This window comes from Lepidochelys kempii, chromosome 13 (genome assembly GCF_965140285.1).
Source record: "Lepidochelys kempii isolate rLepKem1 chromosome 13, rLepKem1.hap1, whole genome shotgun sequence".
Lineage (NCBI taxonomy): Eukaryota > Metazoa > Chordata > Testudines > Cheloniidae > Lepidochelys > Lepidochelys kempii.
In genome coordinates, this window is record NC_136392.1 from 23,083,076 (window position 1) to 23,227,254 (window position 144,179).

A 144,179-nucleotide genomic window follows, 5' to 3' on the forward strand; every position below is an offset into this window, starting at 1 on the left:
GATCTTCACTACTTGCAAAGACTGGGGAAACAAGGCTGATGAGAGGAAGACAGAACTGTTCATCTCCAGCAGGGATCCAGAAAATCACAACAGCTTATCTGAAGAAGGCATGTAGACACCACACTGTAGAAAGGGTGAAGCAGTTGCCAGTTAGAAGTGTCTGGGTAACTGAACTAAACTCAGGTGGAAGTTATCTAGGAAATCTATGCCACTAGCTGACGTTTGCCTCATAATCACTGAGACTAGGGAGGCAGCGTGGTCCAGAACTAGATTTGAAGTCAATAGCAGAGCTGGGACTACAGCCCAGGTCCTCCTGATTTAAAGTCTTTGACAACCGTAGGCTTAGCATGACCCCATGTGAAATAACATTTGTAGGGACCCATCCAGCTCTCTCATATGTAATCCAATCCTTCTAAGGAAGGATGGTCCTGGGGTTAGGGTTCTAGTCTGGGACTTGGGAGGCCCAGGTTAAATTCCCTGCTTTGGCACAGACTTTCTGTGTGACCTTGGGCAAACTACTAAGTCCCTCTGTGTGCCTGTAAAACAGGGATAATAGCACTTCTCGACCTCACAGAGGTGCTGAGAGGATAAATATGTCTAAGATTGCGAGATGCTCAGATAATATGTAATGGGGCTGTATCAGTAGATAATCTGCCTCTTTTCCAGTTTGATCACCCCCTACGGAGCTGAAGTGCATTTTACCAGTCAAGGCAGGAAGGGAGTTTGGTCTCTCAGAAACCAATGAGATGTGGCAGAGTCAAACAGAGTTGCAAAAGGGGAAGCAAAGATTGCATTCCAGTTGGCAGGTCAAGGGTGTGCATGTGATGTAGGGCAGGTGGACTCACAAGGGGCAAGGCGATTCCACAGTTCATGTAGCTGTGAAGATGCTAGATGGAAGCCAAGGAGCAAGAGCTGTGATCTGCACCATGCTCCACTCTGCAGAAGCAAACCAGGATCTTGGAAGCAGCTAGGGTGGCAGGATGGGGTGGAGGGGGGCCCTTGACTTCTCTTCAGAGAGCACTGGTGAAGCAGAGACCCAAAGTCACCGGCAGTCAGAGAACTGCCAAGGACATCACTTGGGTGTAATTTTAATGCCTTATTCCCAGAGAGACCAAGGGCCACCCTGAGTATTGGTGTAAGCAGGCATAACTCTGGAGTTGCCCCTACCCCTTACCTGAGGGCTGAACTTTAGACTTTTCTGATCCCAGGTAGAAACCTAGAAGCAGCAGACAGAGAATAAGACCAACTAGGTGCTAACATCCCGTGATCTCATTACTATAAAAATGTAGGTTTCAGAGGAACAGCCGTGTTAGTCTGTATTCGCAAAAAGAAAAGGAGTACTTGTGGCACCTTAGAGACTAACCAATTTATTTGAGCATGAGCTTTCGTGAGCTACAGCTCACTTCATCAGATGAAGTGAGCTGTAGCTCACGAAAGCTCATGCTCAAATAAATTGGTTAGTCTCTAAGGTGCCACAAGTACTCCTTTTCTTTTTATAAAAATGTAGGCTCTGTGTCCTGGGAAGGTTTTTACCTCCTGCGCTTGTATTCTAGAAGCGCATTGGTCAGAGGCCGACTAGATGCCAGCAGCCAGTTGAGTCTATCTGGGGGCCGGGGGAGAAAGAAACAGAAAGATTGAAGATTAGAAATGGTGCCTTGTGATTGGGAAGAAACTAGTCAAAGGAGAGGGGCTAGCACAACAGAAGGGGCTAAGCAGGAAGTGAGAGAGACACACAGAGGGAGCTACAAAGTGAAAGGATAGGGAGGATTTAGAGAGGGAATAGCAGGGAAGAACAGATGTAATTTGGGGGGGAGATTACTTGGGCCCGACTGGTGAGGAGAAGCATAGTGGAGTGAAAATCAATGAAGTGATTCAAGGAGAGTTGTGCTGAGGTCAAAGCAGTGGGAAAAGATCATTTTAGTGGTGGTGGTTTGGGTAGGCTGGGAAAGGAGGCCATTACAGAAATCAAGGCAAGAGGCATGGGAGCAAGAAAGAGGGGTGCAGAGCAGAGGATGGAATTTGGGGATATTATGTAACAAAGTATAAATTCAGAGGTTTGGAAAGGGTTGAAGAAGGTGGGGAGGAACAGTGTGGAAATAAAGATTTTAAGGCTGTGAATCTGGTAGAAGAAGAATATAGTGGAGTTGTCAAAGGTGGAGTGGGAGGAAGAAATCCAGTATTGAGGACTTGGCAGCAGGAGATGCAGGACTGGATAAAGGGGGAGAGGAGTAGACTTAGGAGTTTTCCACATAGAAGTGGCAGTACAAACCATGGGAGCAGAAGTCTCCAAGAGACTAGAAGAGGAATAAACCTTGGACAACTCTGAGGGACACCAACAGAGAGGGAAGAGCTGACACCCCAGGAGATACTAAAAGGTGGCATAGTAGGAGGAGAACCAGGAGAGCACAGAGTAAAGGAAACCTGCAGTGGAGGGGAATAAGAAGAGGTGACTGATAAATGGAACTACAGGAGGCCAACAGATCAAGAACAGAACAGAAGATAGCCCTTCAATTCAGATGGGAGGAAGTGATGAGTGACCTTGGTGATGACGGTTTCAGCAGAGCTAAGAAAATAGAAGCCAAATTGCTATGTCACAGCACAGAGCATTAAACTGGCATATGAACTCCTAAGAGATGCCAATAAATGATTCAAGTGCCCACTGCAAAATTAAAACCCAGTGCAGAGCCAGTGGATTTAGAATCTTAGTGAATAAATTTAAAGCTGCAAAGGGAAGACTATTTAATCAACCCCACAGGATTAGCAAGAGATTAATCCTTATCAGGGTCTAGCATTTATTTTCTCTATTTTGGTATTCCCATAAGTTCATGGGGCCAAGCTCTGCCATCTTTACCAGTGAAAACTCTCATGGTAAGAGTCAAAACACATTTTGTACGGGGGATGGGCTCCAGATGCAACAGTCAGATCTGGCTCTTGACCACCACAGCATGTGGGGGTGTTTGGATCCAGGACTTGGATTAGGCTTTTTATTGAAAGGGACCATTTGTGGAACTGGAAACCAGATCTAGGTTTGCATTTCAAACACCCCCACTTGTCTGGACCAATCACAACCCTGTACTGGTCTCTGTAAAGACTACAGGATTTGGCTCCTGGATATTGTAAGGCCAGGAAAACCATGCTGCAGGTTGATTGAGGGAAGATTCTATATTGGTGCAGGCACTAACTGAAATCCTTGTGGCTTGTAGCTGGCCATCTGCCCAGCTTCGTGTGAGAAACCATACACCCATTATCATAAGCCAACCCTCCACTTACCTGCCTGTTCGTTTCACATACCTGTTACATCTCATCTTAAACTGAGATTCTAAACTCTCTAGGGCAGGGACTCTTCTTATTGCTCTGCAGTGGCTAGCAGTGGAGACCTGGCTTGATTGGACCTTCTAATAGGATCTAAGGAGGCTCCAGCACATTGGGAAATGGGGCTGTTTTGTGAAAATTGCTACAGTAATAAGGATAAAAACCACACCTCTAGGTTGTGATTCTCTACCACCTTAGTTAGCTGTTTACAGCTGTGCCAAGTGAAATGTTCACACCTGTGAGTGGAGGCTTCTGATAGGGAAGAGCCTGCCAGCCTCTTTGTACAGGTGTAAGTGATTACAGAACATGGTGGTGGTTGGGGAGACCTGAGCTCCTTGAGCAATAGGGACAAGAAAAATTTTCCTAGGAATGGGGTATCTTCCTTCAGACTTTGTACAGATTTAGCACTGATAGCTGAGATTATACTTGCACTGTCCTGGAGCCTTGCCCACCAGAAGCAGCAGAACTTCAGCTAATGGGGTCTGTAATCTCAAGGTTAATTCCTGCTTGAAATGCCCCTGCTCTGGCGTCTGTCATGCTACTGTGAAACAGACATGTTTGCCTTGCACAGAACGCATGTATGGCAGGCACTGTTTACAGTCCTGCCTACACAGATTCTTTACAGAGCAGAAAAGAAACTCAACACCTAGATGATGCGTCATTTATTTCTGTCTATTGTTTAGTTTTGGTTGTAAAGTCCATTGTGTGGCACTTAACCTGTGCAGTTTGTTTCTCTAATCTGAACAAACACATTTTTATCTACCACATCAGGGGGTAATTATAGAAATGGATTCAAGATGCAAAGTTTGTCTCTGGTGTGAGATTTCAGAGACCAGAGTTTGGGGTTACTTTAGTTTAGCCCAATCTATCCCATTGTCTGTGAAGTGCTGTGAAGCAATAATGCACTTTTATAAAAGCTGTGTATTATGATTTTATATATGAGAGAGCCAGGGTATGAAAGAAATGGCATTAGGCTTAGCCTTTTTGTAAAATGTGCTGGAAGTTTATTACATGAACATGTTAGACTCCCCTAATTAGAGCATCTATTGTAAAATGACAGAAGCCCAGTAGAATGTGAGCTGTGTCACAAGGATACTTCTATGCCACAAGTCTTATTTCAGCCACATTTACTCCCATTGCTTTGATTGAAATAAGTGATCATCATCCACACCTCTCCAACAGGGTCACAGAAACAGAATTGTAGAAGGATGTGTTTTACTAATCAGAGAGGCAGGAGACTGGGCAAAACATGAACTTCAGGATCTGTGGAAAGAATCCAGAGCCCAAGACATGAGGAAACATAAACAGATCCCCATAAGCCTGGGAGAGGAGCTGTTGTGTCCTGTGATGAATACGATGAAGTAACTGAAAGAGACATTGTCTTTAGAAGCAAACTCCATTTCCAGGATGGAAGGAATATTGTGCTGTTTGCATATAAGGTCAGAGCATTATCCTAGAATACGAAATAACGTAACAGGTGTAACTCTGGCTACAATGTATTCATCTTACTGACGATCATTCTCCTTTGCCTATAACACTTGCATACTAGCAAAAGGTTAATAGTTCCTGTGCTTTGATCTGAAATTCATTAATGTCACTGCAGTGTAGGAGCCTTTCCCTGATTTAAGTAAATAAGTCAGCCAGCCACCTTCAGAAGCTCCTTTCCACCCTTTCATTGCTATGGGATTCATACTCTCTGCCTTCTTCAAAACATCAAACAGCTGTCTTTTGCAGCAACACAAAATTCAGATTTTCAGAGTATTTTCTAGATTAATATTTTCTCTGTACTTTGTTTTTAGTGTTGGGACAAAATGTATGCCAGGTTTCATTTCTGGAATGGGCAAGGCAGCCTTGAGGTCTTGGACCTGCTGGAAAGACATTTCAGACTTGTTGCTGCAGGTGTTTTCAACAATATCCATTTCCAACCCAAAGCAAATGTCTCAATGTAGACAGTGACCTAGAATCTGGAATGTGTGTCAATTCCCAAGATAAAAAGTTGCTTGTATAATTCATAATTGTCTCCTTTGCAGTGTTGCCCCTTTGGGGGTGTATCTATAGTAGAAGAAAAGTCCCCTTAATGCAGCAAGCAGTTGCATCTATGCTATTCTGTTAGTAGAGTTGTGCAAATAACTGAATTTATTTTTTGGTTGGCCAGCCTGAAAAATTTTTAAAAAAATCATTTTGGGTCAGACAAAACATCTTGTTTCATGGGAAATGTTTGGACTTTGTGCTTTTACTTTTTAAAATTAAACAGATTGAAATTTCAAAACAAAGTAATTTTGAATAAAAGAGTCAAAACATTTTGTTTCAAAAACGTCAGACATTTCAATTCTTTCTGATGTTTTTGACAAACAATTCAATTAATTCAACATGAGTCTGTGAAATGTTTTGGTTGACCCCAATCTCCATTTTTTTGGTGAAAAAACTTTGCCCAGTGTTTTTAATGGAGACAGGTCTCAGATATCTGAGTAGTGTCTAGAACACATGGTGGTGAAATGTCTGTGCCTTGTCTTACTGTCTAGAGCACATGGTGGTGAAATGTCTGTGCATTTGCTACTGTTGCTGCTGGAGTTGCTGTAACAAATGTACTAATTTTTCCAGTGTAGACAAGGCTTTGGAGTTGGTGTTGAGCTGCCAACCCTGTGACTCAAGTTGGCTGTTCGGTGTTCAAGCATAAAAGGAGAGATCCAACCTAATGCAACATTCAGGCTTTATTTCTTCCTTCACATTTTATTCTCTCATCAAGCACTTCCTGATAACAGTGTACTAAATTCCTCTACATAATCACGCTATAACACACCCTATTGGAAAGCCATTTTTCATAACAAATGGTGGTGGTGGTCTTTCCTTGTTAATGGAATTAGTGTAGCACCAGCCAGTCTTAATTTGATTAGATTAAGTGGACATTTAAAAATGTATCCTTTGGCAATTTCAAAGTGTGGCACTAACACTAAAAACCATAGGAGGCAGTGGGTACTTTGAAGCCCCAGGTTCTATTCCCACCTTCACCTCTCTCCATGTATCATCTTCGGTAAATTGCTTAACAGATGGGAAAGGTGAGGCACTCGGGTTAACAGGCTATACCAATGCCTACCTCTCAGGCACGTTAAGCCTCAGTCATTTCCAGACAAATACTTGGTTATGATTGTTAAGACTGTAAATTGCTAAACACTTCGAAAAGCTTTAGCTATTGCATTTCCTTACCATGCAAATGCATGTGTCTAGCATGAACATTAACACCTTCATTTCAGAAGCTGCAACATCAAAGTCTATAAGTCATTAGGTTTCCAATTCCCAGTTTTTATTCTGCCCTTCAACCCTCCCTTCTTAGAAGGGAAATTCCACTAGTTAACCTGAGCAGCTCTTCCCTCTAGCTTTCGTTTGCATTATGCTTTCAAGCCCCAAGGGAGACTGAGGCTCGCGGTGAGGATGTTGGATGAACTCTGCATAAGACAGTCCCTAGCCTGAACACTTTAGAATTCAAATAGACAAGGCAGACAAAGGGTGGGAAAAAAGGAACATTACTGCCATCTGAGACTGGGAACTGAGGCACAGAAAGTAAGTGATTTGCTGCAGAGCACCTAGGTCTCCTGTGATCCAGCCCCGTGCCCTAACCACAAGATCCTCTTTCTTGTCATTATGAATATGAATTGAAATAGCATGGTCTTTTGGTGTTCAGGGATACCTGCATCCTCCCAGACAATGAGGATCTCAGATCCATTTTGAGGGTGGGCAGATTAGTTGAAGCTGTGGCCTCCAATGTTCAAGAAGGACATTGGAAGATGGGGATGGCGGGGGGGGGGGGCGGGAAATTGATATCCAGTCTGTGTCTGGTAACTGGGTCTCTGACAAGTATGGAGGGCAACTGACGTAGAGCATACCACCCAATCAAGAGTAGGTGGTAAATGACGGCTAAGGCTGCATGAACCACATGGGGATGTTAAAACATCAAGTGTTAGTGTTTAGTCTGATCTCAAGCTTTTAATGAGGAGGAGGTTTGCACAGGTCAGTAAGCCAGAATTTCCTTTGGGTTACCAGGACGGAGTCTGTATTTGAAAGTTAAAAGGGCCTGGGGGTAAGGAGCAGGGAAGTGGGGTGGGAAAGAGCTAATGTTGGTGTTGGAAATTAAACAGTAGTTCTGGGCTGATGTAGTTCGTCAACAGCCTTCAGGCCAGCCACTGGCTTGCTGGTTGACCGTGGGCAAGTCACTTCCCCTCTGTGCCTCAATTTCTCCATCTGTAAAATGGGAATAATGATACTGACCTCTGTTGTAAAGCATGTTGAGAGCTACTAATGAAAAACACTGTATAAGAGCTCAGTTTCATTATTTCCTGATGTTCAAACTTTTATTGATTTACAAACTACAATAATGTTGGTTTAATCCAACATCTATTTACAGCCTTCACTCACTCAAAGTTTTCAGTCTGGAAATTTCTTCCTCTTTCCAAGGAAATCCCCACTGTTCCTACCTCTTATTTTAAAGTGAATTTTTTTCCTCATAGGAATTGTTCAAGAGAAAAAAAAAAGTGCCTCTCAGAATACTTGCATATAAAACAACCACCACAAATTGCCAATTTAAAAATGACTTGGGTTTATACACAAGTATATAGGGGAGCGGTGAGGCCGGAGAGTAACAAGAACTACTTGTCAAGAAAATTCAATCCCTCGACGATGTCCGGAAACTTAGATGCTCCGCTAGGTGGAAGCTCAGGAGCAGCATGCCCAGGACTTCAGTCACAGCTCCACAGAATTCCCAGCCTTGCTAGACCCCAATCTTATGGAGTTTAAGCGGCACAAAAATTCTAGCCAGGGAAGCCCTAGAGACCTTGGCAAAACCTGTGATGTTTGTAGCTAATAAACCTGATTCGCTACCGTGGTACTCCAGCTTTATGCTGGTGTAATTATGGAAATCAGGAGAATCTAACCGGATAGCTAAAATGAACAACACCCCTCACAAATGCACTTCTCAAAGGCAGCAGTCTTCACTGAATGCAAATGAAGAAAACAAATATGGAATCTCTAGGACTCAGCCGTTTGAGATACAACACCCATGAAAAGTTACATTGCTTGGAAAATGAAACACTCATTCCCTTCCCTCCCACGTCCCTCTTACCTTTCTGAAATACCTTGTCCAGCAAGCATCATTCTTACTCAAACATCACACCAAAAAATCACCCACTGACCAAAGGCCAGACCTGAGTTTTCAAGAAGTGAAGGTTTGTTGTGATCAGACAGGTGTAGAGGAAAGCTAGTTATAACCTCAGCTGTATGGAATCACTACCATGTCTCCATTACATTGTGGAGGGCTTAAAGATCCTCCACTTAAGAAGTGCTATAGCTATTGTGTCGTAAAAGTGTAATGCTATTACTGTTGTACTTTGCAAACCAGACTGGAGGTGATTAGTAGCTCATGCTGTATCTGCCTAATAGCAGTTTATTATGCAAATTTCAAAAGCAAATTCAGGGGAAAAATGGCCTTAAGGCATCAAGTGCCAAAACTGACCTAATCCCTTGGAATCTCGAAGACCCAAGCACAACTGCAAATTTCCACGTCTATCTATAGGACCAAACAGCATTCCAGTCTCAAACAATACATTAGAACATGGATCCTTTTACCTTCCGGGCACTTTTTAAAACCTGTGCCGCAAAAAAAAAACAAAAGGTTTTGTAATCATGTTTCTAAAGTCAGATTAATGAGAGCCAGCAGGTGAAAAATGTTCTCATGCTGTATTGCAATTTGCCTCTTTGGCAAGCTAAAAAAGCATCGTCCAGAACATTCTACTGTTCTTTTTCCTTTGTAACACTGAAAGCTTGAAACTGTTTCCCCTGCTCCTCTCCCTGGTATTGCTTTTAACCTTTTCTACTTGGTAAACATTAATTTTCTTTTGCCCCGTTGGCGCTGAATTGAACATATCTGTTTATTTCCTCATCATTACTTCCTGGTACACTTAATTGACTATTATTGCTGATAATGTCAGCAGAGTTCTGGGAATGCTTATTGATGCTGGAGTACTACTGAGCCAGCTAAGGGAGCATATAAAGGCAAAAATAGTGGTACTGGTTTCTTTTTCCCTTTAGCTTTCTGTAACATACTTGATCATGTAACAACTCCTCCTCCCTCACCAGATATTTAACCAAATAAGAGGTCAGATCCCAGGGTGAAAACTACTCCTATTCCTTCCTTATGATTCCCAGTTCAAATGTTTCATCCACAGGAATAAAATATGAAACATCGTAGTAATAGTGCACCTTTCCTCCAGAGCAGTTCATAACTCTATATGGACACCTGCTGTCCGAGCTGGAAGCGGTTGCACAAGGGACAGCAGAGGGCAGGGTATCGCACAGGATAAGGAAAAGGGGAAATTTGGGCCAAGGACACTGAAGCAAGCCAGCAATCTATGAATTAGACCATGGGATATTTAGGGTATGGGTTTCAACAGCGCACAACGGAAGCATAACTCTGCTCCCATTGGAGTCAAAGGGCTTGTCTACATTACCCGATGGATCGACGGGCAGCGATCGATCCAGCGGGGGTCGATTTATCACAACATGACAGCACTCTCCCGTCGACTCTGGTACTCTACCGGAGCGAGAGGCGCAGGCGGAGTCGATGGGGGAGCATCAGCTGTCAATTTACCACAGTGAAGACACCGCGGTAAGTAGATCTAAGTACGTCGACTTCAGCTACATTATTCACGTAGCTGAAGTTGCGTAACTTAGATCGGAACACTCCCCCCGTGTAGACCAGGCCAAAGACCGTAAAGAACATGGCACTCAGAAGGAAGAAGGGATGAATTAACATTACTGGGCTTTTCATAGATTCCAAGGCTAGGAGGAGGGCAGGGGGAGAGGGAAGTTCGTGGAGTCATAGATTCCAAGTCCAGAAGGGACCATTATGACCATCAAGTCTGACCTCCTGTGTAACACAGGCCAGAGAACACCCCCAAATAATTTTTAAAGCATGTTTTAAAAATTGTCAGTGATAGGGAATATACTATGACCTTTGGTAAATTGTTCCAATGGTTAATTGTTCTCCCTGTTAAAAATGTATATCTTATTTCCAGTCTGGATTTGTCTAGCTTCAACATCCTGCCACTGGATTGAGTTATACCTTTCTCTGCTAGATTGAAAAGTCCATTATTAAATATTTGTTCCTCATGTAGAGGCTTATAAACTGTCACCAAGTCACTCCTTCACCTTCTCTTTGTTAAGCTAAACCAATTGAGCTCTTCGACTCCATCACTGTAAGGCAGGTTCTCTAATCCTTTAATCATTTTGTGGCTCTTCTCTGAGCCCTCTTCAATTTATCAACATCTTTCTTGAACTGTGGGCACCAGAAGTTGACACAACGTTCCAGCAGTGGTCGCACCAGTGCAAAATACAGCGGTAAAATAACCTCTCCGCTCCTACTTGAGATTCCCGTTTACGCATCCCAGGAACACATTAGCTCTTTTGGTGACAGAATCACACTGGGAGCTCATATTCAGCAGGATTTTTGAATGAATAGCTAAAAGATCCCTCATGCACGACAAACCTTGCCTGACTGGGGATGACAGGACTGTCTCGCAAGGAGCTTTTGTGCCCTAAATGGGGCTTTGGAAAATAAATCCACTTATTGTTCCTCTAAGATTCCACAAGAGTGAAATCCCCCACTCCTTTATCTCATTAAAAATGAAAGAATGCCAGGTATGTGGTAAGAATCTGGGGTGAGGAGAGCGTGTGTCTGGTGGGGGGATGTTTTAGCCAAGCTTTAACACAGAACTTGGAAAGGAACATGGTGGCAAGCATGTTTCCCAGTGGAGAGACTGTTGGAAATGCTGTTCTGATACAAACCCCTAGTGCAAGGGAGATGAAACGAGGTTTTAAAAACAACTTGCTGTGTTCAGAAAGCAAAGCCGTTTACCCTGCAACTGGACAAGTTACCACAGCTCTTATGCAAGATGCTTTTAATTAATAGCCCAAACCTCTGTGTTAACAGATTGCATCTACCCTGTAATAACTTTCCTAAAGCAGGTAAATCAGTGGTGGAAGCACGCTAATGTGACTGCATCCGAGAAAACAGTTCTTTGCTATGGGAGGCTGTTTATGGACTGTTTGATGAGGAGCTCATTGTAGCCTTATAACATAGGTAAATATGATGGGTCAAGTGTTTCAACTACTGCCTTTGAAAGTAGCCTGTGACACTGAGGAGACCTCCCTGCTCAGCTGCCTTATGGGGATAAAGGTGATTTGCAAAGGGAAAAAAACACACCTGAATTTATGCCCTTTTTTGCTTCTACATGATGGATAAAAGCAGCTTGAGAATTCCTTTGAGGGGGGAAAAACGCTCTTCAGATGAGGAATGTAGGTGTTGTTTACTCTGGATAGCTCTGTGAATGACTGGAGAACTGGTAGGATTAATGTTACAAATACCAAGGAAGTAAAACCTCTAAAGGCTGATCTACATACTGTTTTTGTACCCATGTAACTAATCCTTTTAGACATGGGTAGATGTACAGCTATAGGCTATACATGTATAACTCAGTCAGCATTAGGTCATTGCTCTGATTTAACTGTATCTCATTTGAAGGGGAGAGCTGAAGTCCTGAAAACAGTGTGTAGAGAAGCACTTGCTTTTTGACTGTACAGACTTAACTCAAATGCCCTGCAACCAACTAGAAGAAAATGTTAGTCAAGGTCCCTTCCCTTTTCAATTAAAGGCTGCTGTTGCTCCAATACACATTGGAGAGCCCCTAACAATCTCCCAGCAAAAGCAGAGAAGACCAGCCGTGATGTTCCTAATTTTTTTTTTAATGTAAAAAACAAGCACCAAGAAAACCACCAGGACTGAGGCTGCCATTACCATTATGAATCACGAAGTAACAAAATAAACCCCAGACCCTACCTCTTCCTCCTTTATTGCAGGTCCCCTTTAACAGCCACGGGGAAAACACACTCAAGAACTGAGTCTCTGTACATTAAAAGCTTTGGTGGGAATCCGAGGTTGTCCTTAGGTCCCACAGCTATGCTTTTCTAGTTGTCCTGTGCTTGCTGCCTCCCACCAAACCCTGGGGTATTCAGGTAGAGAATCCTCAGCCTTCCAGGCCATTAAGAGAAAAATCGATGCCTGGTTGTTCATTTAGCGGTTTGGATTGGAAGAGGCAACAGGGAGAGACACAGGATAAACATGGAGAGGTGGGTAGCCTGGAGAGCAGGGGGAGGAGGAAAAGAACCAGAAGCCCTCTGCCGAGGTGAAAAGCTTCCCTAGAAGTCCAGAGGAGCCCTGGTGTCTTGCCAAGCCAAGTTTCTCTCATGACACCAATGCTCTCTAGGATGCACTGACTCACGCATCTGTTTCCAAGTCCTGTGGAAGGTCTTTATTTCGAACAATAAAGCCCATGCATGGTTAGAGCTCTGGTTATATTACAGGCTGCCTGTCTCCCTGTACGTCATCTAGCCGATGCACACTAGCTAACTGCATTTGAACACCGGGAGCCTGGGTGTGCTCGAGAGAGAACTCTCCTCCATTGAATTCACCATGACAGAGCTAAGTGCTGTACAAACACAGAGCAAAAAACACCATTCCCTGCCCCCAAAGAACTTACAATATAAGAAATTAGTTCTCTTTTTTTGTTTTCAGATGGGGAAACTGGGGCACAGAAGAGTGCAGTGACTTGCTCAAGGTCCCAAAGCAAATAGCTTCTCATCTATCATCATGTATATAACAAGACAGAGACAGGAACAGAATTCAGATCTCCTGACTTTCAGTCTAGTGCCCTGCTCATTGAACCACACAGAGCGCTGAAAGGGAAACCGCCCCCTAATACCAATGTTCAAGAAAAAGAAGAAAACAAGACCGTAAAAAAGAACATTTACCATAAAAATAACTTAATACAATGCTGCCTAAGAGAGCTAGTGCTGGGCATGTGAAGGAGGAGGAGAGCTAAATATGTGTACCAGCTAAATATAGGTAGCCAAGCACCTGAAAACAGAGCAAGAGCCAGTCTGCAGAATACCTGCTGTGCTAGGGAAGGAGAGATTCGAGCATTTTACGTCTCTGAAAGGAAACTCTTCTTGAAGCTGAACTTTTAGGGTCTCAACTATTATTTCACACCCAAAATAAAAGAGAAGAGAGGTGGCACATGAGAATGAAGGGCAAGACCCAGGATAGTAGGTCTCTCAGGTTGTCATGGATAAAACCCATGGGAAGACACATGCTAGGGGTTTAGAGATAGTAATATTACAGGGGCAAATCCATTGCACCATTTGCCTTCCCAACTTTTCATGCACTTCTCCTTCAGCCCCATTTCTGACTCTCTGCCTTCACACGGGTTGTCACAGGATCATTGTAACCTCTCTCTGGGAGGGAGACTCCTGCATTCCAACCTTGAGGGCAGTAATAATTCATGGGTGTCCTTCCATTTCTCTGGACAACTTGCTTATACAGCACCTTACACGTTTCACAGATTGTTAATTGGAGCAAAAAGTTCTGATCTTGGGCTGCTTTGGTGGAGAATGAGTCACAGCATTGGAGTTATGTTGGGACAGGGAGCGTAAGAAGCCGCAAACACTAGAAACAAACCTGCCTGCACCTCAGACTGAAACCTGGGACATTTAAACAAGTGGCTCATGTTCTCAGTCTCCAGGGCTTCCCAGTGATGTGTGGTTTCCACTCAGAACAAATCTAAGCAACTCTGTGAAAGGTGGAACCCAGTTGAAGATTGCTTCTTTCAGATTAAACAGCAGACTGAGTTTACCTAGCTTGTCACAAAGTGGTAATTTGTGTCTTTGTGTTCTTTTACCTGAAAGAGGTGATAACACACCATTAATTTAACGGAGTTGTATGTTGCTGTGAATTCACATGTTAAAGGCAACTGTGCCTCAATTCCCCTTCTGTCAAACAGGGATAAAATAGTGCTTCCCTAGCTTACAGGGAGGTTGTGAGGATAAGCACATTAAAGAGTGTAAGACACTTGCTATACAGTTATGGGCACTTGTGAGAAATCCCCTGTGGAATGCTGCCTTGAACATCACTTTGTACTCGCTACACGCAGGAGATGCAGGTGGATTTTTTTGCAATTAAGACACAGGACTTTTTACTGGTTCGAAGTCACTCTTACAGGGGCTCTGGAACAATTTGTATAGTGGGGGTGCTGACAGCTATTGAACCAAACTGTAAACCCTGTATATGGTGGAAACCACTTCAAACCAGAGGCTGCGGCAGCACCCACAACACCAATGCATTCTTACTACCTATTACACAACCCAAAACCAAGCTAAAAAACCTTCACCTGTGGGCCTGATCCCTCCACAGTTTGCATCTTCTAGTCCCACCTGGCACAAAGCCCAGTTACAGGCTTAAATTTTCCAAGAGCCCTAGGGGATTTGTATGCCTAATTCCCATTATAATTAATGAAGGCCTTCAAAATCTTTCAGAGACTTTGAAAATCTCACCCGTAAAACATCCATAGGTTGGAATGCATTTTTAGCAGCCAATCATTGCATTCCATCCCTCTGAGTTCTCATGGGATACTACAGCTAGTGATGATGTAAAGTGACAAATCGATAGTTGCTATTTTGGGGCATTATACAATTTTACTCTTTGAGCAGCTGATCTGGCATCTCTGGTTCCATCACACTAATTGTGTTGCTCAAATTAAGCAACAGACAATAGCTGGGACATTCAGCATAGCTAGTCTTTTATTACGTCAGTCTTGAGGAGCCTAAATGAATTCTCACTATTATTAAAGTATGTCAGAGAAGAGCCGTGCTGCCCCCATAGCTAGGGGGCTGTCAAAAATGAATGAACTGCTAAGGGATGCTCCGCCTTTCACCTCTACTTCATCACAGTGGGAGAGTAGCATCGCTACAGGTAAGGCTGATACTAGTTTGCTGTTTAACAGCTGACTTTTCTAAATTCTCTGAAATCTATACGCTGCCTGATTGTTTTGAAAACTGATGTGCCTTCTTAGGGACCCAGATCAATAGTCCAAATGTGATTTCACTTGAACAAAGGGTTCCTAAGATATACCCCCATCCCCACATTTCCCAAACAAGCAAGACATTAAAATTTTACAGGTTTTTTCCCTTTAACAAAACAAAAAAACCCCAACATATCCTGGAGCTCAAACTATGGTCCTGATCCTCCCCAAACTGTTATCACCTGCTTGGGATTGATCTCAGCTAGTCTTTGGCACCCACTGTCCTTTGGGCAAGCAATACTCCACAGTTAGGCAGGGGGTAAAATGAGGTTCAAGCCAAGCCGACAAGCCAGAGGAAGTAATTTGCACTTGTGCAGCAGGACTGGGGCTCTGTTGCAAGACAGTTTACAGGCAGCCTGACAGTAAGTGGGTGGCTCAAGGTGCTGCACCGTTGTTGCTCAACCTGATGAGCAGCACCCACATACCGAGTCTGAGTCCTGTGTGTGGCAGCTTTCTTAGAACCTGTGTTGTGTGCACTAGTTTCTCTCTGCCTGCATTCTGCAGAGGCTTCTTCTGGAAATTCTGCCCTAAGAGCAAAGCTTCTGAGTTAAGAGCTGATATTCCAAAGTGCTCTAAAAAGACACATGCATGCTCATTCGTTACTTCAGAAGCATGGTCAAGGAAAACAGTAAAGAGAAGGAAGACTCTAAAACGCAGCAACATTAGGGTAATGCAGGCTCCTCACCCTTATCAATGGGATTGTGTGAACAAAAGAGCAAGGGGCTGTGCCTCTCAATGCCAGCATCATCAAAATAGGTTCTGAGCATCAAGAAAAGCACCCTCATAGAAAGTTTTCTATTCTAAGGATTGGTTTCAGGTCACTATTGGCTAACATGGCAGGAGGATACTGTTAGTCAAGACATCAATTTGTATAGCTGAAATTTGTCAAGCTATCTACACATACCAAAGGTCACACCATTCAGCCCCCTATGTGCTCTACTTCTTGTGAAAAGGGGGGTCTGAAGGAAATGTCAGACACTAGAAATTTTTTAGTCACATCCCCTCTTTAAAGCAGTCACAGCAAACCCCGATTGCTATTTCCTCCCACAGATGGCTGTAGGGGAAGAAAACCAAACCAAACCAAACCCCAAGCCGTGCACAAACTACAATAAACTTTAAGTGATCTATGTTACGCAAGACAATTTTGGCCAATCTTTTCCTCCCCATTACAGTGGAAATCCTGGTTTAACCTTAACTATGGTGGCACTACCATACCACCACAATACTGCTGTGCCACATTAGGACTGTGGTAGAATTCATGGTGCAAGTTGGGGTTGTTTGGTCCAGGGCTTCCTCAGATACAGGCCTCCCCTCCCCAGTGAACTGCTGACTTCAGATCTACATGCGCAGAAGACTATTGGGCCAGAAAAAGGGCTGGGGTAGAGCTTATGGTGCAAAGGTGGGGTCATTTGATCAAGGGGTTCACAATGTCAAAATCAATATATTAGGAGCTCTTAACTTTCAGATTGCTCTAAAACCCATAGGCACAGCAAAATGGTCTTAAACTGGTATTCCACAACAGGGGCAGACTCTGGGACAGGAGGGGAGGAGAACCAATCAGGTCATATCTCTCAGGCCTATTGTCTCAAAACTATCGGTCGGTCAAGGGACCATTCTGACCTGCACCTCTCCCCCGCCGGATCCTAGGTATAGTTAAGGATCTGGCAAGCCCATCAGATTGTAAGGTCTTTAGGCCAGGAGATCTCTTCATACTTCAACTGCAATTAGCACAAGTGGCCCCACTCCTAAAGGGGACAGTGATTAAAACAAATGATTAATAAAAGCCAATTACAGCTACCAGTTCAAAATGTTACTTATTTGGAGGGTGGGAGGAGGAAACAAGAATCGACGGTCAAACCAACAAGGATTAAAGCCACTGCATCAGCCCAGCTTTCTGTTCTCTAATACCAATAAAGTGTGCAGGTTTTCTTACAAACCACTCATACTATAATGGGCAAGAGAGACCCCTGCTGGACTGCTACATTATAAATCTTGCTTATAGAACAAGTCATTTAATAAAACAGCACCATAAAAAAAGTAAAAAAAATCATCTTTTATTTGAAGAATTCTATAAAACATATTCTATAATACAACTCTCAAATTCCAAGAGGTTGATCATGTTTTTCATCTGAAATAGTTATCTTCTGTATTCATCCTCTTGCTTGATTCCTCATCCAATGGATGCATAGTCCCATATTCCGTGCAGGCAACATCAGATACGGAGCTGCCGAAAGCTTCCATGTTACAGTGCTATGACAAGGCCAGCTGCTGCACTAGAGACAAAGAACAGCTCCCCCTCCTGATTGTTCAAGAGAAACTTGCTACCCAAGGTGTTAAATGCTCTGTGCTAGGCTCCAGCCTGCAGTCCATTGTAGCAACTATTCCCTTGCTTGGCATGCAATCACTTTAACCCTGGGTGTGTGGTCAAATTCTCTCTGCTATGCCAGGTCACAAGGATTGCCTACACTAGCCGCCAGTACTTTGGTGGGTGCTAGAGCTTCAGTTGTCCGTGGAGCCTGTTTTGGAAGACGAATGGGGACACAGACATTTGAAGCACAGTGCTCCTTGAGGTATTCGCCCCCTTTTTCTTCATAATCTTTTCTGGTTATCCAGCCTTCTTCATGGTTCACATATTCCAGTGCCCAATCCCTAGCTCCATACCAAGCATCCAGAATGGGATTGGAAGCAAGGTGAACCTAGAAAGCACAAAGAAGAGGTCTGTCAATGAAGGTGAGCCCCGAAAACAAGAGAGACTCCGGGAGAGAGTAGCCCCTTAACTTACTTCACAAGATTGAGTCTACATACTGCAATATTCCATACATTACGTTTAAGAGTTTGAGCCAATCCCACTTAATGCCCTGGAAGTCATAGGGGTCAAAGTATTGTTCTTTGGCTCTTGAAGACAAACCCCCAGTGGGTTTAGTGGACCTCTGTATTATGTACATCAAAAATCCCACCAGAGGATTCAGAACAAGAGGAAGCCCAAGGTCAGAACAATAGTGGTGGGGCAGCACAGGTTAAGAGCACTGGCAGAACGGTCTGGCAACCTAGAACTAGAATAGCAGAGAAGAACTGCAGATGAAGAGTAAGGAGTGCTGTACTGGGGAAGCTTGCACTGTATCATCTTCCACTGACATTGCCCTTTTCTCAGAGATTCCCAGCACCACCACTGATTCAAGAGAGATCAATGTTAAAATGAAGAATTTACAGCAGGGGCTTCTACAGCATGGACCACATCTTACTGGGAAGATCATTGTGTTGACACCTCCCTTTCCATATGTGACCACATAACATCCGTGCAGCAACTACAGTAATTGCTTAATAAGGAAAAGTAAAGAAGTACTTATAGGGTGCTTAGTGTTTTGCTTGGTGTTTTTTTTTTTTTTTTTTTTAATCAGCAGCAGGAAACCAGAAAACCCAGCACAATGCAACCAATCAGCTTTCCAGAACACAGTTTAAGAACTGCCAGCTTATTCTACCTGACTTATTGGCTACCGTGATCCTGCATTTAATATGATCAAATAGCTGGGAACCTACTTGATTGTGTTCCAAGCACTTAACTCTCACTCCTTGAAAGCCAACATCCAGCTGTGTGGGGCTACAGTGCAGCTGGGAATAGCAATGCAAGCATGTTGGATGTAGTGTACTAACAGGGAGTGTCACCTCATGGGTGGCAGGGCAGGCCAGATGGGAAGGCAGGGGCAAGAGAGGTTGCTGGGTAGAAAAAAAGAGGAAGGAAGAGACTGTGTCAAGAGATCAAAGAGTAAAGAAGTAGGAACACCAAAAGCTGGCACTATGTTGCTGTGAGGAAGCTGGTAGCCCCAAATTCACCTTCAGCTATGTACAGCAGAACTACACAGAGCGCAGCAGCAAATAAGGGGATTACGTGATTAGGAGAAAGCCACCCAAAGGTGGTTAATATACAGAAAGATAGTGAGTGGCATTCAATAGTAACCCTTATTACAACTGCCAAAAACATGGCTGCATCCATGTTTCTGCGCTGGTCAGTCATATGAAGGCCAGTGCTATGTAGAGTCATCAAATTGCAAAGCAACAGATATTAAACGAATAGACTATGATTACATCAGTCATTTTATACTGTCTATAGACCAGTCTGCTATTTAAAAAGAAATGGCAGGCTGTGGGAAAAGCTGTGCAAGTTGTTTTGAGATGGGTAGGAAGGACCTTGCAAATGTCATTACAAAACCATACAAGAGACTTGGATTTCGCCTCACTTCTCTTATGCATGTCTTGCTTTTTTTTAAACAGAATAAACTATGAGCTTGTGCATTCTCACAGCCAATACCACACCTGAAAAGATGACTGGAATGGCCTCATTTCAAGTAGCTCCTTCTGGATTCTGGCTTTCAGTCCAGGGTACATTGTATTTCCGCCAGTGAGGAAGACATTCTGGACAAGTAAAGCCTGTTGCTCCTTTGGATACCTGCCGGAAGAAAACCAATGCTTCAACTTTGGGAGCATCTCACTGCAACGAGCGAATAGCTATGGAGAAGAATACTGCCACCTCAATGTCAAGTGAGATTTCTTTGGACATAAGCAGACAGTCCTGGCTTCATGAATACCACATATGATGCTCATATTTGTTTTCCTGTAGACAGCCAGAAGTTTGCTGAGGTAGCAGACAAAGTCATTAAAACAGTTCCTCTGCTGGTTCCCACGTTAAAATCAGAATCCTACATCACCAGAATTCTGTTTATAGTGATTTCAATCCACAGTCCTTTATGGAGGGCTAGAACTTTTCTCATATTAGATTATTTTTCTGGTCCTACATTTGTGGGGTGACTCAATGCTGATAAAAATAAATGAATTAGGGCTCTGGGTCGGGCTGAGCATCTACTTGGTGTCCCTCTACACTGATTTGCAAGCCCCTGGACTATCCTAATCCTGAACGACTCCAGGTCATAATGTCATGATTCAGATTCCTACAAGGGGCTATTGTTGGCATCTGTATCTACTTAGGCTAGCACAGGACTGTTACTCGGTCACTGACGATTCAATCCAGAACACAAAGACCACATAATTGATCCACAATGGTCCAAGGCCAGCAAAAGAAAAGAGGATTTGAATACCTGTGCTGTCAAGCAAGCAGCTGTTTTGACCCAAACTGTGAAAGCTGAAATTCAAAACTAAGATGAGGATTTTCAGAGGAGCTTAAGGGAGTTAAATGCCCAGATCAAAATGAATTTTAGTGGGATTGGGCCCTTAATCTGTTTTCAGTTTAGCCTAAAGGAGTTAATTCCATTTCCGCAAAGCAAAGCGCAAGCAGTTTTGCTAACTCACCTGTCCAGGACGTATTGCATGGTTTCTGCGATGCCCGCCTGCTCTTCTCCTATCAGAGAGGGTTGGAAGAGAATTTCTGGAACCCTGATTCTCTCTGTACCAAGAAAAAGCTGGTGGTACTCTGCCAGGTTAAACACGGGCTGTAAATATAAAACATTAAATATTAACTCTCTTTTCCCACTACGTTTTCCCCTCCCTGAAAGTATGCCTCCTTAACTACTATGTTGCGGGATCTGATTCCAATACACCAGAGCCCTGACAGTTCACACACAGTTTGACTTGGCAGCATAGATAGGACTAACTCATGTTTTACCTGTGTTCCTACAGTGCAATAGGGCTTGAGCCTTGCAGGTCTGTAGAACATAGTCAATACGGTTGAATCATGGTTCCGTTCTATCGACATTGTAAGCCCAAAGTGTGTTTTAATCATGTTGGGGGACTACAGTGTCAGAGTCATAGAATTTAAGCCCAGAAGGGACAACCAGATGATTTATTCTGATCTCCAACTGAAATTAAACCAAGGTATTACAGCCCTCAGAAGACTAAACTATTATGTGCCACAGGGCAAGAATAGGATGTACTGAGGTGCACCAAATTTGAGGTTTCTGCAGTGGCAGGGAATTAAGTGAGGTATACTCCAATTATCCTGGCAAGAGACCTGCATCCCAGGCTGAAGACAGCAACCCCACCTCGCCTCCCCCTACCCCCCATCAGGTCATGTATAGTAATCAGTTAGACCTGGAGCACATGAACAAGAACTAGCTAGCCAAGCACCCGAGAAAGAGAATGCTCAGTACCACCTGAGAGCACTGGTCGTCCCCATCCAGTGCCCCAGCTCTGGCCATCTCTGATGCTTCAGAAGAAAGAGACAAAAAGAACACAGATTACGGGGGAGGAAATCCCTTCCTGATCCTTGAGGAAGCCCTGAGATTTTAGGGACAGACAAACCAGAAAGGACCCTCAGGCAACATCAATGTTGTAATCCATAAATCACTATATGCTTCATTTCCCTTTCTGTTTCCTATTTTCCCAGCAGATTGCTGCTTAACTGGATTACAAAGGCACCAGCTACACAGGGCAGAGGTTGACAACCACGCTTTCAGTACAGTTCTGGGCAAGCCAGGTTGTAATATGGTTTGGCCAGCCAGTGTGGGCAGGGCCAAATCATGTTATAAAACCAGGCTTCAGCCCAAACAGGCTGCATCTATACTAACCTTTTCCTTACTGTTACAATTTGAGCTCCAAGGCATTAATGGTTGCCCCTACTTTTAAGCCACCGTGTCACGTAGGCCTGCCCTAAGCAAGGTTAGAAGTCACGTTACTTTGTTAAAATCTCCACTGGGGCCTTGTCTATACTAGTGCTCTCACTGTTGCTACCATCAGTGGCAGGAACAGTCAAATATAAAAAAAACAAGGCTAATGCAGACAAGTGCATAATAGAGACATAGGCTGGAGCTGCGGTCTAGCCTGTTGTGACTGGGTTTATCCCCATCCATGCCACCGAGCCAGATTCTGCTGTTGAAGTCAGCTAAGCAAGGTTGTTTGCCCTTTTTAGATATGGCTAAAGTCACTGGTAACAGAGCCGTGTTCGTAGAGCTTTAGCGCTGTTTGCCTCACCACTGTCAACGGGGACGTTTTTCTGACGAAGCTGCCAGCAGAACTGTGCTATAGACCAACACCTGACGTAGGCTAACAGCCTGTTAGCCTCATTTTATATTAAAATTTCTCAGGAAAAAAAAAAAATCCCTCCCTATGTTGTTGAAGGAAACAATGCCAGAATCCTGCTAGCAAAAGCTACATTGACATACTGCCGTAGCTAACAGGTTTGTGTTTCTAATGTGGACAGGGTTAAACTGGTAGCAAGAAGCCCAGTCAGCTGCAATACCAGCAGCCAAGTCTCACTTGCTTGAAGGACATCTTCATGGAGAATGAAATTAAAGCATCTGTGCAACGTACCAAGCTGACCGCAAGAGGACAACCATCAATTCTATTTTTCAAACATTTAATATTTCTTTCTAACGAGCCATTGTTTATAAGGGCCTCTTACAAGATGTAAAACATTACTCCATTAAAAAAGATAAACCTTAGTGACGAGAAAAAAAGATCAGAGTCTTTTCATTTAGTTTCGTGGCTGTACACCAGTCTCAAATCAGTCAGCTGAAACATGCAAAGTTCTAGTACGCCTCTATTATTTAATTGTGGCTGCAGAGGCAAACAGTAAGTTTCAAAGTATGATCACACTTTTTGAATAAGTATGAGCAGCTACATTAGGTAGGACAAAAAAAGCGCAAGGGCCATCAATCCTCATGCACCAGAATATAACTGATCAACTGTGGTTGCGAAGAAGTTTCCTCCATAGTAGAACGTTCCAGGGGACGAGAAACCTTTCTCCAATGCATCCAGCATTGGCTGCTATTGAGCTAGGATAGTAGACCCACTGGACCATTAGTCTCGAGTGGTAGGGCAATCCCTATGAAGCAAGGAAAGATTATAAAGAGTCAAACCTCCACGGTGGTAACTGGCTTCTCAACTTCAGGCTGTTCCTCAGCAAACAAAGGCTCAAACTCATGAATGCTTTCCACATCCTCCAGGGACTGTTCACTGCCCAAAGGGTCGAGGTCCAGGGTCTGGAAAAAGAAACCAAGAGGATCAGTTATTTCAGTGACCTTAGCTCCGACATGCCAAGTCTATAACTGGCTGGGATTCTGATGAAACAATGGCCTGTTAGCCTGATCCTGCCCTGCTGCCTGAAACCTCATCTCTGCAATATACTTACACAAGCATTAAAAATTCTCAGGCACTGAAGAGAAACCAAAACCAGGGAACAATATTATATTATTTTATATATATATATATATATACACACACACACACACGGAATAAATTCCATAAAGCCCTTTAACTCCTGATCAGGATGCCAACTCACACATTAAGCCTCCTATTCAACAGACTGACCACCCATCCCCCTGAATTAGCCTTGTTAGAAGAAAGGGTCTCTGCTATCCAAAGTCTACATTAAATCTTATTTAAATAGGTTTTTAAGATCAGTTAGAAGAACTGGAAATGCACCAGATTTTAACTGTTCTATAATTACCACAATTCCTCACCTTGTTTGTGTGGGTCTGGAAAATAAACACTTACTGGCTACACAGCTGCCACATGAGTCTTGGAGTTGCCTAGTTTCAGACAAGCATGGTCTGTGTGTGTTGTGCCAGAAAGGCCACAAGGACATTCTGTCAGACATAGGGATGGTCATATCTCCAAAGCTCTTCGCTGAGCAATGATACCTTTAGCCATGAGCCTACTCTTGAGAACTGGGCAAGATTTTTAGGGTAATTTTTTAAATTACCTCATTTACTTCTACAACAAACAGTAATTTGGGTTTGGGGTTTGTTGCAGAGGTCTTGGCTTTGCCCCTTGTACACCAAACAGGCTATTTTGAAACACTGAGCAAACAAAGGGAAAAAAGTTAAGTTTTAAATGGTCTGAGTATGTTAACAAATCCCCTCATTCCCTTTTTAAAATGGGAAGAGAGGAATCTTAAATAGAAAAACCTCTTGCTCAAAAGTCTTAAATGACATCCCATGTTTTTGGGAAGAGTTAATTTTAGATGGATGCTGTTAGCTGAAGGTCTGTTAAATGTTTAGGCTTCTTTTAAAAGACAAAATAAGACAAATACCCAAGAGGGAAGAAAGTAGCAAGAGATAGGAAAATGTGCCCACAGGCACAGCACATGGTACACAGTGTAATTAACCACCCCTAAATCCTGGCTTTTATTCCCTTAGGGTAGACAGGCTCTCCTCTCCAATCTTTCTGAGCAGATTTTGGGGGCAATTGGGCCCCGCCCCCCAGGCCTTCTCAAACAGGGTATCACAGGAGTCTATTTTATCATCCTTCCTGTTCAACGAGCATCACCGTTGGCAGGTTTAATGAAGAAACATGGACTGAAGTGTTCAGTATGGCAATGACACCCAGCTCTACATCTCTGTCATGTCTGACCTGTGTGGTGTAGTGAAGAAATAATCAACTCTCTCGAATTTGGAGCTCAGAGGAGGGCTAGCTGGTTGAGACTCAGTCTGGACAAGACTGAGAATATTAGTGGGTTAGGAAAAAAGTCAGCCAGAGGAATCAGTGAAGCTCCTATCAGCACCCCTAACTGAGGAGGTGCAGCCACTACCCGTGCCATCTTTATATTATAGATCCTGGGTTGGTCTTGGGTGGGCAGGTAGCAGTGACAGTCAAGATCACTTTTTCACCTGTACATGGTGAGAAGGGTGAGATTCTTCTCTCTGATGCAGGGACTGTGCCACAAATTTTCCATGCCTTGATCACCTCAACATCTGTTTGCTGCAACATGCTCTAATTGGGACTTCATCCTGAAACCACTCCCAAATTAAAGCTAGTGTAGAAGGTGGCAGGCCAATTACTTGGAGTAGTTTCAACCTGTACAGTCCTAAATGGTTTGGTCACTTGGGTCTACTTCTGTGCCTGTGCCATGCTGCTGCAGTAGAAATCAGTGAAGGTACTTGAGCTGGAGCACCCTCAGTACCATTAAGGAGTTAGAACAAGGTGCTCTCCGTAACCACGCCTCAACTTTTGGAACTTGGTCCACCCTTTGTTCCAAAATAACCCAGATTTGTTAACCTTCCAGGCACAGTGTAAGACCCAACACTTTAGGTCTGGTTGGAGGTGTCTGATTCTTATTATGTCTGTTGATATGCATTTATTTGAGAGTGGGATGAGCAGTCCATGTTGATATTACTGTGGAAATTAATTATGGTACCACAGAAGGTCCCGAGAATATGGGATGGACACTTTTACTTACATTTCAAAAATTGAATAGTACATTGTTCTTAAATTTTTTATGGGTAGAGTTTGGCCGAGTCCTGTGCCTGGAGTACAAAGTAGGAGGGGAGAAGGTGGTGCTATGGGGGTACATTGTATAACGATACTAAGTTATAGGTGCTGCTTAGAGCATGTGTTAAAAAGAAGGAAAGGAAAACATTCAGCCCCTCCGACTGTTCTTGCCCCAATCCCAATGAAGGTACTTTCTCCTTCCCCCACCCTCCTAATCGGCTCTGGGGGGAACCAGGGAAGCCTGTTCATCCCAGATAATTGTACAGTTTAACTAAGTGTCAGGATGGCTGATCTGACTTTTGTATTGGAGTATAAATCTAAACAGACATCCAAGAGATGCGTGAGGATACTGAGTGCTGAACGTAGCAAGAGTTGTAAATTTCAGACAAAATCACAAAGCCAGCTCCAGACGTACCCATAGCCAGGTGGGAAGAGGGGTCGCAGTGGGGCAGGGCAGCAGTAGTCAAATCAATAGGGAGTTGGAGGTTGCTAAAGGGAAGAGCCGTTCAGTCACAAGAATAGTCTAGGGAACGGAGACACTCTCAGGATATGTAATTTTGAGTGCATTACATGTAGTAACAGAAGTAACCTGGCTTCAGTGTCGTACCTCTGGTTTGCTATCCACAACATCCACTTCAATGCTGACTTCTGCCTGTAGGATCTTCTGTTTGGTTTGTTCAATGGCCAGACTCAGCTTGTGGATGTATGACTGCAGTTCCTCAGCAGAGTCCATGTTCAGTTCAACCAAAGCTTTGTGAAACTGATCCATCTGACCATCTTCTAGCAGTTCCTGTAGAGAGTTCCCACCATTAAGTAGGTAATGGTTGCCAATGGTCCTATTGAAAATTCCAGGGGAAAGGCACTGGACATTTCCCCTTGGCTGCTGTAACACAACTCCATCTGCTGTGATGCAGACTTGCTGCCTTAACGGGGTAACTGCTAAGTCTTCAATGTGCTGTATGTGAAACAGTGCCATTCTGGAGACATTCCCAGGTCATTAGGGCTCTGAGAGCAGGACCCTCCACCCCCAAACACACAGCAAACTCATCTTCTATAACTACCTGCACGTAGAGCAACCTGTCCAGCCTCTCTTGGTCAAGCTGCAGTTTCTCCTCCCGCCGGCGTGCATTAAGCTCTTGGAGCCTACGTAGCTGCTGCTGCCGCCTCTCCTGCTTCTCCTCTGATGTCAGCGTGCTACCGAGGAGTTTGCTGGAGAAGGGCAGCTGCATCTTGTGCACGTTGCTCTCGTAGTATTCAGGCGACCTCCACTTCTGCAGCTCTGTGGGAATATTTTGAACACAAATAATCTATTTTCCAGGCTGACACTTTACCCTGTCCATACCCCGTTCTGGAAGTTCTCACATTAAAGAACATGGTAAGAAGCAGCAATCTAGTTTGGGACCCTTTCCTACTGCCTAGCCAACCATTGTTCCCTGTTAGCTGTCCCCTCAAAGTAGCACCTACTGAATGTGAGAGCATTAGATTGCATACTCAGATCAAGAGTCTTCCAGTCTGTCTCGCTGCACTCTGATCTCCAGAATGCAAAAAGCATGAAATAGAGGAGTGGTGAACAGGGCCCTAACTCATTCTTAAAGTCCTTCTGCCCAGGTTGCATGTCTCCCCGTATTTCCACAGGCCCTTGCAGACTCTTTTACTGTGCAGGATTTTTTCATGAAGTAGTACTTTTTAAACACAAAAATATATAAATAAAATTCTTCTAGAAAGTACCCATCCTTTGAATGTATCCTTCTTTGCAAGATGCCTAGAGTGATTCCTAGCTTAGCCACTACATTTTAGGGCCCCTTTGGAAGATTTTGTGTATCAGTCTATCAGATGCATTCTCTGAAATGCTAGTAGCCCTAACATGATAGAAATGTATTATGGATACATGAGAAGCAGAGAATGAACCAGATCAGAAACAGAAGTGAAGCTCCCCGGTCTATTTTCATCCAATGCTAGCAATAAAGAAATGATAAAAAGGAAAATTTGATTTTAAAATATGTACCCATTTGAAATAATCCCAGTTATCAGTAACAGAAGGATTTTATACTAACAAAAATGTTTTTAAAATAGCACGAGTTTTATCTTTATAAACATTACTTTAAATTCTCTCTATTTTATGGACTGCTATGAAACTGTTGTCCCATATGTGCTACAAGCTGGACTAATGAAGGCCATGAAGGCTTAACTGCTTTATGTATGAAGACTGTCAGAATCTCAGTAAAAGGAGAATCCTGTCGACCTGACAATGAGGTAGAGGACAGGATCAAGCTTGAATTAAAATTGCGTGGTTTTGATTTACACCCAGCCTTACCTTCTAGATAATCCTCTGCAATATAGCTGTGTTCATGCAGTATTTCCTCCATGCGGCTGAGAGTGATGGCAGCAAAATGCCCAGGGTATTTCAGCTGCAGAAGGCGCTGAAGATACACAGCTGCCTGGCATCCACCAAGATTGATACGTTTGCAGTTTTTAGCATCCAATCTAACGCAATACAAAAAAGGCAGACAAAGGAAACTAGAGAAGTCCAGAACTTCACAGAATAAAACATCTCTTTTAAATCGCAAGGGAAATAATATTGATTATAAATAAGTAGGCAAATACATAGCAGATCCAACACCTTTGTTACCCCCAACACCATCAACTGTAGGCACTATTCAAAAAGCTTTGTAAGTTTCATTTTTTGTTTGCAAAAAGCCCCTACTGTCAGGTCGTTTTGGTTTGCTGGGTTTTTGGGAGGTCGGGGGACGGGGGGACAGAACAGGCGTAGAACTGGCTTTACAGAAGGGAAAATATCAAAGATAACTGGACACAAAAAATGTTTGTGCCCACTGAGACCTGGAAATCCCATAGGATCACAACACTTCTAAAACAATGGAACTCAAAACAGGTACAGTCACATTAGTTTCAGCTCCTTTAAAAAAAAGGCAAGGGGAAATACTGGAAAGGGGAAAAGTTGATTAAGAAATGCCTGAATATAAGAGTAGCAGGAGATTATCAACAGAGCATATAACACACAATTAACACCAAAAAGAAATACTTGGTCACAGTGGATTAATCTTCCCCCAGCGTACAATCAGCTTGCAGAATCCATGGCCAGAGGTTCAGAGTCACCTCGACTAGATCAGTGGCTCTCAACCTTTCCAGACTACTGTACCCCTTTCAGGAGTCTGATTTGTCTTGTGTACCCCAAGTTTCACCTCCCTTAAAAACTACTTCCTTACAAAAATCAGACAAAAATACAAAAATGTCTCAGCACACTATTACTGAAAAATTGCTTACTTTCTCATTTGTACCATATAATTATAAAAGAAATTGATTACAATATTTATATTCCACTTACATTTCAGTGCGATACTTGAGCCTGTTTTTCACTTATGAGCCATCCTGAAGATGGAGCCCTGCCACCCGGAGCTGAAGCAGGTAACTTAGTTTTGCGGGGGCCCCTGTTACGTGGCACCCCAGACAACTGCCCTGCTTGCCATCCCCTAGGGCTGGCTGTACGCTTGCGACCCTCTAAGTCCGTCCTGTGATCCCCCTGGGGGTTGCAACCCTCAGGTTGAGAAACACTGATCTAAAGGAGTTGCTACCCCCCTAGAAGACCTCTGCATACCCCCAGTGGTATGTGTACTCCTGGTTGAGAAACACTGAACTAGACTATTTTGTGAAAAACAGTATGTCTAGCTATGCCAGCTCATAGAAGCACAAATTTTCCTACTTCATGGAGTAATCTGACTGCTAGAGAAAGCTCCCTACCCTGTACAGCATTGCACAACTGGCCATGTGCATCATGTGAAGAAAGTCTGCCTTTCCCTGAAGCATCAAGTATAGGCTACAGGACCACTTATTGCAGGAAGAATACTGGAATGCATGGATCAATGGCCTGATCAGTTTGGCAGAGCCCAGGTGAGGGCTTCACAGGTCTGACCCAGCCTTTTAGACTGTCTAAACAATCACATTAAACACAATGTATGTACCTTTTCTACTGTGTCTGGTATTTTACTAGTAGAAAGATTATCTTACCCCTTTATTTTAGAAACATGGATTTATGCACTGTAACAATAAAGAAATGCATTGTGTGTATTCCACAAAGAGTACACTTCACCCCAGCATTCAAGTATATTAGCCCAAATCTTGCTATTGGGAGGTTGACCGCACCCATCCTTTCTTGTCTTTAATATACATTTGAGCCTGCAAAGAGTTCAGGTCCCAGCATCTGTTTGGAGCAAAACACACACTGAGGGAACCTGTTGTATCTGCTGCCTGCAAGTCTGTATTCAAAATAAGAGCCGCTGTGTGTCACTTTGTGGAAACCTGTGCTAGAGCGTCACTCACCTGCCCTCTAAGACTGGCAAAACGTGCGTGCACTGATAACCAGAAGACACTATCAGACTGTTGCAAGGCCAGTCCTGCCTTCTGTTGTGGTGGAAGCTGTACATGCTGTCCACTCCATATGAAACCTTTGGGACCTGGTAACATTCAAACAGGAGCTCTGACATCATTTGCCTCGAATACAGAGGATTGCACACTGCTTCTGTTAAAACGATTGGATGGTCAACACAACCCTACAGCAGAACAATGGGACAGAGATGATAAGAGAATTGTGATGTTCATGTGATCAACACATACTGAACAGACAGATCTTTTCTCATTTCTAGTTATTTTGCATATAGAGATTAAAAGATATATGCAGATAAAGAGTGAAAGTACATTTCATTTGTTAGTCTCCCTCAGCCCTACTTAAGGAGCATAATGCAAATACTTTTGGGTACCAGCGATAGCTCGGAGCAATGATTGGTATACATTGTTTTATAGACTACTATAAAAGTCAGGATTAAGTGACAAAGTAATAAAAATACCTGAACCCTGTCTACCCTATAAATTCCACCATTACTTCAACTAGTAGAGAATAATGGGCTGGGTCCTAATTTTAGGAAGAAAAGGGAGCTTTTTAATGCATCTCAGTGACTTAGGATCCCAACTCCCATTTCCAAAATGGATTCAGGCAGTTAGGAATCTAATTGTGAGTGGGATATAGGCTCCTTTGAAAGCTTTACCCAAGGCTTAAAAGGGCTGGATTTTTTTTTTTTTTTTTTTTTTTTTACACACAATATGGTAAAGGGCTGTACAAACAAAATACAGTCTGATATATAAGACAGACAACTAGGTAAGGAGGGATGGTCACTCAGCTAAACCCCCAAATCTCTTTGCTAAAGGCTGGCTCTAAACAACTTGTTCTCAACCAAGGTCCTGCAACAAAAACTCTGCAGAGCCTCCCAGAAGTCAACGCCCCACTCCCGGTGCAATTCTCCGTGCAGGACGGACTGGACAGCTTCGTTTTACAACCCAGAACCCAAGACACTGGGCACAATCAGAACACAGCCCCCTAAAGAGAAAACTAGAAGCGCCTTTGGGATTTCCTACCGTAGCACATACTCTGTTCTGTACCTCGGCCGTCTCACCCCACCAGTAGCTTTACCTGAGAACGCCCCCATTTCCCTCCGTTATTGCTCAGCCACAAACTCTGTCCCACCCCAAGCTCTTCACCCTTCCCACCCCGACCCCCCAGTCAACACCCAGTGTCGGTCTACCTCCCCCGCCCGCCTTCCCAAACAGTGTGACCAGAAACCTTTCTCCACTTCTGCTCCTCCTGGATCCTCCTTCCCACAACCGTCCCCAGCCATGCCCCTCACCCCTCTGCTCAGACTCCACCCCCCATTCCCCGCTGGGTTTCACCTGGTCCTTCCCCGGGGCTAGCGCCCCCCGTCCCTGCTCTTCCCCGCGGCCCAGGTTCCAGATCCCTCCTCGGTCCCGACCCTGCCCCCGGGCGGCACCTGCGAGGAGACGCCCAGGCGCTGGAAGATGTGGTCGAACAGCAGCTCCTGCAGCTCCAGCTGCACGGGCACGTTGCGGTCGAAGGGCGAGCGGAGGAGCCAGCGCAGCGGCTCGGGGCTGCCCAGGTCGTTGCCCACCTGGGTCTCGGCGCCAGCCCCGCCCCGGGCCCCCCGGCTCCGGGCCGCTAGCGAGCGGAATCGGAGCAGCGGCTCCCCGGGCACCTCGGGGTCCGGACAGGCCCAGCCCGCCCGCGCCTGGAACGAGCCGTTATCGATCACTAGCGGCACGGGCTGCGGCGTGCGCACGGCCGGGCGGGGCCCCAGCACCGGGTCCGGCAGCCAGCGGGCATCGCGGAACGGGAACACCAGGCCCGCGGCCGCCATCCTGGGGCCGCCGCGCGCGCGCTCGCTCCGCTCTGCTCCGCTCCGGCCGGGAACAGGAGCCCGCCACCAGCGTTCCGGGCCGGGCGGAGCTCAGGGTGCAGCGCGGCGGGTGAAACGGGCCTCGGCGTGGGCAGCTGCTGTCTGCGGACAGCCTCCGCGAAGGCTTCCCTGCTTTGCCTGTGGCCGCCTCTGCATTCGTCCAGCTTGCAGCGCATGCGGGACAACCGGCTGCTAGCCCTCCCGAAGCGAGAGTCCATCAAACAGAGAGAACTTAAAGGAACGTTTGTCCAGATAAAAACCATCCTGCTGTTTTTAAAAAAACGTCTTGATTGTGTTAGTGTAAAATCCCCCTGTTACTAATAACGGATTATTTCCGATGCATAGGTTTCAGAGTAGCAGCCCTGTTAGTCTGTAGTCGCGAAAAGAAAAGGAGGACTTGTGGCCCCTTAGAGACTAACTAATTTATTGGAGCATAAGCTTTTGTGAGCTACAGTCTCTAAGGGGCCACAAGTCCTCCTTTTCTTTTTCCGATGCATAAAGTTTTAAAATCAAATTTGACTTTTTATCATTTCTGTATTGCTAGCACTAGGTGAAAACAGACGCGTCAGTTTCACTTCTGTTTGATCTGGTTCTTTCTTGCTTCTCAGGTGAACCTCACGTGGTTCTATCCTTTCAGGGTAGCAGCCCTGTTAGTCTGTATCGGCAGAAAGAACAGGAGTACTTAGCTCAGTGGTTTGAGCATTGACCTGTTAAATCCAGGGTTGTGAGTTCAATCCTTGAGGGGGCCATTTGCGGATCTGGGGCAAAAATTGCAGATTGGTCCTGCTTTGAGCAGGGGGTTGGACTAGATGACCTCCTGAGGTCCCTTCCAACCCTGATATTCTATGATTCTACTTGTGGCACTTTAGAGACTAACAAATTATTTGAGCATAAGCTTTCCTGGGCTACAGCCCACTTCATCAGATGCCTAGAATGGAACATTTAGTAAGAAGATATATAGATATACACAGAAAACATGAAAAGGTGGAGTAAGAGGCTAATTAATTAAGATGAGCTATTATCAGCAGGAGAAAAAACTCTTGTAGTGATAATCAAGATGGCCCCATTTAGAAAGTTGACAAGAAGGTGTGAGGATACTTAACATGGGGAAATAGATTCAATATCTGTGATGACCCAGCCACTCCCAATCTCTATTCAAAACTCCCCAGGTTAATGGTATCTACTTTGCATATTAATTCAAGCTCAGCAGTTTCTCATTGGAATCTATTTTTGAAGCTTTTCTGTTGCAAAATTGCCACCTTTAAATCTGTTACTGAGTGGCCAAAGGGGGTTGAAGTGTTCTCCTACCGGTTTTTGAATGTTATAATCCCTGATGTCATGTTAGGGCGTCTAGCACTTCAGAGAATAAATGTGACAAACTGGAAGATTTTGCGTATCAAAGGGATCTAAAATGTAGTGGCTAAACTATAAGTCACTTTAGGCAGCTTTCCAAGAAGGTTAATGCTAAGGATGAGTACTTTCTTGAAGAATTATATAAAGAAAGAGCTTCTGCAAGAAGCAGCGATTCAGCAAAAAACCCCCACACCTGGTAAAACTGGTTTATAAGCCAAGCTTTGCCACCCCTCAGTTTCGCAACTCATGATGCTTAGGAGCAGAGCTGAGACTTTTCCAACTATGCTTTCCCCTTAAAGCCTTCCAACTAAAAATTATGGCAGTTAAACCTTTTAAATACTTTATCTCAAAGCCTTAATTGTACAGTTTTCCTTTAGAAATATTTAACTAAATTTTTAGTATACCTGTGACTAAGAGAAGCATTGTCTAGTTAGAGCAAGAGACCTGAGTCAGTAGTGTTGGGTTTTGTTCCCCCTCTACCGCTGACTGGCTATCTAGCCTTAGGCAACTCACTAAGAGCCTGATTTTCAGAAATGCTGAGTCCCTACAATTCCCATGAAAGTCAATGGAAGCTGCAGATACTCAGCCTCTTTGAAACACCGCCCACTGATTTCTTTGTTTACCCAGGCTACAAAGTAGGAATAACAAGACTTCCCTTGCTCACATGTGTGCTGTCAGGGTTAGTTAATTAGAATTTACAAAGCACCTGGAGAACCTGGGATAAAAAATTCAAAAGGTTTTGAATATTATAGAAAACAAATGTATACACAAACAAGAAAATTAAAAGCATGCAAACATTAGTAATGTGCACTTATATACCCCCCTTCATCTGACATTTTTTTCCAAGTGCTATACAAACAATTAAGCAACACAAACTCCCTGAGATGAGTGGTTAGTAATGGTTTTATCTGACTGATGGAGAAACACACAGAGAGAAGTTAAGTGATTTTTCCACAGTTGCACCATAGGTCAATGAGAGAGCGCGGACTTTTTCCTAGTGTTCCTGCTCTAATCACTGCCAAACTCCCTTGTGATGAGAAATAAGTTAAAACCCACAATTCCTATAAAAAGGAATATTTTACCTTTCTTAAAAGGAAAAAAAGGGAAAAAAAGAATAGATAACGAGTTACTAATATACTTGTCAAGGAAAGAAAAGAATCACAAAGGGATTCAAACATACTGAGATGGTTATACTATCTATCTATCTGTCATTTCTCTGAAAATTGCTTATTGCTCATCTCAATTGTGAGAGCCTGACATAAGAATTTTTCACTAAATATAAGTTTCTTCTTTAACCATCTCTGTAGGTTTGATCCTGATTGCAGTCATTTCTTTCCTTGGAAGGTGTGCTAGGTTTTTGACAAATATTAAAGTGCCTTGTCATCTATTTTTTTACAGTAGGCATGGAAGTACTGTTTATTATATTTTTATAGGCTTTGGAGGGCTCATAATTTATGGCTATCTTCTAATTGCAAATATAAGGAGGGGCAATTAAACCAGATTCTTTCCAGTTTATTTTTTTCATCCTGCCCTTAATCCTTTTTGTTTCCTTCCTCAGTGGGCTACGGGTTGTCCTTCATACTAGCTAAGCTGAGAATGACAGCATAGTCTTTTTGTGACACACACTGTGATGCTACCAAAAGGTAGCTACTGAAGCAGAGTAAGCAACCAGTTTAGTCTTAGCTTGCCCTGAAACTAGCTATGAGGTATCCTCTGGTTCCTTTGGTGAACGATTTGACCTTTCCTCTTCTCTTTTTTTGGTTTTGTTTGCCATTTGGGTTGTTGTTGATCCTACTGATTATCTGGCTTCACCTTTTACTCAATGAAGGTAAGTTTTACTATCAGATAGATCAATGTTTTTGTACAAAGGCTTTAAGTATTAGCTTTCCTTTTACAGCACTCTGCTAGCTATTTTTAGGCTAATGCAGCTTGCCTCCTAAAGAAACTAAAGGCTTTCTCAGTGCAGCAGGTTGTATGTGGAAAATCAAGCTCAATATATGATGTTTAATCAGTTAAGAATGTCTAGCTAGAAGGACCTGTTATTAATGGTGGATTCTCTTTGTTAATCGTTCTTTGAAAAGCAACCATTTAACTTAAGAGAGTTGTGGAAGAATGTTTTGTGAATTTTAAATAAAGCTCCCCCCCCTTTTTTTGTGGTGAAACCTCAAATATTATTGAGTTATCTCGTAAGTGGGTATTTGCTCTTCTCCTCAGTCACTTATGATATTGTTTCTGAGTGCCAGCACTGACGCCTTGTCAAATAGTACAGGGACTGAAAGGAAGCTTTTGCAAGGGAGAAACGTGTTTGTTTTCATTTATTGATGTGTTTTCGTTCCCTTTGTGATTCCCCCCTTGGCATTTCTCCGCCTTCTCATACATCAGCAGCTAACAACAGGCTTGCTGATGTCCCTGAAGGGATGAGGCATTGTTAGTTCTAACCTTGCAGTGTAATTGACTGGCTTAGAGCACAGGAATCAATTCTAGGCTCAGGAACAGTGTTTCTCCTTTGAAGGCACTGCCTTCAAAGAGAATAAAGTCTAATGTAAAACATGTCTTCAGCTCAAATTGATGCAATTTGCTTTTCTTTCAATTCTGTAAGGCCCAGTCCTGTAGTGGGTTCCGTGGGAGTAGTGAGAATGGACTTTACTGAACTGTGTGGCAGCAGCAGAATGACAAGTACCGGTAGCTAAGCAGGATGATAGTCCCCAACCATCCTTTATCCTCTCCTATGCATGCACAGACACCCACATGTTACATTTTGACTTGGAGTCCCCCTCTGCAAAAACTAAGATTCACCACTTTATTGTCCTGTAGATACAGATTTGCTGAGGGAGGAACATGGGGACTTTTGGATCCCATTGCTAGATTGCTCTGGGACAAAGACTACAACTGGTATTGTCTTGATCAAACGAGGGCAGGTGACAACCATATTTCAGTGCCCACTGGTTACCATGTACGTAAAGTACCTACTACATGTGCCCTGAAGCTTATTGTTATGGATAATATAACTGAACTGTGGGGGTGATTGAAAGGTTCAGGGCTTAGGGGTGATGGTAGCACAAAGTTACCTGAGTGGAATGGAAATGTTTCTGAGGGCATGGCCTACCTGTGTGCATATATGTGTATTTATATAATGATCTGGATATGGCTGTACATACATATTTAGTTCATTGCCATTTCAAATTATTCTGTGTGGAGGTGTGGGTATGCATAAGCTGTCCCAGGGCAAGTGACAGTTTACACTGGTACAATGCATCTAGTGGGTTGCACTGGTATAGCTACATTGGTGAAGCTACTCCACTAGTATAAATCTCAGGGCAGGTCTACACCACAGCCGGGATCGACGCTCTGAGATCGATCCACTGGTAGTCGATTTAGCGGGTCTAGTGAAGATCCGCCAATCAATAGCAGACCGCTCTCCAGTCGACCCCTGTACTCTACCCCCGGATGAGAAGAGTAAAGTAAGTCGATGGGCTATGTAAAATGACCCTGCTTAGTCCCTACCTGGTCTATTCAGTCATATCAGCTTAACTAGCATCGTGTGAAATATTTCGTATTATTTTACGGCAGTTAACTTTGGAGCCAGCACAACTGCAGGGGAGTGAGATGGATTCTACTCCTACCTCAAGAGATTTGCTCACTAAACTCTAGTGGGTTACATTTGTTCAGTCTCATAGTAATGTACAAGTGTATGAGAGCCTCAGTTGGCTTCCAAAACCTCAACTATGGGTGGTGATATGCTAGAGGTAAGGAACCACACTTGACTCTCAGACCCCAAGTTGAGCTTATAGGACTAGCAGGTAGAGAGGGAAAACAAATCTCTAACTTGGAACCTGAACACATTTGAAATAGAAATCACTATGACACAATACAGGTGGAATCCCACAATGCAACTTTCTAGAGTAATTTTTCACAGTAGAGCCATACTTTAAATGCAGCTGCTGTACCCTAATACTTAACACTTCTGTTCTCCTTTTTCCCTAATCCCAACCCCATACAGTTACTTTACATTTAACTTAAAAAAATTATTTTCAGCCCAATTGCCCCGTGCCAAAGAAATAAAGAAGCCATCTTCTGATCAGTCTGATGACAATGCAGACCCTAAATCTGAGAATGAGTCCTCAGGGAATAAAAGCTGGAGTGAGATGCCTGCTATGGAGTTCCAAAAGGAGGTGTGGATGAAGGCCCCTAAGGGGCCCAAGCCGGCTTATCTGAGTTCAAAACCAAGAGTCCAAACAAAAGGTCTCTTTACTGCAATCTCGGACAGTCTGTCATGGGCTCAGGGGACAAGGCTATGTCGCTTTGAGAAGAATGCCCTGTATAATATCATAATGGTGAGTGGACCGGCCATACCAGCTCTTTATGTGAGGGCTGTTTATGTGTGTGTGTCTCATGCCTGTCTCTTTCTCCCCACCACCTCAACCAAACTCAGATTCTGATTGTTTAATCAGCAGGGCAGAAAAAAACAAATTTATTTGTGTCTGTCCCATACTAAACTCTTTTCCATTTCAATGGTTCCTGTTCTGGGTAGTAGTTAAAGGTGCTATGTAAGGACACACGAGTGCCTTTATATATTAAAAAAAATCCTAACCATTGCAAAGCTACTCTAGTTCAAAAGGCAGACACAGCACCTCAACAGTAGCTTTCATTTTCTCAATGATCTGATTCAGCTAAAAGGCTGCACTCTACTGTGTATACAAACTCCCTTTGATATAACATGTCAGCATGTAACTTTTGAATGTATTGATAATATAATTTTTAAAGCTGTTCTAGACTCCAAATAATGGAATATGTGTAAGACTAAAAACTACAGATACAGGCTCTTCCTTCAAAAATTATTTTGCCCTCTTCACTTACTTGACCAGACCTGAATTCTGGATTCTCAAATTTCCTTGCTGATATTGAAGTCCCAAGCATCTAACTTAGAGCACAGAATGCAGTGCTACTTGTTCTCTAAGTATTTATGACACCATCCACTGCTGTGGGGTCTTGGCATGTGACTAAAGTAGGAAATATCTTTCAAATGCTATAAAAGCCTGTTATAAAGTACACACGGAATATAAATCTTCTGTTGATCTCGCCTTTTGTGTGTTGATCCTGGAGTTAGATATCCAGTGACTTCAGTGGGGCTCTGCAGGGGAGAGTAGCTGTCCATGCGGAGTAGCTTGGGGACTGGGGATTTAGATCAGTTCCTTTTTATGTGATTTAGAGCAGTTCCTTGCTGTGTGCCAGGTGAGCTGGGGAAACGTGGGGGGAGAACCAGATGCTCATTGTGGTCTTACACCTGAAATGCCATCAGTTTAAAGATTATCTTCACCAAGAAAAATCTCTTTCCCCCTTTTTCCTGTTAGCTACTGTGCACCCTGCTTCTCTCTCTCATCTGGAACTTTGGCTGCCAATTGCTTGAGATCTCCAATGTCGTGATGATTCAGCTGCTGCCATCATCTCTGGTTATCTGCACAGCTCAGCTTTTCACCCTACTGAGAGGAAAGGTTGTGAAAATCTTGGACTCCCTGAGACTAGAAATCAGAGGGCTGTCTGCTTCATTCACTGGGAGGAGATATGAGAAAACTGAAGTAAAGTGATGCAGCAATATGCATGGTGGTTCCAAACTGGAGAACTACATTGGTGTGCAAATAAAACAAGTGGGGATGTTGCCACTAGCAGTAACCTATTCAATGTCCTTGAGAGCAGTTAGTGTGGAACAGAGGCATAGAAATTCTCTAATCTTGACTATGTGTTCCTTTGTTTTTTTTTCTTTTAATCTAGATTCTAGTGGATTAGCATACACACACACACCCCCACCCCACAACTGGCTTCCATGTGGATAATATCAATAGACCAAGTACTGTTAGTTGAGCTGACAGCTTTTGCCAGGACCAACCTCTCATTTCAAACACTTAAGGCAATGAATGTCCGTTGATTGTTCAAGCACCATTACGCTCCAATGACATAGAAAATAACGGGTCATATTTCAATCAGCCCATTGTTTTTCTGGTCTCTAACTTGTAAGACCCAAATGTTGGAGATGAGCAGATTTTTCAGTTCTCAGCTTCTGAGAAATGGAACAAACCTACCTTAGATTGCTAATGGGTTCATTGCTGCACAATATATAGAGACACTGGGCACAAGACTTCTCCATTCGTGCCCAGTGTTCCTGGTGCATTCTTTTTAAGCACTTAGCATCTTGTGCATATGATATCAGGTTGTGCCCCAAAAGGGTACATTTGTGCTCAGAAATTTAAATTGCCTCTACTAGGGCTGATGAAAATGGGGGGAGCCACTAATTTGTGTCCTAAGGGAATACCTGATAGACACATTATAAGCAGAAGGGACACGGACTATTGCATTGAGCTCAGTAAGTTCTTGACAAATCTTTAAAAGGGCAGCAGATCACAACCACACACAAGCTGTATCATTGTTCAGCAATCAAAGCATTCACAGAGTTTGAAAGAACCTTGGTTTTTCCTAGAGAAGTTCTGTAAATAAGTTGCCCTGCATAGAAGTACATGAAAGGACTGCATAATTATTGTATTAACCTATGCTATTGATGCAGCATGTCTTGTGTATGTTGTCTTCTCTTAAGACATTTATAAAAAACAGCTATTACATTTCCTGGGACGTCTCTGGTTGCTAAATTCTAAATAAAACATGTGGCAAACTGCACAAGATTGAATAAATGGTTTATTTAAGAAGAGTTTAGTTGTCATTCCTCAGCTGGCTGGGGCTAATTAAAGTATCCATGCCTGGAAGGTGCATATAGGGCTGGGATGGTTCTCCTTTTAGAACACTCCTATGAGGATGAGTAAAAGATTTTGCCTCACAGTCTGACCATGCTAAATCAGTGCACTCACAGTTGGAAAGTGACTGGAAGGTGGTCTGTTCTCTCTCCCCAGTTCACAGTGGTGTGTATGTACCAATCACTGGCTTGGCAGGTGTCTGACACCACAGTCTCAGGAAGATGGGCCAGCTTAAATATTTAAAATAGCTGCCAGTGGAGTGGAACGCTAGTTACAGGCTGCTACTATTTTTAATGTGAGCTGTAGCTTCTAGGTACAACAGGGGGTTGTCTGAGCTTTCCTGATCTTTAAATGACTGACATTTCCCCCTCCTTGAAGTAGTAAGTGAAACAGACAACAGATTAGGAAATCAAATGTACAAATAAAGATTTGAGCTCTAACAGTTCACAGAAGACTAAAGCAACATTTATGTCCTTTCCATTGGAATTTCACCCTTATTTTTCAGGAGAGCTCAGAACCAATAATTACTCTTCTGCCTGCTCCAGCAGAACATGAAACAGTAAGAGGTAGAAGGAATGGAAGGAGATACTCCTCTTGTCTCTTCCAACTTAATTTTTTTGTTTTCTTCCATTCCTTATATTTCTTACTGGTTCATGTTCTACTGAAGCAGCAGAAAAGTAAGTATTGGTAGTGAGCTCTTCCCTATTGCCAGTATATACCTGTGTCCTACATGCCCCTAGTTATTTGAACAGTAGCTTCATCTGACCACAGAAATAGGAATAGCACAGAGAACCACACCCTCTCACAGCTGGCCAGCTTTGAAATAATCAGATGAATGGGAGTCCCTAAGACCAGAGTATGATTTGCATTGATCTGGTTTTGAACCTTATTGCAAATGCTTTCCAGTAGTAGAAAAAACATAGATTTAGAGTAGCAGGTTTGCATAGGTCTTTATTATAAAGATGATCTTAGTGCACTCACTTTCATTTACTGCATTTTTCAAAATTAATTTGTGCATAAACTTCACTGCTGCAACTTTCGAGTGAGCTGAGCCGCTTTAATTTAGTAAAAAGAGAAGGAGTACTTGTGGCACCTTAGACACTAACACATTTATTTGAGCATAAGCTTTCCTGAGCTACAGCTCACTTCATCGGATGCATTCAGTGGAAAATACAGTGGGGAGATTTATATACATAGAGAACATGAAACAAATTTAGTACTTCACCATTAGACATCTAATGCCTTTCCCTTATCCCAAGGACTATTGAGCTCCTCCTCCCACAAAACATTAGTTTACAACATGAACCAAAAATTATAAAAATACACAAGGGGCAGAGCACTTATCCCATACATTAATGATCTCATCTCAACTAAGCATAGGATGAAGGATGCTTGGTAAAGACTGGTTTCAGAGTAACAGCCGTGTTAGTCTGTATTCGCAAAAAGAAAAGGAGTACTTGTAGACTGTTTCTCCCAAGTGCTCATGCAACAGTCCAAGTCACTGAAGATAACAAATGATGTCTTTGCACATTGAGGGCTTTCCTCCTGCAAACACTGAAACGGGCTGAAGCGGTTGGAGGCGCACCTTGCATATTTCTGCAGGAGCAATCACATCTTCAAGGCCGGGGAAGCTGCTGGGGTCGAGGTGGCCTGAGCCAGCAATCAGCAACATCGTCAGGTGGCGGGGCCTAAAAAAAGTTCGTAGTTCGCGAGCTCGCTGTGTCTTAAGATAGCGGAGGGAATTCGTCGCTTTACGTGAAGAATGTTACTTCTGCAGTAAGGCTAGTTTTGCACGATCTGCTTTCCCTGCAGGTTTCATTGAATTGTGCTTTTTTTTTTTTTTTTTAAACCCAAAGCAACAACCGCAATCCAACCCCTGTTCCAAGCTTCTCCCCTGGTCTCTCTTAACAAGCGTATTTTCCTCGCAGCCAGGCAGAGAAAGGGGAAGCACCATGCTTCAAGCAGGCGATGGAGAGCACCCTTCCCCCGTCCCTACCCAGGCTTCTCCTCCCTCCTTTACGCGAATCGCGCCTCGAGCTCGCTCTGCCCGACTCCACCCCCTTCTCCCTGCAGCCCGGCTCCTTTCAAACCCGCCCAAGCCCCTCCTCTCCTGCCCGGGGCCAGCAATTAGAAGCCCGCGGAGGAGCCCGGCCGGACCCGCGGATTCTCGCGCCGCTGGTTCGCTCCATCCCCACGCAGGGCTGCGGGCCAGGCTCCCCGCCGAGGCAGAGCAGGTAGGAGGAGGGACCCCTGGAGGAGCGATGTTCCCAGCCGCTGCTGGGCCCTAAGGGTCCCCGAGAGGGGAGCGCAGCTGCAGGGGCCTTTGGCGGGGCTCGGGCGGGAGGCTGAGCCCCTCGCCGGGGCATTGCAAGCGAGGCGGGGACGCTCTGGGCGCCGGGGGTTGCTCCTGCTGCCGAGAGGACCTAGGGGTGAGAGATTTGCCTTGTCCCCGTGGCTAGAACGTGACCGAGGGTGGGTGACCCTCTGGTTGACAGCCCCCAGTAATGATTGGGGGTGTCCGGGCTTTGCAACACCCGAAAATCCCCAGGATGAGCCTGGCTCCCCACCCCATGGTACAGCCTTGTTCTGTGCAGGGCTGCAGCGCTGGCTGGGGACTGGCAATGGTGCGGACAAGTGTGTGTATGAGACATCTAGGCGTGGGGATGCTTTAGTCCAACTGTTACAGGCGAGTAAACAGTTGTGGGAACAGTGGGATAGAGGACACCTTCTTCCCCCCCCTTTTTTTTTTCCTTTCTCCCCTTCGCACCAGGCTTGCATATTTATAGGATCTGTCTAATCGGTCGTGTTAATGGTGCTGGGTAAGTGGCGGTGTGGTGCAGCTGGACCGTTACACTGCTGCATTCCCTGCAAATTCAGCTTCTCTTGTCATGCCGGCGAGCGAGCGCTGCTCCTGTTTGCTCTGAAGCCCCCTGGTGTTAGCGGAATGTTCGCCAGCGGGAAGAGCGTTTCCGGGCCTGGGCATACAGCGTGTGTGTACCCACGCGTGTGTTAGCATGAGCAAGGATCCTGCAGTTGGATTCTTGCCCAAAGCCCCTGGCACCCACGTGGAGAGCCCTTCACTCGAGGTCGTTTGCGTGGCTCTAAATGCAGCATCTGTGCTTAAGTTAGTAAGTCTTGCTTTGGGTTATGGTAAGATAGTAACTTCCTGGAGTTGCCAAAGTAACACCACTGTGATTTATTTTTAGTGATCTTGGCAAAGCATGTTTATAAGGAATGGGTGGATAAGTTATTGCTGGCTAACGGGCTCCTGAAATATTATCTTATAGTTGGGTATTCATATCTGCTGCATTGGATTGCTATTTTCTGTTTTTTAAGGTTGGCGGGCAAATAAATTTGGTTTTTGTTTGTTTTTCCTGGTAACTGAATCAAAGATGTGCAGAAATACCTGAATATAATGATGTGCCACCACCTGGCTCTGCTAGAAAGAAATGAGAGGCTATTTAGGCTCAGGCTTGGATTTGAAGCTTATTTTCGTAAGATTTTTGGCTGCATTCAAACCAGGCCCAGAGAATTGGCCCTTCTGGTTTTGGATTTAGCCAAGAACCAAAACTGTTGGCATGAAGACTCCAATCTGAACCCTTCTCCCTGTGAAACATCAAGAGTCTTGATATTCTGGCTTTGGCCCAGCTGCATTTCCTATTGGAAGTGAAGTATTGTGACTCCATCTTAGCAGTTGTTTTCTCTCTCTTTCCAAGTATTGCATTTAATTCTTAATTTTTTCCTTCCAGGCTAATAATTCCAGTGCCTGCCTCTGCTACTGCCTGTAGCTTTGCCAAACAGTTACACTGTATTGATGCAAGTGTCATGATTCTTTCCAGTTTCACTGCTTCCCACAGGTTCCTGAATAGTAGTAGTGAATCTCAGTGTCGTCATAATTTTACTCTGTTGCTGCATGCAAGAGTTACTTTATAAGCAGAAGCAGAGAAACTGCTGCTATCTGTGTGCAGACTCAGGAACTGATGCAGAACCGCTTCTGATCTGGAAGGTTATTTCTGCATTCACGAGGATTAGAAACATTTTTTAAAAATAAAAGCTGGCAACATTTTTGGCTTGAGCTCCATTATAGAATCATAGAATATCAGGGTTGGAAGGGACCTCAGGAGGTCACCTAATCCAACCCCCTGCTCAAAGCTGGACTAATCCCCAACATTACTCAACAGGATACTCTATTCACCTGTGGCAAGTCAGTGGATTGTATTTAAGCCCTTTGTATTGCTACACTTAGGATGTTCTCCAAACTGAAAAGTTTGAATCTGTTCAGTCTACCTTTTGGGGATCAGTTTGGAGTAAAGGTTAGTATATGGTGGTGTATGAGATGAAGGATGCACTTGAGGCTCAAGCACAGGACTAGGAATTGGGAGATGTGGATTGTGTTCCTATCTCTACCACAAGTGCTCTGTGTGACCTTGGACAAGTCACTTAAGCTCTCTGTGCCTTGGTTTTCTTATCTGCAAAACTGCCACTTCATGGGCATGTTATGATGCTTAATTCATGTTTGTGAAGTGTTTTGGGATTCTCTTCTAGAAGGTACTATTGGTTTTGGGATGACCAGATGTTTAAAGGTATCTTTGGAGCTTAAGTAACTGGAAAAATTGGAAAATGGTCTCCTGGATCACTCTACTTCTAACAAGGAAGAAATTAAAATGGCCTAATACACAGTGCATGTGTGGGGAGGAGGAATATGAATGGATTGTATAAGTAATTTTTGTTTGTTCTTATAAAAGCTAAGATGGTATTTTGCATAGGAATATTGTGATCTGACTTAACACGAGGTGCTTTTATATATATATATATATATATATATATATATATATAATATAGTAGAGCAGAGCACTCATAAAAGCTGAGAAATCTGGTAGTATCACTTTATAACCCATTGAATTAAGATGGAGGCTGATTAATTCTAATCTTAAAAAGTGTCTTGTAATTTAGATCCTTTAATTTTTGGCTACTTTACTTAACACTTTTAAGGAACTTGGTTCTCAAACTTCAGAGCATCTGCTTTGTGAAAACCAGATCCTTTTAAGGTGTCTCAAGTCTGACACCCAAATCACTGGTCAATTTGAAAATTTTAGGCAGTGCCTTTACGTAAGGATTCTCCGCCTTTGAAAACAATAGCATGCAATTATTTTTGTGGCTTGCTTTTAAAAAAACCCTCAAACCCCCTCCTACTCTCGTATCAGTTGGCCTTTTAAGAGGCATAACTTGCTGCTAGAAGCATATTCTATTGCCAGTTGCATCTTCCATCATTTGTATCAGTGGAAAACTTTGCTATTCTTTTGCTAACTGGCTTCTTCACAGCTAAAATCCTCAAGGACACCCCAGTGTGCTTATAACTTCTGTTTTTTTTTAATGAAACAACTAGGGCTGTCAAGTGATTAAAAATTAATTGTGATTAATTGCTCTGTTAAACAATATTAGAATACCATTTATTTAAATATTTTTGGTGTTTTCTACATTTAAAAATATATTGATTTCAGTTACAACACAGAATATAAAGTGTACAGTGCTCGCTTTGTATTTATTTTTGATTACAAATATTTGCACTGTAAAAAACCAAAATAAATAGTATTTTTCAATTCACCTTATACAAGTACTGTAGTGCAATCTCTTTATCATGAAAGTTGGATTTACAAATGTAAAATTATGTAAAAAAATAACTGTATTCAAAAATAAAACAATGTAAAACTTGAGAGCCTACAAGTCCAATCAGTCCTATTTCTTGTTCAGCCAATTGCTCAGACAAACAAGTTTTACATTTGCAGCAGATAATGCTGCCTGCTTCTAGTTTACAGCGTGACCTGAAGGTGAGAACAGGCATTCGCATGTTGCAGTGGGCACCACAAGATATTTACATGCCAAATGCACTAAATATTGATATTCCCTTCATGCTTCATCCACCATTCCAGAGGACATGTCTCCATGCTGATGTCAGGTTCTGTTCGATAACAATCCAAAACAGTGTGGACCGAAGCATGTTCTTTTTCCTAATCTGAGTCAGAAAGCACAAGCAAAAGGTTGATTTTTCTCTTTTGGTGGCTTAGGTTCTATAGTTTCTGCGTTGAACTAATACTCTTTTAAGACTTCTGAAATCATGCTCCACACCTCATCCCTCTCAGATTTTGGTAGGCACTTCAGATCCTTAAACCTTGGGTCGAGTGCTGTAGCTATCTTTAGAAATCTCACATTGGTACCTTCTTTGTGTTTCATCAAATCTGCAGTGAAAATGTTCTTAAAATGAACAACATGTGCTGAATCATCATCCAAGACTGGTATAACATGAAATATATGGCAGAATGTGGGTAAAACAGAGCCAGAGACCTACAGTTCTCCCCCAAGGAGTTCAGTCACAAATTTAATGAACACATTTTTTTAACAAGTGTTGTCAGCATGAAAGCATGTCCTCTGGAATAGTGGCCAAAGTATGAAGAAGCAAATGAATGTTTAGCATATCTTGAACGTAAATACCTTGCAGTGCTGGCTACAAAAGTCCAGTGCGAATTTCTGTTCTCACTTTCTGGGGACATGGTAAATAAGAAGTGGGCAGCATTATCTCCTGTAAATGTAAACAAACTTGTTTGTCTTGGTGATTGGCTGAATGAGAAGGACTGAATGTAGGCTCTAAAATTTCACATTGTTTTGTTTTTGAGTGCAGTTATGTAACAAAAAAAAATCTACCTTTGTAAGTTGCATTTTCACGATAAAGAGATTGCACTATAATACTTGTGTGAAGTGAACTGAAAAATACTATTTCTTTTGTTTATCATTTTTACAGTGCAAATATTTGAAATAAAAATAATATAAGTGAGCACTGTACACTTCATATTCTGTTGTAATTGAAATCAATATATTTGAAAATCTAGAAAAATGTCCAGAAATATTTAATAAATTTCAATTGGTATTCTATTGTTTAACAGTGTTCTTAAAACTGCAATTAATCGTGATTAATTTTTTAAATCATGATTAATTTTTTGAGTTAATCACATGAGTTAACTGCAATTAATCGACAGTCCTAGAAACATCATAATCTCCATTTGAGTTGTGTGGTAACTGTCACTGTGCTATGCATGTGTCTGTATATAGAATATAATATATGCTTATTATGCAAAGAAAACCCAAACTTCGCATCCTTGAAGGGCAACTTTGTTTCAACTTACTTTAGGATTGGAATGAATTCTTTAAAGTCTTTACCTGCTGAGATTAGTGATGTACACGGTTAACCAAAGTTAACTGTTAACCCCGGCAGCCCAGCGTCGGGCCGGCAGGAGTGGCCCTAGCCCCCACTGGGCTGGAGTGGGCCCCCGGCCCTGCCAGCAGGACCCCAACCCCGACCGTGCTGACTGGACCCTAGCCCACAGCCTCCACCATGCCAGCCCCCCCACCAGCTACCTGGGTTAATGATTAACCGGTTAAACAAAATAATTTTAATCATTTAACTGGTTAACTTTTAAAACCGATATTTACATCCCTAGCTGAGACTGCAAACTTGTTGAGGCTCTTAGTACCCTCAACTCAAAGTGAAGGAGTGTGCATCCTCCTCAAACATGCATAGTTTACTGAGGATCGTTACACCATCCAGAGCGACCACTGTTGAAGGGGGGTACAGCTCAGCATTTTACATGCTCAGGTTCAGTCTTGCTCCATTTTTTGAGTCCAGTGGAAACAATATGTTTCTTTGCTTAGCAATATTTTGAAATGCAAGATGGGTTTTCATCTCTTGCTCACAAGTTAATTTTCAGGTCCACAAGTCTTCATTGGCATGACAAATGAGGCAGGTTACAAGTGTTGCTAAAAGTGTGTGGTTTAGAAAAAATATAAGCAAACAAACACCCCCCACCCCCAATTCCCAACCTCTCAGCTATCTGGTATGTGTTGGAGGTAGGTATAACCTACTCAGGATATGGCTACACACTGTGTAACTTGACATCAGTGTTTGTTCCTGATCCTAGTGTCGGGGTGCGATGTAGCACAGTTGTTTGCATCCTTATCCTGAAGGAGTTGTGGAATAACTTCAGCTGCAAATGCTCGTGGTAACATCTGTGCTTAATGAAAAGCAACCATCATTATTAGGCTCTTTGGACCAGCCCATTTTCAGCTGTAAGTAGAAAAATTACACTCAAGACTTTCAGAGTAGCAGCCGTGTTAGTCTGTATTTGCAAAAAGAAAAGGAGTACTTGTGGCACCTTAGAAACTAACACATTTATTTGAGCTGTAGCTCACGAAAGCTTATGCTCAAATAAATTTGTCAGACTCTAAGGTGCCACAAGTCCTCCTTTTCTTTTTACTCAAGACTTTGGTATTACTCACTTTGCCACCAGGAGGTGCAGTGACAGCAGCACAGTTTACACTTTGGTCAGGAAGATTTTTGGCACAGTGACGCTTCGATTGTAAATCTTATTTTCCAGGTTTTTGATAGCTTGGATTAACTGGCGGGAGAAAATTGCAACAGGTTAAAACAGCAGACATGGATTCATGCTGGGAACAGTCTTATTTTGGCTAACCTAAAATCATAAATAATTGTTTGGTCTTTGTTAGATGTTTACTGTAAGCTGTACTGTGGCTTTTCTGTTTGGGGCAGATATAACTCGGAACAAAAGAATGCAAACATACAAAACCACACTGTTGTTCAGATTCACACTTTTTCTTTTTTAATTTTGAGATTGGAAAGGCCCAGTGCATGACCATAAATTCAGTGTATTATGGTTCCAAATGAAACTTGGGTCTCTTATTCAGCAAAGCACATATTTAATAGGGGTGAGATTATCCATCTTGCTCATAGCTCAAACATGTGCTTATGTGGTTGATTGAGTTGAAGTCCTAAAAATGATTTAGTAATGATATCCTGTATGAGCCATGTTACCAAAAATACCCTGATAAAGCTATATGATGGCACTTTTTAACTGTTTTAGTACGTTGTTTTTTTGGTTTTCTATGCTACTTGAAGAATTCATAGAATTTTTCTAAATAGATGTCTTTCACACACACCCAAAAGCAGAGAGATTTAAACTGATGTATTTTTTTAAAGTGACATCTACCTAGGATACTTTTTTTCCACATCATAGTATAGAAAACATATCTATCTTAAGTCTTTTTTGTAAGGATTTTGTATCCAAATTAACAACCACCTGAATTGTTCTAATCTGTCAGGAACATAAACATGGTTTAATTATTTTCTGTAATAGCCTTTGTTACGTTCATTTAATTTTCCCTTTTTACCATCAATATAGCTTCAAAAGAGAATAAGCTTTGTTAACCTAAAGCGATTTTTCTACTTAACAGAACCATTACACAGCACAGCAAGACTGCTAGTTAATTAAACCTGAGCAATATGAAGTATGGAAATTATCAATTAAGCTAATGAGTAATCTGTATATAGTAATATACTTCCTTTACAGTTCATAGATTATTTTAGGAATAATCTATGCACTTGACTTTTGTATTGAATTGTATGTGACTAAAGGCAGGTCATTACTGCATATTTGACAAACTGTAGCTGCAAAGTCCTTGGGGAAGAGCTGGTCCATGTTGCCTGAAATAGTATGAACATCTGAACCTGTAATCTACTGGGAGATCAATAATAAATCCTCATGAAGTTCCTTTCTTTCATTACATTGGCTTTCAGACTGGCAGGGTTATGGTGGATGCTTGAGAAGACAAAGGAAATTAAAAAGCTAGCATAGTTTACAGAAAAGTCCAATCCCCAGGGTAGGTTACTCTAAGAGTATGGAATGTTTTCAGTTTTTTTTAAATCTTCTGAAATTTTGTTCCATCAGTATAGGAGGAGTTCTCCCTCCAAGATAATTGTTTCCATCTGAATAGCATTTCCGTCAGCTATCCAGCACTGGAAGCTTTGGAATCAAGCAATGAGGCAGTTAAACTTGGATCTGCTTCATGGCAGTGGAGAACTGTCACTAAAGTAATCTTGGAAGACGTACATGTAACACATCTGTGAAGTGTGCTATGCATCCCCCTCTGTGGCTGGCTCACAGAGAAATAGCTGCCCTGCTGCTGCTGTAAGTTAATGGATTTAGTGCTTCACCTCCAGTTGGAAAGACCCATGTTTTGGTGTTGGGGGATCATTCTATGCACATCAGAAACATTCATGCAATAAGATGACTGTCAACCACAGTACTCAGCAATCTCTTCCCTCTCCTTCTTGACAAAATTCATGTCAAATTCCCCTAATCAAGGGAATTTTAGTTGCAGTGAAAACAACTCTTCTCATCCTATATGTTACAGGAATTTTTCTAGCATTGCCCCACGCTGTGCTGTGAAACAATTCTGTGGTGTCAAAGTCCAGCATGATGGATGTTTTTCTTGCTCAGATGGGAACTGTTCCTGACCTATGTGAACTCAACACCGAGACAAAGAGGAAATAAAATCTGGGCCATTAATTAACGAGATGGCAATGGCTATTTTCACTTCCCTTCTTGCTCTTGTTTCCTCAGTTCATCCTTAGCTTACTGTCTGTGTATTTCTTATGGAAAAGGCCTACAGAAACTAATGAGAGAGTAATTTCTATAAAACCCTGGAATTTAATGGTGGTACCTTTTCTATAGATTGTGGGGGGGGATGTATAGAATTATATAGCAGTCAAGGGAAGGTCCTCTTATGGATCAGTAACTGGTTAAAAGACAGGAAACAAAAGGTAGGAATAAATGGTCAGTTTTCACAATGGAGAGAGGTAAACAGTAGGGTACCCCAATGATCTGTACTAGGACCAGTGTTGTTCAGCATATTCATAAATGATCTGGAAAAGAGGGTGATCAGTGAAGTGGCGAAGTTTGCAAATGATACAAAATCATTCAAGATAGCTATGTCCTAAGCTGACTGTGTAGAGTTATAGAGGGATCTCACAAAACTGGGTGAGTGGGCAACAAAGTGGCAGATGAAATTTCAACGTTGATAAATGCAAAGAAATGTGTATTGGGGAAAAATAATCATAACTATGCATATATAATGATGGATTCTAGATTAACTGTTACCACTCAAGAAAGATCTTGGAGTCATTGTGGATAGTTCTCTGAAAACTTCAGCTCAATCTGCAGCAACAGATAGAAAGACTATTAGGAATGGGATAGAAAATAAGACTGAAATATAATAATGTCATTATATAAATCCATGGTGTGCCTTTAATAGTGTGTCCAGTTCTGGTCATCACATTTCAGAAAGGATATAGTGGAACTGGAAAAGCTTCAGAGAAGGGCAACAAAGACAATCAAGGGTGTGGAGCAGCTTCCATACAAGAGAAGACTGAAAAGATTAGGCCTGTTCATCTTAGAAAAGACAAAATTAAAGGGGGATCTGATAGAGGTCTATAAAATCATGACTGGTGTGATTGAACAGAGAAGTGTTATTTACCCAGTCCCACAACACTAAAAACAGGGGTCACCCGATGAAATGAATAGCCAGCAGGTTGAACACAAATGAGGAAATACTTTTTCACACAATGCACAATTAACCCATGGAACTCATTGTTATGGGATGTTGTGATGGCCAAAAATACCTAGTTCTATTTTGAACCAGTTATAATTTCATTGTCCATCAACAGCTATTAGACAAGATGGTCAGGGATGTAATCCCATGTTCCAGGCAACACTAAACCTCTGACTGTGAGAAACTGGGAGGAGAAGATGGGTGGATCTCTCCAAAATTGCCCTCTTCTGTACACCCAAAGTTCTGTTACTGGCCACTCTTGGAGGCAGCTTACTGGGCTAGACTGACCATTGGTCTGACACCATATAACAGTTCTTCTGTTCTTATACAGCTATGGTTTGTTACAACAGCACACTAAACAGGGATACGGAAAGAGAGAATGTTGGCTGAGGACATCTGGGCAAATCATACTCTTGAGAATGACCACAGAACCTTTAAGATCCATAAAAGACCCAATATATCAGGGGTGGGCAAACTACGGCCCAGCTGCATCCGGCTCTTCAGACGTTTTAATCTGGCCCTCAAGTTCCTGCCGGAAAGCGGGGCCTGGGGCTTGCCCTGCTCAACACGTGTCATGGCTCCGCGCGGGTCCTGGAAGCAGCAGCACGTCCCCCTTGGAGCTCTGAAAGTTGCTGCCGCCCCAAGCGCTGCCCCCACAGCTCCCATTGGCTGGCAGCCACGGTCAATGGGAGCTGCAAGGGCAGTGCCTGCGGACGGGGCAGCTCACAGAGCCGCCTAGCTGCGCCTCCGCTTAGGAGCCGGAGGGGGGACGTGCCACTGCTTCCAGGAGTTGGTTGAGGTAATTGCTGCCCGGAGCCTGCACCCCTGACCCACTCCAGCGCCCCAACCCCCTGCCCCAGCCCTGATCCCCCTCCCGTACCCTGAACTCCTTATTTCTGACCCCACCCCAGAGCCCACACCCCCAACCGGAGCCTGCACCCCCTCCTGCACCTCAACCCCCAATTTCATGAGCATTCATGACCTGCCATACAATTTCCATATCCAGATGTGGCCCTTGGTCCAAAATGTTTGCCCACCCCTGCAATATATCATTAATTTATCAATTTATTTTAAAACCTCTCCTACTGACACATCAGTGTGGGGCAATACTTCAGATTTGTTACCCCCATCAGAGCTAGTCTTTTTGGGCATCTCCCCCACCTCCTCTGCAGTGAAGACTGATGCAGAGAATTCACTTAGCTTCTCTGGAACGGCCTTGTCTTGGTTGAGTGCTTCTTTAGCACCTTTGTCATCGACTGGCCCCAGTGTCTGTTTGGCAGGTTTCCTGCTTCTGATGTACTTTAAAAAATTCTTCCTGTTAGCTTTTGTGTACTTAGCAAGGTGCTTCTCAAATTCTTTCTTGACTGCCTGCTTATACTTAACCTGTTAGAGTTTATTCTTGGTAGGTGTTGACTCAGTGGCCTCTATTACTCTACTGTTTAGCCATGGTGGCGTTCTTTTGTTCCTGTTTTCTTTTCTGATTTGGGATATACGCTTAGTCTGAGCCTTTATTATGATGTTTTTAAATAGTCCCCATTCTGCTTGCAGGCATGTAACCCTTGTGACAGGTCCTCTTAATTTCTGTCTCTAAAGACTTGTAATTTTTGTGTAGTTCCCCTTTTTAAAGATAATTGTTACTGTGGTGTGGGTGTTTTTAGTATTATTCCCTCTTCCAAGAATGTTAAATTTAATAACATTAGAGTCATTATTACCAAGTGGGTCAGCTATAGTTACCTCTTGGTCCAGATCCTGTGCTCCACTTGGGACGAAATCAAGAATTGCCTCTCCCTTTGTGGGTTCCAGGACTAGCTGCTCTAAGCAGTCATTTATGGTGTCTAGAAATTTTATCTCTGCATCACACCCTGAGGTGACGCATATCAGTCAATATGAGGATAGTTGAAATCAACCATTATTATTTCACTTTCTGCTTTAGTAGTCTCTCTAATGTCCCTTGGCATTTCACAATCATTGCCTCCATCCTGGTCGAGTGGCCAGTGCTATATTCTAACTGCCATATTATTTTTATTTAAACATGGAATACTATGGTAATCTGTGGGGATTGAACCCAAGACTAATGTAGGGCAAAAAATGGGTTATTTTGCTTAGAAAAATTCAAGTTTTCAGTGAAAAATCAAAAACTAGAATATTCTGTCTGAAAACAGAAGCATTTAGATTCCGAAATTCAGAAATGCCACTGCAGTGCCTCATGGGAGTTGTAGTTTGGATGCCTTGTCCTCCTTTTCTCCTCTACAGGATGGGCTCGCTGATTGGACTACATCTCCCAAGATGCACCAGTGTCTGTTTTGTGAAGGGAGATGGTGCATCATGGTGGTTGGATGGCCACAATGCCTCATGGGAGATGTAGTCCAATCAGGGAGCCCAGCTTATAGAAGAGAAAAGGACCATGAGGCGCTCAAACTACAACTCCCACAAGATACTGCAGTGGCATTTCTGAATTGAAATATTTCAGTTTTGAGGCATTCAGTTTTTTAACCTAAAAATGGAAATTTTCTGTGAAAAGCAGAAACTCTTTGCAAAACACTTAGTTTAGCTGAAAATCCCTGATTTCTCACAAAACAGTGTCAACCAGCCACACCCAGGACACTCTGCCTCAAAAGAACAAGCTGGTGCCAGTAGATCTAAATGATTAGCTATGTTTCAGTAAGAGGGTTCTATAGTTGTGGGACCTGCTGCACTTGTCTGTCTAGCCACTGCTCTCTGCTGCAAAGATGACGGTTTCACTGGTGCTGGGTGTACATAGTCTGTGAAACACTTGCAGATGAAAGATGCAACATAACCATCCACACTTGGATATTAATTTTTGTGATCTGAAAGAGTCTGTGGGTTCAAACAAGCAAATCTGTGTGAGACCATCCTTTCTGATATGTAGTATACTAGGTGTGTCTGTGGTTTCCCTAGGCCAATATAATATTGCAAATACCAGTTTGGTTCAGCCTGACAGTGAAATCAGAAGCATCCTGCTGACAGGTCTTGGTATGGGGAGCAAATTCTTTCCGATACAGAGGGTTTTTATTTTTGGCATGTCTGCATCTTTATGAAGTAAATGTAAATCCTCTAAGAATGGGGATGTGAGCCTTTTAAAATAGTAACGTTTGTTTCAGACACGGTGTTACTTACCAAAAACGTCCTTCTGTTGTTGTCATGCTAAAGAGTATGAGGAGCTTCGACCTAAGGGTCCTGATCTAGATTAATAGATTCTAAGGCCAGAAGGGACCACTGTGATCCTCTAGTCTGACCTCCTGTATAATACAGGCCAGAGAATTCCCCCAAAATAATTCCTAATGATATCTTTTTAGAATAACATTCAATCTTGATTTAAAAATTGTCAGCAATGGAATTCTTTTTAAATCGTTCCAGTGGTTAAGCACCCTCACAGTTTAAAATTTTTGCCTTCTTTCCAGTCTGAATTTGTCTAGCTTCAACTTCCAGCCATTGGCTTCTATTCTACTTTTCTCCGCTTGACTGAAGAGCCCAGTATAAATATTTGTTCCCCATTCTGATGCCTACTGAAATCAATGGACTGCCTCAAATGGCTGTGGATCAGGCCTTTATTGTGTAAGGTAACCAGGAGGCTTTTTGTTTTAACTTGTGTCCTGGGTGACCTTCCGTTCTGGGGGCTTCAGTATTCTCACGGGACCCATTGTCTGTGAAAATCTAGAATAGAGGTGGGCAAACTACGGCCCGCGGGACCGTCCTGCTCGGCCCCTGAGCTCCCTGCCAGAGAGGCTAGCACCCAGCCCCTCCCCTACTGTCCCCGCAGCCACGCTGCCATGCGCGCTCTGAGCAGCATGGTAAGGGGGCCGGGGCGTTGGATAAGGAGTAGGGGGTCCCGGGGGGAAGTCAGGGGATGGGGAGCAGGGGGCAGTTGGATGGGGTGGAGGTTCTGGGGGGGGCAGGGGATGGGGAATGGGCGGGGGGGGGGCGTTGGATAAGTGTGGGAGTCCCAGGGGGCCTGTCAGGGGCAGGGGTGTGGATAGGGGACAGGGTGTGGATAGGGGACAGGGTGGAGTCCTGGGGGGGCAGTTAGAGGTGGGGGGGTCACGGGAGGGGGCAGTTAGGGGACAAGGAGCGGGGGGGGTTGGATGGGTTCTGAGGGGGGGCAGTCAGGGGGCAGGAAGTGGGAGGGGTTGGATAGGGGGCAGGGGCCAGGCTGTTTGGGGAGGCACAGCCTTCCCTACCTGGCCCTCCATACAGTTTTGCCACCCCATTGTGGCCCCAATGTTTGCCCACCCCTGATCTAGAGTGTCTTCCAGTTCCCTCTCCCCACCCCAGACTCTGAAAATCAGGCCATAAGGATATGTCTACACTGCTATAAAAAACCTGCAGCACCAAGTCTCAGAGCCCAGGTCAATTAGCTTAGGCTTGCGGGGCTAAAAATTTCAGTGTAGACATTTAGGCTCAGGCTGGGGCCCAGGCTCTGAGACACGCGCCCTCACCCCGCCCCTTCTCCCCGTGAGGTTTTGGAGTCTGGCCACCAGCCCAAGCCCAAATGTCTACACAGCAATTTTTAGCCCCAAAGCCTAAGCCCCATGAACCTGAGTCAACTGGCCTGGGCTAGCTGTGGCCATGCTGGGGGTCTTTCGCAGTGAAGATGTACCATAAGTGACTGGCTTTAAGCCACCAAGAAGTTAGTGGCAGAGCAAGAACAGAATTCCACTTAATTCCAACCCGCCTTCACCTCATATTCAGTATTTAGTCATTAAACCATGAGATCTTCTAGGGAGAAACTAACAAGACAACTTTATGCAGAAGAATCGGGGAAGGATGCCTTTCACCTCACTTGGAAAAGCTATTACATGCCAGCCACAAGGTTCCCAGTCCAAGTGCCATGTCATGAGATTGGGGATAGATGGCTGTGCAGTTTGAGTAATATCTGTATTGAATTAATGGGAATTAGCGAACAAGCCTGCCATGAGGGCATTGCCGTGTGGCAAGGAAAAAGATCAGTTTTTTATTTGCTGATGGCCTTGAAATGTCTTGAGTTACAAACATGATCCTCCATCCACATGTGCCCATGGAGTATTCGTCTTGTATGTAACTGTACACTGTAGCCTAATTTTGTTCTTCAGACTGACATTTAAAAAAAAAAAGTAGTAAATGTACTAGTGTCTGAGCAAACCTGGAACATAATTTCTGCATTGTAAAAGTTGAAATATGGCTTTGTGGCACTGTACAGGTTAATTTTCTGAGGTAGAGGGTGGATCGTTATACATAGCGCTGTGAAGAAGCTGTCTATTAGCTATTCGAGATCTTGTTTAGAGCGGCGAGAAGCTGATTTGTAATGCTCCCTAGTGAATAGGGATCAGTTTATTCCAAGCACCACTAGTTGGATAGCAGATGGCCACTGTATAAGGGAATTGGAAGGATATCCTTTTTGGGCAACAAATAATCAAACACGCTGATGAAGGTTGTTTTTCTCCGCTAAGGTAAATCTCAGACAATGTTAACGTTTGAAATCCCAGCTAGCACAAGTGGAAGGAAATCCTTGCCTGCCTTGTGGTGGAAGGTAAGCATGAGATTGCTGTGTATACATCCCTGCAGCTGATCTGAAACGCAGCTGCTTGGCTAAAGCTCCGTAATCTCTGGACTTGCTCCAGTTTGTGCACACGAGTGTTAAAAACAAGGAAGTAATGGTAACCACTCTGTTTCAAAGGCAGCATTTCCTCTGTAACTAGCCGGAGAGGTAGGTGACTTTTGGGAGCAGTAGAGGAGATACTTGATGCCTTTAATTCAAGAGTCTGAGGGCTCAATTCATTGGTTCCACCAGGCTCCTTTCTGCCAAAGTAATGGAGCTATAAAGTGGTCAGATTCCAGCACAGGGAGATGGTGTAAGCAGCTCTATGCCAGCCCAAGCTCAGGGGGTATATTGGGAGACAGTGTGGGTGCTTGGGCTTCTGGCTTCTAGAACAGCCCCTAGTCTGGAGCTAGGTACAGCTCGGGTATACCTCAATGCTGATCTTAACCTGTACCAAGAGCCTAACCAATCCTCAGCATAGAAGAGGCTCAAGAGTGGTATTAGTGTCACCTGAGTGCGACTTCCCCACCCCCCTATTTGATGTAATGGAGTTCTCCTGACTTTGAACAGTACAGTAACATTGTCCAATATAAATGTGACAGAACCAAACACATTCTGATCTGCAGCAGGAACGAGAACTTCTCTGATTTTTGGTTTAGTGTGTTACAACTCTGGGTTTTGTTTTCTAACCTCAGTGAAAGCAGAAGGTCCGTGGCATGGATCTTTGCTGTGGTACTTTCTGTTAATTGCAAAACTACTTCCTGCAAAGAATTGTAAAACAAAACTGGAGCCAAACCCTGCGTTGGTACTAGAATGCTTAGCAGAATCTCCAGCAGCTTGGTTTGAGAGAGATAATTTTAGCTTTTCAGACCTGAAACATGACTCTCAAGTTCTAGCCTGAAAGCAGGTGGAAAAAAAGATGCAAAACTAGCATCACATTGAACTCTCATTTCACTCATTTTGGATTTGTCTACACATCCCTCTGCTCTCAGGCAGGTTAGGAGCCAGGGACAGGAGTGATTGAGTGTCTGAGTTTGCATAGAAGTCATGGGTGGAATGGAGTTTCTACTAACGCACACGTCCTATGACCCTTTGCCTTTAAACCCTTTGGTGGAATGTCCCTCCATTGGTCTGACATTCAGAGGGCTAGCAAGGTGTGACTTACTGATTTTGGAGGAGACCAGATCAGAGTGTAGAAACTGTACCTAGTGGTCTTCTGGCCACAGTTTTCCCAGCACATGGCTTGATGAATTTTGTAAAGCATCCTTCACTACATGTGAGCTGTGCAGAGCAGGGCCCACATCTTCAGTGTACAGCACCTAGAGTAATGATTGTGATTGGAGCCTCTGAATGCTACCACAATGTAAATATGAAATAATAACGAAGGGCCTGATTCTCTTTTCACTTACCCTAGTGTGACTCTGTTGACTTCAATTCTGTTCTTATGTCAGTAGTAATAGAATTGGGCCTGAAGTATTAAAACAGATCCAGAACATAACACTTCTACTTATGTCAGATTAATATAAAATATGTGTATGCAATAAGGAAGTGCCAGGGAGATGCTTCACTAGAGGATTTTTAAGGGGGGGGGCAACAAACTCAACTTTTTGTTCCCTAAACTATTTTTAAATTGAGCCACATAAAACTCCCCAAGAACTTTCTTCCCCTCAATGGTAGAAAGAAATGGACTTGTATTAAAGCTGTTTGTTTAAAAAAAAAAAAAAAAAAGGGGGGGGGGGCATTGAGCAATCAAGCCTTTCCCACTTTGTGTGTCTAGATATTCTGTAACTTGGTGTGCGTGTGTGTGTGTGTGTGTTGGATGGTTCATAATCTGCAGAAATCATTGTAAGTTGTTTGTTATGGTTGGATGAATGGTTGCTCATGGTTACATTTTGTAACCCTTGAATCAGGATTTAGAATCTTGAAAACATTTGACAGGGCAGTTGATGGGTCACAACAAGACATGATGCTCAAGAGATACCACTCTGTACACTAGGACTTGCACACACAACTTCCCAAAACTACTGTCCAGGCTCAAGTGCCCACCAGTGGTTGTTTGCACCACCAAATGGCAGTCATTGCGGTAGGCTCTTCTTAAGTAGCATTTATATTTAGTTGGGGGCAGGTTGTCTGAGGGTGAAGCAAAATTGGGTGTTTTTCTGCTGTGTAAGTGGTGTGGAGTGGTGGATGCGTAGCTGTGGGCAGAAGTACTTCTGTATACCGTGGAGTGCTGTGAGTAGCATGGGTTTTAGGGGGACCGAAAGGATGAGGCTTGAGGATTCTTTGTTCCTGTACCTGGTGCATTTGGGGATTGTTGAAACACTGTAGGGGAGGTGCTTCAGCACTTTAGCTGAGAAGAGAGGTTCTGGATAAAACTAAACAGGAGGCATTGCATTGCAGGGTAGACTTCGGAGGGCTGGCTGAACTGGTGTGGCTATAGTGCTTGTGATTTCCCATCTGCACCATGGAGGAATGGCTGTAGAGTACAGACATCTATCTGGGACCTGAGCTAAAGGCATTACCCCTGGTGTTATAAGCAACACATGTAAAACCATTGGGACAAATTTTGTTTGCGGATGTATGGTGAAGTACAGGTGTTGAAAGCTAAAAATACTCTAGTCAATGGCTGGCTGCACTGTCTTATTTTGTCTACTGTAGGATTTGTAATGTCTTCCGATTTTTTTTAATAAATTGGCACCAAGAGTGATCTGAATGGATACATTAGTCTTGTAGAAGATATTTTCAATCCATGTGAATTTCTAGGGCTCAATATATGGAAATATGACCAAATTCATAAAGCTCTCCAATAGCCTTTGTAGGTGTCACATGCACAGCACCACTGTCTCTAATAACTATGGACCACATCCTGCAAACATTTATTACTGTAAGCAGTCCCTTTGTCTTCAATTAATGTTGTCTTCTGACACACTAGTAAGGGAGAGATTATTTCTGCTGCTACAGTTTCTGTGCAGCACTGTGCTGGTGTACAGGAATTGGGCTGAATTCCCATGTAAGCGTGGCTCCTGGCCAGTCCTAGTGTACGGGAATGTGCTAGGGGTGAGGTGGTGGGCAGAAGGGGCCTGTAGGGGGCACGAGGGAGTGGAGTCCTAGCACAAAGCTCTGTTGCCATGCTGAACAGCAGAATTATGCTGGGGCCGCACCAGTTCTCAACTAATCCCAGAATCCCAGGGGCACAACAATGGCTTAAAGCCACCTTTATGCTGTCTCTTCCACACCCAGCTGTGCCTGAGTGTGCTGCACTTCCAGTAGGAGAGCACACAATCACACCCTTAGTGTCCGAAGGAGTGCACCCTAGATCTGTTTACAAATCATTTGAGTAAACGTGTTATGCAACTAAATCACTCATTGCTGGTAAAATAAATACTTGAACTACTTAAAGTCACTAGTGCAGAAGAACTTGAGGTTTTACTAAACTCCAGTACATACTAAAAAAGCTTTTTGGCAATGAAAAAAAAAAAAGAGAACTTTGCTATTACTAGTACATGATATGGTACTTTGCCAGAAGAAAAACATTAATAAGGAGGATCAAACAAAACACTGGTAACATTAAACATGACCAAAGAATTGCTTCTCCAAGGCTACTCTTTGTATACTTGGCATGTAAGTAATGAGTGCAGTCCTACAGCAGAAATGAGCATCCAGTTGCAGTCAATGCAGCAGGCAAGGAAAGGGAAGACTTTGTAAGGTAAAGGAAACACCACTTGGCTGCTGGAGGAGACATCTGTGAACGTAGATAAAAAGATTTGTAACCTTTGAGCTCAACACAAAGTTCACAATAACATTTGAACACAATAAAACATCCGAATTGAGTCACGCACATGTGGGGAAAATATCAATTGTGAAGGACATGCTTTGCTGCTTAGAACTGATGGATTATAACACTTACTAGAGCTGACCTGAAGTTCAGATAGTACAATTATGATGGCATGCAGGATTTGTGAACTAAGAAACCAAATCACTGTTATAGCATATCTATCTGTGTAATGGATGTGTGCTCATTTAAACTTAATCTAGAGATACCTGAAATTCAGGGTGTGTGTGTGTGGGGGGGGGGGCAGGGGGCTTAGGGGGAGGGGGAAAAACTGTAAAATGATGCCAAACTGTATGAAATGGAATTCTGTCCCCTTGTCCATCTCTAGTACTTCATACAATGTCTTTGATCAGAGAATCTTAAACAAATTAAGCTGCAAAACACCACTGTCAAGCAAGTAAGTATTATTTCCATATTGCACACTGGGTATAAACTGAAGTCTAGGAAGTTTAAGTAACTTTGCAAGACAACACAGCAAGTCAGCAACAGAACAAGGAGTTGTGGCTTCCAGTTCCTTGCTCTAACCTGTAGATATGTGAGGGATGCAGGATGATGCATGTTATGTGATGGTGGACAGGAAGTAAAGATATGTGGGTTCTAGTCCAGCCAGTACCACTGACCACCTTCTGTGTTAGCCTTGAGCAATCATTTCACCTCTCTGTATCAGTTTTCCAGTAAATTGGGGATAATAGTACTTGCTCTCATTGTAAAACAATTTGAGATTTATTGATGAAAATAGCTGATCAGATATTACTATTATTTCATCTCTCTTTAAGATCTTCACTTCACTTCACAAATTAAATTCTGTATTTCCTCACTTCACCTACGCAATGTGCCCATCTTGGCTTTCATTAAGATCAATGTAATTCCATTTATCGTTTGCCCTAAAATATCTTGGAAAAATTAAACTAGAATTTCCACTGAGGGTTTTTCTGGATTGTTGAGGTAGGATTATAAAGAGGCTTAGTTATTACTAAGTGATTTGTATCTGATGTCCTCTTTCATAGCCCCCTCATGAAACTGGTAGCTGTATTGTGAAAACCACTGTTGCGTTCTTATTGCAAGTACCGAGAGCGAGCTTGTTCCAGCTGTCATTCTAGCAGCTTTTTTGTGCATGATGCAAGGATCTGTCTTTTTTAATTTTTTTGAAGATCTAGTGTGGGGTAAACTGAGGCAACCAAGTTGTCTTTAACGGTAGAGTTTTCAAAGGAAAAAGGTCAACACGCTAAATATGATATTGTCCTATGTATGTCCTAAATTGCTACTGACATTGATGGCAAATGAGGAAAATGACTGACTGTAAATCCCAGTCACATGACATTTTCCATAAGAAAAGGATTGTATGACTAAGAAAACAATTGAATTCCTCCTTAGGGGCCTGCTCTCCATCCCACTGGATGGATGGCAAAGATCTTGTGGAGTGGAAGCAGGCTGCAAGTTTAGACCTGTAGCCCATGCTAAACCAATGCAACAGTAATTATGCCTTTGAGTACAAACATTGGCTGATATCACTTGGAAAGGGGTTCCTCAGCAAGCTTCTAATTTGCAAGCAGAGGACAAGTGATGCAGTTAATCAGGAAGCCGAAGTAAATAGACTTCTTTTCTGGGGTGAGACTAGTGGGCGTCAGTGTCCTGGTGAAACTGAGAGTATTATCCAGAGACAAAAGTGCCCCCAGCTCCTCTGAATTGGAAACGAAACTCTCCCTTGCTTTTGCCGCACAATATGTCCTTTTAAAGTAAATGCTGTTCTTCTGCAGTGAAGAACAGAGCAAAGGCTCTCAGAGGGCAACCTGTGGGGGTGGCTGGCGAGGGAGTTAAACTGATACACACAGACAGCTTTATCTCTATTTCAGTAGAGAGGACCCCGTTGGCAATGTTAGCAGATGAATGTATTTCTCTCTCGTTTGGCGTTCCTGTCATACTTTGCTTAGCAAAGAGAGGCTGGCTGGTATCCAAAACCACAAACCAGTGCAGCAGCATTTGCTTCAAAAAACAAACTAGAGAGAAAAATAAAACACAGCCTGTGTCCAAAAATACTGAGAGCGGGAGGTTACCTTGGCCATGATGATGTGTGGGTGCTTGCTTGGGAGCTAATGTTCTATGGGCACAGAGAGAAACAACATTGCTCTTGAGAAGTGAATTCAATTTATATGATCTCTTTGTGCATTATTACAAAGCAGAATGCTGGCATTCCGGAGAGTGGCCTGTTCTACCTTCCAAACCAGCGGCTGGTTTGGAGCAAATGAACAAGCTGCAAGCTGTTTTGAATTCCAGAAGGGATTTTGGCACCTAGATACATTTTGTCTTTAAAAATGCAAAAGGGGGCAAGATTGAAGAAGGTGCAATACGCTGAGTTTGCACGAAGCAGCATTTGCTTTTTTTTTTTTTTTTTTTTAAATATCCTGACTTCAAAGTTTGCTAGTTCTTGTGTCTGGGCACGGCTCGCAATGGGACATCTCACGATAGTCTTGTTGAAAGATTCAGCCCTCCTCCCTGTGATTAGATTCTCTCTCTCTCTAATCCCTGCCTGAATATTATTTCAAATAAAATACAGGCATTAGTTGCCGCTTGGCGAGTTCATTTTGGACAATACACAACCTTGGGAACCCGAGAGCAACTGATCCCACGTTCAGGCAAAAAACGGTGAAGCTGCATGTGCAGCTGTGCTCCTTCATAGTGGTCGTGCTTCGTTCTTATCGAATGGTAAACCCCCTGGGATGTTTGGAAAATGCATTTACTCACAGTAAGTTGAGCTCACGGTGACCATCCAGCTGTTGTGGAGATCCTTGTAATTATGGGGCAGGAAATAAACAAGATGACTGCCTTAAATTTCTGTGGTTTATGCTGAAAAGCAGGGCAGCAGGAGAAGAAATAGTGTGTCCATGTATAGCATTGCCTGCCCTACAGCTCCATCCATCTGGGTACCCCAAGTGTCTCAAGTCTTATAGCGAGTGTCTCCTTTAACTTCTTCCCGGGGGGGGGGAGGGAGGGAGTGAAATTAGTGTTTGGAATGTGCTGAGTTGAGAGCTGGAGTCTGATCTCTGCAGGCTCTTTATCCATGGAAATGAGTAGGTGGCAGCCAAGAGTAGTGCAAGCTATCAACATCACACTGTGCCAGTGGGTCCTAAACCTGGTGTGGAGGGGGTGAGCTCTAGGGAGAGGGGGTAGCTTGGTCAGTTCCTGGCTGATCTGCAGAGATGAGCAGTTATGTTGGGGTATTTTGTGATGTGGACTCTTGTCCAGTTCACATTGGACTGAGGCTACTGCACGGAAATTGGATATTCATTCATTATGGTAAGGGGATGAACTTAGAGGATGGAAGGTGCTCTGACCAATTGCCAACCCCATCCTTGTATTCTGTCTTCAGAAGTTAAAGGCAGCATTTCATGTCATCTGGTGGTGGGTTGCAAGGGCCACCATTTTTTTTTATTCCTAAAGCTACCTGACCGACTACTAAAATGTATTTAGCATGCTAGACTGGTGGCTCTCATTCCACTCTGCCATCGGGTTTGTATCTGTCTTAAAGGTACAGCTGGAAGGATATAACCTGATACAAGATATTGTACGCCATTAACTTCTTTACTGTTCTTATTTCCCTACGGGGCCGAGTGAGGTGTGTGTTCAACAGCTAGGTAAACAAAGTCATAACCTGAAATCTATTTAAGAGCTGCAGTTTTTTACGGTCTTTGAAAAATGCCCTGGAGGCAGAAACTTGTGCAACTAGGTTAGTAAATAACTTCATTCATCAAAGCAATAGTGTCTTTTATGTATTAGAGCTTCCGTCTATTGTTACAGCTTTTCCTTGGGCAGTGGAAATGTTTTGGGTGGTTTTAAATCTCATTATTTACAGTAGTGACGAGACATACATTTGTTTAGATAAACTTTATTGTAGAGCTGCTTACAACTGAACAGAGAGCTTTGGCCCGAGTGTGAAATGATGTAATTAATGGGGTCCAAAAATGTTGGTTGCAGAAATGCATTCTCTTAAATGGCGTATGAAAAATGCAGGAATAATGAAATTGGTGCTGTTTCCTAACCTCTGTTTTGCAAGTGTTCTGGTTCCCAGAATGGATGACTGAAATAGGACAGTAACTAACTTGGAGTAGAAACTTCCAAGCAAATGTACATTTGTGCACAAGTTAATCAATTTTTGGTGGCCTGAACTGTCACCAATAATGAATGCTCCATACAAACAGGACTGAATCAAATTCAGGGTGCAGAATGTTTTAAAATAAATGTACAAAGGTGGGTCTGAACTACTCACATCAGAATTTAAATAGATCTAGTGGCAAAACAGCATAGTGAATGATACAGCATCCCAATACAAGGTATGGGGGCCGGAAGTGCATGACTCAGTGGATTTTTGGTGTAGTATGAGAAAAGACATTTGGGGAAAAAAAATTTTTTTAGGTTCTGATAATTATAACGTTTCTATGTAACATCCCCTCCCAGTACAGCTGCCCCCACCTTAGCATCTAGGATACATACTCTCTTCTACTTACATACACCCTCACCCCTTTGGGTGCCCTGCCCCCGAACCCTATTGTATTTGGAAAGTTGCCTCTGATTAAGAAAGAGAAATATAGGTTGCAATTCTACTCTAGGCAGGAGCAATCATGGAAAGCTTTAACTCAAAAGGAGAATGTTTGACAAAGGTCTGAGTAAGTCAACGTGGGTGGGTTATAAATGAAAAGGTTCTTCAAGGTTCACTATAGTTCTCAAGCCTGATGACTGCTATGTTAGGGCCCAAGGTACTTTTATAACTGAAATATCATTGATGTTGTATGCTAAATCTGTGTACAAAATTTGAAACTCTGGGCTGTTGTGTACGGATTTTCTGCCTTCTTCTCCTCCCCCCCTCCCCCCACGTCTTCACTATTAACTCTTCAGTTCTCATGTGCCGCTTTAGAGGCACACAGGGGAACAGCAGAAGTGGTGAGATAATTGGTCAGCTAATGCTGAGACCATTTGGGAATGCAGAGCCTGCTTGGCAGTGCCTCTTCCTGCCCTCTTCTCCATTTCCCCATCCTGCAAGTTTTCTTTTCCCCTCTGTCCACCTCTCATGGTATGCAATCTATTCCTGCTTTGTGCAGGCAGCTCCCAGCTTCTGCTCTACTTTCAACTGAACAGCACAGCTGCAACTGCTGATAGTGTGTTGAATGGACAGAAGTAACTCTGGGTTCCACTGCTTGTCTGTAGCTCTCACTGCATCCACCCCGTTTTCCCCAGCTGCTAGTGTATTCCCTGACCATCATTCCTTTTTTATTTTAAAGAAAGATATTCAATTACAAGATTAAAGTTTATTTGCATGAAAACAGAATCTGCACTGCTTTTCTGAGTCATCTGCTCCTGTTGTTTATTCTCACTTGAAGTTCTGATTCTCTGTTTGTCACATAACACGTAGGTGCTTTAAAGCAGATTATGAATCCACAAATGGAGGATTATGCCCTCTGATTTACAGTCTTAGGCTGGGATCAGATTGGGTCTTATATGTGCCATTGAGCAGGCTCTCACCTGTGCAGTATTTGGATTGAATCCTCCGACTTAAAAGCCAGGTGGCTGCATGATGTAAAGTAATGTTGAGAATTCACTGAAGGTGATGCTTTCCCCTCTGAGTCATCACTGAACCGATGCCCTAGCAAAACATGGGGCTGCATGAGGTGCCTTTTTCCAGGTAAGATGTAAAACCAAGATCCTGACTCTTGGAGGAGCTGTAGAACCACAAACTTGGGAGCTCTATAGGGTCCAAAAATCTCTGTAGCTGCTTTATTGTTACTGGTTGGTTACCATTAAATAAATCTCACTGTTACTTTACACTACCCCAAGCCACAACAATGCCTCTGTAGCTAGAGCCATGCAAATCTGCGGATATCTGCTTTATATCTGTGGATATCCTCACCTGCATGTTTGCAGATTGTGGATTGGATGCGGGTACAAATTTGGTATCCGCACAGGGCTCTATCTGTAGCATCATTCTGAGAACAAGCAGAGACTCGGATAATCTTATCCATCCATCACACAGGCTCATCTCATTGGGGACTACAAAAACTATAATTACTTAATCTCAATAAGGATGTGTGGATGGATAGATAGTGTAGCTTGAGGTTTCTCCTGATCTCTGATGAGGAGCAGGGGGAAGAGCTAAAATTACTTGGATGACTTAATGTTGTCTTACATACCTAGCATTAATGGGCACTCTGTAAAATGTAAAGAGTGCTTTCTAACCTTCATGCTTTTTGAGCAAAGGACCTCATTCTCTTATGGGATTTCAGCTGACGTGACAGACTTTCACCCTTCACTCCAGGTAAACACTGTCTTTCGCTTGGGAGCATATATGAAGTCTGAATGGCTAAAATGCACTCTACAATATCTGTTTCTGCTGTCACTTCTAGCGGGTTGTCTTCACTGCAGAGTTTACTGGAGTGGTGCCCTTAACTTGACTCACATGCCCACGCATACTCTTAACTGAAATATGGTGGTGATTTTTGACTCAAGTTGGCTGGCCCAAACAGTGGTATAGGCTACTGCTCAAGTTAGCGCAGCCCATTAGCTTCTAACATGACTAACCAGCAGTGTGGCTGCAGGCTAACACCACGTACCCAGAAAGGTGTTGCAACATCTGAAACTGTTCTTGCAGAGCTCATCCTGCAGGAGCAAAATTCTCACAGGAATGTAGCTACAGAGATCTTGGGGGTTGCACATGAGCTTACCCGGAGGCTTCAGCCCTGTGGGGCATGTGCAGTCTGCTTGACTGAACCTCCTGGTTATCTGAACCTCTTACAGCGCCCCTCAGGCCTCCCCCCAACCCCGCACTCCCCTAGCGAAATGAGGGCTTACTGGTGTTGGCCAACTTGTCTGAAAACATTTTGTGCGCATTGGCAAGCCACTAAGCAGCAACTCATGTTTTGACGATGGAGTCACCTATATTGTTAACAGCCGAATCCCGGTGCTGGGTTGTTGTAGTGACTCATTCAAATGCTCTCAGAAGCCAGAAATGAATTCTTGTTTTTTCCTTTTGGCTGCGTCTTTTTTTCCATCTGGAAGATGCATGACTGAGGATGCGCGTGAGGGGCCTGGTTCTGAACCCAATTAGGCTTTATACCTATGTAATCCCACTGACTTCACTGGAGAGATTCCTGATTCTCAGTGGTGTGAGATCAGAGTCAGAACAGTGGAGTTGCACCTGGAGCACAAGCTTAGCAGGTGGTGTGACTTTCTGTCCTTTTTTTGGAAAGAGTTTCATGCGAATTATCCCTCGCAGATGCCAGTAAGTCACCAACTTTAATGCAAAAAGGAATGAATACGGGGTAGGCTCAGTACTTTCACCCAGTTGGCCCCATACAAGATATGGAGCAACTCTGAGTTGCATACATGTACCCCTGTTGTTAAACTCAGTTTTGAAATATTGTGCCCAAGCTGGTCTGCTCCCAGGAATTAAGTTACATAAACAAATTGAAACATGTTCCTGTTTCAGTCCATCCTATATACTCTAAACGCTTCCATTTTGTAGCTTACCTGATTGAACGATCGTCTTGTATAGTCACTGTCCGTTTTAAAAACCCAGGACTGTGAATCTAGTTTGTATTATTATTATTGGGTATCCCGCAGACAACTTGTATTATCGGAAAACCTGTTTGGCAAAGGCAAGACATGTTGAGGCTGCCTACAAGTGCTGGGAGAAGGCGTCTGTGGGGTGTGACGTGCCCTCTGTTCTTTCAGCAATGGTAGTTATGTGCACTTGTTTTCTTTCATAGGAATTTTAAGGGGGAGCTGTGGAAGGATCATCTAAAAGGCGAAGAAAAGGCTGTGAATTTTACAGCCTGTGTCAAAGCACAGTGCACTTGGCATGAGACCTCTTGTGGGACAGGTCCTCAGCTGCTCCACTGGCTTCAATGGAGTGATGCCAGTTGACACCCACTGAAGATCTGTTAACATTTAACATTCATTCCGTCAAGCTCCAAGAATATCAAAAGGACAAATTCTTCAACACGACAGAAGTGAGGGTAATTTTTATACTTTTAAGAAAACTGGAAATGTTCCCCGCCTGGCTAATATTAATGCCCGGGCAACAGACTTACTGACTTCTACAAATGGGTTGGGGTGAAATTCACCCCAGTGCAGATTCCCTGCACATAGCCCCAAGCCTCACTCAGTTCCTAAGTTAGCCCTGCGGAGGGACGGCAACGTGGGTAGAGTGCCGCATGTTGCTGCCATGGGTCATGCTTGTCTGCAATGAATAAACTAGTGCAGACTGGCCGCTAGATCTAAATTTATGCAGATCCAGTGGTTAGGAATTCCCTACATAGGGTCTATAGTTACTAGTACACAGGTTGGAATAGTGGCTGTGTTAATAAGTAGAAGGAATTCACAAATGAGATGGCCTTAGCATACTCTTACTTTAAATATTGAGTCCTTCTGAGGAAATTCAGTTGGTGGTGCCCCTTCTCTTGACCCAGTAATAAGGAGAATGACCCATAGAACCATTAGTGCTAGGAACATTGGGAAGATCTGTTAGTATTTGACAAGCCTCACATGGCTTCACTGAGTACATTTCAAATATGATTTTATTTTTCTGTAAGATTTGCAGCGATTATGGTAACTCAGTGTTAGTGAAAAGACAAGGAACAGAAAACAAACACTGAAAATCAGACAGGAAAAATCTCAGAACAACTGAGGGTGGAAGGAAGGTGGAAAGAAGACCGCTGATGAAAGAACAAAAGGAGGGAATATGACTGCTTTATCCTTTCCCCCTCTCCTGTCATATATTGCTTGTCTTCAATGAGTTTTTGGGCCTGGGATTTGTATCTTGCCATATGTTTGGTTGCATGTTGTTGGTACTACTGTAATCCAGTTAATACTGCTCTTTACGCTCCCAACTCATCAGGAAATAGGTTCAGAACATGATACCAAAGCTTGGAACAGCCATATAACTGTCTGTTTCTCCTCTTCTCCCAGAGTTCTTGGGCTTCAATTTGTGCACTTATATCATCTGACCCTCTGGTAGATATAATGCATTCTCAGTGGGATTACTGAAAGGTTAACGTATCCCAGTCTGTGAGGACCCTTGGTGTACAGTTCAGGTGGGTTGATTGTTCAGAGCTATTTATGCCCCTCATGGGAGTTACTTTTCACATGGTTGAGATTTTAGTTATCGTTTAACTAGCCCTGGCTTGGACATGTTCCCTGTCTGATTTGCATCAGTTATGTGGAAAATGGTAGAGCAGACAGTTTCTCTAGATCTAAACATATAACAATACAATTTTCAAATGCCAGAAGCTGGTTTCACTATGTCCTTCAGGTATGTATTGCATTCCCAGCACAGGACAGATGATTATAGCTCTTGGACGGGCTGCATAGCTGTATATTTAAAGTCACAGGTATGTTTACCATGATATTATTACATCAGACTGGCTGGGTGGATGAGAGGAGGAGGAGGGAATTACCATCCAATTAGCAGAGTTTCTGCAGCATGAGTAGGTGGTGCTGTAGTTTTGCTTTCTTTGCAATCAGCTGCAGATGTAACACAAGGAATAACAGCAACTCCCTTGCTCTGTGACTGTCAAAGGCACACGGATGGACTGCTGCTGCTGAAAGAAAGCAACCATTGATTCCTCTTGTAACCAAGACCATGGATAAACTTGGAAAGCCTGGTTCTGGGTTTGCCAGAACTCGGATTCCCAGACCTCAACTTGTATTCCATTCCATCCAGCCTCCTTCCCATTCACAGGTCTCGGGCATTTGCAGGTACGGAGTGCTCACATTTTTGAGTTACTTTTTTACTATACATTTTAAGTTCTGTTCAGAAAGCAGGATGTAGAGTTAGAACAATATTGCACTCCAGTAGAATATACAAATGTGTGGAAACAAGGTGAAACCCTAATGGGAATATGAACAAGAGTAGTTAATTCCTTTAAAAACACACTTTTTGGCCATCTTGATCTTCCATAAATTCTCATATAGCATTTTAATCTAAATCAGTGTCACATAAATATGCTTCTTGGCTCGGAATTCTTGTGTGAAACAGAATAAACCTTAAGAATCAATGAATCATATCAGAGCATCTTTTACTGGATTCTGCTAGTTAGCTAGCTTACCACTTTGTATTGAGAATATACACCGGCTGCAGAGAGACCCTCTATTTAAAAATCATACTTCTGTTTGAAAATGTTTTATTGTTAGAATGAGCAGGGTAGATTATCCCATCTGAAAGGGTTTACAGGAAAATGTATGTTTCTCTGTTTTCAGTTTGTGTACTTTTGAAGTTCACAATATTTTGTGTGGTCTGTTTTGCTGTATAATCAGTCTGAGTCTTCCACATAGCAACAAAGGAGGAAAACAGAAAACATGTTTGTAAAAACTGTTGGGAGGGGAACATTACTTTAGTTTCCACATTTTTAAAATCTGGACTAGATTCTAAGTCCGCAGTATTTCGTTGAGACAGTTGGGGGGTTTCTTTTAAGACAGTTGGCTATTGAATAGTTTGAACTCTTGGTATTTTTGAAAACCACTTAGCCACATGTTCTTAATTCTCCACACTGCCAACATAATACCTGTATTGCTCAATCAGAAGGTGCAGGAATAGAAGTAGTTCTCATTAAATTCAAACAGTAGGTTGAAGGCAAAATGCCAGGTGTTGGTTAGAAACACTCATTCAAGTCCAGCCATCATATAAACCACTTAACTCTTGTATAACTAATCTCTCTACAGTAGTCTTATAGACATAGAATTTGATTGCTGTACAATGAAGTGTATGTTTGTGAAATGATGTGCAAAAAATCCCAGTATTCTGATTAATTGCTTTTAATGATCCATTGTTTCTGCAGTGGTGACTATGGAATGTGTATTGGATTGTCATTAAGATACCTATCATTTTACCCAGTACAGGGGGTCCCCGGGATATGTCTTCCTCTTATCTGTCGGTTTCACATATCCATTGCTCATCAATAGGGGAACATGTTCCAATTCGTATTGGTCCCAGTCCGCATATCCGTTGCTTCACTTTCTGTGTCGTTTTTTTTGGGTGCTTCCCCTGGTGTTCAGGAGGCGCTGGGAGGGAGGGGGAGGAGCGGGGATGGGGCGCGTCCAGAGGAGGGTGTGGAATGAGGTGGGGGGGGCATTATTTCTTATGGGGAAAAATTCCCTGATATTCGTCATTTCAGTATCCATCGTATACCCCGTCGTACCTGGGACTCCCTGTAATGGTAGCCTTGTTACCATTCCTCCCAAGCAATCTTGGAAAAGCGCTATTGATCCAGCTCAAATTCCTTCCCTGAGCGCACCTCCCCCTATTACTTCTAACCCTTCTATTTAAATCTGGCAGGCAAAGGCCATGTGTGAGTACTGATGAGTTCCCTACTCTGCATGCTGGTAGCCAGCTGCTTTGTATTCTCTGAACTCTAGAACTTGCTTAGTGACATTCCGTGAGATGACCAAGCTGCACACAGGAACTGTTCATGCATCATGAACAATGGTGAGGTTAACCTGTCCTTGGCAGTTGCTTTTGCTAAACGCCTGAGAACGGTTACCAAGCTGCGGAATTTTCTGTCTCTGTGCAAAGTCAACATTTTTTACTGTTTCAGCATATGCCACTGAAAAAGTGAAGTCAATCCAGCTATGTCGCTCAGGGTAAAAAAATACACACCCAGAGCCATGTAGTTAAACCAGCCTAACCCCACCATGTGGACCGTGCTAGAAGAATTTTTTCTGTTGACCAAGCTACCACCTCTTGGGGAGGTGGATTAACTACAGCAGTGGTTCCCAAACTTTAACAACCGGTGAACCCCTTTCACTAAGATGTCAAGTCTCGCAAACCCCCTCCTAAAAATGAATATTTCCAGGGATTTTCTCCTTTACCTGAGTATAATTCATAAAAGCAGTGATCTTGGAAATATAAAATTTGTTTTTATGACATGCTTATTACACACTATTTATGATTAATTCTTATTTATCATTACGGTATTTTTATTACATTTATGAAAATGGCAACACTCTTTCAAGATCTCACTTTCATAACTTGTATCACTTTTTGAATAAGCCTGTTATAAGACAAGGCTCCTGTGTTTCATCAAGGAGTATCAGATGTGAAACAGCAGGAAGGTATTTAAGAATCCAACTCAAAGAGTTCCTCCTACAGAAGCATTCAGGTCTCGAAGTCCAGGCAAACAACACACCTTACAACAAAGCTTAAACTTGTTCTTCATAATAATTTAAAAAGCAATACTAGCTGCCTGCAAAAACTATCCACCTCCCTTTCCATTTCTTATAAGGAGTCTTGAAGTTTAAATCTCCTCAGTGTGATAGATAGGCTTGCTTTGATCTGCTTAGCTCTTGGAAGTCCAGGGGCTCTGGGCTGCTGGCTCCGTGCTGCCCGGGGTCCCTAGGGACAGCTCTGTCCGCCATTAGGGCATTTTTTCCCGAGAACCCCCTGTAACATTTCGCGAACCCCAGTTTGGGAACCACTGAATGACAGCAACTGGAGGATCCCTCCTGTTGCTATAGTGAAAGTCTACACCGAAGCACTACAGTGATGCAGCTGTGCCACTCTAGTTGTTTAAGTGTAGACATAACCTGAGCAATCCAAGTAAGGAGCTTATGTTTCTGCCCTTCCTGTTTTTCTACTGTCCCTAAATCTCTTAAGCATGAAGCTTAACTTGATCCTTCAGTGTATCCTTCTCTGGTCTTTTTTATTTTTTTTTATGCTGTTGGTCAGTAGTTAATTCATGTACCTTCCTTGTAATCTCTTGCCAATTGTTTCCCAGCATTCCTGAGCAGTAAACTATGCTTATCTATTCTGTCTGGTTTAATGCACAGTGAAATTGTCCAGCTTCTGGAATGGGTTGCAACAGGAAATGACTGGCGCTGCCGAGTTTTTTCATAGTAATTACTACACCGATTAAGTAGGTGTAAGGCAAATTAGAAACATACTAACCACATGTGATATGTATCTTTGGTCCTTCATTTATTAAAGAAAGGCCTCCTTGGAATTACAAACAGAAAGTAATCCTTGGCGTACCTTCCTACCATGATTTGCCTGAGGATCTCAAAGCATGTTTACACACAGACTAGCTCCCCCACTGAGAGACAGATAACTTGTCCCTGTACACATGGGAAGGCTGAAGTACACAGAGGTTAAGTATTTTTCCCAAGGTTGCACAGCTGAGATTGGAATAGAACCAAGCTCACTTACTCTAACACGGAGGCAACATTGTCTACAGGTTGGAGCAGAAGTCTAGGAGCCAGGATATCTTGACTCTCTGGCTTTTGTCAAATGATTGAAATTCTGTGCCCCAGTTACCTTATGTGTGATGGAAGTAGATCATCATTACTCCCACTTGCGGGTAGGATGGTGAATAAATCATGGTTGCCTGTGTGGTTGCAGAGTGGATAAAATTGATTTAAAAAAATTTTTTTTCATTTAATCTTAACTAAATGCAGGTTTACTTAAACTATTTAAAATTAAATTTGAAATTAATTTATATTAAGTCCAAAAATTATTATAATCTATTAAAATCAGTTCAATTAAATTCAGAAAATAATATCAAGCAGTTCATGTTTGCTGCCGTATTTTCAAGAAAGTCAGAACGCTGAACTGATGGAAGAGGTTGAGTGTGCTAGCTTTTGACAGCAGTAACACCTTTTGCTGGTACAGAGAGAACATTTTCTTCATTCCAGTGTATTCAACTAGTTAAATCAGTAGAGAGTTGAGAAAGCATGAAAGCTTGTTTTTTTATTCCAATCTGTGAATAAAAAGTAGGCGTGAGAGGATGAAATCTACCAGTTCTGAAATCTTGAAGGACATGGTGGTCAGAAACAATCAGTTCACTTCGCTAACTACAGTAGAACTTCCTTTGTTGAATAAATCACTTTTAAATGCAAATTGTGTCTTGATTTGTTTTCTTATGTATTGATTTTTTCTTATGTCTCGATTATGCTTAAGGTAGTTTTGTTTTATTAGTGGTGTGCAAATCTCGTGTTTCCTTCACCTCTAATTTGGTTATTTCCTTTCTGCACCACCACACCCTAGGTGTGTAATGGTAGCCTTCTTGGGATATAGCCCAGAAAGGAGAGGATTGAGGTGCAGTTTCCCAGGGCTCGGGTCATTTAGCTTGAAAATTTGACTTGCTCTTATATTGGCACAGCTGAAGTGGAAATAAAGATTGGAGAGGTTTAGATCTGGAACAGAAAGCATTTTTGTTGCTTGGATGCAGCAGTACAAGTTGATTTGAGGACGCACTTTTAGGCAAATTTAGGCTTCATAGTTCACCAGCTCATGTAGACAGGGCAAGGTAATATTTTACCACTATGTTCTCACCCTGCTCTGGGTAGGGTTGTGGGGTGAGAGGCCAGCAGTTGGGGCATGCTCTCCTTTTTCCTGGAGAAGACTCGCCCAGAGCAGGGGAGAATTGCACAGATGATTCAGTGCGTATTCTAGGTATGCCAAGCCTGTGGAACACGTATTGTCTAAGGAAACCCTGTGAGCAAGTGAAGAAACTACTTTTAAAAGTACAGCACAATACCCCATTCAGCTGACAGAAGGAGGCAGTCAGCCAGCATTGCGTGCTCATTTCTGTTGTGCTGAGGGATCATCAGTGGGCTGAAAACATGGTACCACAATGAAAAATGTGCTTGACATCAGGATGAAGGCAGCTTAAGCAGAGAATTCCAGCTCCAGAGCTGTTCCCAGTGTAGAGGAAGGCCATGCTAAAGCAACTGTCATGTCTGAGCACAACCTATAATCCCAGAGGCAGATGGTGGTAACAAAATCCCAGCTACTGTTGCTAGAGCCTGAGAGTTGAGTTGCAAGTCTACAATCTTATGGCCAAGCAATCTTGATAAAGTATTTTGACACAAGCATGAATGCTGTGGCTCCCCTGGGCTGTGGATGACCTGCATGTAGCATGTCAGGGGAGGTGTGTGCAGAGCTGGCTTAAAGCTCAGCTTTGCACTGCCCTGCAACTGATGCCTCTTGTTCTGCAGTGCTGATCCAGCTGTGCTGAGCTAGAGAAGCCTGGAGGCAGCTCTAACTTTCACTGGCTTCAAATCACAAGTAGAGGATCAGCATAGTCTGGAGGAATCTTGACCCTGCCCCTTTTCCTTGAAATGCCAGCAGTAGAGGAAGGGCAGTATGGAAGTCCCTACACCGACTATAGCTTTGAAGGCTCGCTCTTGCACTGGTTTGATCCGCCCTGAACTGATTACACTGGCATTAATGCCAGATTCATTAGTGGTGTGGTGTAAAGTGTTAGCCTTGCACCTAAAAAACTTGGTCTTGAAACTGCAATGAAAGACTGGGATGCCGCCATTAATTCAGGATTCGGTGTACATAGAGCCTTCCAACTTATGGTCTGTCGTCGGCAAAATAGCCTACAAACTGCCTTAATGCTAAAAGAAAAGGAGTACTTGTGGCACCTTAGAAAGCTTATGCTCAAATAAATTTGTTAGTCTCTAAGGTGCCACAATTAATCCTTTTCTTTTTGCGGATACAGACTAAGACGGCTTTTACTCTGAAACCTGTCTTAATGCTGTGTCCTATTTTTTGTTCTGCTATCACTTTTAAATGGAAGTTGTTTCCAGGACCTATTCCTATTCTCAAAGAGATGCGATGACAGCAGCTTTTACTACTATTGCTATTACTATCTTCACGGAACAATCTCCGGGACCGATTCAGTCCAGTTCCCAGCGAAGTAAATAAAAAGATCAGGGCTGCGTGGCTGTTTCATTGGTGTGTAGACTTCTGGGCTTGGGCTGGACATGGTCATTCCTGTTCACAACACCCATGATAAATTTTTAAAATTCATTGGTCAAGGTAAAGGCTATCAGTACAAAGATGTCATTTTACCCAGAAAGTATTTGGAAAATATAACGCAGGGCAATATGAGCGTATGTGCAAAAAAAGCAAGGTGGGTGAGGTAGTATTTCACCAACAGAAGTTGGTCCAATAAAGATATTACTTCAGCCACCTAGTCTCTCTCATATCCTGGGACCAACTTGGCTACGACAACGCTTCATACCAAAAAAGCAAAGCACTCTAAGACTTATCAGCTGAGACAGCCCCTAGAAAGAGACTGGTTCTAGCTACTTTGAAAACCCTATTCCTGCTTTCCAGCAATTAGTCTCTGGAGTGAGATTTTTTGTGTTTCTCTCTTGTATGATAGTGCAGTGTGAACTTGTTAACCACTAATAGGATTTTATTCATAGATTCAAGGGCCAGAAGGGGGACCACTGTGATCTAGCCTGACTTCCTATATAACACAGGCCAGAGAACTCCCCCAAAATAATTCCTAGAGCAGATCTTTCAGAAAAACATCCAATCTTGATTTAAAAATTGGCAACGATGGAGAATCTACTACGACCCTTCGTAAATTGTTACAGTGGTTAATTACCCTCACTGTTAAAAATTGATACCTTGTTTCCTGTCTGAATTTGTCTAGCTTGAACTTCCTGACATTGGATTATGTTATACCATTCTCTGCTAGATTAGAGAGCTCTTGATCAAGTATCTGCTCCCCACATAAGTATGTACAGACTGTAATCGAGTCACCCCTTAGCCTTCTATTTGTTAAGCTAAGTTAAAATAGCCCTGGCCTGAATCCACCTTGTACAAGGTGATCCTGTCACAAATGGTGTTTTTTCCTTTCCTTCTTGCTGTTCTTTCTCCCTTTCCCTTCAAACACTGTAGGAGCAGCAGTTACATTAGCAAGGAGGCATTGTTTCTTCTTCCTTCGCTCCAACAGTCTAAATCGAGAGGAGGATAACTTGCTCCGGTTTAGTGTTGCGGCCTATTGTGTTAGTATGGGAGCAGTTAAATTTATTTTAAAAGCAAGTAGGAAAATGAACCCACTGAAGAAAATTTGATATTATATTTTATCAGTGTATAAAGCACTGGTTAGGAGGTGTTCTGACTGGCTGTCGAACACGGTTTCAGAAATAGGGTACACTCAAGGCACTGTAATTTGCATACACAAGCTCTTGTTTTAAGGTGGCCAGACGTCCTGATAATAGGGGCTTTGTCTTATATAGGGAACTATTTCCCCTACTGTCCTGATTTTTCACACTTGCTGTCTGGTCACCCTCTCTTGTTTGCATATGAAAACATTGTCTGGGCTTGAGGTCCCTCATTTGTGACACAGTTGAGAAGTAGGAAGGCCTGGACTACAAATAGGTTATGGACCTAACAATTGCACCAACCTTGTTATTTGGCAATCAGTCTCTCTAAAGGGGTGAGTTGTATTGTTATGCTGTCAAACCTCAGGGACAACGGGTAGCATGAGTTGAGGACGGCGCTTTAACTGAACTGAACTTGGGGATTATAATGGACAATTAAACCTGTTTTTAAAGACTTTTATGCTTTTGCCAGGACACAGATAGTTTCATCTAAGCATTGGGTAACTGGCAGCCAGATCGATATTGTGAATACAAGTGACCTTTTTGTGCACTGAAAATCCTTTTTTTTTTTTTTTTAAATCAAATTTATAAAAAAAATCTTAAATTATTTTCAAAAACATTTTAAAATATTTCTGATCCAAATGAAACAACCTCATTTCCTGCAGGATTCCCTTCAGCTTCTCAAATGATCTACCTTGGTTGGTTCTCGAGTGGTTCAAGTATAGAGTCAGAGATTCCTGTACCCTGCACCCCACAGAGAATCTCTTACAGCTTTCTAAGTGAAATTCTAGGGACAGTGTTCTGCAGAAGGTCAGACTGTGGGATCACAGTGGCCTCTTCTGGCCTTAAAATCTATGAATCTACATGTGAATAAACCGGACTGGTTGAAGTGGCCTATTTAAACATGCTGGCCAAGAATCTCTGCTTCACTAAGCTTCCTATCTCAGTGAGAAGGGGGAAGTGTCTGGGATGGATCTGTGCCATACTGAACTCCAGTGTAGGGTAGACCAGCTTAGATGCTGTTCTTAAGATATCTGGCTATGGTCTGGAGGGGCCACAAGACCACTGAATGTTGCCTGTGCATTGTACTCTGGCTGCAGCCTTTCTCTGCTCACTGTACTCTACGCTGGGCATGGCATGGGGGTGGGTATCCTGGGTCTGTAATGGCTCACAGTTCCCCCACAATGAGGGGAATGCTTAGCTGGCCAGACCTGGCTACTTTTTAGCCCCTTCATGTAGCTCAGGTCACAGAGCAAAGGGATCCGAATCCAAAGGAGAATCTATAATGTTGTGAGCCCCTATCAGCGGATCTGCCCTATGTACAGCTCTGTTTCAGAACTCACTAGTACGCCTCTTCATTAGGATTTGTGCTCATGGCTCCGGGCTGAAACTTGGAAGCAAATTAAAGAGGACTTTAGTTTCCCACTGCATGGGCCTCCTACGTTTCCTTTAATCCTGCGCTCCTGTGCCAGCTGATTGTTCTTAGAGGTTTTTTTTGACCTTGAGAAATAAATTGAAGGTCAACAAGAGACAGGCTTCTTTTGAGACCTTCAGTTGTTTCCTCTAAATTAATAGCCTATACAACTAATGACAATCAACTCCTGCTTTCCCCTTCTCGAGAACTCTTGTTTGTTCCACACTGAATGTTGTTCTTTAAAACCTGTGATTTTGTAGCACTGCACCCTGCTGACTCCTCCCCTCTGAGTTGATACATTTTTGTGTTTAGTTTTTCATTTTAGTTTCAAACTCACTCTTGCCTGTTTTGTTTCTTGGTGCCAGGAGTCCCTATGGGCCTGGCTCATGTCCTTGGAAATACTTCTAAGTTAAGTGATGTCTGTCTTGCATTTTTTGATATCTGGAAGACTTCAGTCTCCTTCCTTTTCCCACCTTGATTAGGTTTGGAACAGTTTTAAATTGGGTCATATTTTTTGGCTTAAACTGGTAGCAAGTGTCCCCTTTGAAGTAGTTCAGCACAACAGGAGGAAACCTTTTTATTAATGCATCTGATGAAAGAGAGACAGTCTGAGCAGTTCTCCGTACAGAAAGAACATTGAGCAGATGATGCAGAAGTCCAAGGACCTAACACCCCATAGAGAGCAGCTCTCTGGATGGAATGATCCTGTGCTGGAACAAAATGAATGCACAGCAACACTGTTTTCTTATCAGATTCAGAAGAGCTTGGGTTATGTGAGTGTTTTACAGTGCACTTTTTGTTTTGTGTTTGTCAACATCTACTGATTAAAAATGAAACTGTTTTACTATTCCAGTACCCAAAAAGCACTGCAGGAACAAGGGGCTGTGACAGCTTTGACATCTGATGGTTTACGAGCCACCAGATTTAGGAACAAGTGCTGTTGAAGAGAGGGGAATCCTTTCTTTCCAGTGGTGCTGTAGAAAGCATTTCTTTCTGGTCCTTGTAGCCCCTTGAGAGATTGTGCCTTTAAAATTCAAATAATTCCAGATTGCCTCCTGTCCCCCTCCCTAATTTCTTACCATCACAACACTTGGCCCAGGATTGACCTGAGCATGAGATGACATCCCATGCCTAGTTGACTCTTCATAACTCTGCTCCATCTGACTTACTAGGCTTCTTCAGCACAGCACTCAAACATGTGCCTATATAATAATAATGGCACAGTCACTCTTTATAGAGCATGGTGTAAGCGCTGATGAGTTCTTTGATGGCTGCTGAGTCCAATGCATGAGTGATCGTCCCTCCACGGGTAGGGAACACCCACACGCAAGCAATGCTCTGAATCAGAGCATCAGTTTCTTTCCTCCTCTGACGCCAGACATCAGGAAGCTTGATCCAGTCTGCCTTGCTCCATCTACAAGCTGGCTCTGCCAACCAGCGTGGCATTCTGCACTCCTTTCTCAATCGTCCACAGAGATTCCAAAGGATACTAAGTCATCTGTGCAAGCATCCTCAAATCTGCACAGCGGTCTGCCTCTTCACGAGCTTCAGAGTACAATGTACTCTTCAGGATCCTATAATCCAGCATTTACCCCAAACCATACAAAAAACCTCAACAGCTTTCATATCAGATGCTTGTGTAAAATTCTTCAAATAAGATGGCAAGACAGGGTGACAAACATGGAAGTGTTAAATCGTGCTGGTATGTCATTTGTGGGGACGTTGATTAGTAAGTAAAGGCTCAGGTGGCTTGGACATAGGCACATGATTTGGCATTCATTTGACAAGTCCCATTTAATATTCATGCTTTGCTGAATATGGATGGCTTGCTGAAATGGGCTAAATGCAGTGTCCGTGTTGCATATCTCAGCCTGACTCATTCAGCTTTACCAATGTTGGGGGTCTAATTATCTTGTTTTGTCTGTTTTTCCCATAACAAATATTAGCACTGGTTTTCATGCTGCCCCTTTCATGCCAAATGCCTTCCCTGAACTGATCCTTAAGGCCGTGTCTTTTCCTCTCCATGATGCTTAGCAAAAATTGGCTGTACAGAAGGCTGGAGAATTGTCTCACCTCTTTTCTCCCTTTCATTTGTTTCATGGAGAAGGTTGGATTGACATGGCTTACATCACTATGGAGTAGTTTCTTTAGGAGGGTATGCCAGATCCCCATTGGAATAAAAAACAATGTCCACAAAAGAGTAACTCCAGCTGGTGCTGCTGCTTTGCAGCTAGTTCTTGACTGAACAAAGGCCAGGGGAGAAAACCTTGAATCAAATTTGCTGCGGGGAAAATGTCAGGTGGTTGGCACTGCAGTACAGCTCTGCCCTCCGGCATCTCTTGTGGCTGTGGTGGCTTCCAAACATCATGGCCATCAAGCCTTTGGGCCTAGTCAGTATCGCTTTAATCCTACTTTGAAGAAATACTTCCAGTTATTGAAGCAAAGTGCAGAACATATTTTATTGGTGATATTAACCTCTATCCTGAGATATGTGCTAACCCCAGAGTGGCCAAAGGTGCATTGCAATATCCTCACGCTGTCTTGGTCTGTGTGAGAAGATGCAAATGTCCTTTTGAGAATGGACATCTAAGAGGTATGTATGATGGAATCAAGAAAGCAATAGAACTTTCTGCCAAATAGACTGTCCCACTCAAATCTCTTAATGGAGACATCATTACCGTTAGACACAAACAGTGCTCCACCCAGTGTTGCATCAGTTACAAACTATTTGCATGGAACCATTGTTTTTGAAGTAGTGCTAAGCATGATCCTTAGATTCCAGATTACTGAAGAGTTCGATATAGAACCATCTATAAATGTGCTTGAAAAGGCAATCACCTCCCTAGCATCAGGGAAGGACACGAGAAAAGATGGAATTCCAGCTGAAGTACTGAAACAAGGAGAAGTTGTGCTTGAACATCTGCACAATGCCTTGCTTGCCTGCTGAAGGGAAGGTGGGGTACCACAAGACATGAAGGATGCTAACATCATAATACAGTATGTATTAAAAAAAAAAGAGAGAGAGATTGGAGTGATTGTAACAATTACAGAGGACTTTCTCTCGTTAGTGTTGCTGGCAAGGCATTCACGTGGGTCATCCTTAACACTGAGTAGTGAGGTGGCAAAGTTTGCAAATGATACAAAATCGCTCGAGAGTTAAGTCCAAATTTGACTGCAAAGAGTTACAAAGGTATCTCACTAAACTGGGTAACTGGGCAAGAAGATGGCAGATGAAATTCAAGGTTAATTAAATGCAAAGTAATGCACATAGGAAAAGCATAATCCTAGCTATACGTACAAAATGATGGGATCTAAATTAGCTGTTACCATTCAAGATAGATCTTGGAGTCATTGTGGATAGTTCTCTGAAAACATCTGCTCATGTGCAGCAGCAGACAAAAAGGCTAACAATGGTAGAAATCATTGGGAAAGGGATAGATGAGAAGACAGAATATTGCTACTATATAAATCCATTTTATGCCCACACCTTGAACACTGCATGCAGTTTTAGTTGTCCCATCTCAAAAAGCCATACATTAGAACTGGAAAAAGTACAGAGAAGGGCAACAAAAATGATTAGGGGTATGCAACAGCTCTCTTATGAGGAGAGATTAAAAAGGTTGGTAGTTCAGTTTAGAAACTAAGGGAGGGGATATGATAAAATCATAAATGGTGTGGAGAAAGTGAATAGGGAAGTGTTATTTACCCCTTCACGTAACACAAGAACCAGGGGTCACCCAATAAAATTAACAGGCAACAGATTTAAAACAAACATAAGGAAGTACTTCTTCACACAATGCACCATCAACCTGTGGAACTCATTACCAGGGGATGTTGTGAAGGCTAAAAGTACAACTGGTTTTAAAAAAAGAATTAGATAAGTTCAGGGGCGATAAGTCTGTCGATGGCTATTAGCCAAGATACCCAGACCATGGGGTTGGGTCCCTGGCTATCCCTAAACCCTTGGCTGCCAGAAGCTGGAACTATATGATGGGGATGGATCACTGGATAAATAGCCCTGTTCTGTTCATTCCCTCTGAAGCATCTGGCACCAACCACTGTCAGAAGACAGGATACTGTGCTAGATGAACCATTGATCTGATTCAGTATGGCCATTCTTATGTTCTTAATTCTTGCTGAATGTGCATATTCAGAGAATCAGTGCAACTTCTGTGCTGGTAGATCAACTATCAGCATGCTCTTCACACTAAGGCAACTGTAAGAACAATGTGAAGAACAACAACAAACTTCTGTGTATGGCCTTCATAGATCTTACAAAGGCTTTTGTTGTGGTCAGCAGAAAGGGCCTTTTCCAATTCCTAGAGAGAATTGGTTGCCCCTCAGTCCTCCTTAGTTGCATTTGGATTTGATTCTTCCATGGTTTCATGAAGGCTACAATCTAGTATGTTGGTGATCAAACTGGTAGCTTTGAAATCTACAGGTGGTGTCAAAAAGGGATATGTTTTGGCATAGTCCTCTTTGGTATATTCTTCTCTCTGCTGCTTTGTAATGCTTTCTCATCTAGTACCACAGATGTTCATCTCCATACAAGATTGGATGGAAAACGCTTCAATGTTGCATATTTAAGAGCATGATTAAAGAACTACTTTATGCCAATGACGCAGCACTTGTCACACACAGCAAGAGGAGCTCCAGCAGCTTTGCAGTAGCGTGCATTAGTTTGAGGAATTCAGACTAACCATCTGCCTAAAGAAGACAATGTTGTGTGTGGTTTTGCACCAGAAGTTTTAATAGCTACTACCAAGCTCAAAGTTATGCACAAATTTTGCTATGTAGGGTCAGTTATATTGGTTACCTGATCTCTAGATGATGAGTTCTGAGAAGGGCTGCCACCCGCATTCGGTCAACTGACTAAGCACTTGAACATCAAGATATGCGTCTTCCAGATGTTAATTCTGAGCACGCTGCTGTATGGTGACGAGACTCAGAGTGCCTAAGCAGGCATAACAGAAGGCTAAACAGCTTCCACGCCTCCTGTCCTCATTGTATTTTAAATATCAAGTGGGGAACCAAGGTGCCTAATAGAGAGAAGTACTTGAAAAAGCAAAATTCAGAACTGCCAAGTCTAATCACTGGTCTCAAACACAGACATCTCCATTGGCTTGGTTATTGGCACTGAATGGACAATGGATACATTCAAAGGATCTCCAGTATGGAGAATTTGTGGATGCTCCAAGGCTACTGGGCCAACCTAGGCTCAGGTTTAAGGACGTTTGCAAGAGGGACTTGAAAAGTTTCAACATGGACGTTACCAGCTGGGAAGATGCAGCTAGCAGCAGCCTGCATTAGATGGTTGTGTTGCATCAGGAAGCTAAAGGGACTGGAGAGAGAGAGATGGCTGCATGGAGAGGGGTGAAGAGAAAAGAGCAGCAGCCCTCCAATGCTTGTAATGAGTCAGCTTTATCTTCTGGCCCTGCACCTTATGCCTACATTATCTCTTGCAATGACTCTCACTTCAGAATTGAACTTTTTAGCTACTTGTGCTGCAAGCATGACATGCAGTAACTGAACTGCTTTGCACTTACACCATTGTCTTTCAAGATGGAGGGTTGCCATGTTTTTTTGTTTGTTTACTATGCACTTCACTAACTTGATTTTCTAGCCAATTGCTTTGTTGAGTTAATTTGTAAAAAATCTAAGTGTTAAACTTTTTGTTATGGTTACGGTTCGTCTGAGTGAACTTGGTTATTCCACCTACTCTTTGCTTAAAACATACAATCTCCACCTCCAATCTAAACTGCTGTTACTCGTGTAGGTCACTGAATGTTCCTTCGTCACTGTTGTCACAGGTCAATGAGAGATAATCTTATAAGCGTCTGGAATCTGCAGCTAACTTGATGTATGCTTTCTGCCTCATCAGTCACATTTTTAAAGCAGCTTTAAACTGTCACTTTTGTTTAGAAAATCAAAAGAAAAGATTGTCTTCAGTTTAGAGAAACAATTGGGCTTTAAATCTATTTGCATTACAGTAATGTGAGAGGAAGGGTGGTTCAGTGGTTAGTGTGCCAGCCTAAGACTTGGGTGCAAGTCTGTGCTCCACAGCAGACTTCTTGCCTGACCTTGAGCAAATCATTTAGCCTCCCTGTACCTCAGTTCTCCTTCGGTAAAATGGAAAGGATAGCAACTCCTAACCTCATAGGGTGTTGGAATAAATACATTAAAGATTGTGAGGCAACCAGATACTACAGGTCATAGAAGTACTTTAAATAGAGTGCCCAGTCAGGGCTGTACAATGCATAATGCTGTACAAATGCATAATGAAAAGATGGCCCCTGCACCAAAAAGCTTGCAGCCTAACTTCACACGTGATGTCAGTGGGAATAGAACCCATGGATGTCTGTGGGCCAAATTCAGTGAGGGAAAACAGTGGTGTCAGTTACACATCAGGTGTAAATAGGTCAGGAAAAAAGGGATGTTCTAAGTTTCTGGGGTTGGGTGGGAATCAGTGTAATTAACCATGTGGGGCTGGTTCTTTATTCAGAATCGTGTGAATAAATGTCTTCTACTGTCCCTCCCAGGGCAAGCAAGGAGATGTGTCCTTGATTCAGTGTCCAGATTCTCTTGTACACCTTATGTTTTTATTTTCTGTAATGGGATCAAATGTAGAATTAAGTCGTGTGGTTTGTGTATACATATTTAAATGTGATTACTTGTGCATATTTACATATCAATATCTGTGGTGTGTATGCAGATATATATTCCTCTGTGTTCCTGACTCCAATTTGATTTCACTTTGAAGAGCTGCGAGCTGTCATTTGTTTCTCTAGAAATACTTCCTTAGTGAAGCCAATGACCACTGTAGAATGAGAAACAGATCTGATCACCGAGGCAAGTGTTTGATCAAGTGACCATTACTTTTATTTGGAATTGGTGTAGGGGAATACCAAGCAGAACTACTCGATTTGGGTCAATAGGGAAGGATATTTCTTTTTTCATCTCCCCAACTCCTACCGTAATATGCTCGTTTCCTCTTCTTAAGAGCTGGTTATCCGATCCCTTTTGTAAGCATTTCTCTCCTTTCTAGGGGACTTCCCAAACATGCAAACGCTAGTCTCTTACTTTGTGACTGTCAGAGCAATACAACTTTCAACAGCTGGGGAGGGGAAGCAGACACTCATCGGGGGGTGGCTGGGTGACCTAATAGGGCTTTAGTATCTTGAACTTCCCTTTCATGGAATCATATCAGTGCACTGTTTGTTCAGCAGGTCCTAGTTGTTTTGCTTCTCTTACTAATTCCCAGTACTGTGAGTCCCAAATGTTTTAAAAACAGCAATCCATGAACTGGGTCCCCAAAAATCATGATTGGCTTAAGCACAGAGATTTAAAAAAAAGTATTGGGGTAAAGACTCTTTGGTTTTTGAGCCTTTAGGTTTTATTTCCTTGACCGTGATTTCTTTTTTAAAATGAAAGTTTAGTTTCTCACATAATCGTGTGACTGCAGGAGCTGTCGCTTCAAGGAAAACACCAACTATTGTGAGACTTGTGATAAAACCACAAGAGTTGGCAACACTGATTTCACCCGTAGAGCTAGTGACAGCCCTCTAAAATGCAGAGTTTGATAATGGCAAAATCTCTGTGACATAACATAGAGGTTCAGTGTTATCATTACTAGTTAGTAGGTTACATAGGGCTAAATCAGTTTATATAGCTTGTGGTAAAATGAGTGGTGTGCTCATTTTTTGGTTGTCTCTGTTGCATATATTGCTTGCACTACAAAAGATTTGCATTCTGAGTCTGGAATGATCTAAAATCACTTTCCTTCAAGAAGTTTGGGAATACCTATGGAAATCAGGCAAGCGTCGATCAACTGGTGTAGGGACTGGGGCTGAATCCAGGTTCTGTAACCATCAAGTTGTCAAAGCCATTGTGAAAAATCTACTCTGCTCTTGCTCACTTTGAGTGCTGTGGCAGTGTTTAATTCCTAAACGCTCACTTCCTGAGACTATGCCTAGAGCATCTTCTATTGTCAAAATAGATCAAGTATCTTTGCTTAAAGCCTAATAACCTGCTGCTCGGCAGACAACTGGGGAGTAATTCTGGTCTCTGTATTTGGTCTCCTAAGGCTTGTGTGATGGGTTGGATCACAGAAACCCCTTTGGAGCTTCCAGCTGGTATGCTGAGACTAACCCTGAGCCTGTTTCTCCTGGCAGCTTGGGACTTCAGTGCTCTGCCTGGTTTGAGCCAGACCCATTAGTCTGCTGCAAACCCAGACCCAGGTCTGAACCACATCCCCCAACAGCTGCAGGCTTAACTGAAAACAGCTTAAGAAGTGTTCCTGTCTCCAGCACTCAGATGCCCAACCCTCAATGGGGTCAAACCCCAAATTGTTTTACTCATAAATTGTTCGCCCTCTATAACACTGATAGAGAGAGATGCACAGCTGTTTGCCTCCCCCCCATAGGTATTAATAGATACTCTGGGTTAATTAATAAGTAAAAAATGATTTTATTAAATACAAAAAGTAGGATTTCAGTGGTTCCAAGTAATAACAGACAGAACAAAGTGAATTACCAAGCAAAATAAAATAAAACACACAAGCCTATGCCTAATACAGTAAGAAAGTGATTACAGATGAAACCTCACCCTCAGAGATGTTCGTGTAAGCTTCTTTTACAAAGTAGCCTCCTAGTCTGGGTCCAGCAATCACTCACACCCCTGTGGTTACTGTCATTTGTTCCAGTTTCTTTTGGGTGTCCTTTGTGGATGGCGAGGCTTTCTCTTGAGCCAGCTGAGGACAAAATGGAGGGGTCTCCCAGGGGCTTAAATAGACTTTCTCTTGTGGGTGGAGACCCCCTCCTCTCTTCTATGCAAAATCCAGCTCCAAGATGGAGTTTTGGAGTCACATAGGCTAGTTACATGTCCATGCATGACTCAGTTTTTACAGGCAGCAGCCATTGCCCACATGCTATCTTAATGTCTTCAGGAAGACCTTTTATGTAAATTGGAGTCTTCCAAGATCTATTGTCAGTTAAGTGTTTCTTAATTGGGCACTTAATTTGCACATTCCTTTCTCAAGAAGCTAACCAAATGCTTTACTATGGCTACTTAAACTCAAACAAGTACACAGCCAATATTCATAACTTCAAATACAAAAATGACACATGCATACAAATAGAATAAATATATTCAGTAGGTCATAACCTTTGCAAAAACATTACATGGCATATGTAGCATAAAACATATTCCGGTTATGTTAGATTTACATTCATAAGCATATTTCCATAAAGAATTATGGGGTGCAACATCACAGTTTGTCTATGCAGCACTGGCTAAGTGTACCAGAAGGGTGTGATTTGTAGAGCGCTCTAAAGTCCTGTGCTCTGACTGCCCCATGTAGACTCTGCTGGCACGCTCTAAAAGGTACCTAGTTTGCACTAACAGTCCCACATTCAATAGGACTGTAGCTTTCTTTGGGGAGGCCTACAGCTTAGCTGACCGGAGCTAGTATGAGATTTTGTTACTCCTTACTTACACTGATGGGTATTCCGTATTAGGTCGTCGGAAAGACAGTCAAAGGAAACGTGCATTGTTACTACTGCCACTCGCGTCATAGTGCATGTAGCTAGACTAATTAATTAATGAGCCTGTTTCCAGCTTTCAACCTCCTATTATCACTAAACAAAAACAATAGGATGTCGCTCACTTATCTTTATTTGGTTGTTGCAGTCATTAATCATGAAGTGTTGACTTATTCTCACTCGGCATGAAAGTCAAGCCCAGATATCAGTTTATTTAATTTATTTCCTTCCTCTCTCCACAGCAGAAGTTGCCCTTGCAAAATGAGCCAGTTTCCTCAGAAGAGTTCTATGGAGCCCCCATTGTCGGAGTGCATGAATTCCAGAGCAGATTATTTGGACAGCTTGTCAATGGACAATTTTTGGCTGGAGGTGGAGAATATCAAACAGAGCACAGAAGCTGAGCAAGAGGAGTGCAACCTTACAGATGTCAAAACCCCAGAGGGTAGGTCACTGGGAATATGGGTAGAGGGAGCAATGGAAAGGAAAATGTATGTCATTGGCAAGGAACAAATCTCACTGGGTAAAGTTTTGAAAAGTACCTTTGTATTTGAGTCATTTTGAACATGGGATGTAGGCTCCTGAGTCATTTAAGTACATAGGTACTTTTTGATAGATTTACCTATTACCATTTGGGGAGGGGGGATAAAGAGTAGGGGCAGCTATTTGGATGGGGAAAAGAGCAAAAATATTCTGGGGTGCGAAAGGAATTGTGCAGCATGGTCTCATCTAGAATTAAGGGACAAATTTTTAACAGTGCAAGTGATTAACCGTTGGAATAAACTACCAAGGGAAGTGGTGCCTTCAAGACAGGGGGCCTTTATGAAAGATAGATGGGAACTTGAGGGTCACATTAAAAGATCTGACTGGCTGGACGTGGCCGTAGTTTGCCCACCCCTGGACTAGATCTAATAGTCCCTTCTGGGCATCTGACAAAGTGGGTATTCACCCATGAAAGCTTATGCTCCAGTACGTCTGTTAGTCTATAAGGTGCCACAGGACTCTTTGCCACTTTTACAGATCCAGACTAACACGGCTACCCCTCTGATACTTTCTCCTTGCAGTCAGTCTAGCCCACTAGATGGCATTGTAGCATGAGGTCTTCAAATCTTTGTGTAGCAAAAGAGAGAGCACTGAACGTTTTTTGCCGATAATGAAGTGCAAAGGAAGAGCTTGGATTCCAGACTGCAGTTTAAAGCACTGCTAAAGCAGTATACGCTGCAGGGCATGTGGTTGGAGCTTAGCAAACAACAAATAACAATAACAGAAACAAACTGAGGGCTATGTACAGATGAGGAGCTCCCCAAAATGCTGACACAAATGAAAAATATCCTGATTCTTTCCTGAGAGGAAGTGGTTTATCTCCTCTGGAAAAATTAATCATAGAACTCCCCCACAAACTGTCAGCAAGGCACTTCATGCATGTAAGATGGCCTGGACCCTTCTGGTTATTTGGCTCTCCTGGTACTCCCAAAGCCCCTCATAAGTCCTTCTGTGGCACTGTGTGTGGGAAGGAAGATGGCAGCTTTTCATGCTTCTGAAATTGTATTTAAATCATAACCTGTTCATCGTGCTGCCTCCCCAGTCCTCATAGTTCACGATCTTCAATACTAGTAACTGCCCCAGCTGTCCAGTCACAAGCATGTAGAATTAAATGGGCATTTTTAGGAGCAGTTTTTTTTTCCCCCCAGAAAGAGAGAATGTGATAAAAGACATCAAGAAACTTGTGTATTGTAGAAAGCAGTGCTGGGCTGACACTAAACTGAAGTTACAAAGATTGAGATTACTGAATCTCAGAAGTTCTTTGTCTCCTGCCCAGCTTGAAGCTCAGTGACTTTGCCATATGTCTAAGAAAGAGGTCTGTACAAGGGAAAACCCTTTCTTCTTGCAGCTTCTTTGAAACCCATGTGTCAGAAATTTTCTCTTAGCTTTTGGGATTACAACATATTTTAGTCCAATGCAGGATGGGCTAAATCTCTTTAGGTAATTCAGGGTAATATTCCTTTATGACTACTATTTTTGGCTAAATTACATCTCAAAAGGTGTGTTCATGATGGCCAGTGTTCTCTTTAAATTCCCAGATCCATGTGTCTTCCATATGGTGTTCCCCAAGGGTCAGTCCTAGGACCAATCCTAATCAATTTATTCATAAAGGATCTGGAGAAAGGGGTAAACGGTGAGGTGGCAAAGTTTGCAGATGATACTACACTGCTCAAGATAGTTAAGACCAAAGCAGACTGTGAAGAATTTCAAAAATATCTCACAAAATTAAGTGATTGGGCAACAAAATGGCAAATGAAATTTAATGTGGATAAATGTAAAGTAATGCACATTGGAAAAAATAACCCCAACTATACATATGATATGATGGGAGCTAATTTAGCTACAACTAATCAGGAGAAAGATCTTGGAGTCATCATGGATAGTTCTCTGAAGACGTCCACGCAGTGTGCAGCGGCAGTCAAAAAAGCAAACAGGATGTTAGGAATCATTTAAAAAGGGATAGAGAATAAGACAGAGAATATCTTATTGCCCTCATATAAATCCATGGTACGTCCACATCTTGAATAGTGCATACAGATATGGTCCCCTCATCTCAAAAAAGATATACTGGCGTTAGAAAAGGTTCAGAGAAGGGCAACTGAAATGATTAGGGGTTTGGAACGGGTCCCATATGAGGAGAGATTAAAGAGGCTAGGACTTTCATCTTGGAAAAGAGGAGACTAAGGAGGGATATGATAGAGGTATATAAAATCATGAGTGGTGTGGAGAAAGTGAATAAGGAAAAGTTATTCACTTGTTCCCATAATATAAGAACTAGGGGCCACCAATTGAAATTAATGGGCAGCAGGTTTAAAACAAATAAAAGGAAGTTCTTCTTCACTCAGTGCACAGTCAACCTGTGGAACTCCTTGCGTGAGGAGGTTGTGAAGGCTAGGACTATAACAGGGTTTAAAAGAGAACTAGATAAATTCATAGAGGTTAAGTCCATTAATAGCTATTAGTCAGGATGGATAAGGAATGGTGTCCCTAGCCTCTGTTTGTCAGAGGGTGGAGATGGATGGCAGGAGAGAGATCACTTGATCATTACTTGTTAGGTTCACTGCCTCTGGGGCACCTGGCATTGGCCACCGTTGGTAGATAGAATACTGGGCTGGATGGACCTTTGGTGTGACCCAGGATGGCCATTCTTATGTTGCTCAGTTACATATTTCCCTTCTCTCCCTGGGAATGTTTTCTATCTAGCATCTGTGTAGCTTGGGTCAGCCTTGAAATTATTCTCCAAATTAAATCACCAAGGCCAGATTTTCATGAACCTGTGTACTGGACAGTTCCTCCCAATGGAGTTTCCCAGAGAAATAACCAGTCATACTTGTTTCCTTATATGCCAGCAGTAAATGTAATTTAGCCAAAAGGTTATTAAATGGAAATTATTTAGATGAATTATATCCAAGATACTTTGGATGCATCAGACAGGCCAGTAGGTTTAACAGAAGACCATAAATCAGATACCGAATTAGCTGTGTGTGCCAGTTTTGTTTCCTGTTATGAGTGGAATTGGAAACTTTCAGAGTTGCAAAAATTACACTGACATTTCTCCTCACCACCAAAATTTAATAAACTAAGGCCCTGTTGTGCACACCTTGCTCCCACTGACTTCAAAGGTCAGGATTTTTGTCAGAATAAGGAGTCTAGTGCAAGGCTCTTCAATTAGATTAGATTAAGGCTCCAGTCCTGCAAATACATGAGTAACCTCAAACATCTGAGTTCCCATTGAATTTAGTGGCACTACTCATGTGCACAGGTGTTTATAGGATTGGGGGCTTAACATAGAGCTGGCTGCATTTTTTTTGTCCGTTTTTTCCAGCAAAAATGGCTCTCTGACAAAATGGGAACTCACAAATCTTCCTGGCCAAGTTGAACCTCAGAATAGTAAATCTAGACTACAAAGCAAGTGATACTTGTTTCTGTTCTGTTTTCACCAAGTTAGAAAATAAGGGTTAGCGTGGAAAATATCTTGCACTGTGACTCCATAATGAGCTGTCTCCTCTTTTTTCATTATATGGATTCTTTTACTTCAGTATACTTCTTTTTAAGGCTATGTGATGAGATGTTAGCTTTATCCAGTTGTTAGGTGAATTTAACTTCACAAGGCTGGGGTACTTCCTATAAAAACATTTAACAGACATACGGTATAATAGAGTGGACAGTCATGGTCTGCTTGAGCAGCTGTCCCAGAAGAGGAAATATCAGTTTCTGTCAGAGGAAGTGCATGAACAAATATCCCCTCTTTAGTCAGTTCAATAGTGATTTTTTGGCCATGTTTGTAAATGGATAAGTACAGAATGTCTGTGAACCTCCCTATAGTGAATAAGCGTGGTATGCAGAGACCGGGCTGAGGAAGAGAGGAGGCTGTATGGCAAACAGTGTATTAAGGCTGAAACTACACATGAATATTTTTATCCTCAGAGTTCAAACAGCTGCCTCATTCTCATAGCACTGTCTGAGCTGCACACCGAATGAGTTATGCAGGAAAAATATGCCATGTCCTCAGACTTCATTCATTTGCAGAAGGGGACAGGGTGAAGTTTTTGCAGACAACTTTACATTTGGGATATCTTGACTTCTGAGAGCTTCACTTTGGACCCATAACATGCTTTGACTATAGTAGTGTGTGTATATATATATTTTAAATGAATATAGTTGTAAATTAAATACATAACTTAACTTAATTTTACCTGTATGTATCGATACTGCAAGGATGTCTGGGCCCACTTGAAATGTAATGGCAAATAAACTGTGGTGGTAAAAAAATAATGTTACTGCACCAAGATAACTGCACATAAGAAGTTAAATAAAAGATGATAAAATTGAATCCAGGCAGAATCTGGATATATCCTGAGGTAAATCTAACTATGTATCTTGCTGTTAAAGGAACAATCTAAATAGTAAGAGCATAAAAGCCACCTAGGGAATATCCGTTGTTGTTGTGTTTTAACAGCTTTTCTCTTGATTGATTGTGCTAGGAAGCTGTCAGTGGATCAGATGGAGTGAACTGGTGCCGACCCCAGTGCACTCACTGAGTGGAGTGCTGCTTTATGACAGGGCAGAATTTTGCCTAGGAAGTTCCTTTGAGGCCAGATTGTGGCGGGCAGCTGTGCAATGGGAGAGCACAAGTTTTGCTCCCCCATCCTCATCCCCACAGTGTTCAGCCATAATCACAGCCAGTGCACTGTCAGAGCGTAAAGATTAGCCTTCAATAGGGAACGATGTGGCATTAGCCTCCCCCCACCCCCAAAGCGGACTTGTTGGTAGCAGGGCCCTACCTTTTCTCCCCATAGCTCAGTGGAGCTGTCCAGCTGCAGAGGGGAGTTTAGGCTGCAGCTTTTGCAATGGGCATGTCCCTCCACACCCCCCAACCCTAATTGATAAGCCCAGTCTCTCCTTGTGCCCTCTGGGGTGATGTCACTTGGATCCATCCCCAACCCAGGGCCGTGGCTCAAAGCCCTCTAGATTTCATAAATTGGCAGCTCAGGAGAAACAATCCTTGAGGGACCCAAATGAAATGAGCTGTTGGGATTTTTGGCATGTCTGACTGTCTTTCTAGCCCTGCTTTGTCCAGACTGTATCTGTTAGTTCATAGTGTTACCCTGCTCTCTCACTGCCTTTCTCCTCATCCCTTGCCTCTCAGAGGGAGAAGCCGAAGCTGAGTGGCTACAGGATGCAGGCCTCTCTGACCTAATTGGGGACAACACCTCAGACAATGACAATGTAGTGCTGCTCTCCACCTTGACCAAGACCCAGGCTGCAGCCGTGCAGCGAAGGCTGGATACTTACTCACGGTCACGGCGGAAGAAGAACAAACCGCCCGTGCGTGACGTCAGAGACATTTTTGGTGTGGCCAGCTCCGAGGTATGTTGCTTTACTGACTTCCAGAATGTTTCCATGTGTCCTAGCAGCCGCTTTGGCTTTCTGGCTCTGTGGGGTTATATGACTGAAGCAGCATTTCACCTTTGAGCCTAAGCGGAAATATAACTTGCAGAGTTTGCACCTCAGGGTTACAGTTATAATGTAAAATATTCGCAAAAAGAAAAGGAGTACTTGTGGCACCTTAGAGACTAACCAATTTATTTGAGCATGAGCTTTCGTGAGCTACAGCTCACTTCATCGGATGCATACCGTGGAAACTGCAGCAGACTTTGCATCCGATGAAGTGAGCTGTAGCTCACGAAAGCTCATGCTCAAATAAATTGGTTAGTCTCTAAGGTGCCACAAGTACTCCTTTTCTTTTTGCGAATACAGACTAACACGGCTGTTACTCTGAAACCTGTCTTCTGCCAATGTGCCTTAACGCTGCCTGCATTGAGGGGCTGTTTCTGTGTCCATAGCTTTCCTGCAGACCGTCAACAAGCACCTTAGTTAATGTCCTTAGTGGTGGGGATCTCTGTTATGTTTAATACTCCAGTACATAGTCGACAAGTAGGAGCCTCTTTCCAGAGCTTGCAACACCAGTGACTCCTTGTTGTTAACTGTGTTGGTCAGATCTGAATTCATGAAATGTTTTTGTGTCATACATGGAACATTAGTATTTTACTTGTATTCCAAAAGCACTTAGAGGCCGCAGCTGAGATCATGGCACCCACTATGCATGTACGCAGTCCTCGGAGAGCTCAGACCACATGGACACAAAGGGTAGGGAGAAGAGGTATTAATTTATAATTTGCTATGGAGTTTGGGGCCAGTGTCCTAGTCAGGAGTGAGAGAATGGATCATAATACAGGCCCCATTTAACATGTTCCTGAACTTAGTCCCATGAAAGTGGGACATTTGGATTAATTGCTCCTCTTCCAATTAATTTGCCTTCAGAGACTTGCTAGTATCAGTCGGTTTTTAAAAAGCATTAGGCAGGATAGCACAGTCCTTAAACCTACCTCATTACGAGCCCTAGAAAGTGGACTTGCTAGAGAATTAACCCAGGGAGCTTACCCAAAAGAAGTTGCCCAATTCCTTCCTTTCCACCTGATGCCTTTTAAAAATTTGGAATACTCATTTATACAAGCTGAGCCTAGCCTGGTGTCATCCTTATAACTCAGACCTTTTGCAGGAATGAGCTGTTCCTTCATACTTCTCCAGATGACCTTTCTGATAGGTTTCAGTTGAACACACTAGTAGTATAAATGTTTGTTTAAATACATGCTGGAAAAATAAACTAGTGTCTCCTTAATATAAGGCTGAAAACCAGTGGCAGATGTTAGCTGTAGATTTCTCACTGTTCTTAGGTTGAGATAATTCTAGCACGCTTAATTGCACGGAGATAGGGTTATGAATAATCCTGTATAAATGCAGAATGTTCTTGTTCATGCACAAGTGGGTGACAGCACACATGTAGTCATTTTGCATGTGCAGCTAGGGTGACCAGATAGCAAGTGTGGAAAAATTGGGACACCTTTTCAGGGGGTGGGAGGGTAAAGGTGCATATTTAAGATAAAGCCCCTAGGATCAGGTTGTCTGGTTATCCTCTGTGGAGCTACAGTAACTGTTTGTGCTCTGGGGTCCAATCTAGTTGCTTTTCTGAAAATTTAATGCTGAATGTTTTAGTTCTGACTTATCAGCAACAAATGTAATGTGATCCCATTGGCTCTTGTGAAATTCCATTTTCCATGTCTCCTAAAGCATTTGCTGAGCTTATAAATATCAGTCTCCTGTGTGCATTTGATACATTGCTAATATTTGCGTTTGATAATCCATGCAACTGAGATCAAGCTTCACGCTTTAAAATATTTGGTATAATGTGTGCACATTCAAAGATACTAAACCTGCTTATTTAAATAGCTTTTAACTTGATAAGAAAACAGAATGTTCCATCTCATTTCTAGCTGTAAGCAAGATTCATAGACATCATTCTACAGGCTCTGGTTAGAGCCATTGGAATTATTCATGTTTTCTCTGTATCAATATTGTTGGACTTCAAAGCTTTGCTGTCATGTGTTTAAGATCCCCAAACATTAGCAAAATGTACTGGACAGGGTGAGCAAAGCTAAAAACTGCAAATAAGTATATTTTAAAGCTAGCTCTTTGAAAACTTGTTCCTCCTTTACTGACTTGCCAAGACCTGAATTCCATATTCCTGGGTTTTCTTCCCCTTATTGCAAGAGAAGATGAAATCATAAGCACTTAAAATAAAAAGGGAAATTAATCTGTTCTCTCTTCTGAGTTTTGCGATACTCTCCTCCATTGCAGGGGAAATACCAAATCCTTAATTCGGGTCATTAAAGAGCAATCAGTGTCTTTATTTGTAATATTTAATTCTTTGTATTTTAATGCCATGGGATCCTAAACAACTTGTATAATGTGTTGATTAGTACCCTTTTACAGACCCTGATCCAGAGTCCCATTGATTTCAATAAGCTTTGGAGCAGGCCCGTTTTTTTCACAGAACATCTTGAACGTTGGGCCAACTTCTGCCTTCCAATGCAAGTGTGGGTTTCCTGCTGAAGATTGTGGGAGCCCTGTACAAACAAATATACTTAGCATGTCTTGTCTTCCTGGTGCTTCCACAAACATGAGCTCTCACAATACCCCTTTGTATGGTGGTTGAATATTATCCCCACTTTACAGATGAGAAAACTGAGGCATATAGAGGTAATCTGATTTTTCCAACAGGCGCACAGGAAGTTCACTGCATTCCAAGTCTTGAACCCAGATCCTGTGATTCCTCGTCCACTGCCTTAATCACAAAACTATCTCACTCAGAAAAAAGTCAGTGCAAGAGGCAGAGACTAACAATTGCAAACCTGGCTCCTGGTCCTATGATCAGACCCTCGCCCATGTTCCTGTTCCCCTTCAGATGCATGTTTCCTCCTGTTTCTAATGCTGTTCTTACTGTGAATTCTAGGTGCCACATTTGATCTAAGGAAAGTATTATGCCCAATAAATATGTCAACGGTGAGAGTTATCCTGCAGTTTTGCGGTCAATGGGAGTCCAGCTGTTGACTTCAGTAGGGGCAGGTTCAGGGCCTATGAAGGAACCACTCATGCTCCAATAGATCAAAACCAGCAAGGACTCTTAATTTGCTTCACAATGACAAAATTTCCTTATCTGAGTTCTCTACCGGTATTTTCAGTGGGTGTGGCATTGCAGTCTGCCTTGACCTCCTATTTACATCTCTGAAGCAGCATTTTTAGTCCTCAAAACAACTTGCATTTCTAGCATAGCTTTTCACACACATGCATGCACCCGCATTGTTCACAAAATAGGCACGCCAGGTTGGAAAGGACCATGGTACTCTGATGTCATTCTGTGTGCTTGTTAGGTACAGGACTGTAGTTGCTAAGTCACTGGCCAGCTATATCCAAGGTTAATCAACCATGTATTTTGTTCAAGAAAAGAAGTAAAATCTTTCTCTGCGCCTGGATGATTTTACTTATTTGCAATGGCTCAGCATAGGTTCCTTATTCTTTATTGCTGAGTTAACTGGACACTAAGATCATTGCAATTGGAGCTAATTAGAAGGTCTTGATTAAAGTTTTTGAGGTAAAAAACTTGAATGAAAATATTTTTTCCTGTTTCACAGCCAGCTCTGTTGACCATGGGATTTTATCAGCATGTCCTTAGGAGGCATCTGGGATCACACTAATTTTTTAGACACATGTCACTTCAGGGACCTATATAACTTGTGGCAAAGAGATGCATTATTGTAGAGCAGACAAAAGGGAAACATTGTGTTGCTTAGTCTGCTTAGTGCATTTTCATCCATGTGGCTAAATGGCATATAATTGAAGAAAGTGACTTCTCCTCAAAGGCCAGTATTCCATAGATAGATCACGCTGTGGGTGGATGTCACAGGAGCTGTTTGAATGAAAACTGACTGCTGATTGGTGCATTTTGACAGACAGTTAGAACACTTAAACTAAATAGATATGTCCACTGACTCCTGAAGCTGTGAAAGAGTAAGAATTGGTGATTTAACAATGGTGTGAGTGTACGGGTTATGGAGGGAGGGGCAGGGAGAGGAGTGCTAATTGCAGGTTTCTGCTGCTGAAGAAAGTAGCTATAGATACTCTAAAACTAAGACATGTACCCTGAGGTTTGTGAAGCATTTTATTTCATAGCAGTTTTTAAGTGATTGTCACATCCATGACAGACCTTTCAGATTTCAGACCTTTCAGATTTCAACTCAACCAAATGGCATTGTTATAGCTCTTCCATGGTAGAGAGCAAGATTATTTGGCATGTTACTTTTTGCCAAAACGAGGATGCCCCATGTTGGTCTCTTATCTGCTCTGCATGTGGCATATTGTGTTCCATCCTTTTTTCTAGGAGATGGTAGTGGAGATGGAGGAATCCGACAAGAATCGGTGTCAGCACAGTGTGGAGACTTCAAACTACGCTCAGAAACGTAAGGCGGTTTTACTGTATTGTAAATCTACAGTGTGTCATTGACGTTAAGGAAGGGAGTATGTTTTGGGAACAGAGCATCTATGATAAGCTCTTTTTCACAATATAAAAACACAAGCAAATATCCCTCTGCCTTCTTTGTTAGCAGCAGTGGAAAACTAAGAGCTGTACCTGCACCACTTCCATCAGAATCTCATCCCTTTATAAGGGATTAAAACATACACATGAGATATAATTCACTCTGCTGTTTAATTTCTCTCCTTTCACGTATGCAAAGGCCAAGGTTTAGAACTGTTCAAGTTTCGGGTTTTCCTAATTGATCCTTGGCTTAAAAGAAGTCAGGGAGTGCAGCACTTGTTTACACTTTGAATTAGTAACTGACTTTGGAGTCAACCTGGCAAACACAATATTCAGATAATGTGCAACTGCGTACATGAATTGACCTTTGTTTATCATCTCCAACAGCAAGGAAATTCCTAGGTAGGGCTAAAAATCCAGGAGGGAAAGGCTTCTAATCTAAATTCTTAAACGGCTTTGCCTCCAGTATTAAAGGTTCTGAGAAGAGTGTTATCTTTATGTAACACACATCCTACGTGCTATGATATCTAGGTTCAGTGCCATCTGGTAATGGCAGAGCGTTGGCCTAGATTTTTTTAACCCAAACATTTCATCTGTCATGGGTTTGCTAGACCTGTCCCAATGCAAAAATAGTGTTGTGTAGTGTTGGTTTTTTTAGAGGATAAAGTTTATGGAGTAATATCACATTGTTACAGACCTGGGCAGTTGCTATGGATTGTGAAAATAAGTAGTTTGAGATTAACGCATGCTATCATACCAAAATCAATTGTGTGTCTTATATTTAAGAAGTTGTCCATCTAGACATTCATTCATTTCAAGGTCGTCTTAGACATCTTGCGTGTCGCTGACCTGGTAGATCGTAGATATAATATGACTTTAAGCCAGTCTATCCTGTTGAACATGGACATAATACTGTGTGCTGACAAACCTTGCCCAGCTCAAATACCCACGGAAGTTGTTTGTTTATGGTGGCTCCACAAGTCTTGCACTTTAATACACATTCCTAGGTTAGTTTGCCCATGTGTCCCCTTTGCTTTCCAAACTTCCTCAACTAAGAGATTCTTTTATCCATAGCAGATTCAAGGGGACTCCAGGATTTTCCTTGCATGCTCGGAAGCCCTGGAAAAGAGGAGATATTCTGTACTGACATTGCCTACTCGGAGCAAGCAGCCATTTTGCTCAAGGGATCATTTGTACGGGAGTCTAGGAGGATAAAGGACGAGAGCGCCCTAACTGTAAGGGCTTTAAGGCACTTCTCCCCTCAGAACCTGTTGAACTCCCCTCTTATAGAGAGAAGCCTTGGGAACTTAGTTCACTTTGTGTTTTCAGGGTATTAAACAGGTTAGACTTCTGGGTAAGCATAGCAGAACTGTGTACGTGTGAATGGGGGAGTTCATGTGCTTGTAATGCAATGATAAATAAAAGGAACTGTGTTGTGGTAGAAGTCAGGAAAGGTGGTATCTCTGCATCAAATCTTAGCTGATGTAACACCTACAGTTCTGCATTGTTGGTGTTTGGACCACTTGCATTTCCTCTTTTCACTGTACATTAGAGGAAGGATAATAACCAGACCCAAGGTACATGTTGGGGAATTTTGACTTGCATAGGAAAAGAGACTCTGTCAAAGCCGAATTAAGCTATTGGGCCCCTTTCTAAGTGCTACAGTGGATTGGGATGGTCTTGTGTACTGAATTTGCCTGACGAAATTGGGATCCCAAATAAGACAGCAATCAAGGAAAAGCAATGCTGAAGGGAGCAAGCTCTTCCAGAGCGTAACAAATCTTATTTATTTAAAACACACTTTTAGCAATTATCAGCCTGTCTTATGTGCATCCACCCTGAAATTGTAATCTGATTTAAGTCCCATCCAAACCGGTGGTGGTGCATTTTGACACTGCAAGTAGCTGAGCTACTCGTTCAACTCGTTCCGCTACACTATTGAGAGCTCTGGATGCAAAGCAGGCTGCAGCATGAAACTTTACAGCTGCTAGGAAACCTTCAGTTTAGGACTCTGGGGCAACCCCAGAGAAAGTGATTGCAGTAGTGGAGACAAGAGGTGGTGAATGCCTGGATAAGAACTTCCCTGGAGGTGAAGCAGAAGTAGTGAGTGGTATTCCTGGGCAGTGGTTTGTGGCTGGTGAGAGGCAGATTTACAGCCATAAGAGCAGTGGAAGGAAGTGGTAGGGACACAAAGGAATTCAAGACACAAGAAAATCAACAGAATTATCTGCATCAAACCTTACAAACTTTCTTCCATTCTTTCTCCCTAGCAGTTTAAGATCCCTAAGGGCAGGCTGGGAGTGACCCGGATAGGAGACTTATCTCCACAGGACATGAAGAAGATCCCCACATTGGCCCTGATTGAGCTGACGGCTCTCTGTGACATCCTGGGCTTGGAGTTAAAGAGGAACAAGGCAGCCAAACAAAAGGCAAAAGGTCAGTTCTATCTCAGTTCTTGTGATCAAAGCTGAACAATGGGTCTCGGTAACACTAGACTTCATTACAGACTCCCTTAGTCTAACCAACGTAAATCCAGACTGAAGGCTATTGAGATATTGACACACTTGCAGAGCTGTCACTTGAGATCAGAACATGGGTCCATGTTTCTCACGGCTGCTCTCTGTGATTCTCCCCTATTCCCTTGCTCTGCTAATTACCGTTGTAGCTTCTGTTCCTCTCTTTCCTCCAGCAACTTGGGTATTGATAAAGTGTAGTTCTTGTTTGCAATAGAAGAAATGCCCCTTTTGATTTATAACTGTAGTAAAGAATTACAATCTGTATTGTCCTTTAATGCAGAGAATCGACTCTTTGGAGTTCCACTCAGCACTTTGTTGGAAAATGACCAAAAACTCATCCCCAACACCAAGGTCCCGCTGATTCTCCAAGCAGTAAGTTATCTTTAGAGTTCACTTGCACGTGATGGCTCCTTGGTCTTGAACCATAAGCTGAAACGGCTGCCTTCAGATCTTTAGCTGAGAGCTTTCTGTTTCCCTTGTAGTTGCTGTCATGTTTGGAAAAGAAAGGGCTTGACACTGAAGGCATCCTGAGAGTTTCAGGGTCGCAGACCAGGATTAAGGTACAGTCATTTGGGTAACACTGTAAAGTATGGGCCTACATGTCAAGTGGTCATGTTGCATGAGCTTTATTTATGGTATCAGCCTTATTTAAAACAATCCCCACTCACCTTGCCAACACAATAGGGAGAACTCACTGCTGGGGAGCCTGCTAGTAGCCTACCTTGTGAGGCACTCTGCAGTGTGTGCCTTGTTGAGGGGTTGCCCTGTGCAAGATCCTCTGGTTGGATTCCCGTTCTGTTCGTTAGTGAAAGTGATGGGGTGTTTCCTCCCTATACAGAGCCTGGGGGAAAAGCTGGAAAGTGACTTCTATACTGGTCTGTTCCGCTGGGATGAGGTCCGCCAGAACGATGTGTCTGGCTTACTGAAGAGGTTCATTCGAGAGCTGCCCACCCCTCTGTTGACAGCCGAGTATCTGCCGGCGTTTGCTGCTGTGCAAAGTGAGTCCTTTTCCAAGCAGCCTGGCCTTAGCAGCCTTGGTTTTTGCATGGCACTCAAGTATCCCAATAGTATTATTTATTACTGGTGTAACCGTAGCACCTAGGGGCCACAACTCCGATCAGCAACCCTGTTGTACCAGTCACTGTACAAACGCATGGTAAAAATTAGCCTCTAAGATAAGACTGATAAAGGATGGGAGGGAAAATAGAAGCACAGACAGAGGAAGTGACTTGCTCCAGGTCAGACAGTAGGTCAGCGGCAGAACCAGGAATAGACACCAGCTCTCCTGAATCCCAGTCCTTTGCCACCCCCTCCCCCACTCCATGGACCACAATGCGTCCTCCATAGCCTGCCCTAACACATGGATTGCTCACCTCTGGACAAGACACCCACCCTCCCATCCCCCCTCCTGGTTCTCAGCTAGAACATGGCTTTTGTCTCAAAACGTGTTGCTTCCATAAACACAGAAGAATGTGGCACTAGTTCACTTTTCAATCCATCTAGTGTCGTGTATTTTTCAAGTCTTGCAGGTGCTGTAGTGGAATATAAATGCATTATTAAATTAGTTAATTTTTATTAATGCTGTCTCCCAAAACTCACTCGTTCCCTAGTTTTCTGTACGTGTTGTCTCTCTGCCTCTGGAGAAAATACGGAGTAGCGGTTGGAGCACATTCTAGGAATCTGGTTTCTTGGGTGCTGCTAGTGGCTTTGCCACAGAGTTGCTATCTTAATTAAAGCAAATCACAACCTCAGTGCTTCTGTTGACCCATCTCTGAAACGGTTACAATCTATCTATTCACAGGGATGCTGCGAGCTCAGTTAATTCTGTAAAACACTCTCACGTTTCAGTAGTGCCTATCCTAGAATCGAAATAATGTACTGAGGTTCTTTGGAAAAATTTGCCTTCAGATTTAGGAACCTAATTGTCATTTTTCAAAAGTGACTTACTCTCTGAAGTTTCTTGGAGAGTCAGTAGGCTTCAGGCTTCTAAGGGCTACTCTGCCTGGTCCTGCAGTCTGAACTTCGGGGGTGTGAACTGTAGAGTGCTTTAACTGTCCTTTATAGACCCTACTATGGCTTTTAGCTCAGCCAGTTGGCTTTTAGCTCATGTGGTAGAGGCTCATGCACTAAGCTCCAGAAGCCCTAGATTCGATCCCATCCGCTGCCGACTGCAGTCTGTCGGTGTTACACCTGCAGGTCTCGCTCATGGTTTGGACATTAACAATTTAAACATCTGTCACGTTTACAGAGTGTGCTGCAGGGGGAGGGATAGCTCACTGCTTTGAGCATTGGCCTGCTAAACCCAAGGTTGTGAGTTCAATCCTTGAGGGGGCCATTTAGGGATTGGGGCAAAAACTGGGGATTGGTCCTGCTTTGATCAGGGATTGGACTAGATGACCTCCTGAGGTCCCTTCCAACCCTGATATTCTATGATTCTACTAAAGCAAACTAAATACGGGGCAAGTTAGAGGGTTCTACACATCATACCCCCATAGTCGAGACTGCAGTACCTTGTAGACAAGCCCTAAATCACTTAAATGTTTTGGAAAGTTTTACCCCTGCGATTTTCCCATATTCGTGGTATGTGTTTCACAACAGGGAACCAGCATGTTCAGAACTCTGATTCCATGTGGGAGCCAGGTGGATTTAGAGTTTAACTAGACTCAGATTATTTTGTATGTATGTTGTTGCTGTTTGATGTGACATAGTACATTCTCCCTCCTGTAGATATCCCAGACCTGAAGCAGAGATTGCAAGCTCTCAACCTGCTTATCCTGATTCTGCCAGAGCCCAACAGAAACACCCTAAAGGTAATAACCATCTTCTACTGTATCAGTTGTGTGAGAGAATGTGAATCCTTCCAGAGAACCTATGTCTTAATACCTCATGTATTAAGAGATGTATAAGCAATCTGGACTTATTCTTTTGATCTCGCGTCAACTCCATTAATTTGTCTAGGTGTGGATGCCTGGAGCCAAACAAACTCCTGTGTGGGTTGAGTAGGATTGCCAAAGTTATGAATGCAAATGCAGAAGCAGCAGGAGTCATGCCTTGTCAGGGTGCATCTCTTATGCCCATGTTTAAATATCTGGCTCTTCCTATTAGAATATCCATTGACCAAAGTCTCCTTAGCTCTTGGATACCAAGATGCAGCTGATCTTTGTGATTCTTATATAATATCTGTTTAAAACATGGAGAAAAGTGCTGCAGAACTTTTAACTTTCTACCCCCTACGGATCAGACTGCACTAAAATCCCTTCCTCTCCTATGCAGCTAATTTTGAACAAGAGAATGTTGTTTCTGGGGCAGTTTTGTGGCAGTGCAGGACATTTGGCTTTTACTTCTGTTTTCTAGCAGTTTGGGGACCCAGGTGTCCTGAGTACTGCAGAAGCCATGTCCTTAATTCCCACTAGTATCTCCCAAGTCACCCGATACTGCCGCCTCCAGATGATCAAGTTGCTATATCTCCATAGTCCTGCAGAACTATTGTAACTTTAAAACTCAGGCTCAATTGGTCAAATGATCTAGTGTTCTGAGGTAGCTTGGGATGGCTTATGGTTTTGGGTAGAAACAGGAGACGCTTGTCTGTTTCATCGGAGTGAAGCTTTGAATTTTGAGGGGTCTTTGGAATCTGAAATTCAGAGTGAATTCCAAAGGATGCAGCCTTCCATGGGTCAGGAAAGAAGACCTTGTCTGCCTTGTTGTCTTTCCTGACTTATGGATTTGACGCCCCAAAAGCCACCACCACAGCTTGGTGTACAACTAATTGATGACTTCTTAGTGCTAGGACCTGACGACCAAGCCCACTTACACTTGTGATTTGCATTCAGGTCTCCAGAAATGAAAGGCTATTGACATTAACCAACTAAGCCACGCAGCACTTGCCCAAGCAGGTTTGCTGAATCGTACTGTTCACAGATGTCTTGAAAACACATGTCTTTCTCCCTCTTTCAGACTCTGCTGGAATTTCTCAGTAAAGTGGTTGCTAGGGAGAAAAAGAACAAAATGAATCTCTGGAATGTTTCCACAGTCATCGCTCCAAATCTCTTCATGCATAAAGGACTGGCGAATAAGATCCCAGAAGGGAAGGAGAAACAGCTGGCAGAGGGGGCAGCCGATGTTGTGCGGATGATGATCCATTACCAAGACTTGCTTTGGACTGTAAGTCACATGGCTGTTTGTTGGGTGATAGCAATCTGTGCATTAACCAGCCCGGGACGTGACTCAGAAGAATGAGATAATCCTGGAGATCTTAAAGGAAACCGAGCTCTGTAGACAAAAGTTGTTTGGCTAAGCTCTGTTGCTGTCTTTGCTGTTCTTAAGGCACATAGGCAAAATATTATGCCTACGGAATGTTGTTTTTTAGGGGCTTTTCCCTATTTACAGTAGAAGTCTTTGAAAGTCTCTCTGATTTCTCTGCAGGTGACCTGGCCTGTGGAGATATGTATAAAGCCACCTGTTTAAAAAGAAACAAAGCCACCAAAAGTCCCCTAAAGAGCACTGGACATTGCAGAAGTAACTTTCTGCAGATGCTCTAGGAGGCATTCTTCTTCCTCAGCGTTGAAAGTGGGTGGGAATGTGCCACCCTGCACTCATTATGTTCTCTTAACCCTATCAACCTTTCAATGTAGGGAAAACTTACACATGCTCCAGTGTAACTGTCAACGTATATTGAAGCCCAGTGCTTTCTGAGCATCTTTCTTTATAGAATAACTGTCTAGTCCTTGAATGTATCCATCCACACGCCCCTCTCCATTGGTTCTATTTATTGGTTTGTTTTTATTTCCCTTAGATCTCCTCTTTCCTGGTAGCTCAAGTGAGAAAACTGAATGAGAGCAGCAGCCGGAGGTACCAGTTCTACGATAAACGAATCAAAAACTTGCTACGGAAGATTCACATAGACAAGGACAAAGTGGAGAAGAACCAGGCAGAAGTAAGCTGAACCCTCTGAGGATGGGGTTGAATGAGGATTTCCCGTTAAAGGTCCCCTCATGAGCAATGAGTGTATGCCAACGGGTTAAATTTCTCCTTAAACAACATTTAAAGAGAAACAGACAAAAACATTATCTCACTGGCTTGCTGCAAAACACACCCAATTCCCCTTACTAAACTGCGCAAATGCTGTGGCCTAGATGCCATGGGCTCTCAGGCTTGTGTGTGAGGAGGGAAATCTGAAATGTTGGCGGTTGAATCTTGTCTTCTCAGCTGTACCAAGTGTAAACTTGACACAACTGAGGGTCTGGCCCTGTATGTTCACAATGGACATACTGGCTCATCTTACCGATACACACTGGCTTTTATTACAAGTGCCAGCTAGAAATTCTAGAAACCTAGAGATGAGGGCAGCAGCCTTCAGGTACCTGTCAGTCTCTCCTGCCCTGCTTTTGTGCTTCCAAACACTTGTTCTGATCAGTAGGGTTGCATGACACCAGCGTTAATGAGTACAGGTGCGTGCAGTGGTGCTGGATATTAGCAAACAATAAGGCTTGTAGGAAGTGAGACAATACGAAGAAATAATAGTGATTCACTGCACTTATTTCCGTACCAATTTCTTTCATATGGGTGGTGACAGACCCTTTCCAAACTCTATTTAAAACAGTTACTAAATGGGAGTGTGTGTCTGTCTCTCTCTTTTTTTTTTTTTTTTTTTTAAAGGGAAAATGTGCCAAAATTAGGAAGTGATGCACAGACTGGTATACTTGCAAATTTTGGCTTTTACTATTAAACATTTAGAAACCACAAATCAATTAAACAAAAGGGACAGGTCACCTCTCAAATCCCGCATTACAGAATGCATGTTATCACTGTTGAAAAGCTGCTACTTTCTAGAGTTGGCAACTATGCATCTGGTATGGAGCAAGCAGAGGTATAATTGAAGCACGAAGAACTGTGTGCATTGGGACATCAATTATCAAATTTTTAAAGGGCTGTGCAGGGAATGGAAGTTCAGTTTTATGAACAATTTTGAGACTGACATTTTGGCTTTGTTCTGATCGGAACCAAAACTGAAATTTTTTTGAAATTCTCTTAACGAAAACAAAAAAAATCAAAATGTTTTGTTTGGAAAATGTTGCAATGGGGCATTTCAGTGCTTTCAGAACTCCTTTTCCATTTTTCTTCCAAAAATGAAATTCCGGCAAAATCAGCCCAATTTCACTAAGCTTTTCCATTTCAGTGGAACTGACTATTCTGACAGAAGATCGCTACGTCAAAGTTTCTATACCAGCTTTAACGCCCATGCCACTCAGGACCACCAGAGGGCACCCACACTTAATTCTGATCCAAATTCTATCCAAGACCAACAATTCTATCCTTGGCTACAATATTAAAACAAAAGTCAATCTCTTTAATCTTCACTGCTTTTAGACAGTTCTGTATTTTCACATCTCAGTCTGGTGTAAATCCCATCAATGGGCCATTGGATTTGTACTTGTACAATGATTTCCCATCTCTGTTTAGAAAACTGGCATCTTTCTTGTTCTAAATTGTCAGTGTCTTTCTTTTAAAACCATTTCTCTCCCCCGACCCTTTATTTTTAGCCTTCCAAGACCGTGAAAGTCCAGACATCTCTGTTACTGAAGGATTCACTGGAGGTTCACTTGAACAATGGAACCAAAGCTGCAGATGTCCTAAGGCAGTTTCAGAAACACCTCAGCCAGAACGGCTGGAGTATTGTCAACAAAGTCAGCCTCATCAAACGGTAAAAGGCTTTTTCTTGTGTTTCCATATGTTTCTCTTGCAGGGGTGGGAGGCTGGAGTGGGGAGAGAGGTTATATAGCAGGGGCGGGAAAACTTTTTGGCCTGAGGGTCACGTCGGGTTTCCAAAACTGTATGGAGGGCCGGTTAAGGGAGGCTGTGTCTCCCCGAACAGCCAGGCGTGGCCCGGCCCCCACCTCCTATCCCTGCTTCTCGCCTCCTGACTGCTCCCCCGGGACTCCTGCCCCATCCACCGCTCCCTGCCGCCCCATCCAACCCCCCCACATTCCTGACTGCCCCTCCCCACCCCCCAGGACCTCTGCCCCATCCAACCCCCTGTTCCCCGCCCCCTGACCACCACCCTGAATTCCCCTGTCCTCTATCCAACCCCCCACCCCCTTACCGCGCTGCCTGGAGCACTGGTGGCTGGCGACACTGTAGCCGCACCGTGCAGCACAGAGCACCGGGTCAGGCTGCGGCTCTGCAGCTGCGCTGCCCGGCTGCCCAGAGTATTGCGCCAGCGGCGTGCTGAGGCTGCGGGGGAGGGGGACCAGCGGGGGAGGGGCCGGGGACTAGTTTGCCCCCCTCTGTTATATAGTGACTACGTTCAGTGGCTCCGTCTGGTTTGCTGTTTAAACCTTTTGAAGTGTGTTTGGGGGTGGGGGAGGAAACCCTAATCTCCCTTTTGATTTGTGACTGCGTCGTCATGTGGGCTTTTGGGGATGTGGAGCAGCTATTGGTTTGCTGCCCCCAGGTTGCTAGAGAGCAGGTGAACTGTAACAATACATGCAGGATCCTCTTGGGGGTGAGGAGTGGACGCCTTCCGGGGAGTGTGGGGAGCCCTTAGTGGCTTCCATTTCAAAGATTGCAGTAAACCAGGAGAAGTGGTGTCAGCTTTCCTTAGAAGCTAAAATATCACCCTTTGTGCTAATCCAGACAGTTTCTTGTGTCTGGCAGTGTTTTCAGGAAGCACACACTGATGCATCTCTTGCACCACATCCCTAAGCAGAGCATGTCCAGGCTTAGGAGAGCAGGGGAGAAGGCAATCAAAGCGGTCACGTTAGACTGGAAAGCATTAGCACTAATATCCCAAAGACCAGCTGCCATCCCTGCCAAAGGCTGCTGCAGGGTTCCTTACACCGACGAGTGCTGCTCAAATAGGCTGTCAGTCCAAGGTGGATGCTGCTGATAGACATTGATTTTGTGCCTTTTATTTTCTGTCTGAGAAGCTAGTCCTTTGCCAGCCCTTGTGGGTCTCATAGCAGTGAAGAAGTCTGCCTTGCTTCAGTCTTGATTCTTGGGTGAGCTTTTCAAGAGTTGCACTCCTAGAGCATGAGGGGAGTCTACTACCCTATGCCCTGTAGCTTCCCTTACCCCTGCGGTCCTTAGAAACATGAACTGCTGAGTTGGATGCGATTGTTCCGGCCTGCCTTGTGCAAAGCCCAATTACAATGTTGTGTTTCTTCTTTGTCTCCTGCAGCAATGGTGCTGTCGAGTCAATGAACCTGCTCCTCTACGAAGTAGGCGGCAATATAAGTATGTGAGATTGGATGCTGAACAACTACAGATCTCTTCTTGGTGCTGGGGCGTTAATGGGAAATTAAGAAAGAGAGTCCGGCTGAGGGAGAGGGTTCTGATAAAGGTGGATCAAAACAGTTCTCCCCATGGGTGAAATTCACCCCAAGTACACAGGACCCATACGAGACCCTCTGCCACTTAAGTGGTTCAAAGAGTCCTCAAAGTGGTTACCCAGGCAATCCATCTTGATATAGAGGGGAATCATTTAAAAAATGGGCCCAATAAGCAATGTTAAAGCCCAGACAGTCCAAAGTTGTGGTCAGCTCCCCTTGAGAACAGGGCCATTTGGAACAATGGGAGCTTGTGGGTGCTGAGCTCTTTGTAAAAGTGGTCCACTTGGCTCAGATGCCTACAGTAGAGATCTCTTGAAAATGTGACCCTAAAATAGTTACGCTTTCTAAAGAAACTCCTCTGAAATGCAGCAGAACAAGGTACATGTCTACTACTTTTCACGGTGATACAAAGGCTTTTCTGGCACTAGTTCTGAATGACCTGCAGAACTTGCTTGTGGCTTTAACCCTGAGTTACACAGATATCCAGAGCAATGCCATCCCATCCTTTGCCATCCTCCAATTCACATACTGGTTTTCTAACCAAACCCAACTTTATTCTTGTAAGTCAGTCTCCATTGTACAGCTCGTCCTGTTTAAAGACCGAGACTGCAGCATTAGTAAAATGGGCCTGTACCATAATATGATGTACAGTATCATATATTAAATATTCAAGGAGAAGGCTAATGCTGCTGGAAGGCTTGCTCACTAATGAACTAGTAATAACCTGTTTGGGTTGTCTTTCCCTCATAGCAGCTGTCTCAACAAGTTCAAGGTTCTAGTTCAGGGGTGGGCAAACTACGGCCCACGGGCCAGATCTGGCCCGTCAGGGCTTTGGATGCAGCCTGCAGGATTGCCACCTCCGTGGTGCTGCAGGCCCTGTGCCACTCCTGGAAGCTGACAGCACCACATCCCTGTGGCCCTTTGCGGGGAGTGGGGTAGAGGGCTCCACGTGCTGCCCTCACCTGTGGGTACCTCCCCCCGCAGCTCCCGTTGGCTGGGAACAGGTAACTGTGGCCAATGGGAGCTTCGGGGGAAGTACCCACAGGCGAGGGCAAAGCGTGGAGCCCTCTGCCCCCCTCCCCCAGGGGCCGCAAGGACGAGGTGTCGGCCGCTTCCAGGAGCAGCGTGAGGACAGGCAGGCAGGGAGCCTGTTCTGGGCCCGGTGCATGCCGCTGCCACCCTGGAGCCGCTCCAGTTAAGCGGCACCGGACTGGAGCCTACACTCCAGCCTCCTGTGGCACCCCGCACTCCTCCTGCACCCCGAACCCCTGCCTTGAGCCCCCTGCCACACCCTGCTCCCATCCTGCACCCTGAACCCCTGCCTTGAGCCCCCAACCCCTTGCCCTGAGCTCCCTCCCGCACTCTGCACCCCCTGCCCCAGCCCTGTATTCATGGCCCTGCATGCAGTTTCCCCACCCAGATGTGGCCCTCGGGCCAAAAAGTTTGCCCACCACTGTTCTAGTTGGTCACTGCTTGTCTTGTGAGGACTGATAAGGTTTGGTATGGTATTAGGAATCTTTAAAGATTGGCCTCTCCTAATGAGTACAGAGGACATGGAAGTTGGGCAACGTGGACTAAGCATGAAGATGGAGTTTCTGTAATGCCCATCTATAATGGGTTACAGGATTGTCAGGAGAATAACTCGATCTAGCAGCAGAGGTCTGCCTTTAATGCGTCTCCATTATAATATCAACAGAAGACAAAGGACTTTGCCTGCTTGATAGAAACAACTAAATTCTTTCTACCAGATCCAAAGGCTGCGAGTGATTTGTATGAAGACCAAAGCTAGGAATGAGGGTGGTAGGCTGATTCTCTGTAATGACTTAAATTGGCAACAAGAGTGCATCTGTTCAGGAATGTTTACCAAGTCATATGCTGGAGGATGGCCCAGTAAATGTCATTTATTCCAAGGGACACTGTCAACTTACTCCAGAACTTAAAAACAAACACAACACTGGAAAATTTTTCATGATCTAGAATGAACTTAATTTTTTTTGTTAGCTGCCAGCTCTTTATTAAAAATACACAGAACTGTTGGTAAGACAAATTATTGTCACGTGTAAGTATTAGAGGGTGAGGTATCTAACCACATGCCTCTCTTTAAGCTCATGATGTTGACTTTAATGAGAAATACTCACATGCTTAACGTTAGACACATGCTTATTACCTTGCTGAGTCAGGGCCATACTTCCATAGTTAATATAGTCAGTAAATTGCTGCATTACTCTTAATGCTTCTATTCTGGTCTGCCATTTCTATACGCGGCAAAACTGTGTAAGGAAAGTAAAAGGTAATCTGTTCTCTGGTTGATTTTAAAAAAGGATATATGTTGATTTCTGAAAGGTTGCATTGGCATATGATTAACGCAAAGACTCACTAGTGCATGAGAACTAGAAAGTGAAATGGACTAGAAACACATGTGAGAATTACAAATCTGGCTTTTAATTGACCATTATGATATGAAAAAAATGAAATAAAAAGCATAGATTATGAAAACTAAATTAAATAATACAAATTCTGTCATCTTTATAAGCTAAGGTAGCATTAGTAACACAGGTGAGGAAACTTCATTATTTAAAAAGTTTTTAAAGGGAAGATCAGGTTGTAACCCATTTCTGTGCTTAAACTTCTCCAAAACCGCTGCCTGCACACTCCGGCTATCTCTAAACTCAGAGTTGTACTGCTTTAAATACACCAGTATAATTAGTGGAACAACTCCTTTAGTGGGAGTGCAGTAATTTTGATTTCGCTTATTCCTGTATGGGAAAGGGAATAACTATATCTCTTTTATACCAGTATAACTGTTCACACTAGGACTTATACCAGTATAGTTATTTCAGTAAAAGAAATCAGTCCCATAACCAAATTGTTATACCAGTAAAACTTTCTAATGCAGACTAGGCCTCAGATCAGATTCCAGCAATGCACAAACAAGTGATAGAACTTCATACATGCAAAACCCATCACCAGCACTGAGGTGGAATTGTCTCTCTCATATCTGCAAGCATGAATGGTCCTGAAGGGCACGGGTAAAAAGTTCACAAATGAAAATCCGTTCTTAAAACTTGATCTGTGATGAGTCCACTTCTAAAAACAAGGACAGCTATTACTGATTTATGGAACTTGTTTGCTCTAAATAGCTATACATATATTTGAATAGTGTTACACACAGGAAAAAGTAATAGCTATGGGACTGAGGGTGCAAAATACTTCTCTTTAAAATTTGTGTTTTTATCCAACAGGTGAACATTGCCTGGACCCAGATACATATCTCTTAGACTTGTACCAGATCAACCCCCATGCTGAATGGATTATAAAGCAAAATCCGTCCTTTCCACGGATGCTCTAGGAAAACATGAGTGAAAACAGACTTTTGTTTCAAGATTCTGGGTGGGAGCAGAAGGCTAGAACTTTTCTTAATGCGTTTGGCATCCCAGAATGGAGGAAGGTTGTTACTTTGGAGGGAAATAAGCAGTGTTGGTTTGGAATGTTTTTTACTATTTTAGTTACAGCAGGCTGAAAAAAGAGAGCACTTGAGAGTTGGTAACCAACGGAAGTCAACATTAGGTCACAGAATCCAGAGGGTGTGAATATTCTTAGTAAAGCACCTGCAAGCAGAGCTGCAAAGAAAGTGGAGGAGAGACCTGTCCTGGAGGAAGAACCTGGTAGAATGTCTCTTAATCCTTTTGGGTTTGCATTGTTCTTTATTTTGACCATGTCCTCATTTTGGAGGAGAGAGATGGTCAAATCAACTAGCACTATCAACCATCTAGTCTCCTTGTGTTGAATGTGTTAAGTTTCATGGACTTTTCAGTGAGCGTCACATGTACAGTGCTGGGAGAACTAGACTCGTTTCTCCCCCTCACCCCCCCACTCCTCAAGTCTTACGGTTTCTCTGAAAAGTGTTAGGATGCTTTTGGTTTTGTTTGTGGAGGGATGTAATGGATGCCCAGAGTGGCCAGATGTAAGGAGAGACTTGCATTCTTCATGTAACATCTACAGTTAAAGCTGCTCACAAGAAGAATTAATTGTTTCTGGAAAAACGTGGACTTGGTATCAGCTCTTCTCAGAGGGACCAACTGATAGAGGAGACATGCCAAGGTGCTTGCCTGTCCCTGCACATGTCCTTTTGGTAATGCACAGTGGAAATCGTAATAGATACACGCAGGATGTGAAGTGCTCCAATACTGAAAGGAAGACCAGCATCTAGTTTTGCTGCTTGATCATCTTTGTGAAACCTCACAGGTAAAAGGTGGCAGAGGAGAGATTCTGGAACTGTATTTGAGGATTTTTTTTATTGTATTTCAAAGAACTTTTGTCCTGATCTAGGAGCCAAACTGGGCTTGGTTTGAGTGTGGTAGATGACATGTTAAAGCCTGCAACATCAACATTAATGTGAGGTGTAATCTGACCTGGCCACAGCTCCATGCAGCTTCTCATAGTCCTTGCCAGGGTAAAGGTAATCTAAGTGAGGTGTGGAGATCATCTTTGACTACAAACTCCCTCAGGCAACTGTGGGCACTGAATCAGGCTCTTTTATACTGGCTGCAACCTTCCATGACTCTGGCGTGTGCATGCTGTGGGTTTGGGGAGAGCCCAGAATTGTTACGGCCTGTTTGGTAGCGTAAACATCTGTGTACTGGCTTCCTTAAGATTGGAACTGGAATGCAGCTCTGGAAGAATATCTCAGAAGTGTCACTGTCCTTACAGTGGTGCTGAAATCCCTAAAGAATGAGGGAGCCCACTATACACAATGATAGAATGTGGAATGTGCAGCAAATCTATCCACCTAACTCTACCCCCAGCAGGCAATATAATGTATTCTAAACATTCATGTGGCACAAACATGGCTGTCCTTCAAGTGTACTTCAGAAAGTCGTCTTTGGCCCATCCTTATCCACCCTGGAGACGATCTCAGTATTATTTCTTCAACTAATTGAATTGTTTCCAATGCCATCTGAACTGATCCTCTTTACTATTTTCTCAGGCTGATATTTAGCTGTTGCTCTTCCCTGTCTTGGAATCATAAAATTTCTTATAAGAGCACTTCAGATATAGATTTCTTTTTTCCATCCCAGTTAAATTCTTTTGAGAGGATTAAGGTGCTTGAGAAACAGCTGAGCCATATTCTGTTTAATTTTTTAGTTCTGATGTCGTTCCTGTATTTACGCTGCTGACTTTAAAATGTCTGTATGAGAATGTCTGTTGTTGTTTGTTTTTTTTTTAGATTAAAGCTATGATGTGCAGATGCACAGATTTGAGGGATCATTACTTTCATTTCTTCCACTCTCCTGATCCTCTTTTAAAGAACCTAAAAAACAATCTGAAATTGTAAGTGAAGCTTTTCAAAAGTGGCTAACGACTATGGTGCCTCAGTGTGTGTTTGTGTGTGTGTGTGTGGGGGGGGGGGAATTACTTAAATTACCTTAGGGGGGCCTGGTTATCAGAGGATGGATGCTTCACAACTCCTGCAAATCAGGCTGCTCTTAGTTTGGGCCGTTAAAACCCAAGGGCCGCAAATTACTGGTCACTTCCAAAAATCTTGGCCAAAGTGATTGTTATGAACATTAGCAAAAGAACAAAAACACAGCCGAGATTTACAAAACGTGAATACAGTATTCTAAAGTAATAGCTGCTGCTGCATGGTGGCACGTTTTTGGATACCAGGGTACCATCTCATGAATGATGTGGGAGTTAGAAGTATATAGATGAGCCTATTCACGCCCTCCTACTAAAGGTGTTCGTACTGTAAGATGCACTCCTGATAGTTCTAAATCACGGGGCTTTCTTTTTTTTCTCCACCCATGGGCTACTATCCTAGGTGTCTTTGTTTATATATTCAATTTTTTTCAGTGTAAAACTTGTCTAGCGACATTTCAGAAGTCATTACAATATATCTCCAATCAGGAACTGGAGCAGAGCGTTCCTACCAGATACAAACAAATGACCGCCCTCCCTCCCAAGCAGATAAGCAGCTGACGTTGCATTTCCCTCTTCTCCCAATCTCAGCCCAGTTGTTCAGAGAGATGACAAGATATGAACGCTTCAGAATGTTGGGAAATGCCGATCAATTGGTTGCTGGAGGTAATGTTTTAGAGCTCTCAGGAGGAGGGATACTCTACATCTAGGGCTAAATTTTTTTCAAAGTTTTCAAATATGTATACAAAACGCATGCCTCATTTGCATGCACAGTTAATTTAACTGAACATTCAAATGCTCCTCATCCATTTGCAGGTACAACTGTCTGGCTTGTGCATGCAAATTATAGATGTTTTGTGCACGTTTTTGAAAATCTGACATGTAAATGGCAAGTATAATTGTGTGCTTTGAGACAATAGAGGTTCTTTATACGTGAAAACACAAAGGGCATTGGCCAATGTAGTGGTGAATGAGATGTACTTGGTTAAAAATATATATATATATATAATATAGTTCAAGGTACAAAGACGGACAACAGCAGCAGCAGCAGGTGACTCTGCTTGCTTTGGTATGAGGAATATTTTATAGTGCTATAATAACTGTGCATTCTGAGTGGCTACAAGGGCTAGAGAGTGGGGACAAAGGAAAATGCTACTCCGTCACTTCTATAAAACAACTCATCTCTTTGTTTGGTTTGCTGAGAAACTCACCATGTGAAATAAGTGCTGTGAAAAAAGGTTGGGGGAATGTCTCATGAGGCAAATAGGCTAGGAATATAAAACTGTATTCAAATTGTATTTCAAACTCCTCCTCTCTGTCTATAGAATTGATGTTCTTTTGTATTTTCAGTTTCCTAGTTTTGTAAAAAAGACCAAGTCAGGTGAGGCTAGAACAATGTCACCACAATGTAAAAGTTTTGTTTTGAATGTTAGCTTTTATTAACTTTTTACAATATTTTTAATGCTGTATTTAAAATCCATTTAATCAATAAAGCAACAAAAGAATCATAAGATGTTAGATAAATGGCTTTCTTATGTCCCATGTTCCAGTGGCAGGGTATGAAATCCGCACTTAGGATGGGATAGCAACTATGAGCTTGACTGGACAAAAATACATTCATGCAACTATGTTTGTCTACTGGAGATACTAGCCCTATATTCTGATCTAAGTTACATGCTGGATTTATTAACTTCATTTGAAGACAGTGGCCCAAATTCAGTCTTAGAATCATAGAATCATAGAATATCAGGGTTGGAAGGGACCCCAGAAGGTCATCTAGTCCAACCCCCTGCTCGAAGCTTGGCAGGATACAGTGAGTAAAACTTTGTGCATTAATATTTTCAGGATTAGACTATAAACGGACAGATCCTTGTTCTATTGATGGTAATGGCAAAACTCCTATAGATGGGGCCAAGATTTGGTCAATCAGAGACACTGGAGTCAAAATATCAACAATAAATTTTTACAGGTCTTGAGGTGAAATGATCAATATTACAAGAAAACGTATTGACTGTAAGTCTTAGTACTCAATGGCAAAAAGACCAGTCAAATGAACTACAAGATGACCTTTTTTGAAAGTAACTTTTAACTTTCCCCATGTCTTTAGTTCCAGACATTGGCAAGATATACACATAGCTTACGAACTTGTCTCTGTGTTCCTTGTGGTATGGGACCTGATTCAAACTCTCTGTAGACAATCCTGCCTCACGTCAGATGAGGTGCCCTTCAGAGCTATTCTTAGGAAGTGACGAGGTCTGTAACAGAGCAAGCTGGCCATTTAAAGGTAAGTTTCTACCAGCGCACTTGTAGGGCCTCAGCCCTTTTAAAACTTGGATGGGTTGTATGACTGAGAAGGGAATCGTGTGATGTCATGACTTCCGCTAAATAAGAGGGAGACAGGGTGGGCAAGATGTGCCTGGCAGCAGGGGTGTTGGAACAGTTTTTATGCGGGTGCTGAAAGCCATTGAACAAAACTTTAAACCCTATATATGATGGAAACAATTTAAAGCCGGGGGTGCTGTTGCACCCCCAGCACTCCAAGTTCCAGCACCCCTGCCGGGAGCATTTCCACAGTTGGACCTGGGAAGGGAAGAACTGAAGGGAACAGTTGCAGCTGTCCCAGAAAGCACTAAGAGGGGACTGAAGGAACAAAGAAGAGCATGCAGGGAAGCCTTGAGGAAACAACCAAAGGGCTGGGAAAGGAAGCACTCAAGGAAGGGGTGGTGTTTGGGCTAGAAAGCTAGTAGGGAGGCCTGGAGCTGTCTATGGGTCTCCATTGCAGGCCTCTGGAAGACACCCTGAGATACATGGTTGTTGGGTTTTTTTTATGGGGGCCAAGGAGGAGTGTGCCCTGGATTGAGATGTAAAGAGCTCTTGTTCTGGTGAAGATTTGGGGTGGGTGGAGGACGGTCTGGCCTTGGACAGATGGACCAGTATGGGGATGACACCTGCTCTGTGCTACTGCTCTTCAGTTAGGGGGTCGCAGGCCAGGACTGTGGAAGAAGGGGGAGGAGCTCCCCAACACCCAGTCCCTGCAGCCATGGAGAAGAACTTTTCCCAGGAATGGGCAAGAACTGGTGTTAACCCCTATCTTCAGGAGAAAGGGACTCAACCCAGGAGGGTGAGGGATGGTCTGCTTTTGTTCAACTCATTTTCTTTGGGAGGGGATCCTTTTCATTTGGGCAGAGGGTTAAAGCACCCAAAGCATCCTACCAGCTGGAGGGAGACTCTGGGCCACAAGGGGAAACTGAGGTATGGCATACCTGATGAGGTTCCAGGTAGGATCTTGTAACAAGGAAGGAAACCACACTGCTGATTGCTTCATTCCTGAGCCGTATTGTCCTGTAATGTCTCTATGGCTTCGGAAATGAACACTTCAGCCTTCAACAGCTTCCCTTCTCCTCTAAGGCCAAAGGGAACCAGCTGGGTTGGGAATGATCCGCGCGCGCGTGTGTATGTGTTCGTTCACAACTCCTAGTTCCTACCTCTGCCACTTGGTCACCTGTCCACTGTGCTAAGCTGTGGCTGCTCTGTCTCCAATGTTTCCGGACAACGAGAAGCATAGCCAGAGGCTTTAGGTTCTTGATGGACATCCTCACCTAACCAGGAAGAGGCCACAGGCCCTAGAAAGGCAATACATGTTCATTCACCTACATCTCAACTTCCAGCTAAAGACAAAACCCCTCTATCCTTCTGCCCCCCACCCTCCATTGGGTCATGTCTATGGTTACGCATGGTTCAGAGTAGTCCAGCTATTGGTTAACGGCTAATAACCAACTATTAACTAAGATTAAGGGAAGCTAAGGGTTTCACACGTTTTCTGTGGAATGAAATTATGATTTAGTTGCTGTTTTATTGCTGGGTGCTGCAATTGCCTATTTGGGTGGTGAAATTTGGCACAAGCCCAAAGCTGTGCTTTATATAGAAAGCAATAGCAGTGGGCACAGGATTATCACTCTAGATGCAGGATTCCCTAAGTGATTCATAGATGAATGGGAGGAAAAAACAGCCCAAGTGGTTCGAGGCTGCTTTTCTCTTTTTAGTATTTCAGAGGGATTATCTGAGGAAAACACCAGTTTATCAAACTCAGTCCACCCATTCATCTTCCACATTATCAAAGTGCTAATCTCTCTCATTCCCAAGGGCATTTTTTTGATTGATCATTACATGGCCATCTTGTCTGCTCTGAATAGAAGCCCGGTATTTATTTTGTATACTCTTCACAGTGAGACGTGAGGTGATAATTGGAAATAGCATGCAAGAGCTTAGCAAAATGTTGGTTAAACAGATTTATGTGAATAAAGTGGAACTGACTTAAATGTCACCTATTTAAAAAACATTTGCCCCTGGACAAAATCTGTGTAGAAATACAATGAAGTCTTGAACAAGAATGAGCTCAGTGGCTGAATGAAACTTTAGCACGGTGAGATGAATGCCATAGAAAAACAACCAGATAACAGAACAGTTCTGCTAAATAAACACATTTGCTAAAGCAACATGAATAATTTGTAGCAAATAACTTATCTATCACATTTTAGATGCTTTTTTCCCTTTGGTACTTGCCTGTGAGGAGTTTGACTTCCTCCCCATAAAAATGCCATAATTTCTACAAATTCCTGCCAGTAGGTCATGATTTTCAGGAAAACTGTAAGCTTTAAAAAAAAATCTGTTTGGTTTGGGATACATTTTTGTGTTTTAATTGGTGGTGGTGACAGGCTGGTTAAAACTGGAGGTTTCCAGGACAAACACACATGGTTATGAATTGAAAGTTCTTTTTGCAGATATTCTCAAGCAGCCTCTGAGGTGTGGGGCAGGGGAATGCCATACAAATGAAAGGAACCCGCAAACCTAATTTGGGAACATTGTTAAATGTGAGGTGACACTTTGTATGTTAAGACCGGATTCATGAAGCATGAATTCCAGTGTTTGTCTACATTTTTCACTGGGTTTTAATGTCTCGGACTGAAGTAACATGATGTGAAAGTAGTTTTGTGCATCCTTTAGTGTCATAAAGGTTTATCCTTGGATTGTGGGACTGTCTCAGTTGGGCAAGACTGATGCATTTAGGCCAACCTCTTAAACTGTGTGCCATTTTTCAGGGTCCCACTGAAGATAATGCAGAGTTGCAGTGACTGTACACCACGTAGGTGGTGACCGCAGAGTTGGCAGCTCTGGTTTCCATAGTTTTCCCCATAGATGCAGGTTTTCAGGCTTTCTGAAGTCTATGGGGAACACCTGTCCCTCTGTGGGAATGTCCCTTTGATTGGCTGTCCTTCCTCAGGAGGTGGGGGAGAGGGAAAAAGCAGCTAATCAGCTTCTCCCCGCACCACGTGGCTTCTTTGTCCGTCAGCACCTGGAATGGGCTGAGCTCCACCACTCTCGAAGGCCCAGAAGCATGCCTGAAACACTTGTCCTTTCCTTCCTCTGTAGCTGGTTCTCCAGCAGCACCTCCTCGCAGGTTCCCGTCATGGCCCTGTCCTTGGGCTGGAACAGCAGGGTGAATAAACTCTCTCCTGTTATCCCCACCCCATGGCTTGGGCAGGGGATGGAGGTGAGACTCCAGGTGCCCCAGACAGCACTAAGAGGGGACTGAAGGAACAAAGAAACTGAGGACGGTGCAGAAAAGCCTAGTGCTGAGGAAAGCAATGGGATTGGGCACATCTGGAGCATCTGCACAAGCATTTGGGAGGCTGGGTAAGGGGGAGGCAGATTAATTCATGGGGCAGGACTCTGTGTGTGTGTGTGTGTGTGTGTAAGATTATATTATAGGGAGGGGTTTCTCTGGCAGAGTTCTGCAAAACTCCTCCTTCCCAGCAGACCACCACAGGCACTCCCTCTTGGGGCAGGCTCCAGCAGTTGCCCCCTGTCTCTAGCTTGCATGGAATGGGGCTTCCCTGGCCCCCATTAACCTCCATTAACAGGCCCTTCCTGCACTATGGGTGCAGGGTGGTTCTGCTATGCTGTATCTACTTCAGGGCTCCACTCTGCTTCAGGCATTCACGAGCACAGGTAGCTTGCAGGGCAAGTGGCACAGAAGCCTCTAGTGGCCAACAGGGGAAGTGGCAAGGGCAAAATTCCAGAGCTGCATGTGTTTTTTCTTTCAAGGTGCTGAGAGCCCCTTATCTACCCTAAATGACAACAACACTGAGTACTGTACTTGATGCTTTCAGCTCCTCTCCATTGGTGTGGGAGTGCATGGAAACTCCTTTCCCAATCACTGATAATCATTCTAAGGCCTTTTCTTGACTAGGGGGTTGTCCTGAATATAGCTAGTATGCTATAATGGTGCAACCACTAGTGTAGATGGACAAAACCACATCTGCTTTGGTAGCCTTTACCTCTTGCTTGAAACCCTAGAGTAAGTTCCAGCAGTGGTGTTATACTGGTTCAGCGACTCCGACCCTCGTAACTGAGGCAATTCCCCAGCCTAGTTAAATTTATGCAAATTCAAAATCTACTGTCTCTTTGCCCCTCCAGGAAGATATTGATGGGGTGGGGGAGAGAGGGGAAGAGAAGCCCAAATACCCATGCCAGGTTATAGGGGAGGCTCACAAATTAGCTACTTTAATGATTAAGAAAAACTGGAGGGCTATGAGGCGAGGAACTCCATAAATAATCGGTGTCTCCCGCTGCCTCGCATTGCAGCTTTTCAAATCTGTCAGTACATCGAAGACGGTGCTCTTGGCCCGTGCTGATGACTTTGTGGTAAGCTGTTCTCCGGACACAACAAGAGGCAGCCAAAAAGGAAATAATTGGGTATTACTTATAAAAAACCAACAGTGCTGGCTGATGAGCTAGATTCCAGTTTTCAAGCAAGACAATTAATGATATTGCATTGTTTTTTTCAAAAGGAGAAGTAGACATGGGGGTTCCCTAATAGCCCTCCTGACTCTTCATCATGTCCTTAGCACATATTGTTGTGTGTTGCATTTATTATGAGCCACTTGTTATTATCCCTAATTATTTAGCTGGGGGGAGGTCTCTTCCTAAACGGTGAATTTGTGACTTGATGAACACTCAGCTGCCTGCATTTAAGGTAAAATTACTGTAATTAGCAAATCGATCAAGCCTGGCTGCACTTTGGCTGCCTGTGACAGAACAAACGGACTGAAAGAGCGTTATTTAGTTGGAAAGTGGGGAAGAGGTTTGCAAATTTCAGGAGTGGCATATGCTGCATGGATTTAAAGCTTTTCACATGTTGGTCTTAATGGCAAAGCTGCATAAATGTCTGTTGTTAAATTTGTTCTGCAGCCATAGAACCTTGTATTGTGATCCCTCCCTCCCCTTCTCCCCCTGCCCCAGCTCACCCAAGCTAAGCGGGGTTGGGCTTGGTTAATAGCTGGATGGGACACCTTTTGTGACAACCCAAGGTGCTGCTGATTCAGTAGGTTACCTGCTTCCTTCTGAATCATCAAGACATCTGCAAAACTCATGTTCATTTCAGTGACAGCAGGATCAGACAGCAGGATCAGGTTGTTTTACATTTAGGTATTTACATAGGCTCTCTTCTTCCCTCTTCCCCACTTGCATGTCACTCTGTCTTTCTAACAGAAGAAGATGCAACATGGCTTACCTTTTTGTTTAATTTCCTCTGCAACTCAACAAACCTCATCTCGATACACAAGCAGAGATTTTTTTACCCTAAAAATGAAGGCGAGCCAGATGCTTATGGAGTCCACTAGGGACACTGATATTGATTTTTGTGTGGAAACATTGCATCTCTGTGGTGATGGGCAGCAGCAGAGAACCCTAAGCTTGATAGAGCTGTGTGCTTTCTTTGCTGACAGAGAACAGGAAGTACAGCGTTTACCCAGACTGCTCTGTGATTGCAGGTAAAGGATCCCTGGAGATATGCACATCGCATCCTAACATGATCCCTTCAAAAGAGATGAGAAATTCATGAAATGGAACAAATAGGATCTCCTTTCTTCTTGTGGTATCTTCTGTCCTACCAGAAAATGGACTATCTGGTGGATGGTAGAGCAGCTGGGAAAAGATGACAGCTCTGTTCAGGACAGAGGTGTAGCAGGAGGAGAGGGTATCTAAACAACTGGCCTTTCTAAGGAGGATATCCCCAGTGCATTTCCCTTTTAACAATGGGATTGGTAGTGACTATCCGTAAAAAGGGACCATCTCGGTATCCCCTGGGGGAGCTGGGGGTGGGTGGGGACGGAAAACAGTGTACACTGCCCTGCTGGGGACAGCATTCATCTGTTTGCTGGATCTGTTTCTCCAACTGCAGGATAGTCAAGAGAAATTGCATCCATCCATGAATGGAGTAAATACATTCAGAACCAAACTTATTTTAACATAGCATTTTTTTAAAGACTTGATTTTTGTCTTTAAGTGTCCTTCCACATATTAGTACATGCATTAGCAGAAGGGTATTTGAACTACATAACCCAGGGAAGAAGGATCACTCTTTCTCCTCCTCCTGGTTAGCTAATATTAGAAAGATTTCTGCTCCCTGTCCCTGTTGCAGCATGAATATAAACTCTAGCCTTGGTAAAATAGCAATCTATTGCAATCTGTGATTAAACAAAATCCGCTTGGTCTTTGGTGCAGGTGGCTCATTGTTTTGCAGATTGTGCTTGTTGATTGCTCTTTTATCCCCTCTTCTCTCTCTCTCTCTCTCTCTCTCTGTCACTGTCCTCCATTTTGAAAACTAGCTAGGTGTCAGACATTTTGCCACTCTTTTCCGCTGCTGTCTGTCTGTCACTTTCCATTGGGCTTTTCCTGTCCGGGCTTGAGAGGCATCCATGGTTGGAGGGGATGTTGAGTCACTCCTGTGACTGTCACATACATGCAGGGGGAACCTGTGTTGAACCGTCAAAGACAGAGCCAACAGCATCTGAAAGCTTCATTAGCCAGGCTTTGTTCTGATTCAGTGCAGTCAGGCAGGCAGATAATGCCTTGAGTGTTATCAGCCATGTGCAGGCCTTGGTTGCATAGCAACCCAGATTGGTCTACATTGCCTGTTTTCTGGGAGGAAAAAATATGCATCATTTTTGCCTCAATGTAAATAAGAATTTATTCCTGGCTACAGATCCTCTTAGTTTTTACATTTTTAAAAAATGCGATGCAAGGTGTCTTGGCTCCATGTTGTTGTATAGGCATTACTCCACTTGAACTTATCTGAAGGGGTCGGGCACTCCTGGAGTTCTTGTTTGTTCTTTTAGTTGCTCTTTTTCATCTCTTCCTTTCAATTTTGCAGAAGGTCGGATATATAACAAGGGCTGGGACCTGCGTCATTTCTCTGACCGGATGCAAAATCAGGTCTAGGGAATTCCTTTCTTGTATCACGTTATCTGTTGGCGAGGGGGAAAATGCAAGGTTGACGTCATCTGTCTAGTTCAGATTGTAAAGCTATGGAAGGTGGAGCATCTGCTGATTAACTTGTTTTGTTTTGTACCCATTTTGCAGGGGTGAAAAGTGCTGGGTTGGCAGCTCTGGAGACTGAAGTCTTTTTCTCTCGGCAGCTGTCTGTTTATTAAATGGTTTTGATGGCATCTAGCATGATGGAACCTTCATTTTTTTTACTGGAATTTTCTACGTGTTACTAGAATACAAGAATTTGAGCTGGGCAAAAAATGAAAACCCTGAATGTACGTAAAATTTAGACCACCTTTTCATTCTGTGGTGTTCAAAACTGACCTGTTTCTCAGTTTAACCCCCTCCCTCCATTTTTTCAATAATATTAAAAACTTATTTAGAAAAACCTAGCAAAATAGCTATTGAAATTAGTACATTTACCATTTTATAAGCACAATTTCTCACAAGTACTTTTTTGGTGAAAATCTCATTCTTGAATAAAGCCTATGTTTTTAAAGGAAAATCTTTTCAAAGGAAAAATTTCCAATAAGTCATTACAGTAGTGCAGAAAAGTAAGCTTGGCATAAGACTCCCTCCTTTCCTCCTCCTCCTCAGCAATGCGTCTCAACCCTGATGTGAGGGGCAGGAAGAGAAGTGGTCACTCTTCATAACCTGGTCACTCTTTGTTGCCTCTTCTGAGACTGCCAATATGTGTTTTTTGTCACGTGGACACATTTAGTGGGGACTGGATTAAGACCCACTAACTCACTTCTTACAGGCCACTGATTATTATTTTAGAAATTCAGGAGGTGGCGACTAGGTGAAAGGAGGCTGCCAAGGATTTTGGGGGTAGGAGAGAGTTTTGAGGTAGTTTCAGCATCCACTTCACAGGAGTCGCCATCACATGCTGGCTTCACAAGTACCCAGACTCCAGTCACTTGGACATCCCCTTTCTATACCTTGCTGGTGTGTAGGAGCAGACTTGGTACACAGGATTCTCCCTCCTAAAGGCCTTGGAGCTGCTGAGTGTTCAGAGCTCATCTGGCTCATGCTTCTAAATCTGTGTCTGGCTTCACTATCCCCAAGCCATAGCACTGCTTGTAGGAATGTACCATCCAGCTGCCATTCATTCATTTGTGCAATGCATAGGACCCCTTTTTAGAAATGAACTTGCTTAGACTGTAAGCTCCTCGGGGCAGGGACTTTCTCCTTCCTGAGAGGGCACAATGTCTAGCAGAGCCTAATAGGGGACTTCTAAGTGCTACCACAGTGCAAATATTTTCGTAAGAAATGAGCACCTACAGAAGGTGGCTTCTGCACTCCTGAAACTGAAGCTAGGCAGCGGTATTGGCTCTGTAATTGGGAAATCCACTCAGAACTGCCCTGAGCCCAGCTCTTCTTTTAATGTAGACCATCAGCTGTTGTCAGGTGGAAACAACTGTCTGTACAAGGCCAATCTCAGTTGATAAAATCAGAGAGTTATGGCCACCACGTAGACAATGTCAATAAGGTTGGAATAAGTGTGACATAAAGTTTGAGGCTAATAAACAAATTAACAGGCATTTTCTTTCATGTATTGGCTGATGCATCAAGTAGCAAGAGAACAATATATGTATATTGTGCATCCCCTCCCATTTCTCTAGCCTTGTCCTTTTCACGCTAGTATTCCAATATCGAATGATAATGCATTTTCCGTTCTCATTAGTGATGCAGTTTGCAGGTTGATTCGGATTAACTAGCATCCTCACTGTATTAAACACTTTAAAAGAAACCCATAAGAGCTTAGGATGTTTATGAAAAGCAATTTCCTCGGGACCGAGCAGTTTAATAATAACTCTAGAGTCAGTGGCATTCAGGCTCATTTATTTTAAGCTACATTTTCCAAACCATGACGGGTCCATAATAAATAAACAAGCCAGGGTGGCAGATTTTGTATGGCAATGAGCTAATTTCAAAGGAAAGAACCTATGTGTTTCAGTCCACAATGCATCCTTGCAAACATGCTTGTCAATGCAGAGAATAATGGGGATTTCAGGGAGAAATAATGGTCTCTTTTGATTAACTGCTAAACTTGATTAACTACTGTCATCAATATTCCATTGCTGAGGGTATTAACAGAAAGTAAAGCTTTGGGGAGGTGGGTGGCAAAGGCAAGCAAAAAACTGGAGGAAGTTCTGCCCCTTGAACAAACTCATAGCTTCATGTTTCCTGTAATAGTGAAACTATGCCCCCTGAGTATTCATCTGGATTCTTCCTGTAGCTGAGTCCTTTGCAGAGCCAGGCATGTAACCCCAGGCAGTTCTTTGCACCTGAGACCTGATGCCAATTCAAGCAGTGAAAAAACACACTACAGTATGTTTTAAAACACTTGTTTAAAAAAAAATCAGATCCCTATCCCACAGGAAGCAAAAAGGGCTCTGATACTGTCTGTGAAAAAGCCTTTATAAGCCTTGTAAGATGTTCAATAGTTGGCAAAGGTCTTTGGGGAAATTATAACACCTTGCACTTATTCCTTCTTCCAGCTACGGCTATCCAAGCACCGACATTAATGTATTTAGCCTCTGACCCTTTCTGTGGTGATTGTATGTGTTGTGAGCTCTATTTTAGAGCACAGAATAAGCTGAGTAAGCAGGAAGGAGCAAAAAGGTGAAGTGTCACAAGATCCCACCCCAATGACAGTAAGTCTTATACTGAGATTGTGAGCTCTCCAGGGCAGAGAATGTCTTCTGTTGTGTTTGTACCATGTCTAGCACAATGGGGTTGAGGCCTGTATTATTTATAATACATAAATAAGTCCAGAACAGAACTTGGCATAAAAGGATTGTGATGGGGTGTTCACCCCACATCGCTCCTGAAGGGGTTAAGGGGCTCAGAAGGGGCTAATTAGCTTAGTAGGCTGCACCTGGGAGAATTAGGGCTTGATTGACAAGCACTAATTGAAGATAGGCAAGCCCCTGCCTACTATTGCCTAAAGCTAGGAGGTGAGAGCAGAAGGGGCTGTAGTGTGGAAGTTGGCAGTCACTCTCTGGGCCTAGTGAGGAGAAAAGGAGGAAAACCAAGTGAGGACCAGAAACCCTGGGATCCTGACCCAAGGGAAGAAGTTTATCCAAAGGAGTGGTGAAGAAGATGCCAAGGGAAACCACTACAAGGCTTGAGGTGGTACAGACCTTGACTGCTGATTGTAGGTTCCTGAGCTGGAGCCCAGAGTAGTGGTTGGATCTGGGTTCCCCTACCAGCCACTGGGAGAATGGCACAGTCTTGAATTGGAAGACTGGCTGGAATGGTACTGGGACAGCTGGTCCGGTGAAACTTTGATACCCCAGAAGGGGAAGTGACCTGGCCAGAGGGCCAAGGCATGAAGAAGGGCCAATTCACAAAGAGGAAGCACTGTGACACAGAGAGAGAGAGTAAGAGAGGTTGTGGCGCGAGTTACAGAAGGAAGGGGGCATCAGATTGGGAGGAGCTAATCCCCAGAAGCAACCACAAGGGGATGCCTTAGAGGTGAGTGTAAAATAAATAAATAAATAATGTAAGCGTGTAGGGACAAAATCAGAAAGGCTCAAGCACAAAATGTGCTACACCTAACAAGGGACGGAAGAGGCAATAAGAAGAGGTTCTGTAAATACATTAGGAGCAAGAGAAAGATGAGGGAAAATGTAGGTCTACTATATAGTGGGGAAGAAGAGCTAATAGATAACATTAAGAAGGCTGAGGTGTTTAATGTCTATTTTGCTTCAGCCTTCTCTAAAAAGGTTAATGGTGGCCAGATAATTAACACAATCAATATTAACAACAAGGAGAAAGAAACAAGCCAGAATAGGGAAAGAACAGGTTAAAGAATAATTAGATAGATGAGATGTAGTCAAGTAGACAGGGCCTGATTAATTAATCCTAGGGTTCTTAAGGAATGATCTGAAGCAACCTCAGAACCATTAGAGATTATCTTCAAGAACTCCTAGAGGACAGGTGAGGTCCCAGAGGACTGAAGAAGAGCAAATATAGTATCTATACAAAGAAGACCCAGGGAATTTTAGGTGAATCAGCCTTAGTTCAATTCCTGGAAAGACACTTAAAAAAATCCATCAGTTTGTAAGGTTACAGGATAATAGGGTGATAAGGAATAGCCAACATGGATTTGTCAAAATCAATCCTATGAAACCAACCTCATTTCTTTCTTTGACAGGGTAACTGGTCTAGTGCATGGTGGGGGGGCTGTAGGTGCAATATCATGATTTTTAGCAGGGCTCTTGGTGCAGTTCCATGTGACATTCTCATAAGCAAACTAAGGAAATATGGTCCAGATTAAATTACTATGAAGTGGGTGCACCTCTAGTAGAAAGACACCACTCTAAGACAGGTTTCAGAGTTGCAGCTGTGTTAGTCTGTATTCGCAAAAAGAAAAGGAGTACTAGTGGCACCTTAGAGACTAACCAATTTATTTGAGCATAAGCTTTCGTGAGCTACAGCATCCATTATGCATATTATGCATCTGATGAAGTGAGCTGTAGCTCATGAAAGGTTATGCTCAGATAAATTGGTTAGTCTCTAAGGTGCCACTAGTACTCCTTTTCTTTTAGCACGCTAAGAGTAGTTATCAACCGGTTACTGTCAAAATGGGGAGATGTATCTAGTAGAGTCCTGCAGGGGTCTGTCCTGAGTCTAGTACTAGTCAAGATTTTCATTAATGTCTTGGATAATGGAGTGGAGAGTATGTATATAAAATTCCCAGAGGACACCAAGATGGGACGGGTGGCAAGTACTCTAGAGGGCAGGATTAGAATTCAAAATTACCTTGACAAATTGGAGAATTGGTCTGAAATCAGCAAGATGAAATGCAGTATATACAAGTGCAAAATACTACACTCAAGAAGGAAAAATCAAAGATACAACTACAAAATGGGGAATAACTGGCTTGGCAGTGGTACTGCTGAAAAGGATCTGAGGATTATAGTGGATCACAAACTGAATATGAGCCAACAATACGATGCAGTTGCGAAAAAGGCTAATATAATTGTGGGGCATATTAACAGGCATGTTATATGTAAAATGTGGGAGGTAATTATCCTGCTCTTCTCAGATGAGGCCTCAGCTGAAGTATGGTGTCCAGTTATTGACACATTAGAGGTTTTTAGATAAACAGCTGTTGGGGCTGGTCTAAGTATACTTGGTCCTCCTTCAGCACAAGGGAATGGATTAGGTGACCTCTTGAGGTCCCTACATTTCTGACTCTGTGTAAGGGCTGGGAAATTTCACAAGTTTCCATTGGTGGCATTTCCTTCCGAATCCTTCTTGGTGGTTGAAGGCTAGTGGGAGAGGGAGAACCCACGTTCCTTTCCATGGAATATCAGCAGCTCATGTTTTGTGTCTTGTCCATAAGCTAGTCAAGGCAATAAACTAATTTATTCATTTTCAAAATTTATGTGCCAGATAACTTCTGTGAATAACTATGTGTAGCTTGTGCTGATGCTGTTCATTCGGGTTCAAGTGAAGCTAGCTAGTTCTGACCGGACATATGGGTCAGATGGTGCTGCTTTTGTTTCTGATTGGATGAACATCACTCCTTGATTCAGATTCTTGGTGTGACTATTCAAACTTTCTTTTCACAAATGATAATTTACTAGAAAAGAAACAAATGAAGGGAAACTTTTTATTGGAGCAAATATTTCTAGAAAAGTGAGGTATTCATTAGTCCTATGACTAACTTTGTAAGTGTTACACAAATCTGGAAAAATACTGTGTGTGCTTGTACTTCAGACAATGCTACATATTCAGTATGCAGCTTCTACAGCATCCTCATTAGACACTGGATACAGTTTTTGTATAGTCTACATCACTGTAACTGGAAAATTACAGCTAGAAGATGCAACATGTTGCTTGTGTTGATTACTGCTTGTTGTATAACTTAAGTTGCTTGCTCTGAAAGCTGTGGCAACAATTCTCCTTTGGAGCAATTTTGGTGCTGAAGTGATCTATTCATCCCAGGACAAAAGAGGGAAATTATCTGGATAATGGAAAGAGACTGGCTCCTGACAGCATTTTATAACAGTTAATTCCATGCACCTGCTAAGGTTCTTTATGTTCCTTTCATTGTTCTTTTCAGAGTCTGTAAACTCAACATGGAGGAGAGAGAGATCAACCTTGAGTATTAGGGAAGGGGCTGAACTAAACCCTGGATTCTCCTCCTTCTCTCCCACCTAATTCTGGAAAAGTTAGGATCTAGTTCTGAAATGTGGGGCTGATGCTCATGTCCCATTACAAGTCAGAGTGTGTTCTGACCCTGAGCACTTCTTCCAGTTGAGCTCCTCCAACACAGTGCCTACTCTTTGTTCTATTTTCATCCAAAGACTTTCACAAAGCTTTAAAAATGCTACACCCAGATGCAGATCACTTCACCTGCAAAAATGCAGCCACCTTTGGGGTGGGTGAGAGAGGTATCCAAAAACCAATTAATGCACAATATGCTGCACAACAAGAGTGCAGGAGAAACGTCTTGATTTAAGCGGCAAACTTATTTACATGTGAAAAGTGCTATGAAAGCTTTAATTCTCAAGCAAAGCAAATAGGACCTTTGCTTTTTAAAGGCATGTTCTGAAACACCCATATGTGGTAAAGGGCATAAACACAATGGCCCTGATTCTTGTTTCTCTATCCATGCATTTTAGGGGAGAGAAGGTGTGCATGTATATGAACAAATTGACTTTAAGCTAACTTTGCATTCCTCCATCTTCTTGGGGCACCTGAGAGCTGCTGTTGATTAGATCCCAAGCCGCTCTATATACACTCAAGCTCCTCATCTGTTATTGAAAAGCAGCCACTATGGTAGGAGACTGGAGAGTAGCAAATGTTGTACCTATATTTGAAAAGGTTTCAGAATGGTAGCCCTGTTAGTCTGTATCAGCAAAAACAACAAGGAGTCCTTGTGCCACTTTAGAGACTAACAAATTTATTTGGGCATAAGCTTTCGTGGGCTAAAACCCACATCAGATGCATGGAATGGAAAATACAATAGCAGGTATAAATACACAGCACATGAAAAGATGGAAGTTGCCATATCAAGTGGGAGGTCAGTCTAACGAGACAATTCAATTAACAGTAGGCTATCAAGGAAGGAAAAATCACTTTTTGTAGTGGTAATGAGAGTGGCCCATTTCAAACAGTTGACAAGAAGGTGTGAGTAGGGGCAAATTTAGTATGGGGGACAAGACAGGCCCAACAAAGAAAGTAACAGAACGCCACTAGCCATCACCTACAGCCCCCAACTAAAACCTCTCCAGCGCATCATCCAGTATGTACGACCTATCCTGAAGGATGATCCCTCACTCTCTCAGATCTTGGGAGACCGGCCAGACCTCAGCTGCTGTCTGGAAACGAGAGTAGCCAGTGTAGTGTGCTTCAGCTATGGTTTCCCCTCCCAGCATGATCCCTATGCCAGGGCTTGCGGGGAGCTGGTGCAGAGCTGTTGAGGCAGCTCTACACCTGCCAGGGGAGCCTCTCTGGCACCGTAACATAAATCTGTTGCCTTTAGGGCCCTGTTACACAGACCCAGCCCGAGGGTGGGCGATCAGGGTGCTCATCCTGGGTGCTGACTTTTAGGGGCAACAAATCATCATCCAAGGGTGGGGAAGGGGCACTACATCACTTGGCTGCTCGGGGGGGAGAGGAGGGGTGTATGATGGAGAAGCACCAAAAACGTTTGCTGCCCTGGGCAACAAAACACCTAGGGCCAGCCCGGCCCTGACTCAGCTGGAGCAGAGGAAAAGAGCCTCAGGTCAATGTAGAATGAAGGTCAATGTATCTACCTGGGGAGGGGAATGAAAGGTTGCTTTGTCCCTTCTTCCAGGGAACCTAGGTGTTTCTAGCCCTGTGCTTAATCCCTCTGCTTGTCTCATTGGATTTCTCCGGCAAAAGGACAGGATTTCTCTCGTCTTGCGTAAGCTGCCATTTGATTTAAAATACTTGCTGCGAGTTGTTTGCACTCGCACATGCATACTGGGAATCTGTTGTCTCTGCTCTGCATTGTTTAGTTTCTAAGGAGGCTTCCCAAAAGTGTCTTTCTATTCTCCAGACTGAGGGGTGAGATTTCAGCAGCTAGATGAATTTGTATGTGGACTTCTCATTTCAAAGGCTGAAAAACATGGAGTTCAATGGAGGAGGGAGGGAGGGAAGGACACTTCACAGGCCACTTGTGAGTTGAAAGTGGTGGGTGCAGTATGTTGTACCTAGCAATGCGGGGGATAAGGAGGTAGTTCAATGAAGATGTCGCTACTCGCTCTGTCCATGTCATCAATATACCTCACCCCTGGCATAGTTTTTGCCTCCAGGCAATGATCCACCTGTGACAGTGGGTGAAACCCTTAAACTACAAGAGTCTGCACCTAAAAAGAGTAGCCTAATTCAGAGATGTAGCCCTTTCTTTAACTCTCCGTTCCTGACACTAGGACCTGGTTTTTAAAAAAAAATAAATTTCTGACCGTTCAAGAGGCAGTCCAGCATTAATATAAGATCTTTGCCCCTTTCGGCCCTCCCTCCCCTTTGTTTCTATCCTGAAGGCTGTGACCTCCATGACTGACTGAATCAGAACTCTTGGCAAATCTCTGATGGACACAGCTAGTGCTGCAGCTGGCAGGCTAATGAGATGGAAACATAATTCACCTCAGACTCCAGTCCCCTGCTTTTCTCCGTTGTTCTGTGCACACGATTATTTTTCCCTTCCTCATGCAACTGTCTGCACAAAAAGTGTGTCTATTTATGTGTGCACCTATGTGAATACATAGCATGTGTGCAAAATATATACACAAATATGCTGGGTTTTTGTGAGTGTGTGTGTGTGGGGGGGTGTATTTGCTTATTGTGCCTAGCATTCTAATAAATGGATTGCATGTTTGCACGGACGGGGATTAAATGGAAAGCATGAGTTTTATGCTTTGTCCCCTTCACCCCGTCAGGCAAGGATGTCCCTCTTCCCAAAGCCGCTTCTGAGTTATCATAGTGTTTGGCTGTGGGGGCCTTGACTAAATCCCCAGCATAGTCAAAGGGCTGGAGCACAGTATACCATGAAGGGATGCCCCCTAACTATTCCACCAGGTGGCTTAGGAGCATGCACTGCCAACTCTTTTTATTTATTTATTTTTATTTTAACCACTAGAATTTCAAGGGCCACTGCCACATTGTCTGGAGTCTATAGTTAATATTGCTTAGATGCTCTACCAGTTAGTAGAGTGGGCCCTCTTGGTTCCACAGGAGCAGAGCTTCTTAACAGCTTCTTAACAGAAACAGCTTCTTAACTACAATGTAGATACTTAAATTCAGAGCCACGTGGTTTTAGAAGGAGGCAGTGTGGTCCAGTGGATGGGATGCTGGACTGGCAAGCTGTTGATCTGGGTTCTGCTAAGGACTTAGTCATTGATTTGCTATGTGGTGTCAACCAGTTACTTAGGCCTGACTTTTCAAGTGTAGGTCCCCCAATTTTTAGGTGCTCAACTTGGTCCCTAATATTCTTTATTTGCACAGCAGAAGGGGGTGGGTGGATGGGGGGAAGAAGTAGGGTTGGTGGCTTACACGCACCCTGAAAAGCCCTTTCTGCCCCTGTACTGGAACTAGGCAAGACTTTTGCCCCAAAGCAAAATGCACCCAGTTTCAGGTGTCCATACAAACTGGAAACTCTAGTCAGATTGATGGAAAATAAATATGCAAAAAATGGTGGCTTTGTCCCGAAAACAGGTGAAACCTTCTGGTTTTAGTTGAGTTCACCTCTGAGACTTCAGTCCCATCTACATTCTAATCCTTACATTTGTTGTGGGAACCAAGTTCAGACATGATAATCGTTTGACATGGTTTGATCTTTCCGTGCAGATGGGACCAAACAGTGTTTTACTCAAGTTCCCCAAATCATACTATAACCTTCTACTTTTGCAGGTCCATAGCTGTGTGTGGGAACATGGCTAATATATGGCTTGGTCTTGTGTGTGCTGCCCACCAAATGGTTTTGAATTTCATTGGGGCCTGCCATATTGCATCCTAATGCTCCAAGATGGTGGGATTTTCGGTGTCGTTGAGACATCTCATTTTAGTTTAAACCAGAAATTCAAAGCAAAATTCACAGTAAGAACCCATAGGAACTGAAACCGTGAAAAAACTTGTATGAATCATAACAAGGAGAAACCACTGAATTTTGCACAGATTTACCACATATATACATGACTACATTTAGTTTTGATTTCCCCCCACCCTCTGCTTACGACGTGACCTCTCAATTGTCAGCAGCAGCAGCAGCAGTGAAATCTGCAGGCTTCATTCCTCTGGCTCCAGAAATAGCAAAGGATGACTCATTTCACCTCTAATGCAGGGATGGAGGGAGAGGCAATACCATCCTTTCCTTCAATCATAAAGAATGCCAGTTACTAAAGAAGTCCCCCAAAGAAGCTCTGTGAGTCATTTGCGGGGAGCAAGGGTGGAGAGAGATGAAAGGGAAAGAAGACACATGATTGAGTGTTGTCTCATGTTTCGTCCAAAGCAGTGTGCACTTGTAACAAATTGCCAAAGCAGCTTCTTCATGTATTCGGTATCATGATGAGGGAACCTCAGGGTGGTTCTGAGCCTAGGTTTTGAAGAATACCCTAGAGGCTCTGATGCTTTACTGAACCAACCACGGTTCTTGGCTATACAATAAGAATCTCAGAACAGCTTTTCTTAAGTAGGTTTTGGCACTTCCTGGCTTACCTTGGGCTACCACTGCCATCAGCACCACCTTTCATGCGGTCAATTTTGGATGATTTAGATCTTCTGCCGAAGGTTCTAGTACTAGCCACAGTTTGAGACCGGATACCAGACTAGGCTGACTACTGACGTGTTCCTGATTTGGTGGCTCTGCTTCTGGTCTGGAAGCAGAGGAATGTGAAAAGAGAGACATGCATGAAGCTGGAAAAAGGTGATCCAGACTCATCAGAACCCCAGAAAACCTTAGCTGAAAGTTTAATGTAAAGGCTGCATATGGACAAAGTCCCAACATGCTAATCATGGAGGAAAAGCAGATGAGTTTTTCTGTGGGAAGAAGATAAGTGAAATACTTCGTACAGTACACCGCCTAAAGATGGACCTGAGCTAACTTAGATCTGCAGCCTCCTGCTGTGGAGAAATATAGCTCTGGATGCAAACTTTGTTGGTATAAAGATAAGGCTGGGCTGCAAAGGATTGAACAACTAGGGGACATAATCTAGAAAAACAGGAATCTGAGTATAGTGCATGGGGACATTAGGCAGTAACATGGTAATATGCAGGGTATGCCTTATCTTGCCCTTAAACCAGCTTTGGTGACTTTAGTGTATTCAGTCCTGATTTATATCAATGTCAGATCTGTTCTGCATACCAACATGCACTGAAATAACAAAATTGCTTTTAATTCAGAGTTTTAGGGTATGTCTACACTACGGAATAAGGTCGAATTTATAGAAGTCGTTTTTTTAGAAATCGGTTTTATATATTCGAGTGTGTGTGTCCCCACAGAAAATGCTCTAAGTGCATTAACTCGGCGGAGTGCTTCCACAGTACCGAGGTTTCTTATTGGAACCCTCCATGAAGTCCTGCCTGAAATACTCCTTGATGTAAAGCCACCCCCTTTGTTGATTTTAGCTCCCTGAAGCCAGCCCTGTAAGCCGTGTCGTCAGTCGCCCCTCCCTCCGTCAGAGCAAAGGCAGACAATCGTTCCGCGCCTTTTTTCTATGCAGACGCCATACCAAGGCAAGCATGGAGGCCGCTTAGCTCACTTTGGCAATTAGGAGTTGAACACCACACGCATTATCCAGCAGTATATGCAGCACCAGAACCTGGCAAAGCGATACCGGGCAAGGAGGCGACGTCAGCGCGGTCACGTGAGAGATCAGGACATGGACACAGATTTCTCTGAAAGCATGGGCCCTGCCAATGCATGCATCATGGTGCTAATGGGGCAGGTTCATGCTGTGGAACGCCGATTCTGGGCTCGGGAAACAAGCACAGACTGGTGGGGCCGCATAGTGTTGCAGGTCTGGGACGATTCCCAGTGGCTGCGAAACTTTCGCATGCGTAAGGGCACTTTCATGGAACTTTGTGACTTGCTTTCCCCTGCCCTGAGGCGCATGAATACCAAGATGAGAGCAGCCCTCACAGTTGAGAAGCGAGTGGCGATAGCCCTGTGGAAGCTTGCAACGCCAGACAGCTATCGGTCAGTTGGGAATCAACTTGGAGTGGGCAAATCTACTGTTGGGGCTACTGTGATGCAAGTAGCCCACACAATCGAAGATCTGCTGATATCAAGGGTAGTGACCCTGGGAAATGTGCAGGTCATAGTGGATGGCTTTGCTGCAATGGGATTCCCTAACTGTGGTGGGGCCATAGACGGAACCCATATCCCTATCTTGGCACCGGAGCACCAAGCCTGCGAGTACATAAACCGCGAGGGGTACTTTTCAATAGTGCTGCAAGCTCTGGTGGATCACAAGGGACGTTTCACCAACATCAACGTGGGATGGCTGGGAAAGGTACATGATGCTCGCATCTTCAGGAACTCTGGTCTGTTTCAAAAGCTGCAGGAAGGGACTTTATTCCCAGACCAGAAAATAACTGTTGGGGATGTTGAAATGCCTATATGTATCCTTGGGGACCCAGCCTACCCCTTAATGCCATGGCTCATGAAGCCGTACACAGGCAGCCTGGACAGTAGTCAGGAGCTGTTCAACTACAGGCTGAGCAAGTGCAGAATGGTGGTAGAATGTGCATTTGGACGTTTAAAGGCGCACTGGCGCAGTTTACTGACTCGCTTAGACCTCAGCGAAACCAGTATTCCCACTGTTATTACTGCTTGCTTTGTGCTCCACAATATCTGAGAGAGTAAGGGGGAGACGTTTATGGCGGGGTGGGAGGTTGAGGCAAATCGCCTGGCTGCTGGTTACGCGCAGCCAGACACCAGGGCGGTTAGAAGAGCACAGGAGGGTGCGGTACGCATCAGAGAAGCTTTGAAAACCAGTTTCATGACTGGCCAGGCTACGGTGTGAAAGTTCTGTTTGTTTCTCCTTGATGAAACCCCCTGCCCCTTGGTTCACTCTACTTCCCTGTAAGCTAACCACCCTCCCCTCCTCCCTTCGATCACCGCTTGCAGAGGCAATAAAGTCATTGTTGCTTCACATTCATGCATTCTTTATTCATTCATCACACAAATAGGGGGATGACTACCAAGGTAGTCCAGGAGGGGTGGTGGAGGAGGGAAGGAAAATACCACACAGCACTTTAAAAGTTTACAACTTTAAAATTTATTGAATGCCAGCCTTCTGTTTTTGGGCAATCCTCTGTGGCGGAGTGGCTGGTTGGCCGGTGGCACCCCCACCTTGTTCTTGGGCGTCTGGGTGTGGAGGCTATGGAACTTGGGGAGGAGGACGGTCGGTTACAGAGGGGCTGCAGTGGCAGTCTGTGCTCCAGCTGCCTTTGCTGCAGCTCAACCATACACTGGAGCATACTGGTTTGGTCCTCTAGCAGCCTCAGTATTGAATCCTGCCTCCTCTCATCACGCTGCCGCCACATTTTGAGCTTCAGCCCTGTCTTCAGCCCGCCACCTCTCCTCCCGGTCATTTTGTGCTTTCCTGCACTCTGGCATTATTTGCCTCCACGCATTCGTCTGTGCTCTGTCAGTGTGGGAGGACAGCATGAGCTCGGAGAACATTTCATCGTGAGTGTGTTTTTTCTTTCTTTCTTAGCTTCACTAGCCTCTGGGAAGGAGAAGATCCTGTGATCATTGAAACACATGCAGCTGGTGGAGAAAAAAAAAGGGACAGCGGTATTTAAAAAGACACATTTTATAAAACAATGGCTACACTCTTTCAGGGTAAACCTTGCTGTTAACATTACATACATAGCACATGTGCTTTCGTTACAAGGTTGCATTTTGCCTCCCCCCACCGTGTGGCTACCCCCTCCCTGTGGCTAACAGCGGGGAACATTTCTGTTTAGCCACAGGCAAACAGCTCAGCAGGAATGGGCTCCTCTGAGTGTCCCCTGAAGAAAAGCACTCTATTTCAACCAGGTGACCATGAATTATATCTCACTCTCCTGAGGATAACACAGAGAGATAAAGAACGGATGTTGTTTGAACGCCAGCAAACATACACTGCAATGCTTTGTTGTACAATGATTCCCGAGTACATGTTACTGGCCTGGAGTGGTAAAGTGTCCTACCATGAAAGACGCAATAAGGCTGCCCTCCCCAGAAACCTTTTGCAAAGGCTTTGGGAGTACATCCAGGAAAGCCGCGAATGAAAGGGCAAGGTAATCCTTTCACATGCTTGCTTTTAAACCATGTATAGTATTTTAAAAGGTACACTCACCAGAGGTCCCTTCTCCGCCTGCTGGGTCCAGGAGGCAGCCTTGGGTGGGTTCGGGGGGTACTGGCTCCAGGTCCAGGGTGAGAAACAGTTCCTGGCTGTCGGGAAAACCGGTTTCTCCGCTTGCTTGCTTGCTGTGAGCTATGTACAACGTTGTCATCATCATCATCTTCTTCTTCGTCCCCAAAACCTGCTTCCGTATTGCCTCCATCTCCATTGAAGGAGTCAAACAACACGGCTGGGGTAGTGGTGGCTGAACCCCCTAAAATAGCATACAGCTCATCATAGAAATGGCATGTTTGGGGATCTGACCTGGAGCGGCCGTTCGCCTCTCTGGTTTTCTGGTAGGCTTGCCTCAGCTCCTTCAGTTTCACGCGGCACTGCTTTGGGTCCCTGTTATGGCCTCTGTCCTTCATGCCCTGGGAGATTTTGACAAAGGTTTTGGCATTTCGAAAACTGGAACGGAGTTCTGATAGCATGGATTCCTCTCCCCATACAGTGATCAGATCCCGTATCTCCCGTTTGGTCCATGCCGGAGCTCTTTTACGATTCTGCGACTCCATCTTGGTCACCTCTGCTGATGAGCTCTGCATGGTCACCTGCAGCTTGCCACGCTGGCCAAACAGGAAATGAGATTCAAAAGTTCGCGGTTCTTTTCCTGTCTACCTGGCCAGTTCATCTGAGTTGTGAGTGCTGTCCAGAGCGGTCACAATGGAGCACTCTGGGATAGCTCCCGGAGGCCAATACCGTCGAATTGTGTCCACAGTACCCCAAATTTGAGCTGGCAAGGCCGATTTAAGTGCTAATCCACTTGTCAGGGGTGGAGTAAGGAAATCGATTTTAAGAGCCCTTTAAGTCGAAATAAAGGGCTTCATCGTGTGGACGGGTGCAGGTTTACATCAATTTAATGCTGCTAAACTAAAGTCCTAGTGTAGACCAGGGCCAAGGTGCAGGTCTTTGTGTTACTTCTCAATTTTATTTAAGCTGGAAGCAAAATCGAAATAGGACCCTCAAATAAGAGTGTCCACGCAGAGGTTGTTGCCAGAAAAGTAAATTGCTTTTAATTCACACTGTTGGTTATTTCAGTCCATATTCATAGACCTTGCATTGTTGTAAATCAGGAGTAAATACAGTTTGTATAAGCAAACTTTAAATGACAACAGAATCTGGCCTAAAGAATATAAACCAGCTCAAGTGGAGCCTAGTAATTATTTTGGGTTAGGGGCTAGGGACTTTTGGTGAAAATTTGTTTTCCTGTTCATACAATATCTGACTAAACCGGGGAGTCTTCAGAAATTACAGAATCAGGTGAACAACAAGCTTGATTTCAAGCCTTTCTAATAAAAGTATGTCAGGAATCTTGTGAGAAGTTTCAGAAAAGTACCCAACACCTATTTTAATAATAATAAAATAACTTGGATATGGAGCATGGAAGATCAAAACTAGTCAAAGGGCTGGATCCAGGCTTGAATCCTATCTATGTGCTATTAAGAACAAGAAATGACTGACGTACATGCTTAATTCAAACTAAATAGCCTATGAAACAACTTCCCTGAGGCTAATAATAATATCAGGAGAAATGAATACAGGGATGATTGAATACAGGATACACTGATGAGTGAATATGGCTATAGATGCATATCAGGCTAGCAGAGATGGGCTAGTATTTATGGCAAGCTCAGAAGACCCAATCAATCATCTGACCAGAGAATGTAATGTAGTTAGAATCAAAACAGCTCCATTCCAGAAGCTATATATGGCACTTTATAACCCAGCAAATACAAATAATCAATCAAAGGCAGCAAGCAAATAAAAAGTGTAATATCATCAAGCAATAATTCAGATCACAGCTGCGGATATGAGTGATAACCTTAAATCTGCTATTTAATTAATATTAAGCCTCTGACACCATCTAACATAGCCATGAAAACCTTCTCAGTTTAGTTATGGTAACAGCCAGAGTAACAATATCCTTTTTTATTAACTTGTAAAGTGAATTAACCATTCACTGATCTCTCATCCCAGGCTGCCAGAGGTGGGTGCAAAAATGACAACTCTCTATACTGTACTCTTCAACAAGGAGTGTCTTAGATAAGCTCTGGCTTTGCTGGTTTCAGATAGTTGGTATCACAGTAGAAAAGACATTAATTAATACCAGGATCATAGAGCAATCTAGATATTTTGTGTCACCTTTGTCTTCCTGCATGGTCAAAGTGGTGCTTCTTCCTTTCTAGGGTGGAATTCGCAATGGTCTTGGAGTAATCTAAGCCTGCTGTCCTCTCAGTTCACCAGGATAGGGACAGGAGAGCCATCTACATGGTCCTAAATCCATATTTAGGCGTAACTTTAGGCACCCATGTTTTGAAATGTTAGCCTACCTGCCTGATAGCTAGGTAGCCACGTGTGTGTGTGTGTAGACCAATGACTTCTGCTTCCCCAGTTTTGCATACTCCAATATATGACCCCTCAGGGACTGAAAATCCACCATCTGTGCACTTACTGCTATATACATCAATAATCATGATAAAGTTTTATAATTCTCATCACTAAAGGAGTGACTGTAAACTTCAAGCGTTCAGAAACAAGCTGCTTCCACCATATTCTTCTGGTTTTAAAAAATGACCTTTGAATGAAATGAAAGTATCAACAGAAAAGGAAAACAGAAACGTAATTTATGAAATGTTAGCTCAGATGCCCTTTGGGAGGAACAGACCTTTCACTCTCCCAAGCTGACACATTACTGTGGTGCCTGGATCTACACAGGCACAGTTAAAGAGTCAATTAAGAAAAAAATGTGTATTTACTTTTGGTTGGATTAACTTTGTGTTTTGAGCAACTGAGACTATTTATACCCTTGTCGTTCTCCCTAAAGAAGCATCATAATCAGATGCACTATGGGCTTGATTTTGCATGGTGAACATAAGTATGTCCATAATGGGTCAGACCAATGGTCCATCTTGTTGCCTAAACTTTAGATTATGTATTAATTATATTGATTACTTAAGAATCCCCTGTTATCACTTTGAGGGTTGACAGGTTCTTGCCCCAAGGTCAGGCCCAGTATTTAAATTATTATATAGTTGGGAACCCTGATGTGCACAGTCACTATAGGAATTCTTTTATATTTACAAATATGTTTTTTTAATACATTTATTACAGTCACAAACACCCTCACTCAGTGAGGGAGATAGAGATACTACAGAATGTACATCTGCACATCCATATACTCACATCACCTCCTGCAGAACAACCTGAAATGTTAGCCATCATCTTCCTCATCACCATCACCTTCTCCATCACCAGTCGCCATCGTTCTGGCACCTCCCAAGGACTACATCTCTCTCTCCTACTGCCCCAAGGCTGTGATGCCACTTTTATAATATGTGTCGCTGATGCTGTTATGTTTGATGCATATTCAGTAGGGGATTTTTCCCCTTTCTCTTATTTGTATTTCCTCCCCTTACTAATGTTGGAGTGTCTTTTTCCTAGAGGTTAATCAGTGATCTCAACTTATTATCATATACGTCAGTCAATTTGTTACTATGGCCCTTTTGTGGTTAGGTATTGGTTATTTCTGTCCTAACCGGTTATTTCAGTTTTTTCCAAGTTGTGATGCACCTGTTAAGTTTAAAAGGCTTTGAACTTAGGAAGCCCCCTGTGCCAACCTACTTCAACACATTCTCTATGTTAAATGTCACAGCCATATATGGACGTTATGCTTTAACTCATTACCATCTGTCTAGGTCAAAGGTCCCAAATATATGTATGCTAACTTTGCCTTAGCTCAACATACAGGATGTGGCCTGTAGGTCCCCCTGCATTACAGCCAAAATATACTCCAATATAAACCTATTATAATGAAACAAATAAGCAAACTCGTAAGAAAAGATATATAGGCAAACAGGCTAGCCTTAGATGTATCTCATGTACCTGTTATGTACATCAGTTCATTGCCAGGACACTTCTGTGGTTCACTCTCATACCCACGGTCAGAACTTCCCCTTAAACTCTATTTTCAGCTCCCAAAATACTTGGTTTTCTGTTGGGCCGTTTACTTGCGCAAAGTTTGTAGGCCTCAAGCCTTATGCTAACTTGCTGAAGCTAATGTCTTACAGGATACAGGTCTGTAGATTTCTTGCATTATTGCTGAATATAATGCAAAGCAACATATAATGCAAAGCAGTGAATATAATAAAAGTAAGCTAGCCTACTGGGCTACAGTCTAGCCCAGTATCCTGTCTTCTGACAGTGGCCAGATGCTTTAGAGGAAAGGAACAGAACAGGGCAATTATGAAGTGATTCATCCCCTGTTGTCCAGTTCCAGCCTCTTGCAGTCAGAGGTTTAGTGACACCCAGAGCATGGGGTTGCGTTCCTGACCATCCTGGGTAATAGCCACTGATGGACCTGTCCTCTATGAACTTATTTAATTCTTTTTTGAACCCATTTATACTTTCAGCCTTCAAAACATCTCTTGGCAACAAGTTCCACTGGCTGATTGTGCATTGTGTGAAGTACTTCCTTATGTTTGTTTTAAACCTGCTGCCTATTAATTTCATTTAGTGACCTCTGGTTCTTGTGTTATCTGAAGGGGTAAATAACATGTTTTCTCCACACCATTCATGATTTTATAGATATCTATCATAACCCCCCCCCCAGTTGTCTCTCTTTTCTAAAATGAACAATCTGTCTTTTTAATCTCTCCTCATATGGAAACTGTTCCATATCCCTAATCATTTTTGTTACCCTTCTCTGTACATTTTCCAGTTCTAATACCTGTTTTGAGATAGGGTGACCAGAAATGCATGCAGTATTCAATATGTGGGCATACCATGGATTTATATAGTGGCATTATGATATTTTCTGTCTTTTTATCTATCCCTTTCCTAATGGTTCCAAACATTCTGTTAGCTTTTTTGACTGCTGCTGCATGTTAAGCAGATGTTTTCAGAAAGCTATCCACAATGACACCAAGATCTCTTTCCTGAGTGATAACAGCTATTGTAGACCCCATCATTTTATGTGTGTCATTGGGATTATGTTTTCCCAGGTGCATCACTTTGCATTTATCAGCATTGAATTTCATCTGCCTTTTGAATTTTCATCTGCCTTTCACAATACACCCAGGTTTGTGAGATTCCTTTGCAATTCTTCACAATCGGCTTTGGACTTAACTATCCTGAGTAATTTTGTATTGTCGGCAAACTTTGCCAACTCACTGTCCTCCACCTTTTCCAGATCAGTTATGAATGTTGAACAGCACAGGTCCCAGTACACATCTTTGGGGGACTCCAGTATTTACCACTTTCCATTATGAAAACTGACCATTGCGTCCTACCATTTG

At 43.2% G+C, this 144,179-nt stretch overlaps 3 protein-coding genes across 9 annotated transcripts; 2 read left to right on the forward strand and 1 right to left on the reverse strand.

The window, feature by feature from the left end:
- Window positions 1-17,310: 17,310 nt before the first annotated feature.
- ACTR5 (actin related protein 5) lies at window positions 17,311-31,843 on the reverse strand. 2 transcript variants are annotated; one of them, XM_073309750.2, is made up of 9 exons: window positions 31,265-31,842; window positions 29,766-29,995; window positions 27,745-27,914; window positions 26,492-26,709; window positions 26,038-26,220; window positions 23,078-23,200; window positions 20,574-20,713; window positions 19,584-19,716; window positions 17,311-17,968 (listed from the first exon to the last, which is right to left on the reverse strand). In XM_073309750.2, the coding sequence occupies exons 1-9, from the start codon at window positions 31,646-31,648 to the stop codon at window positions 17,711-17,713; spliced, it is 1,839 nt and encodes a 612-aa protein (XP_073165851.2). In that variant the 5' UTR covers window positions 31,649-31,842; the 3' UTR covers window positions 17,311-17,710. The 2 variants fall into 2 exon arrangements, with proteins under 2 accessions (XP_073165851.2, XP_073165852.2); XM_073309751.2 differs by lacking the exon at window positions 26,038-26,220 and having other exon boundaries at window positions 31,265-31,843.
- Window positions 31,844-32,162: 319 nt separating this feature from the next.
- Window positions 32,163-39,709, forward strand: ADIG (adipogenin). The gene is made up of 3 exons (XM_073309752.1): window positions 32,163-34,868; window positions 37,076-37,374; window positions 38,392-39,709. The coding sequence occupies exons 1-3, from the start codon at window positions 34,742-34,744 to the stop codon at window positions 38,623-38,625; spliced, it is 660 nt and encodes a 219-aa protein (XP_073165853.1). The 5' UTR covers window positions 32,163-34,741; the 3' UTR covers window positions 38,626-39,709.
- A 2,217-nt stretch (window positions 39,710-41,926) lies between these two features.
- On the forward strand, window positions 41,927-116,670 carry ARHGAP40 (Rho GTPase activating protein 40). Of its 6 annotated transcripts, XM_078848186.1 has the most exons (16): window positions 41,927-42,014; window positions 68,360-68,602; window positions 88,685-88,884; window positions 94,132-94,352; window positions 98,761-98,839; window positions 99,991-100,151; window positions 101,187-101,352; window positions 101,713-101,804; window positions 101,915-101,992; window positions 102,271-102,430; window positions 104,160-104,242; window positions 105,387-105,593; window positions 106,225-106,365; window positions 107,972-108,132; window positions 109,609-109,664; window positions 113,002-116,670. In XM_078848186.1, exons 3-16 carry the CDS (start codon window positions 88,704-88,706, stop codon window positions 113,106-113,108), a joined length of 1,893 nt encoding a protein of 630 aa, XP_078704312.1. In that variant the 5' UTR covers window positions 41,927-42,014; window positions 68,360-68,602; window positions 88,685-88,703; the 3' UTR covers window positions 113,109-116,670. The 6 variants fall into 6 exon arrangements, with proteins under 6 accessions (XP_078704312.1, XP_073165859.1, XP_078704311.1 ...); XM_073309758.2 differs by lacking the exons at window positions 41,927-42,014; window positions 68,360-68,602 and adding an exon at window positions 70,136-70,349; XM_078848185.1 differs by lacking the exons at window positions 41,927-42,014; window positions 68,360-68,602 and adding an exon at window positions 70,136-70,349 and having other exon boundaries at window positions 101,190-101,352.
- Window positions 116,671-144,179: the final 27,509 nt, after the last annotated feature.

What these genes read in the sequence shown, in the direction of transcription:
- ACTR5 (XM_073309750.2), bottom strand. Translation starts at nt 31,648, where the DNA reads ATGGCGGCCGCGGGCCTGGTGTTCCCGTTCCGCGATGCCCGCTGGCTG. An exon ending in TGCAGAGGATTATCTAGAAG is followed by an intron (nt 26,710 to 27,744) that starts GTAAGGCTGGGT and finishes ATATTCCCACAG; the next exon opens with AGCTGCAGAAGTGGAGGTCG. An exon ending in CATTCCAGTCATCTTTTCAG is followed by an intron (nt 17,969 to 19,583) that starts GTGTGGTATTGG and finishes TGTGCTTTCTAG; the next exon opens with GTTCACCTTGCTTCCAATCC.
- ADIG (XM_073309752.1), top strand. Translation starts at nt 34,742, where the DNA reads ATGAGGTATCCTCTGGTTCCTTTGGTGAACGATTTGACCTTTCCTCTT. An exon ending in TCACCTTTTACTCAATGAAG is followed by an intron (nt 34,869 to 37,075) that starts GTAAGTTTTACT and finishes AATTATTTTCAG; the next exon opens with CCCAATTGCCCCGTGCCAAA. An exon ending in CCCTGTATAATATCATAATG is followed by an intron (nt 37,375 to 38,391) that starts GTGAGTGGACCG and finishes TTTTCCTGTTAG; the next exon opens with CTACTGTGCACCCTGCTTCT.
- ARHGAP40 (XM_073309758.2), top strand. Translation starts at nt 70,234, where the DNA reads ATGGATAAACTTGGAAAGCCTGGTTCTGGGTTTGCCAGAACTCGGATT. An exon ending in AGCCAAACAAAAGGCAAAAG is followed by an intron (nt 101,353 to 101,712) that starts GTCAGTTCTATC and finishes CCTTTAATGCAG; the next exon opens with AGAATCGACTCTTTGGAGTT. An exon ending in TCCCGCTGATTCTCCAAGCA is followed by an intron (nt 101,805 to 101,914) that starts GTAAGTTATCTT and finishes TTTCCCTTGTAG; the next exon opens with TTGCTGTCATGTTTGGAAAA.